Below are 144179 nucleotides of genomic sequence, written 5' to 3' on the forward strand. Positions count from 1 at the left end.
TTTAGATCTGCTGGAACTTTCTCAGGAACACTGACCTGTACTGCACCACCCATGATGTGTATGCAGGAATTTTTGTTTTGTTTTGTTTTTAATTGTAATAAAATGGACATAATATAAAATTTACCATCTTAGCCATTTTTAAGCATACATTTAGAACTGTTAAGAATATTTACACTCTTGTACAACTGAACTCTGGAACTCTTTATCTTGCAAAGCTAAAACACTGTATTTATTCAAGAACAACTCTCAGTTTCTCTCCCCTCCCTCTAGTTCCTGGCAACCACCATTCAGCAATCAAAGTAATTTTGTGTGTGTGTGTGTGTGTGTGTGTGTGTGTGTGTGTGTACTGTTTGTTTTTTGGCTTTTTTCCACGCCCATTTCTGAGATCCCTCGTATTTATTGGTCTTTTAGGACACAAAATCTATTTGACTAATATCAGCTGGCAGTAGTTTTCATACGACAGATTACTTTTGTAGGTTGTAACTCTAGTTTATTATCCATGACTTCAAAAACGTGTTTTCTGCACTTATTGGCCTTAAGCCTACCTGAATGAGAATTAGAAGGGGCATTTGTAAAACATGCCAATTCTGAACTGTATTTCAAATTAACTATACAAGAATATATAATTTGTTTTCTCACCAGTGAGTCCCCCAAATCTACATCTTCTTAAAAAGTACCTGATGACGCTTAAGGAGATTAAAATGTGATCATCCTAATTCTGTAATTATTCCATATGCAATTCAAAAATCCTATTCTATTATGAAATTCACATCTAATCCAAGAAAACTACTATTCATACTGTGTCATCCATTACTTTGAGACAGGACATTGAAACTTGTGACTAAAACAATGTTAGTCTAGAGACAAGAGGGCAAAAAAATAGAGACAAAAGTAGATGAGGGATGAGGAGTCATCTTGACAGTTGACTTCCTTAGGCAGAATCTATATTTCTAGGTCTTTTCACTGGAAACTTGGTCAATGGCCAGTTTAGTTAGCTTTTCAGCTTTCCTCTTCTCTGTTATAATTCCATTTTGTTCTTGTTCCAGCTCTATAGAAAATGTTTGTCTAGCCTTTTGTATTCTGGAGATGTAATTTTAGGTTGCCTAACGGGTCTGTATATGAAGGGGAGAGGGGACTGGTCTCATCTCATCATCTCACTGACTTCAGTGGGATGAATATCAGTCTCTATAAAATCAAGATTCAGTTTCTGATGGTGACCTGACTTCAGAAGGGAAGAGATGTCTGCCAAGTTTGTGTCTCACTTCTATTTCTAAGGAAGAGAAAGAAAAAAAAAAGCATCATCTATACATATAGGTAACAAAGAACTCCATACACATGAAGCAACAAGTTCTACTTCATTAGTTTGTGCCTTTCACAAGGTTTAAATATAGTCATAAGATAAGTCTTGTATATAATCATAAAAATTCTATTGAAATATTTTATTTTTCTAAGTAAGTGACCTAAGAAAACCAATCTGCAAACTCTGGAAGACTTAACCATTTTACTTCAGGATTCCATTGGTCCTTGTAGTTTCAATGATTTATCAGGTAAATAAAATATTAAAGCTTCACACAAGTTTCCTAAAGCTTTTATCAATTTCTGTGGTTATATTGTATCCTTGGCTAATGCTTAATCCGAATGACTTGTTTTGCAAGTGCTCAATCTTACTTTTTTGAATACATTCAAACAGAAAAAAATTTTCTAAACCTGTCTCATTAAAGAAAAAACATCAGTGTGGCCCAGGGCAGTCTGGCTTTGTAGCTACATTCTAACATGGCCAAGTTTACATTTGCTCACTTCAGAGGCCACAGTCGAGCTGTTATTTTAGCCTTAAAAGTACTGATTTAGTTTCAGGAATTCAAATGAGTCCTATCAAATCATAACTTTTCACAGAATACTTAAAACTAGTCATTATTTACATGCCATTTTTTAAAAATGCATATAAAATATTTTTAATTGTATTGATTACCTGAATATGAGCATGTGTCCACAAGTAACTGTGTTGTTAAGTCACAATTTTCATGGTAGATCATTGTGAGTGCCTGACAGTCTTTGGCAGTGCTAAGGAACAAAATGCTAGGTAGAGATATATTTTATTTAATCTAAAAATATCAGTGTTTAGGATTAAATATCTGAAGGGTTTTTTAAAGATTTTATTTATTTATTCATGAGATACAGAGAAAGAGAGAGAAAGAGAGAGAGAAAGAAAGGGAGAGAGAGAGAGAGAGGAGCAGAGACACAGGCAGAGGGAGAAGCAGGCTCTAAGCAAGGAGTCCGATGTGGGATTCGATCCTGGGTCTCCAGGATCATACTCGGGGCTAAACCGCTGAGCCACCCAGGCTGCCCCATATCTGAAGGTTTTTAAGGAAAACTGTACATGTAATTCACGGTTTGGGCATGAGAAAAAAAGCATTTTATTAAAACTGAGAATTTACACTATATATTCTATAAAGATGTGCTGGTACTAGTTTAGGTCAGCTTATAGCATCATTCTCTTATACTGCTATAATTCAAATATAAAATTATCTAGGACCTTCATGAGCAGAAAACCTCATGCTCGGTGCGTAACCAGAAATCGAGACAAAGAATGATACTGAATGTTTTGATGCACCCATATTCTAATTTCCAATTGAACCTCTTTAGGCACAGTGATTTCCAAACATTCTGTTCTACCTGAATCAGGAAGAAGTACAGTGAAATGTAAATAATGTATACTGTATTTAGAAAAACAACGTAAATACTTTATAGACTATTCAGTAAATAATGTATATACTTAGAAAAACAATATAAATATTTCATGGACTGCTGGGCCACTGTGAAGACTCAGATTAAACTTCTGGGTTTAAAGAACACTATGTTTATCAAAACTCAATTTCTTCTACCCAATAGAATTCTGCAAGGTTTAGATAAATTGCCATATATAAACTACGTATTCATGATATGACTCTACTGTAGCCACTGTATTAGGTGTACATTATACTTTCTAGTTGCTGCACACTAAAATCCTATGAACTTCAAAGTTTGAGCTATGTTTTATTGTTATAAAACGTACAGAAAGACGTCTTGTCAAGCCCTTGTCAACCTTGCCAATCACATTATACATTCATACTATATTCTCGATCCATTAGGATTACAAACCAGAGGCACATATTTCTAATAATAATGTTTACTGTTCTCAACTTCTGATTCTATTATAGAAATTAATTTTATTCCTTTCTCCTCTCAGAATTGCCCCATTCTTTCTGCATGTATGTCGGCTACTAATGCTTTAAAAAATCTCTTTTCAGTTTCCTTTAAATCAGAGCTAAAAATGTGCTTCACATGCCTATCCTTTTAGTACTTTAGCTCTATAGCATATCTTTGCAGCTCCACATTTAATATTCAATATCTATTGTTAAATTCCTCATAAAATGCCAGTAAGTGCTCATATGTTCTAATTAATAGGCATAGTGTGAAGGCCATAACCAGCTTCACAGAGGAGAACAATGAGCTCACAGATCACAGCTGCAATCCACCAGAGGTTGGATGCGAACATTCCCTCCTCAACTGCTGAGTATTTCAAGCAGGAGGAGCAGCTGGCGAGCGAACAGAACCCATGATGCAGTAACAGTTTGTTGGAACCATGAAAAACTATAAATGTCAAATGCATATCAAATAGTATTCTATACCAACTGGTTAACATTGTTCATCCCAAAAGATACTGAATATAAACATGGAGATTTCCTAGAAAATTAAACTGGGTATTTAGAGGGATAAAAGAATAATTCTTAAGAATGCTCCAAGTCTAAAGAGTAGCTTTAAGGAATTTGCATTGAGAATAGAAAGAGATTTTAAAAAGATAATATGTGATTTTTTTTTTTTTTTTTTATGATACTAAGCTCTGGTGACACAAATTCTGCACAATATGGACCAGGTATTGATGTATATATGTACCTCGTTTGTAGACACATGTATTCCTAAAGCAACATGGAAATCAGAGAAATGTGTCCTAGGATCACCACAGAGGCTAAGCAAGTGTTCCCAGCATAATGTATAATTTTTACATGAAAAATAACTCAAGGGCAGCCTGGGTGGCTCAGCTGTTTAGCGCCACCTTCAGCCCAGGGTGTGATCCTGGAGTCCCGGGATCGAGTCCCACATCAGGCTCCCTGCACAGAGCCTGCTTCTCCCTCTGCCTATGTCTCTGCCTCTCTCTCTCTCTCTCTCTCTCTCTCTCTCAATCTGTGTCTCTCATGAATAAATAAATAAAATCTTAAAAAAAAGGAACCTCCAAGTGTATGTTCCTATTAGTTTAATCTCTAAACTCATTGATTTTAATGATTTGCAATTGATCTCCTGACAATGAAGGTTTTTTTTGTTTTGTTTTGTTTTGTTTTGTTTTGTTTTTTAATTACACTATGAGACATGCATTTAGAAACATTGGGATAATTCTAAGGGGTCTCTGTATATAAGGGATCAAGAAAAGAAAGATACAGTGATAAAAAAATACAGAAAGTTCTATAAGAAATTTTTAAAAATAAAGAAAAGCAGAAATACAAAGAAAGATTATGGAAAACAAAAGGGTCATTTTAAATGTATCAAGTGAACTCAAATCTTAAGAAACCTCTTGTTCACTGAACAGAAATACAGTCTTTTAAAATTTCCATTTCTTAAATTCAAACTGCCATACATTTTGAGAGATGCTGTAAATACTACAGTCTAATCTAGGGTTTCCTTACACATCAGTTTCTAATTGAAGGTAGTCAGTGATAGGGGCAGGGGCAGATCCATGCCTAGATATTTGAACTCCTAGAAGGTCTTTTCAACTATAGTACCTGCGTCTTGCTGTCCAACCCTAGCACAGGGCACCTTGCTTACTTTTCTGAAATGAAATATTCTGCTCTGATATGATTTAAAAGTAACTAACTGCCCTTGAATTTGCAGGATGTTTGAACACATATTATCTCATCTGATTCGCAACCCTGAGAAGTAGATAGGTGTTAGCTCCAATGTATAGTTAAAAAAATTGAGATCCAGATGGATTAAGTAATTTGTTTAAGGTCTATATCTAGAAAAATATGATAATGTTACCCAAGCGCAAGAGTGCTTATTCCAATTGAACAGTCTTTCTGACAAAATTATAAAGGGAAAAGAAGGAGAAGTAGGAGGTGGGGGTAGGGAGGAGAAGAAAAGATGGAATGAAGGAAGGAAGGAGGAAGGAAAGGAGGAAGGAAATCATACTAAATCCTTGAGGAAGATAGAAAATTAGAGTCTAGTGCCATAAGACTCTGTCCTATAAGCACCAGAGCTTAACAATTATTAAAATCTCAGGTTTGAAAATAAAATAAAAACTAAGGAAAATAATTCAAAACTTTTAAAACATATATTTAAGGCCTAAGAATGTATTTCCAAATACCTTCTACTAACTAGATACAATAGGAAAAAAAAAAAGGGTAGTTACATAGGGTTTGTTATTAATGAGCTGAGTTGTTCATGAATTTGAAATAAGAATAATTTCACATTTTAAGCAATTTCCACCTGTAACTACAAGCACACAAATATTTCATTTCACTTTACTCCTTCTATACACTCATTTTAATTTCTCTCTTTACTGCAAACCAGCCAGGAAATAAACCAACTTCGCCAATTTTAACAAAGCAATACATGTTTAACATAGAATCAGTGCGTATATCAGAAATAATTTATTTTCTTTAAATTCTGCCAAGGAGAGTAAACGGAAATGTTTTCCACTCATGATTTTTGCCTACCAATAGTGGTAGAAGTTGACAATAACCACAGAAAAAATCAGCATCTTTTGATCCAAAAATGCATCTGCTAGTACTCACTGGTGCACTCGGTTCTTGCTCTATTTGGCAAATTGTTCAGATTAACCACACTTGAACCAAATACATTGTGTGCAACCCCGAAAAGATGTGTGTATGTGAAGTTGCGGTATATTGTTCCGTATCGTGATTGCTCACTAGGTTTCAGAGCACAGATCAGGAACCGTTTCTGGCTGAACTATTAAAATTTGTTAATTACTGCTAACCAATACATTTTGAGAACTGCTAATATTGTGTGTAAGTATTAAGTAGGATCATTCCAAGTTTTTTTCTCTGCAAAAAATATTTTATGAAATCCAGAGAGGTGAACAAAATATTTGTAATCCATTTCGAACAACTGAACGTTGGTTTTCCTTTTTTTTTTTTTTTTAAACATTGGTTTTCCATCCATAAAATGGATTTACTGAGCCAAAGTCAATACCTTTATCACCATTAACAGAAAATGAGATAACATGTATGGACATGTTCTCTAAACCATACAGTATCCCTTAATATTGCTTATTTTTTAAATTTTATTTTATTTTATGTGTTTATTCATGAGAGACAGAGAGAGAGAAGGAGAGAGAGAGACGGGCAGAGGGAGAAGCAGGCTCCATGCAGGCAGGAAGCCTGATGTGGGACTTGATCCCAGGACTCTGGCCCTGAGCCCCCCAGACGTCCCAATATTGCTTATTAATCTATTAATCTGCAGTGTATGGGATCTGTGTGTCTGTCTACCTACCTATGAACCAGGTATTTATCTATCAAGTTGTTTAATGGAAAAGGCGTTGACACAGGTCCCATGACATGAAGAACATTCTAGGTGGTGTTTGGCCTGCCAGGGTCTCCTCTGTCCTTCCTCTTAGTAGCTGGCTTTCCTGTCTGCTTCTGGAGGCCCTCTGCTCACCAATTCTGTGGGTTTTCTTTGCCTTTGTCACCTCCCTCCCTGGTTCTCTTTTCTTGCCCCTCTCCCTTTACTTGTAAACTGCTGGCTGCTTTTTTTTTTTTTTTTTTTAACGAATATTTTGCCTGCCATGTGAAAAGGCTCAAGGGCCAAAACCAAATCATAGCAATATCTGTGGAGACCTCTGCTAAACAGTAAGGCACCGTACACATATAGGGGAGTGTGACTGTCAGGTCGTCAGAATAAACTTTGTTTCAGGACTTCTGATTCCTTAGTGATCCTTGGTGAATGGTCTGTTACAGCAGAGCCCCTTGGAGCTGCTTCATTAGCCCCAGAAAGGATTTGGGGTGGAGAAAGAAGTCCTTAAATTCTCCATACTGAGGATTTACTCTACTATGTAGCTACAAACCTGAGTTTAATGGGAACCTGTGTGTGCGTGTGTGTCTGTGTGTCTGTGAGTGTGAATACACCCACATACAGACACTCCCACATAATAACGTCCATCAGCAGATACTAGCTATAATCCCCACATAGTGACTATCTTTTATGCTCTCAATATTGGTTAATTTAGTTGATGTTTTATTAGTAGCTATTAATAATCTCGCTAACAAATGGATTCTGTTTGTGTGATTTGCAACGTCGATTTAGTTTGTTCAGTATCTAAGAAGGATTCTTGAAATAAGATTTAGTTACTAAAAGAAAACACAAGTAAGATCCACTTTGCTAATCAGTTTTGAATATGAAAAATGTGGTATCTGGTTTTGTATGTAGGACAATGATGCAATGCATTTGTCCCATTTTTATCCAGGAGACTAAAAGAAATTTAAGTGATCTGACTAAAGTTACAGAGTTAATAAAGATGGAGTTAGTATCCTGTCCTTCACCCTGCATTATATTTCATTCTAACTAACTTAGCTTTTTGGATGGAGAAAGTGATCAATCAAGAGCTTACATAAAACTAGTCAGAGAAGGAAGGAGAATAAATACATCAGTGAAAGAGAATACACTATATTCAATGACAGGGATGCATATGGAGAATGACAGTCCATAAAGGAGGGATGCCAAGTTTATCTGAGTGAGGGTCCCAAAGGCCTCTCTGAATAGGGTATTTTGGGTTTGAGTCATAAAAGAATGGAGGACGTAATTCCATAAAAGCAAACCATAAAGCAAAAGAAACTGAGAAACAGTTTGAAAACAAGTAGCTCTGACTATGCAGTTATACGAGGCTCCCTCTTACATAGTCATAAAATTCCCATATTAAGAATTGGTTAATATCTACTGAGCCCTTATAGTTCACCTACCATCCTACATGACAAGTTATATGACACGTTGAGTTGGGTCATTTATTATTTCCACTTTCCAGATAAAGAAATTGAGTACAGCAAAGTTTAATAACATGCCCAGGATTGCATAACCAGCAGATGGCTAAACAAAGACTTGAAACCAAGTACTGGGAATCCAGAGCCTGAACACGTAACCACTGTGCTAGGGAGGTAATCAATTTCGAGTTCTATCCTTATTATGACTATTATAAAACACATCATTAATTTACTTAATCTCTGAGATTCCAACATAGGTAATAAACTACCAGTCCTTCCACGATGAACATTTGAAAAATGCTTTTAAGTATGATCATAACAAAATATTTGAACAAACGGAAAAGCCTTACTAAGTAAGAATTATTGTGGGCATATTTTGTTGACAAATCACAAAAAAGGGAAGAAGGCAAGCAACAACGTCCGAAATGGCCGTTTTCTTGCACTGCTTGCCAAGGCAGGTCTTCTCAAGAAAGCCAGTGAGGTTGCGCATGTATATGTGTGTGTTTTTAAGGTCTTTTGTGTTCCTGGGAGAACTCTGGGATTGGGTTCTGAGAGAGACTTGTGCAGAGCTATCATGCTCAGTGGCATTATGGGGATGTGCGTTTTCATATATTAAATTAGAGATTGCCCCAAAGCTGCATACACTATTGATTTATCATGAGATAGAGCAGTTAGACCATCAAGGATATCACTTGGCACAGCCCTTTCATGTAATGAAATTTACAGTGAGAAAGTCAAGGATTCAAAAAGAGAAGACTGGGTGTTGTGGCCAAGGGGGAAAAGACTCAGTTCAAACTACTTGTTAATTCCTGCTGAGTAGGCTATTGAAGTGGTAATAAGGCAGAGGCATTGCCGCTGGCCTTCGCATTTGTAGCTCTCAGCCTAGATGTGCATCCCCACCAAGGACATTATTCAGCAAGGCAGGCTGCAGCCCCTGTGCTAACAGCTTCATCTCTAACTGAGCCTTGACAGGCTGGCTGCAAAGCCAGGGATGCTGGTTGAGAGACGTGGAAATATTTGGTATTTCCTTCAACAGGGTTTCTCGAAACACACTGTTTTTTACACCCTTCTGATACGAAACTTTTGGTTTTTTTGTTTCTCGATTTATTTGTGTTTGTTTTTATTTTTGTTTCAGGTCTCACAGTGATCTCTTTGCCGTGAGTTGGATAATAGGACATGGTCTTTTTAATACATCTGCACAGACCTCATTTCAATAGTGACTGTTTTGGAGGCAAAGAAGAGCGAAAGTGAAGAACATTCTTGGTCATGTGCTACATCCTAGAATTCCAAATAAAGTTCAGGCCAAAGTCTTCTTTGAACATAATTTTTTTTGGGGGGGAAAAAAGAGCTTTATGGAGTCTCTAATATCTGAATTAATACCATTTTGAAAAGAACAATGAGCAAAGCAGTGATGTTCCAAACCAGGTTTACATCTTAGTCAAAAGATGTTTGGCAAATTTTAATATGGCAAAGACAGTAGGTAAAACATCCTGCAGTGAGATCCTGTAAAGTTAAAATGGCCCAAATATGATTATTTTGTGAATTGATAGAATAATCAGGTTTAAGAAAAAGAATTGTAACATTCTTGGGCAACCCTGGTGGCTCAGTGGTTTAGCACCTGCCCTCGGCCCAGGGTGTGATCCTGGAGACCCAGGATCCAGTCCCACATCGGGCTCCCTGCATGGAGCCTGCCCCTCCCTCTGCCTGTGTCTCTGCTTCTTTCTCTCTCTGTCTCTCAAGAATAAATAAATAAAATCTTAAAAAAAAAAAAAAAAGAATTGTAACATTCTTTTGCTAAGTGGACACTCAGAAACCCGGGGCAGAGGGTGGGTAAGTGGGAAGGGGGGAGAGAGGAGGACTAAAATATTTTGTCTCCTGTTTCTCACGTGACAGTTTGATGGAAAGATCAAAGTTTAGGTCCAGTTCTCACGATTTTAACACCAGTGATTTCCCTTCCATACACTCCACTTCCCCTTCATCCTTTGGAGTAAGATGACCCCTGATTGTGTGAGGACTTGGTGATAGAGTTGGAAAGGCACTGATGTGTGCAGTCCAAACCCCAGCGTTACTCTGGTGTGCAGCAGTCATCAGTGAGAATGGGACGTCGTTGTTGTGTAGATAATATATACATTTCAGCATTTTTCTTTTAAATTGTTTTATTTGTGAACGGATGAAAAGGCTTTGTAAACTTTGAAGTGTGCTGAACCTGTAAGGTAATATGAGTATATGAAATATTTACATCCTTCACACACAGCCTAGGGTTAAGACAATGAGAATTTCCTCTGATTGTCAAAGAGGATGAATGGAAATTAGAGGTCCTCATTCTGTGGATGCCACCCATGGACTTAAGGCTCTGCCTTCATCCGGTTCATTTCTTGGTGAAGAAATATTTATTTCCTTGTTAAATAGTGGGGAGGGAAGCAAAGTAAAGCAAAGGTAGTTGCAAAACAACAGAAGTCTTTGTAAGATCAAACTTCTATTAACTTGCAAGTAATATCATGAAATCTAAAATTATATTTAAGTAATGATCTGCAAGTAATACCATGAAATCTTAAATTATATTTAAGAGCTTACTGTGTGCATAGTGGTATATTCGATTTTATTTCATATAGGAAGGGATTGGCAAATGTTGTGGTAGCAGGATTTCCTTTAGTAGAGCACTGGCCCGGGCTTGAAGCTGTGCTTCACAGAAGTAGTTTTACAAAATGTGGAAGACAGTGATGCAGTGGCCCAACAGTGATGGTGTACATTGATGAGTTGACTTCTCAAGGTTCCCTCCAGTGTGCACGTCCCAAGATTCTTTCTATCATCCACAAGATATGCAAAATATAGAAATGAAAGAGTTTATACCCTAAGGTTATCTCTGTGTTTAAAAATACAAATCATAGATAGCAACAGACTTTGGGGAATGGATGAAATAGAGAGAGAAAAGATGAAAGGATGGGTAAGAACAAAGAGGCAGAAATAAAGAAAAAAGAAGCAGAAGTAAAGAAAACCATGGCGAGTGTAATCAAAAGGGAAAATGCTAAATGTTTAAATGACAAAAGTGATGAGAGTCTGGAACAGAAAATAAACACTTTAACGTGCTTGTCTAAATATCCAAAAACTATAAAGGAAGTATGGAGAGATAATATGTTCTTACAAACCATCAGTAGCTTCCATAATTGCCAATTTCTCTGTAAATTCTTTAAGTCTACATCTATCCCTGTATCTATATCTGTGTTTATGTATTAGCGTCATTTTAAAAAAAATCTCTATAGCATGATTCTATTTATTTGACATGTTCAAATACACAACTTGTATTTATCCCAAACCAAGTCTATACTCATTTTAGAGCTTGAGGAGTTAGTAGAGGTCATTTGACTCAATTCTTTCACTTTTCAAATGAACTCAGAGTTTATTCAAGAACCCCACATTAGCAGTGAAAGAAATCTGACAAGAATAAAACACTTCCACCCCCTGGCAAAACCTACTATCTCTGTGAGTGAAGTTTCAATACATTTGTTTCCCTTATAAGAAACTTAATGCATATAATTCTTTTACAGAATACTAAGTACCTGACTTAGAGACTAGAGTGAGAGACAAAACCCCCAAAATATTCTAAAAGCAACACCAAAGACAGAGAGAGAGAGAAAGAGAAATAAAGATCTTTGATATCTTTATCACATAAGCAAATAGCAGAAAATATGGCAAAATGACAGAAATCTTGACTCTTAGTCCAGTTTAAAGACCATGTGAAGATTTCTGCTTTTTGTGTTCTGTCAAATTTCATTTTGCTTTCCTCGCTGGACAATATGTGGTATAAAACTATTATTGAAAGCGCTTAAATTGTGGCAATCATAACCACTGGGCACCTATCCTTCAAATCATCATGAAAGAACGTCCCTGACAGGGCCAAGGAAGGGGTCTGGGATGCTGTTTGACTCCGGGCACAGTACTCATTGTTCACGAGTGCTTAATAAATATGGTTTCATAGTGATTTATGTTCTAGAAGGTTAAGCCAAAAAGAACTTTGGAAGTTTTGAAATAAAAGTGCATAGCAATATAAAGAAAACAGTAGACATTTATTTTATTTAAAAAAAGACCTGCAATCTGTCTTCCAAAGTATGTACATTGACTCCTAAATTTAAAAAATGATTGAGTTTTAAAATTAAATAATTAGCAGTAGCAGAATAAGAAAAAAAAAAACCATGAATGAAAATCCAAAATGCAAGGTTAAGTTAAATAGATTTGCACAGCATTAGTGATTCTTACAAACTCTGGTTAGTATTGTTTTAAATTTAGCAGATGTATTTTGCAAAGTCTTTAGGTTTTAAACCACAAGAGCAATAAAACCCAAAGTTATATGGGGCCTGTGGTGGCCTCCAATATTAGACTTTATCTGTGAACTCACTTGTATGTGTTCTCCATGAACTCAAGGATAAATTGAGTATCTGTCTAACTGGTCAACATAGTATCTAACCCATACGAGGTGCTCAATAAAAGGGTCTTTTCCTTTTTTTAAATATTAGTGTCAGGTAAAATTTTTAGAGTGAAAGTGATTCTTTTTATGTATTGATGAGCTGCATCGAAAATATACCATCTCAAAACCATCACAATAATCAACATTTGGATCAATTACATCACCCCGCAAAATGTCCTCCTGTCCTTGTACAGCCTACCCCCGTTGAAGAGTCTACTCATGCTCATGTCCTTGTACAGCAGTCTACCCCACCCCCCCCAACTCATGCTCAGCCCTTGGCAGGCACTAATTTGTTTCTGTTCCTATCAGTTTTCCTCTTATGAAATGTCAAATAAATAGAATCACACAATAGGTACTCTTTTGTTTCTGATTTCCTTTATTCAGCGTAACATTCTTGAGTTTCATCCCTGGTGTTGCATCTATCAGTAGGGTTTTGTTGCTGTTGTTGCTGGGAAGTATTTCATTGTATGAATATACCACAATTTGTTTATCCATTCACCAGTTGACAGGCATTTAAAGTTTTTCCTAGTTTGAGATTATTAGGCATAAAGACCTTATGAACATTCACGTACAGGTTTGTGTAGACCTTCATGATTTTTTAATGTAAGGAAGTGTAGCTGAGAAAATACTGCATAGGAGAGCCTAGGTGGCTCAGTCAATTAAGACTCTTGATTTCAGCTCAGGTCTTGATCTTAGGGACATGAGTTCAAGCCCCACATTGGGCTCCAGGCTTAGCTAGAGCCTACTTTAAAAAGTAAAATAAAACATAGAATACAGACAAATACTGGCAAGAAACCAAAAGACCATCCTTATCTCTGTGTGGGGTCAGGCATGTCAGCAATATAGTCAAAGGAAATCATTCCAGAATATTTTTATTGTATTCTTTGCTTAATCATGTGGTAGCTGCTGTGGGCAAAATGGGAAAAGTAAAAAGAAGAGAGTGATTGAGGAGATGACTTGAATTCTTTAGCTAGTTACTGTATTCTCTATAGCTTTGTCCTCTAATAATTCTATAATCATAATAATATTAGCAATAATATAAATAGAAATGGGAAAAATGGCTAACACTACATAGTGCTTTCTTTTTTTATTTTTTTAAGATTTTATTTGTTTATTCATGAGAGACACACAAAGAAAGGCAGAGACACAGGCAGAGGGAGAAGCAGGCTCCATGCAGGGGGCCCGATGTGGGACTCGATCCCAGGACCCCAGGACCACGACCTGAGCCAAAGGCAGATGTTCAACCACTGAGCCATCCAGGTGCCCCAACACAGTGCTTTCCATGTACCAAGAATGATTCTGAGAGTTTGACTTTTTAAAACTGTTTAATTCTCTTATCAACCCATAGTAATACATTTGTATTGTTATTATCAAGTTTATAGAAGCAAGACCAGAAAATATGAATTAGTGAACGAAGTTCACACAGCCAGTCAGCGATGGAGCCAACATTCAGAACAGAAGAGTGATTCCAGAATCCATGTTCTTAAACCCTATCCCATGCTACTTTAATACAATAGCTGCATTCACAAATTAGTCTTCTTAAGTGAGTACTATTTGTGAGAGACACTCTCAGTTCTCACCATTAGTCAGAACATACTAAACAGAACAGAGCCAAGATGTGATACTAGATACTAATTCCAACTTCTTGCTATGATTATCTTCAAGGGAGTTCTCTTACATTTCTCAGATATGGCTGCATGCAAATATTAAAGGTATAACTTTATTTTTTTTTAATTTTTATTTATTTATGATAGTCACAGAGAGAGAGAGAGAGAGAGAGGCAGAGACACAGGCAGAGGGAGAAGCAGGCTCCATGCACTGGGAGCCCAACGTGGGATTCGATCCCGGGTCTCCAGGAGCAGGAGCCAAGCCGCTGCGCCACCCAGGGATCCCAAGGTGTAACTTTATTATCTTTATAGATATTGAAAGAAGTTCCTCTAAGTGAAATTCAAAATTAAAGTTTTCTAGTATTCTTTTTTTTTTTTTTTTAAGATTTTTATTTATTTATTCATGAGAGAGACACAGAAAGAGAGAGGCAGAGACACAGGCAGAGGGAGAAGCAGGCTCCAATCAAGGAACCCGATGGTGGGACTCGATCCTGGGTCTCCAGGATCACACCCCAAGCTAAAGGCAGATGCTCAAACACTGAGTCACCCAGGCATCCCTAAGTTTTCTAGTATTCTTAATAAAAATACATCATACTACATCCTGTTGGTCATATTCATAAAATGTCCATATAACATAAAATCCAGAGATCAGTTACAACTAGAAAAATGATTTTGTATTTAATATTGAAAGATCACCCCACAGTTCTCTTCCATTTACTTGAAAAAAAATGTGGTTGGTACAATATTTTGGAGCTCAAGCTAAGAGACTTAAAGTTGCTTAGACTTAAAAAATAAAATAAAATCAATAAGATTATCAAAATGATTTTATTAGACATAAAAGGTTAATTTAAAAATGAGGAATCTGGCTTTAAATGATTCAGGCATTTCTAATATAATGACAAATGATTCAAATTTATGTTTTTATCTTTTGCACAGTTCATATTATCCCACTATTAAATTTTCAATACAGAATGGTACTTACTTTTTGTTCATAGAGTAAATGATTTCCTTAATAATGTTTACAATGCCTTTCCCACTGTTTATCTGTTTATTACCTATTTTAAAAGATGAGTTTGACTAGGTAAAAATTAGAGCATGACACTACCTAAAATCAAATTGTTACGGATTGAGTGTATCCCCTAAAATATATATAGAAGTTCTAATCCCAGAAACTGTAACTGTGACCTTATTTGCAAAAAAGGGTTTTACATATATCATCAAGTTAGGATGAAGTCATTAGGGTGGCTCTGATGCAATATGACCCCGCCCTTATAAGAAGTGAGCAATCTGGTTGTAGACCCAGAAAACAGTGAACACCAGGTGAAGACACAGATACAGAAGGAGAATGGTCATGTGAAGACAGAGACAAAGGATGACAGTCGTGCTCCCCCAAACCAGGGAGCACTTGGGGCCAACAGAAGCTGGAAAAGGCAAGGAAGGATCTGCCCCTAGAGACTTTGGAGGGAGCACAGTGCTGCCAACACCTTGATTTTAAATATCTAATCTAGCCTCAGGAACTGTAAGATAATACATCTGTGTTGTTTTAAGCCACTCAGTATGTGGTGCCTTGTTATGACAGCCTTAGGAAACTGACACACTGACAACAAGATTGATGCCAAACATTTTAAAGAAACATTCTGAAATCTCTGGCTGCTTCATATTCGAGATCAAATTAGTGATCATCAACATAGATCAACAGAGTAACAGTCTGGTAAGTTCATCTCTATTGTTCTAATTAGGCAGCCAAACAGCAGGGCATCAAATAGGAATCGTATCCTTTTGAAGGGCAGGCAAGTATTTTGATTTCTGGACCTCTCACTGGATTCACATTAAGGTCCTTGATTTTATATGCAAGAATTTTCCAATTTTCTATAACATGAATTCTCTTGTTTGTCTGATATGTGCTGACACCTTTTGCTCATTCCAAGGTTATGCACCACTCAGTTTTGTCAAATGAAGGTGGAATTGGAGTACTGCACAAAAGTAAATCGTGTACTAATGAACAAAGAAGTCAAAGAGGTCGTGAGAAAAGCAACTTTCCCTTAAGATCTTTACTTTGCTCTTTTTTTTATGACAGGTTTGAAGAACGCTATTAATGTCCTGAGGGTTTGTCCAAAACCTGATGGAAGAAGAGAAGGTAGATATCAAAATGATACACTGAGGCCCCTGTGCCTGCACTCAAAGCATTTTTGGCAGATTTGCTGAATATTTCAAATATTCCATTCAGCAATCACAATACGTGAAAAGATCAGCCACTGTATTTACGTTAAATATTCTATGGCTTATTAACTTGGCATAACTTATACCCACTTTTCCCTCAGCCTGAACTTAGAATCCCAATAGAAATATCACCTTCACATTCTAACAATCGATAGCAGGTTTTCAATAAACTCTAGTCATAAACTTGGATAGAACATCATCAGATCGGCTAATTCCGTGAGACTATTTCACTTGCAGATGAGCTACATTCGATTTGTTACCTGCCAAGTGTGGCAGCTCAATACTGGGGCCATTATTCAAGGATCAGGGGAAGAGTGTGCTAAATGAGGCTGGCTGTCAACACATCCTCTCTTTGCAACATCATCGGCCCTTCCTGGGATGAACCCTCTCCTCCCAAGTCCACATACATATCGTTCTTCTATCCGCTATCACGGCAGGTTGATGTTACAACAAACCAATTCCACCCCCCGTATTGATTTACACTGTTTCTCTAGACATCAATCTCAGTAAAACTTTCCCTTCTGACTTTTCATCTTCAGTCTGGGCATGGACTTCGTTATTTTTACAAAAAGAGAAAAATTTAAAGGATCAGGAAGGAAAAAAGAAATGGCAACGCGTCTCTTTGAGTATGTTAAACACACCTGGCTTCAAAATGATTTTTTTTTTCAAAGTTGATAGAGCCAACAAATAGCACGATTTGGTTTTTTTATTCAATTCCTTCATGTAACTTTTCATAAATGGGTGGAAGGTCTGCATGGAAAATAGATGGCATGGTAGAGATTGATTGAACCAGAGCTGACAAATGAGAGCTAGAGCTACGAGAATCATTGGGTCTGTCATTTTGTTCTCTACACACAGTGCTCTGCAAAGATATTATAGCATGGGCACCCACTGATTTGAGATTTCTGTAACACCTGGACTCGAAGCTATAAGAAAGGGGTAGTAATGACAGTTCCCTGATTATTCCCTTTCTGGTCAATTTCAATCAGTTCCTTAATGTGACTTTAATGATGTTTTTTAGTGTTCATTTCTTTTTATTTTTTTAATGCTATACCAATAGCATTTCCATTCAACCACTGTGATTTTTTCATTAGGATGATTATAATGGAAGATGACTCTCAGTGGAAATGTATGAGACATTCTTGTTATCCATGCACCATTGTTACTATACGCTAATTGCTCCAGTCTGTCATGTGAATGAGTATTTAAGGAGATTTTAATCCCTGAACCACCACATTCATTGTAATTCTGCATGCTAAAGATCCTTATGACATTATAGTGATAAAATTGCTAGCATTGCACACATGCCCAGATCTTCTAAAATTTAAACATAGTTGAAGTGTTTGGATGCATTTTAATTTGTAAATCATTTGTTTCTCAGATACACTGATGTGTGCTAAGTTATAGTTTGGGAGAAACTTAATGGCTAAACTTTCCTGAATCCAGCCTAAGAGAGGAATGAATTCTTCAGTTGATTTCTGGCTCTCATTTGCAAGCCATGCTTCCATTAAGTTCCTAGTAAGGGTAGGCAGTTATGAATAATGTCCAGCTATCACAGCTCCTCGCTCCTATGAGAAAGATGTCAAATGCACTGAACCCATCAACACAGGGATTTAGGTCATTAACTCAACTATAGATTTGAAAGCATTTTGAAAACTGGGTCAGTTCGTCAAAGGTACAAACATGACATGAGAGAGCTGTTGCTAAAACTGAAGTGTACAATTACAAGTCACATCAAAAGTAATCAATGCGGTTCATTATGCAATCTGTTGTTTAGGGCAACTACAGCAAAGTTCAAAGTAAAAGATATACTTGTCTTTATCTAGGGATGATAAAAAGGTTAGAATGATAAGATGGCGACATTATCAAAGAGTTGTAAATATATGACATACTGAGCTGGCATTTTAAAAGTTTCTCTTGAAGCACAGAACTTCTATCACCATAGCAATGGATTCTACAAAGACTGTATTAATTAGATGCAAATGGCTGCAAGGGAAATAGAACCTTTTCGTTTTTGAGAACCAGAGCTTAAACTTGATATATTGTAGAGTATGGTATGGAAACCATATTGTCAGTTGAGCATACTGAATTTGATATACAGGTTCTCAAGGAAAGGTCATTTGAGTTGGCATGATTGCAATTGTTTTGAAGTAGGTGTGAAACTACTGGTACTAAATAAAGTGAAGTGATGATAGCATTGCAAATATTAAAACATACAGATGCCTTAAAAGGATAAATACAAAAAAAAGACAGAAAATATACAACTGGATGCAGTGTGGATTTCCAGAAGCCCATCTTCAACTAATGATTGAATAGATGTGAAGGCAGTACAATGTCAGAACTTATATAAGAGTTTAAGCAACAATTTTTAACTTTTAGGTCAAATTTAGGTAAGTTATGCATTTCTGAATGTGTTAAAATCTATTGTTTTGAGAATGGTTTGAGTGGAAAGAACTCAAACTCTCGTTGAGGTTGGTGGAAAATTGGAGACAGATCAAGATGATTCCCACAACTCATTTCTTCCTGTTTTTAGCAGCTTATTAGTGACAGGGAGTCAAAGTTAGTTTACAAATTGAAGACCACATGGCCAATGGATGCTTTTCCAGACACGATCTAACCTTCTGGAATATGGAGCTTGCTTTTCTACTACATACTCAAAATCTCAGCAGCACCCACTTCCACATAGAAAACTCTGGAGAAAGGACACCTGAGTGGCTGAGTTGGTTAAGTGACTCTTAATCTCAGCTCAGGTATTGATTTCAGGGTTATGAGTTCAAGCCCCATGCTGGGCTCCATACTGGACATGTGCCCTACTTAAACAGAACAAAACAAAACAAAAAAAAAAAGAGGAAAAGAAGAAAAATTTGGAGTAGGACCTCTTTCCACTGGCCAATGACAGATATGCAAGGTTAGGCCTGGGCCTGAGCATACCTCTATGTGAATTAAAGAGATTGCAAGGAATTGTGTGTATTTCCCTATGTCCCTGCATGTAGGGGTCAATACCTCAACACAAACGTGGACAAATTTAAATGAACTCTGCTTAATTACCTATAGACTATTTTCGTCATTGCTTAAAGCTGGATCAAAATAGCAATTACAGTGAATTCTCATAATAATGCCACTGCCATTTTTGGTGTTGATGTTCTTTGTTCTCTAGGGTCCCCAAACCTGAAGAACTTTAGTCCCACGCTGCCTGCAGTAACAACAACAATAAAAACAAACAAAACATAACAAAAAAACATGTGCAATAGAAGAGAATGAAGAGAAAGAGAGAAGGCTTTCACAATTCCTAGATGGAGGTTTCTCTGAAGTCTGCTTTTCCCTTGCACCGTGTATTTAATTTAAGCCAAAGAGGTTCTATGAAAAGTTGAGATGTTTGAGAATACTTGATAAAAGTCTTAAAGATGAGTAGAAAATGCTCAAGTCTGTATGTTATGTATGTGTATGTTGGGAACACTTGCGGCCAGAGGGGAAACTAGCAGTGGCCCCAGGATGAAGGAGAATTTTAGTGCTAGAATGCAGGGAGGAGCAAGTATAAGAGCACCCCCAGGGAAAGAGCGTGCCACAGTCAGGGAACTGAAGATAATGTAGTAGGACTGTAGCACTGGGAAACTGGATAGATGGAGCAGGGAAAAATGGGATGGAAGGGCGCTTCCTATGTACCAAACACCATTTTTAGCATTTATACCTATTATCTTTTTTTTTTTCAAATTTTATTTATTTATTCATGAGAGACACAGAAAGAGAGGCAGAGACACAGGCAGAGGGAGAAACAGGCTCCATGCAGGGAGCCAAATATGGGACTTGATCCCAGGACCCTGGGATCACACCCTGAGCCAAAGGCAGATGCTCAACCACTGAGCCACCCTGGTGCCCCTACACCTATCATCTTAAGTATAAATGTAATCCCTGTAGCAACACTGTGAGACACGTACTATTACAGTCTCTGTGTTACCTACTATAAAACTAAGGGACAGGAACATGAAGCTTCCTGAGTAGAAGGGCTTCAATCCCTGCCAGTGGGATGCGGTACACGTTCATTATCTCTGTGCCTTTCCATGAGCTCATGTAGGAAGACCTCTCTATCAAGAAACTTCTTGCTTGCTCTATAAAATGCTGTGGGAAGACATCAAAGGATATCTCAAAACTCATGTTGAAATTACAAGAAATTTGTTTTAGATCATTTTGAATCTAAGAGTAAGGTGAAAAAATTCAAACAGTGAGGACGACTCAAAGCAAAGAACCTAGTTAGGTAACCATTTCAACCACCAGGTAAGAGCTGCTGGGTAGGTTACTACTACGTTAGTGGGAATGAGAGGAAAGGGTGATTTAAGGGATATTCAGGGGACACAGTTGCTATGGCTTCGTAACTAATTACTCAAAGGCTTTCTGTTTATTTGTTTTAATTTAATATCTGGACCAATTCTATTCCTATTAATTATCTCATTTCTTAATCTTGATTCAAACTTTGAAAAGTCCAGACCCAAATGCTGTCCTTTAAGTCATTCAGATATCTTGGGATTTTGTTTTGTTTTGTTTTGGTTTGGTTTGGGTTTGGGTTTGGGTTTGGGTTTGGTTTTTGGTTTTGTTTTGTTTTGTTTCCCATTCCTTCCAACTTCAACCTGGAGTCAAGACTGGGAGATAAGAACAGGGAGAGGCCCCATTGTTAGAACCTTAAAAACCTCACACTCAACGTGTTTCCCTGGCCTGTTGTGTCAAGCCCAGCCCTTTCTTGATTCCTCTACCGGGAAAAAGATTTTTGTGCCTCAATTGAGCTACATCGGTATGAAATTGTACCTTAGAGACTTTTTCTGACCCACAGGACACCATCTCTGACCTTGAGAGGAAAAAAGCTCACTGCAGGAATTAAAATTTTCCTACCATTTTCCACAGAGCACTATTACTGGGAACATTGCTTGCTGGGTTCTCTTTAAAGTCTCCAGTACTATCTTTGGCAACATCATAGTGAATCCTCCGATGTAGAGCTGTCATTCTAACCATGCTCTTAAACCCTCCCCAACAGGTAAGGGAAAGGCCTACTTGATTGTAAAATTGGCCCTATAGAAGTTAGAAGTTTCATTGTGTGTACCCCGTGCCATGATAAGCAATGATGTGTATCTTAGAAGTACACCTCAGGGCTAGCTTCCTCAAATAGAGCTGTTAATAGCACCCCTTTTCTTGATTCAATATGTGAAGAATCATAGCAAGTTGTAGTTCACACATCACAGTTTTCGAAGGACAGCCCTTAAAATCTGTGGAACAAAGCTCCATTGAAAAGAAATATCAGAATTCTCTTTTGCACATTCCACAGATTGTTTTCAAATTACCCTTACTTGTCACATTACTTCCTTTCAAATCACACTTACTTGTCATAGTTATGTATTTCCCACAATTCTTGGGATAGTATTTCTGAAATGTTTAGAAAATGGGAAAAAAAATAGAAAATGAATCCATTTCTCTTTTTTTTATCTGAAACTACATATATTTATTTTTGTTTTTGCAGAAAAGGGCAGAGGGCAATTTGAAAATATACTCAGAAAACTTTAAGAGAAACAAAAATGTAATTAGGAAGGAAATTTGTGGGTAGAATAGCAAGATGGAGAAGGAATACGTTTAGAATATAAGACTTTGCAATAAAGATCTGAAAACTTATATAGAAATTATTCCCAAATTAGATTTTATTTACTAGTAATTAGCACATGGACAGAAATATTTATCATAGCTTTCAAAAGCTAAAACTATAACAACCAGGATATTGAAACTAACAAAATTTTCAAATGGATAAATACAGAAAGGACACTGTATATAATGAACACAATTCTTGTAATAATTAAGAAGGTAAATTTCATGGAGATGTGTCTTTTGATCTTTTTCAATACAGGATGAAATGGAAAGGTACTGCGAGTAATTTCACAGGGCAACAATTTAAAATCTTCTAAGTTTGCAAGCCCTGAGAGTCTTAAATTTAGGTGGTGGATTTTTAGATTAATCTAGATAAATATTTGGACTGGTCTTCCTTCAAGTATATTCCCATAAATTAATTTCTGAGAGAAAAACCCAGGAAAAGTAGGGAGGAACTGTGAGTTGAAGAAGGGGCAGAAAATGCAAATACATTATTTGTTCCTTTGTTTAAGCTCTGGGGTAAAAGAAGGGAGGGAAATGTAAAAGGAAGTGAAATTCGTTAAAAACTTGAATTGTCCAAAAAAAAAAAAAAATAGTTGAATTGTCCAAAGCCCTAAGAAATTAAAAATTTAATTAAGGAAAAATATGCATCAGTTTTTTAATAAGCTCTTCTCTTAGGCCATTTAATGAACAATTATAATATTTACAGGATTTTTTTTTAATTGCAGAAAGATTGCATTTATCCAAAAATACGTAACTGTAATCATGACATGAAGGAAGCCTAGGCCAGTTTCCTCCTCAGTCCCTCTTCCAGCCAGCCTGCCTAGTTTTTGCACATACCACGTGACTGGATCCTCTGCAGTTAGAGACCATGCCTACCTTTCCATCATGTTTTGATTAAAGATAAACGTCAATTAGTGAAAAGATGATTCTAAATAAAAATCGCCTTTATGTAATTCTACATTAAATTTTCAAGCATTTTACTCACTCAGGGGATTCTATAATGTGGCATATCTGTAAGTTTCCCTGCAATGATTAATATTCAGGAAAAAAGTTCAAACTTAGTTAAAAATCAGTTAAAATTAAATAACTGCTGAGTGGAAACAATTCATTTAATGAAGGATATTTTTTAAACCCCTGCAGCATGAAGTGTCCTTTGGGGGATAAGTAAAGCTTCCTAGAACTGCTAATGTTCATTCTATAGGTGTTTGTGGAACTTATCAAATATTCAAAGTGCAAACATACACATCTTTGCTCTATCAATATTTATAGCCTGAAAACACATTATTGTTGCAAATATGTCAGGACAATGAAAAATATCCATTTACAATGGGAATATATAACAAAGGGCAGTTGAACAATATAATTTATTTCTATCATTTGTTGAATGGCTCATAAGTAATAAGAATGGAGCTACAAGTAAGTTATGAAGGTCATTTCCTCTCACGTATGAGAAAACATAAATTGTCTATATTGTTATCTGCTGTAAAACATCCTATCCATTGGGGATTCTGAAAATCATGAGCCAGATGTCTGGACTCTATACTGTGTCAGTGCCCCAAATTGGCTTTCATCCGGCCACAGCCACGTGCAGATTCCTCCGTGCGTCACAGAGAATGCGGGCGTGGCTCAGCCTGGGGGCTTGTGCTTCTCTTAAATTAGATTTGGGTTCAAGCCATCTGACCCAGCTACAGATGGAGTCCATCTCCATCCCATAGGAAACAGATTAGAACATAGGAGCTATCATCAGGATGGACGATAAATAATGATAGCCTGCATTTATATAATTATTTAGCATTTTTAAGTATACTTTAAATGTATCATTTTTAGAAAACTTTAGAATATTCCTTTTTAAAAGACTCTCACATAAGCATTACTATTCCATTTTAACATTTGAGAAAACTTAGGTTCAGAATGGTGTTTTTTGCCGAAATCCCATAGCCAGCAAGCATCAAACCAGGAGGACAAGAATCTAAATTCTTAGATTGATCCACTTTCGGCTCCATCATGGTTCCTCTTCAGTCCTAAAATAAGTCACTAACACTTATTGGTAATTTTTTTCTTTTTTTAAGATTTTGTGTATGTATTAATGAGAGACACAGAGAGAGAGGCAGAGACACAGGCAGAGGGAGGAGCAGGCTCCATGCAAGGAGCCTGATGCGAAACGATCCCAGGAGCCTGGGGTCATGACCTGAGCCAAAGGCAGACGCTCAACCACTGAGCCACCCAGGTGCCCACACTCACTGGGTGTTGTAACCTGTTTGCCTCGGCTGTTCCATTTAATCTTTACAACTCTCCTTAGAAGTAGGTAATTATTTTATTAATTCGTGGACTGAAGTTTGGGGAAGCTCAGAAACTCTTCAAGGTGGCAAAGATGGGATTTGAAACTGAATATCCTCTCATCTAGAGCCAGTACTTTGGAGTAATGCACTGCAGAGTGAGCAAAATTCTTACCTAGGCCTGGGCTTCTCAACTGCTAAAGTCTGGACAGCACCTCCATGGAGTAACGAGTAACGTGCAGATTTCTTTCTCTCTTTTTCCCTCCATGAGAGACTGAGTGAGTGAGCAGTGCTGGGGAGTGGTGAGAACAGGGCAAAGTTGAGGGAGAGAATCCCAAGCACACTCCATGCCCAGCTTAGACCCCCGAAGCAGGTCTCTATCTCATGACCCGAGTTAAAACCAAGAATCAGACATTTAACTGACTGAGCCACCCAGGTGCCCCACATGCAGATTCTTATTCAGAAAGTCTGGGTGGCTCCAGAAACTCTTCCCGGGGCCACACTCACAGGTGATGCCAATGATCTCCACCATTTAATCACCTGATAGTATATACACATAACTTATAGGTGTTTTTCCTTTTAATTCATTGTTGAGCCACCTTTCTCCTTTCTTGTTCTCCCTTTTCTCTCTCATTTCTTCTTTTACACCTTATCTTAAACCAACATCTTAATCTTGAGTGACAGTTATCATTTTGGTCAATGATATTGAAGAATAAATGATTCCTTCCATATTTGATTTTTATACACTGCATGTTCTCTCCTACCATTCGTGTGGAGAAGGCCTCCTAACGTCGCCCACATCCTAATCCCTATGACCTGTGATTACATCAAGCTATAATAGAGGGGAATTGAGGTGGCAAATGGAATTAAGAACGCTAATCAGGGGATCCCTGGGTGGTGCAGCGGTTTAGCGCCTGCCTTTGGCCCAGGGCGCGATCCTGGAGACCCGGGATCGAATCCCACGTTGGGCTCCCTGTGCATGGAGCCTGCTTCTCCCTCTGCCTCTCTCTCTCTCTCTCTCTCTCTCTCTCTCTCTCTGTGTGTGCATGTGTGTGTGACTATCATAAATAAATAAAAAATTAAAAAAAAAATAAAGAGATCCATGGTCTCTTAAAAAAAAAAAGAATGCTAATCAGCTGGCTTTGAGGGGAGGTGAGTATCCTCACATTAAGTTTACCTAAGCAACTCTATGGAATTGCTGCTTGGACATCCATTTTATCTGGCCAACTGACCCCTGGGGGCCTTACCCTGGCTTTACCCCCACAGGCAAGCATTTGCCTGAGATAAGAGCCCCAAGAGTTACCAAAAAAACTCAGTTCCTGATATGACTTCCCCGGCAGCCTTGGTAATCAACAATTTCCCCTGCCTTGTCGAGCCTTCCCCTTGTGTGCTGCTTACTAAGACCCCTGTGTAGCTACCAAAGCTGCTCTTTTTGGTTTGGATTGACTAATCCAGCTTTGGCCTGGGAACACCAAAGCGCTCCACCACTGGCGCTTATACAGGCATGTGTTCCGGGTCCTGCTGGCCTCTGCATGCGCACTGCCTGGACATCCCTGCGCGTTCCCTCCCAGCATGCCATGTACCTCTTCTAGGATCTGTAAGCAATAAACTTCTCTGTTTCAATTTCTCTTGTGATTTGCTGTTGAAACTCAACTGACCATATGGCACCCTGAGCTCCACTTAACAAATGTTAATTTGACAGTCATTACACCTAGATTACCCAGGTGGGCCCAATGTAATCCCAAAGATTCTTATGGGGAGAAGACAGGGGCAAGAAAGAGAAGGAGAGCTGATGGCAGAGTGAGAACATGACCTCCTACTGCTGGCTTTGCAGTTGGCAGAAGAAGGAAGGAAGTGACTTCTACAAGCTAGAAAAAGGGAAGGCAATGATTCTTCCCAAGAGCCATCACAAGGACCCAAGCAGCCATGATAACATGTTGCTCAGCCCAGGGAGATCCATTTCAGCCTCTGACCTCCAAAAAGTAAGATGATAATTTTGCACCCTTTAAGTTACTACATTTGTGTCATTTGTTACAGCATTGATAGAAAACTAATGCACCAAGATACTTCACTGTGTTGTGTGAGGCTGACCTTTGTGAGACTACCCTTCAAAGCCTGCCCTCCAGTATTGTCGGCTTAGGGTATATATTACACTTGCAGATAGAAAAGAGAAGGAAAAAAACTTACAAAGATGCCCCCATATAATTATAAAATATACCTTTTTTTTAAAATGAGAATTATCACTGGTGAATGGGCAACATGCTTGGATTTCATTTTTTTTTCTCATAATATTAGCAAACCACAACATAAAATGTCTTTAAAAGCAGGGGAATGTATGAGGAATGTTCTTTCACTGTAGAAAACTATCGAGAAAGAATCAAGAGTGTCAGGAACATAGAATAGCATCACGAGTCAATGGACTCGCGGGGGAACTATGTCTACCACAGGTGTTCAAGCGCTGTGTTGACTTAGCTATGACATTGCACCAACAGTGCTTGCAAAGTGACTGCCTTTCTCTGCCTCGTGTGCTCCCTTTCCTGGGGTCCAGGAGGAATTCATGCTCCCCCCCCCCCTCTCTGCAGATTTTGAACAAACAGGTAAAATGCACACAAAAGCATACAATAAGGTTTCTACTCGGTAAATCCTGTACAGGACAGTACCATTCCTAATCTACGATCTGTAGCCCTTAATTAATAAAATATTTTATTTATAAATGATGCCAGTTTCTATTTTAAAGTGAAAACTCTGTTCCCCAATTCTTAAATACAAGACAAGGAGAAGCACAGCACAGCACTGCAGTTAATTATCTGAAGGTCCTGAGTTCAGGATACTGTTTAATTTAGCACCTACCCAAGTGGATCATCTTGCTCTCTGGGTCCTGATTTGCACCTGGGCAGAGTCTGGCCTCTCAATGCGGCACCGCTGGGTTGCCTTTGCTTTTGCTCAATGCGGATGAGTAGATGAGAAGATTCTCCTCCCTCCTACTCTATTCACACCTTTTTTCCTCCGTCCTCCTTTCGCACTCTGATCTTACACTAGGTAGCCCTGAATGGATGGAGGCGTTATCAGACTCCACAAAAAGCTTTTTATAAATTGGGTATAAATGGCTTTTTGTTAATTGTAATTAACAATTCTCTGATAAAAGCTTTATTTTTCTGTGTGCTTTTATACATCATGTCTTGGAAAGCCCTAGAAGGAAATTACAGTATGAAATTTTGACATTGCATTTTGGTACTTGGTCCCAGTAACATCCTAGTAGTGCCAAAATTCAACCTAAATCATAAAATTATAGAGTTCTTGTACCGCCACTACCATTTATAATATCTTAAAATATGCTTGGGTTATTGTAACAGATCATATGCCAGCAGATAGCTTAACAGTGATTTAGTAGTGGGATGAATCACGTAAAAGACACACAAGATAAAAATTGATAGTAACATGAATGATGATACTTCCGGGTTATTTTTAAAATATATAGAAGCTACGCTGTTATTAGTAACTTTAGTAACTGCCTCTTAACATTTCATGTCTGTAAGAATATGGTTTGATCACAAAGTTTGATTTCTAAAATTAAATTGACCCCCCCCCCCTTCATGGATTTCAGGCTTGTGTTCAAGCTGACACCACTATGTGTGTCAACCACCACGTGTACAAGCTCAAAGTCATTATTCCAAGGTGACCTCCAGTCTTGCCCTACTCTGCCCTAAGCTTGCAGCAGACCTAATGTCTTTAGATTTTAGGCTACTTTCTTGAAGATTGAGTAAAAGGTAGAGTGAGGTTAAGTGTTTTGAAACAAATGTAGGATAAAATATTCCCCGCAAAATGGAAGGACAGACATGCAGAATGTCACCTATGGATACAGCAACATTTTGGCCTGACTCTCCCATCAGAGTTAGTAGAGGAGAAATAATAGAAAGACCAGGAAACAGAAGCAGAATTTAATTTACTCATGCAGGTAAAGCATTATAATTTGTGTGTACCGCTTGCTTACTCCCTTGAAGACTGGTGAACAGACGCAAGTCAAAAATGTTTTATTGCAATGATAATAAAAACTGTACAGCTTTCATACCACTGTACTAAACCTAAAGTCAGGAAAGGAAATGTTTTCTAGGGGAAAGGGATGATACAATGGTGATATCTGCTGTGGCTAATGCTGTGGGTTTCAGGGGAGCCACAGTAGCTGTAGGAGAGACAGATGACAAGCTTTGCTTAGGCTTTCCCTTGAGTCTTATCTCAAGGGCTTTCTATGACATTGGCAATGATTTCTCTCTAGAAAATTGATTACCAGCCCCTTTCATTTTCATTATTAATACTTACAAAGAAAACACGCATTAGTTAACAATTACGAAAGTAATGAGAATTGTGGGATTCTACTGCATTGTATTTTCAGAACTTCTAAAGCACTTTTGGTTAGGTCTTTATGCTTCATACATTATTGAGATGAACAGTGGTATAGAAATATTTCTAAACATAAACTATTTTTCTCCTATCTCTGTATCTAGCAATATTTGTATAGCAGTTAATGAACTCAGATCTCAAAATTTGGATACAAGAAATATTATATTCAATTCGTTTTTAAGGACACACTTGATTCAAAATCAAAAGCCATGCTATGGTCTGAGTGTTTCTGTGCCCTCAAAATTCATAAATTGAATCCCAACTGCTAAAGTGATGGTAATAGGAGATGGGACTTCTGGAGGTGATTAGGTCATGATGGTGATTCCCCCAATAAATGGGATTAGTGCCTTTATAAGGGAGACTCCAGAGAGATCCTTTGATCCTTCAACCAGACACCAAATCCAATGGTTACATGGTGACCTCTCAGCCACCAGAACTGTGAGAAATTAATGTTTGTTGTTTATAAGCCACCCATTCTATAGTATTTTGTTAGGGCAGCCCAGATGAACTGAAATGGCTATATTCTGACTTCCACATGCCACCAGGGTATAACAGGCCTCCCACAGCCCTATTTCAGTGGTGAGGGTCTTCTGAGTCCTCTTCTGTGCCAACTGAGGACAAACCAATGGATAAGACTGAGCATTCCTCTGCCTAATTGGTTGTGAGTGCTCCTTATCTCCACTTTCCTCTAAAGTCTTACTTTCTCCCACCTCTATGCAGAAGCAGGGCCAGATCCTAGAAGACTTCCCTCTTCCTAGTCTATTAAAATTGAATCCCTTTCTACCTACTTGACCTCAAAGGCTTTCTCCTTCTGCCTTCCTTCTCAGACTCAGCTAGCTTCATTTTCTCAATAGGCTATGCTTTTACAAAATAGAGGTCAAGCATTGACTTTGTGGTGCACCTGCAGTCTGCCCTGCCAAAAAAATCCCTGAAGCAATGAAGCCTAAAAACAACTGTAATTTGTAGAATGCTGGAGCAGAAAATACAAAGACCAAAACACAAATTACTCTTTTAACAAATTACCCAGTAAGCATTTTAGCTTCAAAAATTTTTTGAAGGAAATATTATCTGGGCATACGTTTATTACCAAAAACGATGGGCATAATTAATAGAATTTTCTAGTTTAAAATCACACCCTAGTCAGTAGTAAGTCCTTCAAAAGGTACAGGAAGTCAACTGGAACATTTTAAACATATGTTATCATATGCTCTTATTTAGGGTAACAATATTCTTCATATCATGCACACTCATTTCACGTAAAACAGACTATAGTAGGCTAAGTCAACCAGAAACTAAATAAAAATATATATAAAATCATATTTTATACAACAAAGAAAAACAAGGTTATCAAAGAAGTTATGTTTTCTATAAAATAAAATAATAATAAAAAAAAACAACAGTACATTTTCCTCACCAGAGACTCGGGGGCACTGATGTATTATGTTGTTGAGATTTGAAAGTCTCATTCCGGTTGTGATTAACACTCTTGCATATAACAAGCAATGCCTTAAAAATGAAAATCTATTTTCCTTTTTTTTCCCCCTCCATTTTCATTGCTTTCTCTCAACTACCACTTAAAATTCAAGTAAGGTTTTTTTATTACTAAGGTCACATTATAAAATAGCACATAAGATGAAAGTAATAGAGTGTAGCCAAAGAGGGGCGTGAAAATGAACACATCAGAAGCCAGCGTTGCTTGCGTGCAGTTTCAGTGGTGTTCATTCTCATTGGATCTTTAAGGTAGGCTGACAGGAACAATCAGGTGCCTCATAGATCACTGACAGACCTCAGGAAGACAGATGACATACAGAATAGCAACCCCACAGAAATTAAACAAAGCGCTGGAATGACAATTAACATCTTTGGGGAGAAAAGTGCTAAGGAGGAACATTGCTAATTTTAGGGCACAAAACCAAGTCTACATGACATCTTCATCTTGGTGGCAGTTAAGCCCACAAAACAAATGCAGTGATGCTACAAGTCTGACCATGTGTTTTCATGTCTTTTTACAATGTATTGTCAAATTTCTGATAGGTTGCAGGCAGATATACTTGTGAATTATGCCCCACAATTTATGGGGCATGGATCGTTTTAACCCTTGCCCCACTCCCATGACAGGAATGCAGTTTATCAGTAAGCAATGGGACTGACTGCCTGAGACAAGTTGAGTCATGAAGATTTTCATTCCTACCCTGCATAGAAATGACTGAGCACCTGGAAAGTGAAATTTGGGAGCTTTAGAAAGCTCCCTGGGGACAGGGTGCTATTGTATTCTTAAAGCATGAAAAAAAAATGTGGATTTCGGGAAAATCTTAAACCTATAGAAATGCTTTAGTATGATATGCTCATAGGCCATATGAGGTATTGAGACTGCAAAGTTAGTAGCATTGTTGAACTTTGCGTTTCTATATCATTGAAAACAGTTAAGATAGAGAAGATTGCATATTTGGAGTCCTGAAATTTATATAGATGGATTCCACTCAACCAGTATCTTGAAATAGTTATATTTTCATGTATTGTAACATTTTTCTTTATGACGATTTGTGTTATTTTCTAATGCAATTCCATAGCAGAAGAGGGAACAAAGGTACACGTGTGTGATGGTGGGTGGGTGGGTGGGGGCATCTAAAATAAACAGGTGAAAAGAAAAGTGGTCTCCCTGAGAAGTCCTTTTTAAAAAAAAAAATATTTATTCATGAGAGACAGAGACAAAGGCAGAGGGAGAAGGAGGCTTCTCAAGAGGAGCCTGATACGGGACTGGATCCCAGGATCATGAACCCAGCTGAAGGCAGATGCTCAACCACTGAGCCACCCAGGTGCCCCTTCCTGAGAAGTTCTTAAAGGAAGACTATCTCATGTGCCACTGATGACCATCCCCCAATCAAGGAGAAAAAGGACCAAAAAACTCATCACTCAACTTTATTCTCTGTAATTTAAGAATAATATTAAAGTGTTTTAGCTAATATACATTTTTTATTACAAAACATCTATTTCATCACTAACCACACCACTTTTTGACTGTAGATTATTGCAGAGTGCCAAATGAATGTTCTCATAACCACATCTCCAATGAACTATTAACCAGCATGTAATTCAACTTTGTAAAGCTACGGCATACTCTGTGATTTTCTTATTTTAATACATGGAAATCTTCAATATTTAACTATATCACATGAAAATAAAGCATCGATTAATCACTGGCTTAAATTTGGAAATTCAACTTGTCTGAATGAAATTCTTTTCCAAAAGAAATAATTTGTCTAATATTATGATCATTGCCAATAAACATTTTGTAGGGGATCCCTGGGTGGCTCGTGGTTAAGCGCCTGCCTTCGGCCTAGGGCATGATCCTGGGGTCCTGGGGTCCTGGGATCGAGTCACATCAGGCTCCTGCATGGGGCCTGCTTCTCCCTCTGCCTATGTCTCTGCCTCTCTCTCTTTCTGTGTGTGTCTCATGAATAAATAAATAGAATCTTTAAAAAATAAATATTTTGTAGTTTTTATCTCACAATAAAACTTAAGTGTGAGCTTCTTCACTCATGTGGCAGATACTCCGATTTTGTTCACATCAAGAATAAAGTTGCCCAAACTCATTCAGTGAAGTGGCCCTATCACAAACAGAGGTATGCAGTGATCTAATTAAAGGGAAATTTCTTGAACCAAAAATTTGGTTCATTTAGAAATCTAACCCTGGCATCCTATAACCTTTTCTTATCAACTCTTCTACAATTCAAATCTAAGTAAATTAAAAGCTAATCCAGAGAACCTCCTGTCACTGCGAGATCTGTAAAGAGAGATGATGCTCTAAGACCAGGGCTGTCATTTGCTTTCCTCACACCGTTAGAGATCTTCACTAATATGTGCTTGTTACTTAGCAGTAAAACACCTTCCCTACCTTGCTACTGAATAAGATAAATATCTTGAGGTTTCCTAGTTAAAATTTTCCTGATTAATGGCTGGAAGCTAGTAGGTTACAGATGGAGTAAGTATAATCGTATTTATCCAAGTGTATGTTTAGAAGGCCATAAAAGGAAGACAGCCCTAGAAACCTGGCAGACATTGACAAACGTGGGCAGGGGGAAGGAAGGTGGGGTGCAAAACCCACCCTGGTTGAGAAACCCTAACCGATGCAGATGAAATCTATGGAGGAAAGAGAAATCAAGGAAGCTTTTGATGAGCATGGGGGCAGATGGAAGATGTAGGAAAGCAACGTGCCATTTGAGTATGGAAGTTCCAGCAAATAAATGCCAGCTGCCAGATTTTAAACCTACAGTGACATAAGGCTGCATAAAAACTGTAAGCTCCTAATTTCTGTGCATTAGAATATTCAGACCTTAGAGACAGAGACCTGCCAGGAAAAACCAGACCGCCGTAGGCCAGGCAGGTAGAGAAAACCCGCCCCTGATGCTGCCCAGGAGAAAGACTCCTGGGAAGGAGGAGCCTGCATCAGATGTGTGTCTAGGCTCCCACTGAAGACCCTCGCCAGATCTGGAGCATCATGAGGGAGGAGGCCAAAGAACCAGACTCTAAACTCCAAAGAGCCAAATTCAATCTCACACAAGGAGCGAGGACATGGGCATCAAGATTCCAAGAGCGTTGCACCCACAAAACCTGAACAAGCCAAGCAGGGGCTCCGTCTACACTACAGCGACAGCTGTTTGACCTGGTTCAATGCCAGGTGGACTTGGCTCCAGTCATTCCTTCTGCCTAACACAGAAGAAGAAAACCTTTTCAGGCACAATGGAACCTTCTCTGCTGCTGGATATGTTGTTTATCCGCTCCAAGAGGTGGTTACAGGTGGAAGTATCGAATGTTCCCAAGCCTCAGATTTTAGGGCATTCTCCTGTGTTCTCAATTAAAAAGCATAATGATAATAGCAATAATCATAATTAGGAATTAAGTGCCTAGAAATCCACGATCCGCAATAAAGCATGAGTCTTGGAAGTAACATCTATGTAATCCTCCTACTCCCTGACCACTCAAGCCCCCTTCACGTCTGTCTGAATTCCACATTCATTATCTTTTTGCCTTTTCTTGTATTTAGTTTCATCGTGTCTGCTTGTGTTCCTAAAGGATGTATGTGGCTGCTTTTTGAGATTTTTAAATTAGTTTGTCTTTCTCACTGCGTGTCACTATCTTAAAAGTAATATGCCTCAAGGTCAGTGGTCTATAGCAATTATTCCCAGTGGCCATTTATTTCATTGATAGATTTCGTGTTTGCTCTAGATAGATTTTTGAGCCCAAGTTTTTTTGGGATTCCCCCCTTCATGAAAAGTTGGAGTGTCTTCTCTGCCCTCCATGCATACTAGGGTACCTCTAATGGCTATAATCACATTGCCTTTTATTCCTTGATTTTAATATGATCATATATCTGTCATTTCTTCCATCCCATTAGTTTTATTTTAAACACATTATATATTGTCCCTCTTTTGTAAATTGTTCGTTAGTACTATAATGGCATTCGTTGGTTCTCACTTTGCTTTCATAGCTCTGCAATCTTATTTCAACATATACTTTTGTTCCATCCGTTTGTATTTGAACAAAATGATTTACTGACTACACATCTTGACATTATTCACCTCTTCTCTCAGACCAGATTCTTCCAAACATCAAGCCTCTCTGGTTAACTTCTACTTTTCCCACTTCTCTTTAGCCTGCAGCCATTGGAACCATTGAGCAGAGAAGCCCCTGGGGTAGGAGTGAGCTATTCACAGGCACTTGACCTTGACTCTTTTCTTCCATCTCCCTAAATGTTCTCACCTAAGACCCGTCCAGCAAACCAGGGTTGTAGCTCAAAACTGTGGAATTGTAAGCCTTTTTCTTTTCTTTTTTTTTTTTTTTTTAAGATTTTATTTATTTATTTGACAGAGAGACAACATAAGCAGGGGGAGTGGCAGGCAGAGGGAGAGGGAGAAGCAGGCTCCTTGCTGAGCAGGGAGCCCCATGTGGGGCTCAATCCCAGGATCCTGAGATCATGACCTGAGCCAAAGGCAGATTCATAACTGACTAACCCACCCAGGCACCCCCTCCCCATTTCCCTTTCTGAGTAATACACTAAACTATGGGAAGCCGTGGGAAAATTGCAAGCTCGGAAAAATTGCATGGTTGGGAATAACAGACTGCACAATTGACCGCACGCCCTGACCTCCTGAATGCTTTTGCAGCCATTCTTCCTGAGACAGAATGGTGCTCTGTGGATGTTTCAATTATCCAGAGTAGTCTACCAGTTTTTGTAGTGGAAAGAAGAAAATTAAAAAAATAGAGTAAGTGTCGATCTTGCTTATGAATTGAAAACGGTGTCATGTTCCCAATGACTACTCCTAGAGAACAGACCAACTATATGAGGGACTCTGGTGACAGTTCTGAACTATTTCAGCTAATGTTCCAGTGGTTGGGAGACCGTATTTGGCAAAGAGTCTCTTTGATGAAGAACCAGTGAGGTCAAACCATGGTCCAAGAGGAGTGATTGACCATGTACACATTTTGAGCACATGCATCTCCATGAAGAATGCCTACACTGAGTTTCTTATCTTGAGATTAAGGCTGGATGATAAGAGGTAATGGTGATTTGTGCCTTTTTCTTCTGCAACTGACACATCCAATACATTAGCTTCTCCATTCTTAATTAAGATCAAACTGTTTAGTGCTCATATTGATCCCTATACACATGTGGCTTCTAAAAGACTAGGTTAAGCTGCTTTTACTTCTCTTAATCCAACAATCTGACTCTGAAGCCCCTTAAAACCTAGGAAAACCAGGAGAGTATAGGGTCACAAGACAGGATAGTTCATAACACCAAATGCTTTAAAGAGGTTAAATCAGATGAGGAAAAAATGTGTCTTTTGGTTTTTAACCAAAAAAAAAAAAAAAAAAAAAATCTTTACTAAAGTTTAGGGGAGGCTAGATAACAGAGAGCTAAGTGAACGGGAAGTAAACATCGTGTTCAATGTCACAGGCTGCACGGAAAGGGCATAATTTAGGGCAAAAATAAAATTTCCTCCACTCTTTATCTTCCTAAAGATAGGGAAGACATAAGCATGCTTACATATTAGTGCAATAAAGTCAAGGGGATTCCATGTGAGACAAAGGTTGATCTATGGCGAAAACAAACCATAAAAAATAACCCACCTAAAGTCCCTCTAGTTGAATGAAGAGAAGAAAAGAATGTATCTCCCCTCTCAATCTAAATAGAGGGATAAAAATATAGAGCGTCACTAAAATAACTAGTGTGCACCTATCATTCTTAAGACTAGGAATTTTTGAATAATAGTTTTATTTAGGGTGTGCCTGGGGGGCTCAGCCTAAGCATCTGCCTTTGGCTCAGGTCATGATCTCAGGGTCCTAGGATGGAGCCCTGCATCTGGCTCTCTGCTCAGCGGGAAGCCTGCTTGTCCCTCTGCTGCTCCCCCTACTTGTGCTCTCTCCTCTCACTCTCTCTCAAGTAAATAAAATATTTTTTAGGAAAAGACTAGGAATTTTGTTTTATGGCCTTTTTAATTAATTAAAAATGCTAAGAATTTCTTGTAGATATTTAAAAAAGGTTCTAGTAAGTAAATAAAACTCCAGTGTTCACTGGCACTGAATAAAGACAGTGGCACAGAACCGATCCATCAAACAAGAACCAAGCAAAGAGGAGAGCATCCTGGCCATCTTAATTAGCATGTCTACAAGGGCACACCAGGTTTCAATTCCTTTTAATTAAAAAATTAACATATATTGATATGTTTTTTTTGTTGTTGTTGTTAACAGTTTTATAAATGTTGAGGAAAGTATTGATTCATGTAACAACCACCACAAGCAGGACACAGTGAAGTACCACCACTCCCCAGAACCTCCCTCTCTCTATGCCTTCCTGGCAACAACCTCCACACACCTCTCTCTCCTTCCAACTACTTACCTGTTCTGCTTCGTGATAGGTTTGCCTTTCCAAGCATTGCCTGTAAATGAAATTTTATGTTGTGTTAACTCTTTTGAAACAAGCTCATTCACTCAGTGTGAGAGGCTTTGAGATTCATGCACGTTGCAGCTTGCTTCAACGGCTAATTCTTTTTATTTTGAAGTAGCATCTCACTGCATAGATGCAATGTAGCTTCTCTCTCCATTCCCCTGTTGAAGGATATTTGGAATCTTTCTAGATACTGACCCCATGATGTCACTCATGTATATTTATCTTCAAGACATGGAGGCCATATTTGCAAAAACACTGTACGTAAACATTCATAGCAGCTTTTTTTTTTTTCATATTCACACAAAACTTTTCACGAGTTTAATAAGAAATATGTTATGAGAATTTAATTGTGTGTGTATATGTGCAGGTGTATATATACGTGTGTGTGTAGTGAGAAAGCCTCAGGTTGACTATGTGGTAAATTATTATAGTTCTCATTCCAGAGACATCATCCATAATTATAATAAACACTTGCTATCTTCATGAAACTGCAGTGAAAGAATCTCATCCAGATACTGTTATATTTATCTGAACTGGGCAGTCAAGATGCTTATAAATGAAAAGAAGCAAAACAGATGTTGCACCCTTTACAAACTGTAGCCTTAGCCAGGGGTTTTAAATTTCCTTCATTGTTTTTGTTATGCATAACAGAAGGAAGCCTCATAATGGGCCAGTTTATGAATATTTTTAAGGTACTATAAACTAAATACACTATAGCTGATGTTAGCATATGGAGGATGAGATGAGAAACTGTCCACAATACGTATCCTTATTTCTATGGGGAAAATGTCCTATGATTTTTCAAAACTACCAATTTGCATTGGTGAATTCCAATTTCCAAACCCAGCATGTTGGGTTTGCTTTAATAATGGGGTTTTCAATTTGTATGTCACTCCTATTTCTATGAACATACTTTAACGCATATTATGTGATTTTTGTTTTCCCTTCAGTGTCAACCTCAGCTAAGGATAGATTTACAAATGTAAGCATATGCCCCATACCTTCCTTGTAGCAAAGATTCTCAAGTCATCCCAAGAATTGAGCTCTTGGAAAATGTTACTGTGGCTCGCACAAATCTGGTGTTATAGAAAGAGACAACAGAGGTTTTAATTCTGCAAGGTACACAATGACTTCAAGAATCCTTGTTTGTTGACCTCAAGTATTTCAGACATTGGTATCTAAAAAGTATACCTCCTTAGACCCTTGGTTATTTCTGCCCATGGCATGATTATTTAGGTCTTGAAGATTCTGTGCCCAAGAAAAATGATACAAAGGATAAAAGTAGTGATGAGATAATCATGGGAAGATGTTCAGGTAATGGTAATATTAATAACAACAGTAATACATACCTTCAAATTTAATGGAGAATTTTCCCATATTATTCCTTTTAATAAGCTGACATGCCCATTCTAGTCACTTTTACAGTTTCTGAGAAAGGACCTACATGAACATGAACTAGATTTACATAAATGTAGAATGTGGTCTAATAATTGTGGCATTTAATTGAATTAGTCATTTAAAAAGTTGGGTCATTTAGTTCAGTTCTTCTTCCATCCTCAAAGTAGCTGACTACATGATTATTGCCACGATTTTAAGGTTTACCTGAGAAGGGCTCCTGGGGAAGGCATTAAATGTTGGAGATGTCTTCACGATAACTCCAGACTGAAAAACAGAGCATCTTTTGTTCCCACAACCATCCAGAGCTCGAGGAGGCACTTCCTTCCCCAAAGCTCTTATAATCATGACATGTATTTTCAGTCTGCGCTCTTAAAATAAAAAGTTTTGATAAATTCATTTATCAGTACAAATTCCCAACCCAGACTGATTGATTCTTTTAGATCATGAAAACTCCCCAACAAAGGAAAAAAAAAATGCCATTGTGATTTACATGTCCCTTTCCTACTCTGTCTCCATCTTAGGATGCACTTGTTCCTGCTTAAGTGTCTCCTTTCTAATCAAAAGGAACTTTGATTTTGGGTCAGCCTTTGAAATGAAATCATAACATGCTTCAGTGTGAAGCTGTTGTTATGCTTACTGTGGAGGATTTCCCTAAAAAGATGGCCAGTCTGCTTTTAGGACAAACAACCTTCTTCTGCGCCTCCTATATTATTTTCTGCTAATATCTCCACTGATAATATTAAAATAAGCCTAATCATCATTGCATCACCTAAAATGGTTTCTCAAATACAGTCTTACATTTAGATGTAGATTTTAATAAGAGTTCATTTTAGTCCAGGAGTGTACTTTTTATGGTCAAACTAAGCTGCAAAACAACCCTATGTCGTAGGTGAGGATGGAAAGATGGCCCCTGTTTTCCTGAATAAAAATACAAAACACTCTGAACTTCAAGTGGCTAAATAATTTGTTGTAGAAAGTCTGGTTAATAAATAGGAGGTGGACACACCTCCTATTGTCTATGTAGTTGATACTTTGAAATGAAGTATTTACTGAGATCTTAATAGCTCTCAAAATTTCTATATGAAAAACAGATTACTGTCATAAAAATAAATGCAATTTTTATGACACTGAATGTACCTTGATTTTAAGATTTTATATTTAAAATTTTTTTGAATGCATTTTTGTCAAACCCTAGTATTTCTCTTAACCAGGGGGTAAAGAAAAGCAAACTAATTTACTTCCCTTCAAGTTAAGTGTGCACAACCAATGTTGCTCAAGATTTCTCACCTGAGCCTATTGATCCCAAATTAAATGTGATTCATAACCTTTTTTTCTTCTGTCTTCAAACATTATGCCACAGAAAAGATGCACTGTAGCTTAACATTTCTTTCTACTCTATTTCTCCAATTAATGTGATTTTCATAGGTTTCAGCAGAAATCTTTGGAATAGCTACTGCAACATTAACATATACAAAGGAATTGACAGATTAATTTTTTTAAATTTATTTGAGAGAGAGAAAGAGAGCAGGGGGAGGGGCAGGAGAGAATCTCAAGCAGACTCCTCACTGAGTGAGACCCTGAGATCACCACCTGAAATAAATCCAGTCAGATGCTCAACAAACTGAGCCACCCAGATGCCCCAACAGATTAATGTTTTTAAATATTTTATTTATTTATTCATGAAAGACACAGAGAAGCAGAGACACAGGCAGAGGGAGAAGCAGACTCCCTGCAGGGAGCCTGATGCAGGACTCAATCCCAGGACCCCAGGATCATGACCTAAGCCAAAGGCAGACACTCAACCACTGAACCACCCAGGTGCCTCCACAACAGATTAATTTTTAAACATATAGAAAGGAAATTCTGTAACATTATGAAAATGCCTTTTTTTTGGAGTCAAAAAAATTGCATATGCAGATGTGCATTTCTAATCTAATTTCTAGATAAATTTCTTGGTATTCTCCACTAGTGTTCTTTGTATTTGGCATTCTTTATTCTTTTCTGATATTTACGAAAGATAAGTATAGACATCTACCAAAGTAAAAGACTGAACAGAGACAGTATCATACTTCCATTATTATATTTCACACACTTAAATGAACAAAGGTTTTTGTTGTTGTTGTTGTTCTTCCTTGAGGAATACATCATTTATATGGTCACTATAATATACATTTCCTTAATTTAAATTGACAACTATAATTGTGCATCCTGATTTTGTCCTTATGTCTATCCAGTTGCATCAGTGGAAACATGAGACTTTCTCCAAAAGGAGTTTTAAATTGAAAATACAGATTAAAAAAAATACAGATTTTTCTCACTTGGTGATCTATCATTCTTTTTTGCCTTTTTAATGCTCTTTTCGAAGGAAATATTTTACCCTGTTTTCAACACTCACCTAAAAGTGTGAGAAATCTCACACCTTTATTCTTTTATAATAAGGCTGTATTTTGTTGAACTTTCTAGCAGACGTAAATATATAAAAATCCATTAAACATAAATACATCAAATCTTTTGTTAACTGAAATATTGTAGAAAAAGCTTAATATGTGGGTCATTAGTATCTGTAGCAGTTATGACAACTTTGTTTATACTTTTTCATGGAGCATTTCCTACATTAGCCTGTTGGTGCTACTTGATAGGGACCTTGTTGATTTTACTTATGAACATCACCCAGGACTTAGAATTCATACAGACTTTCAGCTGAATTTCAATAAATGTTTGATGAAAAATAAATGAATTTAATTTTTTCTAGTGCAATTGTTGTGGAATTTGATGTGCATCCTAGATATTCCTATCAGCATCAGTCACTAAACTTTATGCAAGTAGAATTATTTTCTTAGTGAACATTCACTGCCATGTTATTTCATCTTCTAGTCAAAAGCTAAGCTTCCATTAGTTAGAAGGAATGCTGGAGTTGCATGGTATGTTTTTGAAGACTAATTTTTTTCTGGTACAGAATATAGAATAATTTCTCTTTTCCTTCCTTTCCTTTGTGTTGCTAAACCAAGTAAAATGCTCTGTCATGTGGTAGAGGCAGATGTGTAAGAGCCACCTGGAGAATGAAGCCGAGGTGGTGCCATGGGCTGAATCGTGCCCTCCATGGCCTCTAAATTCATATGGTATTTTTTAAAATTCAGTTTGCCAACATATAGTATAACTCAGTGCTCCTCTCATCATGTGCCCTCCGTATTGCATATGTTGAGGTCCTAACCTCCAGTACATCAGAATCTGACCACCTGTGTAAAGAGGCCCCGTAAAGAGGTAATTAAGTTAAAATCAAGCCATCAGTGTAGCCCTAACAAAGTCTGACTGGAGTCCTGATAAGAGGAGGAAGCTGGGATGCACCAGAGATGCCAGGGATGTGAGGAGAGAGAGGAAGGCCGTGGCAGGGCACTGCTAGCAGGAGGCACCAGAAACTCAATGAGAGTGCTCAGGGGCAGCCATAGCTGCCAACACCTGAATCCTGGCCCTTCAGCCTCTGCTACTGTGAGGGAATCCATTTCTGTTGATGAAACTATTCAGTTGGTGATAGTTTTTCACCCTCATCCTACTAATGCAGATGTCAAAAGTTCATAATAATACAAAAGTTTTTGACAAAATGAGGATAAATCCATCCAGGATGCAAGATGCATGTCCAACGAAGCTACCTATGCCAGCCTTCAAACACACCTCTTCCACACCAATAGCTACGAAGCATGCCCTGCGACTAAAATAAGTTCTGTGTTTAGGTCTCTAGTGAAAGGAATGTGGCCCCACAAAATGTGACTAGTTAGCCAAATTCACTGGAAAAATGGTTCTAGGATAGCAGCTTTCAAATTGGGGTCTGAAGACCTTGGGGGTTCCCTGAGAACCATAATGTCATCCTGTCATGCGTTTCCAACTTTAGACACTTTATACATAACAACCTTTTGCAACGGGTTGCAGAAGAAGAAATGAGAATTCTGCTATCTCCTATCTCCTATTAAGACAGACAGGAAAGAGATTCTCAAAGATATACTATACCACCATATTTATCACATTTTTAGAAATAGAGAAATTTGTTGCTGTTTCCATAAATGCATGTTATTTGTTAACATTAATATGTTATTACTTTGAATTATTTTAATCATCTAATATTAATATCTATTATGATAAGTATTGACAGATATTACCCACATAAACAAAAGACCTTTGGTGTTCTTTAAAATATTTGAGAAGATATGGGATTTTGAGATAGAAAAGCTTTAGAACTATTCCAGGAGAATTATTCCTTTCTTATATTTTATTGTCTCATCTTAACATCAATGTAAAAAAATGTTAAGTATCATCTTCAAAATGCACATTTCACTAAACCAAGTTGTTACTCCAAAATTATAAAGCTGATTCTATAAAAGACAGTTTTCTAAAAATGGAGGAGTTCGTCCTTTACAAAGCATAAATAACTCAATTAGAATCAGCTCACTGATCGGAATGAGCAGCAAAAAAACAATAATAAATGGGATTACATAAAACAAAAGCTTTTTGTACAGTGGTGGAAACTATCAACAAAACAAAAAGGCAACCTACTAAATGGGAGACAATAGTTGCAAATCCTATATGTGATAAGGATCTAATATCCGATATAGGTAAGTAGGTAGGTAGATAGAAAGTTCATAAAACTCAATAGAAAAATCTAATATATGAGAAGATCTGAATAGACATTTTTCCAAAGAAGGCATACAGATAGGCAACCAACACATGAAAAGATGCTCAACATTGCTAATCAGGGAAATGCAAATCAAAACCACAATGAGATATCACCTCATATTTCTCAGAATGGCCATTATGAAAGAAAGAGAAAGAATAGATATCAGCAATGATATGGAAAAGAGGGAACCCTCATGCACTGTTGCTGGGAATATATATTGGTGCAGCCACTGTGGAAACAGCATGGAGGTTTCTCAAAAAATGAAAAGTTGACCTTCCATATGATCTGTTAGGCAGAAGTGAGTGCATGATGGTTTCATGCCTAGAACACGACAGGTCATGCAAGCTTTGCTTGCTCCCAGGCCCCTGCCTCTGCCATAAGCACAAGCCCTAGGTAGCCCACTTCAGGGTGAGAAACCACATGGAGTAGAGGAGCCATCCTGGTGAAGTGACCTAAACCAACTAGTGAATATGTGACTTACCAAGCGACAGCAGATGCATAATCAAGCCTAGCAGAGACTGACCTAAGCTTAGAGACTCATGCGAAGTGATAACTGGTGGCTACTCAAATGTTAGAGTGACTTGTTACGAAGCAATACCTAACTGATACACCCGACCATCTCTCCAAGCTCATTCCCTACCAGTGGCCAGCAGTCTTCTTTTCCTCTGGTCTCAATGGCCAGAAAGTCGTGCCTCGTGCCCATCTCTCACCTTTGTAGCTGCTGTTTGCTCCTTATAGAGCTCTAAAAGGAGATCTTTCCATGGATTTTTCTCTCACTCTCTTCTGTCCCTTTGCATAGATCATCCCCTCAGACAGGGCTTCATAATCATTACCCTTTTCCCTCAACATGCTATTTTTTCTATACCAATTATCCCTACCTGATATAGATTGTTTATTTTTTCATTTTCCCCATATTAGGATGTAAGTTCAATGAGTGCCGTGATTTTGTATGCCTAGGACCTAAAGCTGCCTGGCACATGACCTCAATGAATAAATTAAAGAAAAGTTTTGTATGTAAAGACACCATATTTGCATATTTTGGAGCCATGTATTAAAGATATTGTATTATTTAGTAGAAAAAGAATAAATTTATGTTCTTAACTATGTCCATATAATATCAGCTCTAATAAAAACCCTTCAAAATTCAGTTATCACCAAAGACTGCTATGACAGATTAAAAAAAAAAAAAAAGATTTTGTTATCCTTTTCCAGATTTAAGTTCACCATTTTCAAGAAAAATGCAAAGACACATCAAAATTCTTGAAAACAGGGTTAGTAGATGATGAGGGGAACAATTACATTTCAGAAAGTAATTTGAATAAATGCATAACTGAATTTGTATGATTATTTTAAAACATATCTGTTTTAAAGCATCTTACAACTTAAAACTGATGCCACATAGATGATTTCTCCTTTATTAATAAAAATGATGTACAGCATGCCATAGTTACTCAGTCAACAATTCCTAGGGATCACCTTGGGTGTTGAGTCCGAAGCAGACCTGGGATTGCCTTACTTGGATATTAAGCTTTATGGAGCAGCAACTCTTCATTTGCTTCTATTTTGTATGGAGAGGACAGTGCTGCAGACAGAGAACAGTACATTTGCAGCAAGCCACCTCAGGAATGGGCAGTGAGAGGCTCATTAATGCTTGTAGAAGCTGCTATACTTAATCTCTGAACACATCACTCAACGCCCCCGTGGTATTCAATTCTCTCAGTGCCATGTTCATGACATGACTTGGGATAAGGACATAGGCCCACTTGAAGGAAATGTGGGCTTGTGTCTCAGCAAAGTTTAATTCCAGTTTTATCCCCTCTTAAATCTTACAGATTCCTTAACAAAGATTGGCAGAAGTTTTGCCATTTAAGACAGGTTAGGGAGACAGGAATCTAGTTTTCATGTTATTCTGAAGAAATAATAAAAAGACAAATATTTTTTTATTTTTTTAAAGATTTTATTTATTCATGAAGGCAGAGAGAGAGAGAGAGAGAGAGAGAGAAGCAGGCTCCATGTAGGGAGCCTTATGTAGGACTCAATGCCGAGACTCCAGGATCACGCCGTGGGCTGAAGGCAGACACTCAACCACTGAACCACCTGGGTGGCCCAAGACAAATATTTTAAAAATAAACATACTAATTTAGTTACCCTTCTTTTCTGAACCCAACACCAAGGTAAAAGGACAGATTTGGTCATTCCCATAGCATCTTGCAGTGTATTCTTGCATAGGATTTGGAACATCCAGTATGTCAGGACAGGTTTTTTTTTTGTTTGTTTGTTTTTGTTTTGTTTTGTTTTTGTTTTGTTTTTTTTAAGATCTACAACCAACATGGGGCTTGAACTCACACTCATGACATGCTATCCAGTCTCATGCTCTACCGATAGCAAGCCAGGTGCCCTGCTAAACATATTTTTTAGTTATCTTACAGAATCAGCTTTGATTTGAGTACCTCACAATTAATATATACCATAATTTTTTTTTTTTTTTTTTTTTTTTTAGGAAAAGGAATAAAAAGGAACTGTTTCTCCATGTTAATTTAATGGGGAGAGAATGTAACTGTTTTAAAAACTCAGTGTGTAGTTCCCATTACCTTTTAATTTTTCAAGTTAATAATCTTCCATTCACATATCATTTAGAGTTTATTAGCTCAGAAGCAATTTATTGACTTGTAGGAGGTAAAAACTGGGCACCTGGGTGTCTCAGTGGTTGAGTATCTGCCTTTGGCTCAGGTTGTGATCCTGGAGTGCTGGGATCGAGTCCTACATCCAGCTTCCTGAGGGATGCCTGCCCCTCTCTCTGGGTCTCTCATAAATAAATAAAATCTTAAAAAAAAAAAAAAACAACACACAAAACCTGGTGATGGAAGAGGGGGAGTCAAAAGTAACTCTAACATATCCAGCTCCAGTGACTGGATGGGGGTGAAGCCAAGGTAGATGCTCCCTTTAAGAAGTCTGGTGGTGAAGGAGAGATGACAAATACTTGATAGATTTTCAGAGAAGGAGATCAAGTGCAGTTTGTCTCTGTTTCCTTGTTTTACACAAGGAGCTTCGGTGAAATCTCAGGTGCCTTGTAGTGTGAACTGCCTGTCTCCAGATAACTCTGGAATCCCAGCAGTCTATCACCCCTCCTCCCTCATTGCTTACAAGGTCTGCAAGATGCCCAAACTGAAACCCATAGTAGGGTCTCATCAGTCTCTTCCTTGTGCTATGTGTCAGGTAGGCTTACAATTGCAGCGTTCGATAAAAGGGATCATGGTCCACAAAGACCCGCACAAGTGTGCCTTGGGTCCAAGCCACTCCGCTAGCTGCACTGGCAGGCTCTTTGACATTTCTACTTTGCCTTGATTTCCCCGGGCCACTCCAGGCAATCTTCACCTGGGGCTCTCAATTTCACGCCTGTTGATTTTCAACCTTTGATGCACATTAGATCAGTTGAGAAGCTTTTTAAAAAGTAGCAAGGCCCCAACCTCATTCTCTCTATTCCATTCCTATGGTCTTAATTTCAGCCTTCATTTCTTTCACCCAGATGACTAAAACAGCCACCTAACAGGTTCCTAAATCCTACCTCTCAAAATCTCAGCTCCACAAAGTCACCAGGTAAGCCATTCAAAAGAATATAATCTTGTCATATCCCTGCTAAAAACCTTATAATGTTTTTTTTTTTATATCCTTTGGTTGTTAAATGTATTTTATCTTCACTTACCCATTCTCCTATGATCTCCCTTTCTTTATGGGGAGCCCCGTTTCTGATCTATGTCATTTACCTACCCTCTGAAGAGGCCTCTCTTCACATTGCAAGGCAGGTAAACTGGCAACAAATCTCCTCAAGTTTTGTTTGTCTGTGAAAGTCTTTATTTCTCCTTCACCTTTGAAGGATAATTTCACAGGGTACCGATTTCTAGGTTGGTGTTTTTTTTTTTTTTTCTTTCAATGCTTTAAATATTTCACTCCACTCTTTTCTCACTGCACGGTTTCTGAAGAGAAGTTGGATGTAATTCTTAGCTCCTCTACAGGTATTTTTCTGCCTTCTGGCTTCTTTCAAGATTTCTTCTTTATATTTGATTTGTTTGAAGTTTGGGTCTGATGTGTCTAGGTGTAGGGTTTGTGTTTTTTATTTTTTGCATTTTTTCTCTTTGGTATTTTCTGAGCTTCCTAGATCTGTGGTTCAGATGCTGACATTCATTTGGGAAAGTTTTCAGTGATTATTGCTGCAAAGAGTGCTTCTGTTTCCTTCTTTCCTCACCTGGTATCCCCATTACACATTTGTTACACCGTTTGCAGTTGTTCCACAGTTCCTGGGTATCATGTCTTTTTCACTTGTTCTTTTTTTCCTCTTTGCATGACAATTCCAGAAGTTTCTATTGTCCTGTCCTTAAGCGCAGCATTTCCTTCAGCTATTTCCAGTCTACTAATGAGCCCACTAAGGGTATTCTTCATTTATGTTATAGTGTTTTTGAACTCTAGTGTTAAAAAAAAATCCTGGTCTTATAATTCTGATATTTCTGTCATCTCTGACTCTGGTTCTGATGGTTGCTCACTCTCTTCAAACTGTGATTTTCACCTTTTAGCATGCCTTGCTTGTCTCTTCTTTTTGGAAAAGTGGATGTCATTTACTGAGTAAAAAGTACTGTGGTAAATCAACTTTTAGTAATGTGGTGGCAAGGTAGAGGGAAGAGAAGCCTTCTGTCATCCTGGGATGAGGTCCTAGTCTCTTGGTGAGCCTGTTCTCCTGGGCTGTGACCATCACAGGTGCTTCTTAGCTTTCTGTCCACCCCTTAACTTGGAACGTGTGGCTACCAGGGGCTGCAGTTGGGCAAATTCCTTCCTTCACGTAGGTTAGGCTTTGCTAAAGTGGTTTGTCCTGTGGGGTGATATTGTTAAGAAGAACAGAGTGCCCTGGTATATTTCAAAATGGCTCCTTTACCTTTCCCCCCTTCTGGAAGCTTGAGGGGATTTCTTCTTAAATATTCACTGTGATGATTACCTCCTGGAGGTAAAATGCATGAAAGTGTGGGGGTTCCTGATGACTAGGTCTGCCTGAAGTTTTTATCTCTCAGATTTGCCCACCCTGTGCCTCCAGCAATTTATCAACTCTGGCTCTGGTTTTCCTACCCAACCCGGCTTTTTTTTTTTTTTTTTTTTTTTTTTTAGAAAAACTTGCTAGAAAATGTTTTATAAAAGCGAATGAATAATCAGCCCCAATTTTTTATAAATTCACCTCCTCATACCTCAGGTTTACTTAAAAATGTATTTCAGAGTTTCACCGAACCAAGTGAACCAGCCGGCCCATAAAGTCAGTTAATGGTCCCTAGCTGGGGGGAGGGGGGAAGGTGATGAGGGGAGGGGCCAAGGTGTTGCCCTGGTTTTCCTACCCAACCCGGCTTTCCAGGTGAGTTTCTTCTGCTCTACTAAGTTGTGATTCTCTGTGTTGGTTGATCTCTTGAATTATAGAGGCAGTGGTTTTTTCCTGTGGTTTTTTTCCTGTGACCTTCTCTGATGGATCTAGGAAGAGTGGTTGATTCTTCTACTTGTTTAGCTTTTTACATCCTGTTAGGAAGGAGTGTTGATTTACAAGGTCCTGGTGATTTGGGATGATATCGTTTTTAAAATACATACTTGCATTTCATAATTCCCCCCCTTTTTCTTGATTTTCTCAGATTTTAGAAGCAACTGTCACAATGAAATATTGAACAGCAATTTGATGGTGGATTAAGAGAGCTATAGTTTCATCTACACTTTAAGACCTAGGATCTATTCCACTTCCCTTCAAATCCAGACTGGCCTGTCACTACTTTGACAAGCAACACACTGTGGGAGTGGTGTTCTCGTCGGTTCTGGTACCAGTATGTAAGAGGACTGGGGTCTGTCTGCTGAATGAGAACACTTGAGCAAGTCTCTGTTCTTCTCACTGGGTGCTCAGCCATGATGTAAGTTGTCTGAACACCCTGCTGAAGAGTTTATGTGAAGAGGCCAAGTAGGACGAAGAGGGGCCCAGAAGAACCTAGCCTTCCAGCTATGCCCAAAGGGCTCAATAGAAGACAGCTGTGATTTTCTTCTGTGTTGTTTCAGATCCCACAAACAAGCCATCGGCTAAATGCCAGGTGACCCTGGTCAATGTCACTTGGAGCAGGAGTCACTGAGCTGAGCCCAATTGGAATGTCTAATCAATAAAATCACAAGATAGAATAAAATGGTAGTTGCTTTAATACATTAAATTTTAGGTGGTTTATTACAAAGGACAGAATAATAGGAACACTATCCCTTTAGTCCAGTCAGCAGGTTGTCCTCATTATAGCCTGGGGAAGGTGGAGTCCCCCTTCCTCACTCAGGGCCGCAGTCTCTAGTTATCCTGGGCATTGTTTGTCTGCAGTCAAGGGGTTCTTGTGTCTTCTTCCCTGGGAAACCCCTTTCCTGGTTCTTTGTTTAGGGAGAAGCTCGCTTTTGCAGGATCCTTTTTCTTTTATTTATTTTTAATATATTTCCATTAGCATCTCTGGTTGGATGGCTTCTCATCTCCAAATCTGGGATCTATGAAAAAAAAGGAAAACCTGGGGAATTTACCACCATGTTATTTTTTGGGTCCCAAGTACTCCTCACCACCCTTTACAGTCCTCTTGTGGTTGTTTTATATGTTTTATATAGGTACAAAGTTACTATCTGTACCTACTGGGAGGAATAGGGAAAATTATGTCTACCCCATCTTCCCAGAAGTGAGGATCAGGGATTATCTGTTGTTTAATTCACGTATTAAGTGACTATATCTATATAAATGTTTAAATTATTGGATTTAGGAGTGCCATTTTTTTCTGTTTATCTCCTCTGTCTTTTCATTTTTCTGATTTCCTTTTTATACTCTCTTTTGTACTGTTGAAATATTGAATCCATTTTAAGTAAGTGAAAACCTATTGGTGTTTGTTTTTTTTACTCTATCTTTGTGTGTTTTAGTTATCTCTCTTCTATTAGTTTTTTGGTTCCTCTACAAATTATAATATATGTAATTAAACTTCCACTTCTAGGATTTAAAATTATACCACTTCAAATAAAATTTAGAAGCTTTACCACAGATAGATACATTTGATTTCTTCTTTGCAGTTGTGATAATTATTATATATATAATTTATATATTAATTTATATATATATATTTATGTATGTCATGACTAGGAAATATTATAATCAATTTTGCTTTCAAAAAGTATTTTTTGAAGAACTTGCCTAGACATTTATCATTTCTGTTGCTATTCCTTCACTTCTGAAGATACAAATCTCTTTCTTTAGCTTGAAGATATTCCTTTAGGATTCTTTCAGGGCAGTCCTGCTGGCTATGAATTATCTAAGTATAATTATCTTTATATCATCACCTTTATTTCTGAAATACAATTTTGCTGAATATACACATGTGGCTTGACAATTTTACTTTTTCCCACTCTCTATCGGCCTTTGTGGTTATAGAGTCACTTATAATTCCTTCATAGGTACAAAATGTTATTATCCGAATGAATGAATGAATGTTATTCTTCCTGCCTTCAAATATCCCCCTCCTCTTTTTTTTTAAATGATTTATTTTGATGGGTCTTGGCTAGTTTTCATAATTTATCCTGTTTGAAGTCCAATGAGATTTTTGAATCTCTAAATGTATATTTTTCTTTCCAAATTTGAAAATTTTTGTCAAATATTTTTCTGCCCCATCTGTTACCTCTCCTCACATGACACGTTATGTTTGAGCCCTTGGTGTTGTCCCACAGATCCCCAAGATTGTTAACCTTTTTGTCTTAAATCTTTTTTTTTTCTTTCCAATCTTCAGATTTTGTAAATTATCATTGATCCATCTTCATATATGGCTGATGTTTCTCTGTCCTTCCCATCCTTCTATTGTGCCTATCTAATGGTGTCATTTTCCAGTTACTGTATTTTTTCTGTTCTCAACATTTTTTGATTCTTTTTTATAGTTTTTATTTCTGTTTTGAGAACCCTCTTTTCTTTGTGGGGCATAATCATAGAAGACATTTTAAGGTCCGTCCCCGATAATTTCAACATTCAAGTCGTTTTGATGTTCAGATGTTGATCTATTGATGTTCACTTCCCTTGAAAATTGGCCTCGTTTTCCTCCTTTTTTGTGAGTTGAGTAATTTGGATTGTATCAGCATTTTGAATAAGATGCTTAGAATATGGGTCCTGTTAAAATCATCTTGATTATTTTTTTTTTCATTTTTTTGCAAGCAATCAACACATGGGATTACAAACCACAAGATTGGTCTTAAATTCTTTAAATACTAGCTCTAATCTCAGTTTCTCAGAGACTTTGCATGTTGCATTGGGTCTAGTGCACATATGTGGAGCTCATTGGTGAGCCCAAGATCAGTGTGTATTCATGTATATAATGGGAATCCCATTTTCTAGCTCTCTCCCCATTCTCTTGCCCACACTCTGTCCTTTATCCAGTTCCACTGTTTGTTGTTTTTGTTTTTCTTCAGCATTTTAGCCTCCCACTTACCTGCTACTTTATGCCCAGATGGTACTGGATTCTACTTTGGGGGCAAAGTCCTAAGAGAAGAGAGAAGAGTAATAACAACAAAAGAGGAAAATCACCCTTTTATAGGTCACTTCTGATTTTTTACTCCTTTTCACAATCTACCTGTTCTTATTGATTTTTCAGTCTCCTCAGGTAATTGTTTGCATTTTATGCAATTTTTAGTTGTAATCAATGAGGCAAATAGTGGCCCATGATGGGCATATCCTGCCATGTTGGAAGCATAAAACCCCAGGGTAGATATTTTAATTTCTGATGAATCCCATGGTTCTAAAGATTTTACTTGTTCCATTGAAGATATTTTTATAAAATAGAATAAGTCACACTTCATGGAGAATGGCTGAATGACTAAGGGACTGAATAAAACATATGAATATCAACACAGTTTCTATTCAGAGGGGAAAAATTCTAGGTAGATTGCAGTGAAAGTTTAGCTTTAACCACCAATACTTCATTTTCTGAAAGTTGCTTTAATAAGAAATCAAAAAGGACCATGTTATTTTAGAAATAAATATCATTCTGTTTGATGATAATGGTAAAAAAATTCTCTTATTGATGAAAATTTATAAAAGTCAGATATTAAACCATAAATATGGTTACACATTTTTTCATTTGCTAACTCATTACAATTCTGACACTTTTGTTAACAAGAATTAACATTGCCCTTTTTAGATTCCACATGCACATAAAAATTAAATATATGTTCTCATCTATCCTTTGCTTATAACCCAAACAGATCTAACTTGCAGAATGTAGTAAAGGTGTTATTACAAAGCTGAGCATCCCCTCCAAACAGATTAAAGGAACCTATCTATTATTAATCCTGATGTTACCAAGCATATTAAATGTTGTTTTACCTGCTACAAATAATTGAACTTGTACCATCACTGTATGTGCTAATACTGAGAATTAGGCACACTGTTGATTGATGTAGTAGATAGTTTAAAGCTCCAGGGCCTTAAAGCAGTGCTATTAATCTATATTTTAAATATAAAAATAATAGGTTACACACCGTGTGAGGACCTCACTTTGTATTCTCCTTCTATTTAGTTGTTTAGAACATAAATTGAATTGTAGATGTGGACAACTGCTTATCATTTTGATTTAGAAAAAAAAAATCATTTGTATTAAGTGGCCAATGTATTTTGAGGTAAAGTTTTTCATTTGTTCGTTCACATAGAAAATGTGAGTTTGACAATTCCTGTGAGATTTAAAATTGTGAAGTGAGAAGATATAGTTCCTAGATCTCAGGTGATGTAAAATGTAACTAACATGAAAAGTGAGACTGATGAAATATCACATCACTCAACCAGGCAGGACGTGTTAAGTGGTCTTGGACACCAAAAATTTTGTCACTTATTTTTTCTCACCTCTGAAATGAGTGTGAATCTGCATTTTCCATGCTTCTATTGCAGTTGCCAAATTAGTCCTCTGGACATAAGTACTGTACACCAATGTAGGATGCAAGAGGAATGACTGTTGGCCCCAAATCTATAAAAGGCTTGGGGTTAGTAAGTTCATTAATAGTCAATCTGATAAAGAGATCACTCCTCTTAAAAATGATTTTAAAATTATAACTAGCTAATTTATTAATAAATGATACATATAATATGAAGTATATAGAATTAGAGATTTGATAATATCACAGCACGCTATATTGGCTAAAGTACACATAAATTCTATAATATCTGTTTCACTTTAAAAAAAGATAAAAATATACTCAAAATATTTCAAATGAGAAATGGGCCAAACTAAATATATTAAAATGGGCATAACTGATTTCTTCAATCAACTGAAGCTTGCCATTGAGAAGTTTGAAAAAACAACTGACATCACAAAGAATTCTCTTAAAAAAATGAACAAAAAGATGTTGATCTTCTTTTTCCATCAGTTATACATGGAACTATCCCCAAGAGATACTACTTTTAAAAATGTCTTGATAGTCAAGCAATTTTAGAAAATATGGAATATTGGGACATCTAGATGGCTCAGTCAGTTGAGTATCCGACTCTTGATTTCTGTTCAGGTCTTGATCTCAGGGTTGTGGGATCGAGGCCTGCATTGGGCTCCAGGCTCACTGGAGAGTCTGTTTCTCTCCCTCCCTCCCCTTCTGCCTCTCTCCCTGCTGTCTCTCTCTCTCTCTCTCTCTCTCTCACACACACACACACACACACACACACACATCTTTTTAAAAATATGAAATATCAGTCTTATCAGAACTTTTCAACTTATTTGTATATTAAAGAATCTGAGCATTCCAGTCAAGATGAAGAATTTTTAATATTGTTTAACCCAGAAGTTTCCAAGCTTATGAGGCCAGGGAATGTTTTTATACTTCTGTAGCAACTATGAACATCCTCTGGAATTAGTGCATGCTACAATATTTCATGAACTATCTAGAAGCATTAAACAAATTTCAGGTCAAATTTTCTTGCTCACCGTTGGACCTAGTCACATGTGCATCAGGAAACTGAGACTTCTTTGTCTCCATATTTGCTGATCTGGTATCTAAGAATGCCAGGTTTTAGATATTGTCACTTCCTACAGAAATGTGGTATATTGCTGCTTAAGTCACTCTGGGGACCAAAGCCCAAGAGTCCCTTGACCAATATATTGCAAAGTTAGAAAAATGAGAAAAAAAAAATGGATGAATGATTTTTTTTCCTTTGGAAAGAATTGTGAGAGTTCTAGGCGTTTCCCTCCCTGCCACACCTTATGGAAAGAAATGCTCTTTGTTAGACTAGCATTTCATAAAACTGCTGAAATTTGCCATATGACCCCTTCAGTTTAGAAGATATAGAAACTATACCTGGCTCTCATGAAAAAGGTTAAAGGTCAAATTCTGACTGGAGCTTACCTTGGATGCAGAGGAAGGAAGTAGGACTCCAGTGAAGGTGGACCACCTCCCCAAGGTTTGGAGGCTGAAAAAGTATCTTATGTAGGCCAGAATTGATATTATATAAATATATGTGTGAGAGCCAAGCAGTCTGACTCCCAAACTAAGGGGACGTGACCTGTACCAGGAACGGTGTCAGAGGGAGTTGCCCACAGGTGAGTTTGCTGAATATCACAAGTTAAGGGTACAGTACTTTACAAGTCTGCCCTCACTTCAGACACCAGCTACAAATTCAGGGGTCTAGGGCTACACTCACTTCTCACTGGCTACAAATGTAGGACACCATGACTACCCTCAGATTCAATAATTTGTTAGAATGACTTAAACGATTTAGGAAAGTGGGGTGCCTGGGTGGCTCAGTCAGTTAAGCCTCTCCCTTTGGCATGGGTCATGATCCAGGACCCTGGGATCAAGCCCTGTGACCTGCTCCCTGCTCAGTGGGAAGCCCACTTCCTCCTCTCCCCTCTGCCCCTTCTGCCCTTCCCCCTGCTTGTGCTGCTTCTCCCTCTCTTTCTCAAATAAATAAAATCTTAAAAAAAAAAAAAGTTCAGGAAAGCACTCCAGAATTACAGTTTTGATATAGCAAAAGGATGCAAACTGAAATCAGTTGAAGACAGAGACCCATAAGGTGAGGTCTGAGAGGGTTCCAGCTCAGGGATGCACTGAAATATAACAATTCTCAAAAAGAATATTGCCAACCAGGGAAGCTCACTCAAGCTTCAGTGTCCATAGTTATTGAGGCTTCATTGCATAAGCATGATTGACTGAGTCATAGGCTTTGTGGTTAAACTGTCTCCTAACTGTCCTCCCCTCCCCAGAGGTCGAGCTGATATTACCTGGCATATAGTGCCAACCCTTTCATCACATAGTTGGTCTTTCTTGCATGGCCAGACGTTAGCTTGAATCATTTTCTTCTCATAAACTATGGGCTCACAATGGGTCACCTCATTAGTATAAACTATCAATTGTGGTCTGAGAGGTGATGAATAACAAAGACACTCTAAACACTGGGAAAATTCTAGAGATTGAGAGGTTATCTCCCAGGAGCTTGAGATAAATGCTAGCCAAATTCTTTATTGCACAGGGGATACCTCTGAAGAATCAAGAGAGCATCCCATGGAAGAAGAGACTAGTATTTGGACTTCCATCAAACAGGCTTTGTAGGCAATGTTCAGACAATATATTTTGATAATCTTGCCCCAAATTGTCCTTACCTCGAGTAGGGGACAGGAGTTGATGTAGAACAAGGAAAAAGGAAGAAATTACATTTTTTATCCACTGTGGATTTCTGAACACTGATTTGTTAGTGAGCTAGGAGGGACAGGAGACTTTTAATTGGAATAATGATTCATATTTCATTTACGTTGTATGAGGTTATACATTTCTAGGACTGTGATAGAGAGCGACCAGAAAGCTTTGCCTTCTGTCCCATATTTTCTCCTACACCAGAGTCAAGAAATCCAATACAGTAGGCTTCAAGAAGAATGATGGGAGGAAAAGCAAAATTAGTGCATGATTTCCCCTTTTGTGGTTTAGGTAATTCAATAAACTATTCTCAAATGTATTTCCATTCCTTAGGAAATTATGTAATTCTCTTTGTTCCTTCTCAAACGTGCACCTGCCTGTGGGGATTATTGAATGGCAACCTAATTGGCTCAATTTATACGAGATTTTATAGATTCCCTCCAACTCTTGAAATTCTTTCACCCCATTTGGATAGGGGGGTATCAGGGTATCACTGTGATCTACAGTGTGGAGGGATTCACAGACTTAGTAACAACCCCCCTGCGCTGTTTTAACCTTGTCATTGGAGTTTGTATTGCTTTTTTATTGAATCTGAATTTTAAAATAATATGGCTACAATTCACAGCAAACATTTACATATCATCGGTGATGTCAGAAATATTCCAAATATTTTTCTATATTCACTTAATTCTCACAGTCTCTCAGTCGGATCCCTTTATTTTTAGCGTTTTGCTGATGAGGGCACTGATCTACACTAAGGTGAAGTATTTTCACAACTTACACAGCCAGTAAGTTTTAAAACTGAGATATTTATCCAAGTATACTATCCCCAAAGTGTGTGCAGTTAACGTTGCATTTCATGTCGCCAAAATCGTATTATGGATGTAAGACCTCTCAAGGCTATTTTAAATCCCTCAGTATATGGTTGAAGCATAAAATTAAATAGCAAGTTAATGAAATGGGAGCAGTATAGCCACCCCCACCTAATGACTACTTTTACGATGCTCTTTTGCTCTGTTATACAAGCTTTTGTTTCAATTAAAGAGAATCTTTCTTCTTAGGAGTCCTTTTTGGAATCTGTGATATTAAAACTGATAAACTGATATTATCACTTAAGTGGGAAATCCGAGTATTACTGGCTCCCCAGCACTGATTCTGGACTTGGTCAATATTTTTGTGCTTTTTTAAATTATTATTTCTGTGCTTTTTAAATATATCTTACTTAGCTTTAGCATCTGTGATACTATATACCTCCAGTTCTCAGCCTGTCCATATTATTATTATTATTATTATTTGCCATACTTTTCCCTCTGCTCACACTTTAAATTCAGAGATCTACAGAGATAGCAAAGTTTTAGGTGACAGTGTGACATGGGTGAAAAAATCAAGCCAAGGAAGTGGTGTTTGAAAAAAAGACTTGAAAGATGAGTAATAATTTCACGAAAAGGAAATGGATAACAAAGTACCTCAGGAGTAGAAGGACACTAAGGAGGGGTTAATTCAGGTTATGATATTGTTAAGGTGAAGAGGGGAGAATGTATATCTATAGACTAAATAACATATGCCTTTCCTATTAATTAAAATAGTATTTTTACTGTTTTCACTGTCTTTAAAGAGTTATTGCATTCCCAGTGGGACGTAAAGTCATTTTTAATGAGATAAGAATCACTGAACTTAATTAACCTATCGTTAAGAAAACTAGAGAGATTCGAGGATCTACATAATTTTTACTTGGGGCAGAGAGAGTGGCAAGGGAAACCTACTTTATGGTTCAACTGTGAAAGTTGGTGCAAATGATAACTGGAAGCAAACAGCAAACTTGCGCAGAGTCCTTTCCTACCTAATGTTCTGGGGCTTTCCTGTGCATATTTCAAGTGGATGCAATTCTGAACTCAGTCGATAGAGATCGATTTTTTGGGGGGAGAGGGATGGTCAGCATTTTCTTTCCTTCTGATCACTTCTTATGCTGCTCACAGGAAAGTTCAGTGACTATATCCCAAATACAAACTACAGGAAAGCATTCTTTTCGATATAAGTAGATAATAACTAACCAGTAAATTGCCAATTCACTTAAACTGATTGGGCAGGTAGGAAACATGAGGTGATCAGACTTGCATTTAAGGATGGGACTAGAGCTATGAAAAACGGAACATAAATATGTATTTCCAGTTGTCAAGCAAATTGAAAATCATATTGAATATATTTACACATCTCCAGGTTGGTTTATATTTTCTGGGTCTAAGAATATTAAAATATAGTCACTAGACATTCTATGACAGTGAGGACAATTTTCTGCATTATGGTTATGTGGTGTAACACTGAGGAATTCTTATCAAGTATCTGAATATGAGCAAAGTCTCTCAGTATAATGACCTCCTACTCCACTAATACCATGGGGGCTGTCAATAGAGTGCAATCACACATGTGTGGCTATCTGCATAGGTACACACAAAACACCTGTATGTCAACAGGCATATGATGTTTTGTTATAAGAAAGCTTCATTATGTGATAGCTTCTATAAAGTCAATATTATTATTTAAATTTTATTACTACCAGAAAAATTGCCTGTTATATTTTATCTTATTTAGAAAAGATAGCTCATGAATTCACTCCAGTGCAAAGACATTTTTAAAAAGGTGATAATCTACTTTGAATAATGAGTCTCAGTAATGGCAGTAAGAAAACGTCTCAAAAATGGCAAAATATATATTTTAGCACTGTATCTATATGTACAAGGTAAGACACTCTGATCTTAACTGTCAGTATGGATTTTTTTTTGTTTCAATTTATAAAGACCAAATTCACTTTTTTGAAGTGAGTTATTATTGCATATCTTCATTTAAGGTCAAGCAAAATTTTGAACATGTTAATCAAAGAGAATACTTATTGTCATATCTCACTTCTGACATTTAAGAAAAACTCTTCATGCAAATTAAGTATGTGACTAAACTGCCAAGAGAGTATATCAAATACTTAACACAAAAATACAATGAACTCCTCTATATTGACTGAAGTCCTTCATGTGCCTCCTCTCAAGTGCAAATTAGACTTAGATTTCTTCTCTTTGAAGTAGAGTTACCCTTATCCATATGCTTCTTAAAGCAGACCGATGTCTATCATGAATCAAAATTAAAGTATCACTTTAACGTATTTCCAGGCACAGGATTTTTATTTCTTATAAAAATATATTCAACCCAGAAGGAATGTTAAATTCATCAAGGTGTTTTGTGTAACTTATAATTGGCTTTTTAAAAACTTGAAATATCAGTTCGTTTTTCCTTAAGATAATTTCTCTCAAATACTTGACTTTCTTATTGCATCTGATTTTTAATGATTACCTATTTTGCTCTAATTTACAGTCTATTTATTATACAAATTGTACTTCATCAGATAGGAACCTTAATTGGGTGTAATAAGGATGAAGGTGTTCTCAGTCCTGTTTTATGAATCTTAAAGGCAGGAGATAATGGTGAATAAACACTGAAACCCACACTGCTGTGCGCCCTTTTCTCCACAGCAGCACGGTTACCCAGCAGGTTGACAGTCACAGGTCCCACCTGCCCATGCTCACCAGAGTTTACGCTGCTGGTTGAGCACTCCAAATCTGAGAGTCTTTTATTTGTCTACAGGTCCATTGGCCATCATGCACAGCAGAAAGTAGTACCTTGTTAAGGAAAAGACTGTTTTCCCAAAACCCAAATAAGAAAGTGAAACCAGAATCCTAGACAAGGTTAGAGTGACACAGATAACAGGGCCTGCTTTCTTCTAGTTCAGTAAATATTTGTTTAGCTTCTAGTATGACCCATCACAATACTGTGCTGTTGACTCAGAAGTACCTTTGGAGAACCCTGGATTTCTATTTCTTTTATATCCAAAATTTATCTTCTATCATTTCATTTTTTCCTCTCCTCAAATATAATTGTCCTTTAATGAAACAGAGTATCACACAAGTTTCAAGAATGAAATATTGCTTGGTTCTCTGGGGTCATATCCCATTATGTAACTTTGATATAATACTTAACTCCTATTATCGTCCTACTAACAGGAGAACAGTGAAATGTTATCTCTCGATTCAAATCTTACTTCAATTTTATACCAAGTACTTTATTTGATCATAATTATTCTGGCATCAGAGTAAATCTGCCTGTTAATATTTACGCAGCACACACCCAGGAAACAGCGGAAAAACTTCCTGTGACACAACAAAACAAACTTCATGACCCCTGTATAAAGTGTCTTATTACATATTGTTGCCGTCAGGCTCCTGGAAAATAGACTCTGAGTTAGAGGTTTGTGTGCAGGAAGTTTATCAAGGAGTGTGCTTAGGATCAACTCCTAGGAGGAAGAAAGAAAGCCAGATTGGGCAGGGCTGCAGCACAGTCACAGCAAAGACCCTTGGTGACCCTCCAGTGGTTCAAGAGTGAGGATAGCTTATAAAATTGTCCCTGGTTCAGTCATGGTGGCTGGATTTCTCCAGAGCCACTGCATCTGGGGATGAGACACAGATGACCATAGAAAAGGGAATATCATCTTGAACAAGAGAATCTCTCCAGCAGTGGACAGTCACCTGAAGGGACGACGGTGTAGCACAACTGTCCCACTATCCCAGCATCTGGAGAAATGCAAGCTTCAATTCTGAAAGGTGGAGGGGATTGGTGTCAGGGTAGAACAGGGTAGTGTTCCTATGCACCTGGCTTGAACGATATTCTTTTTCTTGAATTTTTAGAACTAAGAGGTTGGGATACATTTGTCCATGAAATTTGGATTTCTTCAACCCAAATACTGCATCTTTGACATTTCAGCATCCTGGTGCCCTGATAGCATCAAGACATAGAATTCATCCAAAAAGTGCATCCTGGGCAGCCCAGGTGGCTCAGGGGTTTAGCACTGCCTTCAGCCCAGGGCCTGGGGACCCAGGATCGAGTCCTGTATCAGGCTCCCTGCATGGAGCCTGCTTCTCCCTCTGCCTGTGTCTCTGCCTCTCTCTCTGTGTCTCTGTGTGTCTCTCATAAATAAATCTTTTTAAAAAAGTACATCCTGTTTCTTTCATTTTCTCCCTTTTTCCTTGTTTCTTGTCACTAATCTTATCTGCGCAGTTTGCTTAAAGCAAAGTGCCTAAGAACGAACTAAGAGATGCTCAGTGAGTCACATGTTCCCTGTTATAGGAAGGAGAGTGTTTGCCCAAAGTCAGGAGGGGATGTAACCAAGGAGATGGGGGGTAGCTTCTGAAAGTTTGGCAGCAGAGTGATGCCGAGAGAGAACATACCAGCACCTCTTTTCCAAAGACTAGCAGATACGATTCTTTTTTTCTTTCCAGTTTGATTGAATCCGACTATTTGGGTAGATATAGAGGTAAATATGGATCAATTCTGATGAATAAATGAGAGTGGCTGTTCATTAAGAAATAAATCAGTGGAATAAAACAAAAGGCAAAGTCAATGCTGATGTGATAATTTGCACTCTCGGTAAATGGGTTTTGAAATTTTTAAATTGTACCATAAAATATTGAAAAAATGTTTGGGAACCGATAGAAATTATGCATTAAATAATTGGATCCCATGAAAATGTTCATACTTACTAGAACATCATTGTATATTTTTCCTGAGATAGGCCTAGATCAAGTGGTGAATAGAGGTAGGTTGGGGACTAGAACCCAGGGCCCTGAATACTAAGTCAGAGGTGGGGAATATATCATAGCTTCACCCAAAGCATGAAGAAGCTGGAAATGGCCAATAAAAGTCAAAGAAGAAAATCCATACTTTTTTAGGATTGAATAAGTAAACAGAAGTTGGTGATCAAATATGGAGTGGAAGATTCACAAAAAATCTATCAGGATAAATGGTGCCACAAATAAAAGGGCATTAACAGGGTTGTGACCACATGTCTCCAATTTGGAAAGTATCCTAGCACCTAAAACATTCAAACTGAACTATAGCACATTTTTTAGGATTTGTCTTCAAGTCACAGGGAATGCAGAAGAAAATATAACCTGGCGCATAAGGAAAGGCAGAAAAAAATACAATTTTTTTTTAGTGCACCTTTATGCAGGTATTTACCAAGTGTTCTGTATAATTTTATCCTTTCACTTTTGTAAAAATGAGAGAGATATAATCATGATTATTTTATATTTACTGAAACTGGTTTGGGGGAAGTTAAGTAATTTTCTCAAGTGGACACAGCCAATGAGTAATAAACCCAATTTCAAATATTTTACTTACAGAATCTAGGAATTTAAACTGATAGCCACTTTTTTCTCCCCCTACCAATTTCTTCCCTGGTTCCTCTAAAAATTGACTTTAAAACATACACATAATAGAGTCAATGTTTTATTTCACTCCAAAACTGTAGGATAAACTTGGATGCCGTTTACAATTGTTAGAACAATAGTCATTTTTGTCACAATATCTATGAATGTACACTTGATACAATTTAAAGTGAAGGTGTATTTTGATTAGGCATATGATTATGATATGGCTCTTTATGTATATTGAACCCAGCAAGCATATATGTATATATATGAAAATATTAAAAGCACCAAAAACAAAACAAAAAAAAGCACCAGAAACCATACTTACTTATTTCCATATTTATTTGAAACCAAAAGCTCTAGTACTATTTGAGTGGCATGCATGAAGCCAGCAAAGCTATAGGAATAGCTATAACTTTTCCAGAAGAAAATGGTCCTATTAGCAATGACTTTTACCTAAAAGCTTTCATGTGAAATACCTTTCATGGTTGGTGGTTGGATGGCAAAGCAAAAGAAGCCACTTGACAGTGGAGAGAACGTGATACATTTATATGTCCTGGAAATGACTTAGTTATTTCATAATTTAAGCAGAAGCAACACATGGAATTCTATTTCTATTTTCTGCCAAATGTCATAACTTCTGAATCACTAGTCTGTCTTCAATATTTTGAAGTAAGTTTTGCTAGATTTATCAGCTATGCTACCTTTAGTCAGCATGTACCTGCACACAAGTATTGGAACTTCTCAATAACCCAACTTTTAGGCCTCCAGCTAAGGATATGATGAGTATTAAATAGTTTCTATTTTGCGATGCTCTTTTAGAAGTAAGAAAGGCAATATTCAAAGGCTAGAATCATTTCTTTTCTAAGTAGAACTTTAACTGAAAGAAAAATTTTCCCAGAGATCAAAGGGAAGCCACATGGCAGTGTGTATCGCATCTAATTTTGCTACTATATGACGGGTGCCAATCCAGATGTCTTTCAGACTCATGGCTTTATATGTGAATATCCATTGCCATCAATGCCTTTGCTAATGAGACCAAAATGTGTTTTTCCCATAGACATGACATCTCATAATTAGGATAAGGAGAAAATACTGATTAAAGAAATCCCTGAAAAAAACTGCAGGACAAAAACATTCTTATCTGACAGGCAGATGGTCAGTGGCTTTAAAAAAAAAATTGGACATGTAATAAAATGTATATATGTGGGTGTAAATATTTTATGGGGAAAAAGATTAATTTTAGAATAATTCAACAGGAAAGGCCTACTTAAGTGCTACACTGTCTTGAATAATTTTGGCCACATTTATGGCATCCATCTTTCTTTTTTGAAGACCCCAAGGTTACCATTATGGATGCTGCAAAAGGAACCAAATGGTCTTTTCCATGCTGCCACTCTGGAAGAGGGCATAGCCTAGTTACACAAAATTTGCAAAGCTGGAAAAAGCACTTCTTCAAGATGGAATTGAAAACTACAAAGTCTTGTCAATTTTTCTGTGGACAGAAATCTCCAGATACATGAAAACAAAGAACACTTTAAAATATTTCCATCAGGGATCCCTGGGTGGCACAGCGGTTTGGCGCCTGCCTTTGGCCCAGGGCGCGATCCTGGAGACCCGGGATCGAATCCCACATCGGGCTCCCGGTGCATGGAGCCTGCTTCTCCCTCTGCCTGTGTCTCTGCCTCTCTCTCTCTCTCTGTGACTATCATAAAATAAAAAAAAATAAAAAAGTCTTTTAAAAAAATAAAAAAATAAAATATTTCCATCAGATGACTTTAGAATTGAAATGTGTGTTCATAAAACCTTTCTTCTAATAGAGACAGCATTCATAATGCAGCTGCTACCCAAATTGAGTTTAGCACTAATGATATAAGAAAAAGGAAGAATTCTGACATAATTTAATTCAAATAGTCATGAAGAATTTTGGCATTGTTGGACGCAATTTTAACTTCATTTGAAAAATGTAATATGAAAGTTCTGAGTATATATTGAAGCTACATTCACTTGTGAGTCAGGTTTTGTATTTCCAAGGTCATAAAACATGCAGTATATTTGTTTGTGTTCATGATTATCAGAAGCAGGGGGTCCTTAGTTTTCAGTAAAATATCCAAGGAAAATGTTACCCAAATGACTTAACTGGTCCATGTGATGATTCTTTTATAAAAAATATGTATAAGTGTACAACAGAATGATAAAATTATACCTTTGTGTATGATTAATAATAACAATGCTAATTCTATGATTTCCGTTTTCCACCTTTTAAAAATAAGAAATAGGGGATGCAAGAAGGTTCATCGACTTGTATAGGGCAAGGTGAGCAGCAGATTCAGAATTTGAATGAGGGTCTTTCACCCCAGAGTGCACGCTGCTCCGTTCCCTTGAAGGATAGGTAAAGAGGATTCACACAGCACTGAGAGAAGGATTACTTCTAACTGGTTCCTTAGAGAAGGTTTTAAGGCAAGTCAGTGTTTGTCCTGGGACTTGGAGCAAATGTAGAATTAAATCAGATAGGGAAAAGCCTCCAATTTGTAGGACAACAGTAAGTAGAGACTGAGAGATAAGTTTGTGAGGACAGAGTCACCCAGTGCAGCTCCTTATAGGAAATTTTGAAAAATGATTATGTCCATCTTATTTTGGGAAATGAGGGAAGGTAGAGCAGAACAAACTTGGGTTGGGGAATTTCTTATGGCATAATATAATTAGTTCAGATAAAAGGAGAAATTAGAGGGTATATTCTTGGGATCTAGCCAGAACCCAAGGGTATATTCTTGGTTGCATAGCATTCTATAAATCAGAGATAATTAAAAAAAAAAAAAAGATGCTAAAACAGCCATGGTTAAAGTTGGTCAATTTAAGTGTTTTGTCATGAGTTGTGGTAAATGGGTTGAGCCCTCGTTTTCTCTGAGCTGAGTCATTGCTGAGAGACCTCCAGTAGCTCCTCAGTCCTTCCTTCATGCTGGCAGGACTCCAGCTTCTTCACCTGGTTTCCTCTTTCCCAGCACTCAGCACTCCATCCTTATTTGCATAAGCCAGTCATTTAGGACTCCTTGCCCTCAACAGCTGTTTATTTTGGCATATGCATTTATTGCGATTTTGACCAAAAAAAAAAAAAAAAGAAAAGAAAAGAAAAGAAAACTGCAACCAACGTGCCCTCAGAAAGAAGATAAAGCAGCAATGCTGCTTGTAGAAGAATAGGAGGCTGGAGGAAAACTGGGCTTCTGATGACATGTATTCACTAAACCGAAGTGCTCTTTGGACCATACTCCTGGAGGAGTTGTTTTCAATTTTTTTTTTTTTTTTTAAGTAGGCTCCATGCTGAGTGTGGAGCCTGACACAGGCCTCAGACTCACAACCCCCATATCAAGACTTGAAACAAAATCACAAGTCAGATGCTTAACAGATCGAGCCACTAGGGGAGCCCTCTGGAGGAATTTTATTTGGTAAGCTAAAAAATATTCCTTGTTTGAGGTGGTTGAATTAGAGTCATCTAGGCCATGCAATGGAAAATATCAAAACTGATATATGAACTTGGTAAGGTTAAGTCTAATGAGATATAAACCTTTCCTTCTGATAAGAATTTTAAAGCAGAGTGTCACTTATTTTCTGGTTCTATCAGAAAGCTTACAATAGGATCCAGAACATATGATATGTATGTAATAAGATATAATAATAATAAAGAGAAAAATACATTTTTATGTTAAGAATGGGAGCTTAGAATGGTAATTAAGACTTTTGAGTAGTAGAATATTAGCCTTATGTCTTAAGATAATCCTGACACAATTTCTGAGAAAAGTTCAAAATTGGAGAAATCTATCAGAAATGTTAAGGTTACCATAGATTTTTCATTGGTATAAGGAAGACAAGTGATTGAAACACGGCCACACATTTTTGACACTCCCTGAATTGTGTGGTTGGAATCTAGTCCTCTTCCACTTGACTTGGAGCTGGTCTGTAACTACCTCTGACCAAAAGAATATGGCCAAGAAAGATGTGGCAATGTGGTGGTGCCAAGTCTTGCTTTTAAGAGGACCTGCAACTTCCTCCTGTTCCCTTGGAGGCTTTTGGGTGGCCACAGCAGAAGTCCACTTTCCTAGTGAGGTCACATGCAGCATCCCTGGCATGATCTTAAGAGGCAGAGTGGCCCAGATAAGCCCATCCAACCAGCTGTTCCAAATGTCAGGTATATAAGTAATGTTTTGGACTCTCCAGACCAACTGAAAAACTAGTTCAGTACCACCACATAATTCCCGGTTGAAGCCACATGGGGCAGAAATGCCTGAATTCTTGATCCACAAAATGGTGAGGAAAAAAATGATTGTTATTTGATACCTCTATATTTGGGGATAGTTTTTTTTTTTTTTTTTTGGTTTTGGATTTGTTAACACATATACATGCGTACATACATCCACAAACAAAATGTAGCTCCCAAACCTGATGTAATTTAGATACAAGTTATCAATAGACTGAATAGTGGCATTAAAAATAAAAAAATGGAAAATATTCAAGAGAGAGTGAAATTTGATAGAATTTTATAATAAATTCAATTTTGAGAGTTGAAAGGTGTCTCAGGTCATCATTTGGTGCTAATTTAGAAGGCAGAATGCATTTGATCAATTTTCCTAATTGAAACCTGGAAGAACTGAGTAGAAAGCACGCATTTCTAGGAAACAATTGTACAATAAGTCTCGTGCTTTCTATACTGAGTTTGAGAAATCAGTTGAACATCCTTGAAAATTTTAGAGGTCAGACAGTAAGGAAAACTGGAGTAATTTTTGGAAGTCAATATGGCAGGTTGTTCTAGCCACAGCAGCACTTGGTGATAGTGGGGGAGTGTAGGCTCAGAAGAAAAGAGACAGGTGGATGTAATTTTAGAGAAAGTTCAATTTCAAGGGATGGCAGGCATCAAAGTGCTTATTATAATCTGTTTTCCGTGTTAGAGATAAAAATCCTGCCTTTTCTTACCATCACTAATTCTTAATTTTCCCATCTCAAGACTTCGTTATAGAGGTAATCTTGGCCAGCATTGTTCTAGGAAATACAAGGGCCTTAAAGTTATCCTGAGACCCTGGAAATCCTGAAATGATTTAAATAATTTTGAGTCCTTTCTTATTTTCCAAAAGATGAGCCAATACTAGATTAATTCTTGAAGAATTTATTCAGATTACATATACCTTCATAAAACCACTTAAACTCTTATAATAAGAACAAATATAAAATATAAGGAAGAACCAAACGGGCCATTCCTCAATGTCTGTTTCTTCTATGTACAGGAATGTCACCAAGTTACTGACACCCAAGAGGTGGAAATAACCATGTCTAAATTCTCTTTCAATGGATGTGTAAAGGGGTGGTCAAAGAACTTGTTGTTTTAGTTCATTCACGTAGAAAGTATATGTTTTATTGAGTTTTGTCCAAAATCCCTGGAGAAAAAAATAAGTCTTTTTTAGGCCAACTTATCATATACATGAAACAGTTTCCTTATTTATCCTTTTGAAAAATAGCTAAAACCAGTGTGGGATTTTGTTATTTTCTGTGCTTATTTATCAAGAGAAAAAGATCACATACTTCATGAGAAAATGATGTATGTAACTTGAGAATATTATATCATTAGACTATAAATATAGCAATATAGTATAAACTATATTACATAGTTTGCCTGGTTTGTCAGGGACAAGAGGGCTTACTGGGACAAAGAAGTTTCAGTTCTAAAACTGAGTTTTAGGGGGAAACTGGAAGATGTTGATCACCTTAATATGTCATGAGTGTTTGTGAAGAAATCACAACTATGAATAGAGCTGGGTCCAAGAATAGGTCAAGCTGAGCTTCCAGATTGGACATCAGCTTAAGGGCTGAGATGATCAGAGCATTAGAAATCATTGTTTTATTTTTTCTGCATTCCAGAATTAAGGTCAGACCTCTGGCCAGAGATGAGGTCTACATGTATGGAATCCTCCAAATATGTATATTTGGGACAATATGTTCATTCATATTCATATGTGAATCACATGAAGTAGACCCACAGATATTTACATCTTGGAATAATATGTTAATATATAGAAGGGGAATAAAGGTGGGTTGTAACTGCAGCTCTGGCTACAGAAAGGAATTAGGCCTCAGAGTTAAAAGTGAGACACACTGAAGAGGCAAGGACTAGTCAGGGATTCAAGACTTCTCTACCTCCGAGTGGGATGCAGGAACTGGATCCAACATTACCATTAGTTTAGTTGGATTGAATGTGTATAGGAGGTCGGCCTTGCACATACTGAGGTATGCTTTGGAGGTATTGATGCTTTGCATGCTCATGGCTGAATCTGGGAACAGGGAGAGCTGTTAGGAACACCAGGGGTTTATCACACTCAGAAGTCAGAGCAGAGCTCCTGAAAGAGCATGATCACTGGCTACGTATACAGGGGGAAAGCACACACTTTCCTCTGAGGAAACCTCTGAAGTCACAGATACTCTTTAGGTATCAAAGTGACAAGAAATGTATGGAAAGGAGCTATTGGATATAATTTAATGCATTAATGAGGAGAATAGTGTTTGTGACATATTTTTCATTTTGCAAGAATGTTCCTTTCAGACGTTGGTATTTAGGAATCATACAGTTTAAGGCACATAGCAATGATGAATAAAACATTATAATCATTCTTGACATTAATAACTAGCCCTCATGACATAAGATAACATCACCGAAGACAAAATTTTCAAGCAGCAAGATTCCAAAGTAGAGACTAGAAGAGAATAGGAGCCTGAGCTCTGACCCTCCTGTGGCATTTGACCATCAGCCAATTTCAGTGACCTAGAGCTGAACGGGAACTAAGATTTGCCCCAGCAAAGCTAAGCCCTACACATGTCCAGCAGAAGCAAGAACCAGGGGATCTATGTGGATATGGTCTGAATACAATATAACATAGAGGTTGTTTCTTAGAGGCTGTGATCTATATGGGGATGATATTTACACTGTCCTCCCCCCTTTGGCATTGAGGGTTTTATTTTTATTACCAATTTCATTGTATAAATCACAATCATAAAATTAATGTAAAATGGTTCTCAGGTTACTTTACAGATGCAAAAGCAAATCCTCCCTGGGTGAACACGTGTTCAACTCAGATCTCCCTTAAATAAAACCTAGTAGAATTTGAGCTTACTAAATTCCCAAGCATAGGGGAACAAAAGCCAGTATCACTGAGAGACTAATGGAGATTAGGATTAATGGAGATTAATGGAGAACAGGAGATCCCCAAATATTTATATTTGGGAATAATAAGCTAAAGAATATAAAACAATTATTTTACAATGTTTAAAGAACTGAAAGTTCAAACATTATCATAAATAAGAAGGTATGAAAAAGTAAGAAAACATATAAATAATGAAAATTTCAAATGATGCATTAAACTGATTAGAAGCTGCTAGTGACTTAGTGAAATGTGCATTTCGCAGAAGTCAGTTCAATAAAGTCAACAAAAACTTAATATCATGGAAAGTTTAGAGAAACCCAAACTAGAATAAGCATATAGAACATAGGGGCACCTGGCTGGCTCCGTCTGTAGGAAATGTGATTTCTTGAATTTGGGGTAGTGAGTTCAAGCCCCACAGTGAGGCCTACTTAAAAAAACAAAAAATATTTTTTTAAAAAATATAGAATATGCATATGATTTTACTTCCCAAAGAACCAGAGAGAAGCAGTAATACATTTAATAGCATTTAACTTTTTTCAGAAATAATTTCATAAATTAACCTTCAAATGTGGGAAATTTAAAAAAAAAGTTACAAGTAGAAGGAAATTCACAAGTAGGTATATAGTATTAAGTCTACAGAAAAAAAGTCAAGGAGAATATTACAAAAACAGCTACAATTAAAAGACAAATTCCCTGCGAAGGATTGACAAAGCAGAGGGTATACACCGGAGCATCGAGGAATTATCTGTAGAACGTGACAACACTATTCTATTAATCTAGAATAACAAACATTGCTAATATATCATTCAATAAAAAGTGGAAAGTAAAAACATGTTGGCATCGTCCTCAGAAAATAAACTTCTAAATGTAGTGCTATAAGACTATAAACCCTGAATATACCTCTATTAAACAAGTAGGATTAGGAGGTGGAGACCGGTTTAAAAATAAGTTCTGAGAAATTGAGAAACAAAACAAAGGAGCATGGAGGGCAGAAAAGAGAGGCAAACCAAGAAACAGACCCTTTTCTAAAAAAAAAGAAAGAAAGAAAGAAAAAGAAAAAATATTTTATTTGGAGACAGAGAAAAAGAATGCACCTACCTGCCTGTGATAGAGAAAGCAGAAGGAAGGGGAGTGGTAGGGGAGAGGGAGAAGCAGGCTCCCCATCAGACAGGGTGCCCTATGTGGGGCTCAATCCCAGGATCCTGGGATCATGACCTGAGCTGAAAGCAGACGCTTAACACCCTAAGCCACCCAGGTTCCCCAAGAAGCAGACTCTTAACTGTAGAGAACAAACAGGGTTACCAGAGCGGCAGGGGTAAGGGGATGGCCAGAATCTGTGATGGGGATGAAGGATGGCACCGGGTGTTGTATGAAAGTGTTGACTCACTATACTGTACATCTGAGACTAATGTACCACTGTATGTTAACTACCTGGAATTTCAATAAAAACTTGGAAAGGAAAAAGAAAAAGAAGGAAAGATAAATCTTGACAAATAGTCAAGAGGGAAAAATTGAGATTTGATATAAAATCTGCCAGAGTTGAAAGAAAAGTGAAATGTTCTTTAATTAATTTTCTCTTAGTTATGACCTTAAAACTATATGGGAAGATAAGGCAGGGTAGGCGGGCTAATCCTGACGTGATTAAAGGGAAAAACTAGGGCCTAAATAAGAGAAATAGGATTTTTCTCATCCAGGCACAGCCCACTGAAGGCTTGCTCGGTTTCCCAGGGCCTCTATGCCCTACATAGTCTTTCAGCATTCATGGTCTTTTCCAAGATAGGACTTCCCAACCTGAAATGAAGGAAGGAAAGGGGATACTGAGAACTCAGACTCATTCTATGATGTTTTGGCATGAAAGTAACATACAATAAACAAAGCATGCTCCTACTATAATACGATTGCTGATGTGATGGTATTTATCACATGACATAGTCATAGAATAACATTATTGCTTATATTTATTATATTGGCCATTAGATCTCTATGGCTTATCTGCTCGTTACAAGTCTGTACCATCACTCTTATTCCCCACCCCGTCCCCTGGAGACTCCAGTCTACTTTTTTTTTTTTTTTTAATGGGTTTAACTTTTTCAGATTCCATGTATAAGCAATCATAGGGTACTTGCCTTTCTCATATCTAAGTCATTACCTCCCTTAGCAAAGTATGCTCAAATTCTATTCATGCATTTGCAAAGGAAAGGACCTCCTCCCTTCTTGTGGCTAAATAACATTCCATTGTGTTTAGGTACCAAATCTTTCCTATTTGTTCATCTGTGGATGGACATTTGGGTTGTTTCCCTATCTTGGCTATTGTCAGTAGTGCTGCAGTAAATAATGGTGAGGCGTATATCTGGTCAAAATCCTGTCTTCATTTCCTCTGCATGGATACCTGGAAGTGGAATCACTGGATCATATGGTGGATCTATGTATTTTTAATAAATGCATGGTTTATTACTATTATTATGAATATATGTATTATTACAAAATAATGCTACATTTCAGTGATACATAGACATGATATTTTCATGATATCTACGTGATATCTACATTCTTTTTGCATAAGTGTATCTGGCACAACATTACATTAGTTTCAAGTGTAGAGTATAGTGATTCTTCAGCCCCATACGTTGTGCGATGCTCACACAGGTGTAGCTACTGTCTGTCACTGTAAGATGCTGTTACATACCATTGACCATATGCCCAGTGTTGTACCTTTCATTGCTGTGACTCAGGCATCCCGTATCTGGAAACCTGTGTGTGTCTCCCCCTCTCCTTTTGGCCCATCCCCCCACTTGTCTCCCCTCTAGCAACCACCACTTTGTTCTTTGTATTTATGGCTATTTCTGCTTTTTTGTGTGTTTGTTTCTTTTACATTTGTTCTGTCTCTTATATACCACATAAAATCATATGATACTTACATTTCTTGGACTTATTTCATTAAACATAATACCCTCTGGGTCCATCTAGATGGTTACAAATGGCAAGACTTGTTCTTTTTTATGATTGAGTAATTTTGCACTGTAGAGATGTGTGTAGGTGTGTGTAGATGTACTGTATTTTCTTTATCCATTCATTTATTCACAGACATTTAGATGCTTCAATATCTTGTCTATGGTAAATAATGCTGCAATAAACATAGGGGTGCGGGATCCCTGGGTGGCTCAGTAGTTTAGCACCTGCCTTTGGCCCAGGGTGTGATCCTGGAGACCCCGGATCGAGTCCCATATCAGGCTCCCTGCGTGGAGCCTGCTTCCCCTCTGCCTGTGTCTCTACCTCTCTCTCTCTCTGTGTGTCTCTCATAAAAAAATAAATAAAATCTTAAAAAAAATAAACATAGGGGTACATGTATCTTTTCAAATTAGTGTTTTTGTTTCTATTGGGTAGTGGAGGTTTTTTGGGGCCAGTAGAATTTCTCCATGATGAAATTACTGGATTGTAAGGTATTTCTATTTTTAATTTTTTAAGGAACTTCCATACTGTTTTCCACAGTGGCTGCACCAGTTTCTATTCCCATCAGAGAGCACAGGGGTTCCTTTTTCTTTTCTTTTCTTTTCTTTCCTTTCCTTTTCTTTTTTTTTTTTTTTTTTTTTAAATCCTCACCAACACTTTCTTTTTTTTAATATTTTATTTATTTATTCATGAGAGACACAGAGAGAGGCAGAGTTATAGGTGGAGGGAAAGGCAGGCTCCATGCAGGGAGCCTGATGTGGGACTCGATCCCGGGACTCCAGGATCATGCCTTGGGCGGAAGGCAGGCGCTAAACCACTGAGCCACCCAGGGATCCCCCTTTTTTTTTGTATTTTTGAATTAGTCTTTCCATTCCACATGAATTTGTGGGTGTTATCTCACAGTAGCTTTGATTTGCATTTCACTTATGATGACTAACATTGGCATCTTTTCATGTGTCAAGTGGCCAACTGTATATCTTCTGTGGCAAAATGTCTATTCACGTCCTCTGCCCATTTTTAATCAAATTATTTGTTTTTGTTTTTGTTTTTGTTTTTTGATATTTGAGTTGTATAAGTTCTTTATATATTTTGGATATTAAATGTTTATTAGATTTATCATTTGCAAATATATTCTCCCATTCAGTAGGATGGCTTTTTGTTTTGTTGATGGTTTCCCTGACTGTGCAAAAGCTTTTCATTTTGGTGCAGCCTCAATAGTTTATTTTGCTTTTGTTTCCCTTGCTTAAGGAGACAGATGGAGAAAAATGTTGCCACAGCTGATTTCAGAAAAATTACTGCCTGTGCTCTTTTCTAGGAGTTTATGGTTTCAGGTCTCACATTTAGGTCTTTAATCCATTTTGAGTTTACTTTTGTGTAAGACAGAAGAAAGTGGTGCAGTTTAATTCTTTTGCATGTAACTGTCCAGGTTAATTGACCATATACGGATGGGTTTATTTTAAATCCAGAGTCTAGCATATAGTGGACAATTATTAAATGTCATTAATGCATTATTAATGTGTGAACATTTTATCATTGTGGTTTATGCAGCACCATAAATATGGATTATAAAATATGTATATAGTTATTATTCTCTGTCTACATATGGATAGATCTACATATTTAGAGACCTACATAGATATATGCATATACCTACGTCTAGACAGATTATTTTCAGGAATTTTTTTGGGGGGAAGGTTTCGGACAACTAGACATCTGATAGCAGTGAATCTTCAGGATTTCATGGAGAGGCTATAAACATAGCCTAAACTGTCTCCCACTGAGCAAGTACCGGGCTCTTTGTGATCACATTAACATACTGAAGATCAAATTTACAGTCCCTTTTCAGAGTCTCCTATTCTAAGTAATTCTTTCTGTATGCATAAATTACAATTGTTGTCCGTTACAAGATGACCTGATAATTGGGGAACTTTAAAAGTTATGGGCTATGAAATTGGCATTATCTGGGATTTGACCCTAAAATCATTATTCTTTAAATTAGATGAATTTTACCTGTGACAGAAGTGCTGATATGAAAATATTATTTTCTATTCACTCAGAGTGTTTTTGAAAGAGGTTATATAATGAAAAAACTAGCAACTCTAAGATAGGATCTTAGCATCACTGGATACTAGACTTCATTTTTTTCAGATCTTATCTTTGATTTGCTTGATGGAAGAATAAGTTAAGGCCAAAGAACAAAATAGAATAGAACTTACTATTTTTTTAAGTCTAGTTGATGTAAACCATTTCCATTTAGGAGAGGTTTTTATAATATTAAAAATACATCCAGGACAGATACAGCTAACTCAGTTGTACAAACAGTTAAAAACAACAATGGCATTTTATGGATGTCTTAAATATCTGAGTACATTTTGTTATTTGTGCTAAATAACTCATTTGCATGTGCTTAAAAACTCTGATAACATTTTTCAAACAACATTTAGCTCAGCCACGTCCCAAGACCTGGTAGTCTGAGCACATATACTTGATCACCTTTTAAATGAAGAATAAGTCTTAGAATGATATGTACATCACAGAATCATGCAGAATTAAGAGCTTTAAAGGAAGAAACCAACGTCAGCATGATCTTGCCTCCTCTCATTTATGTTTTGCTTGCTGTTCATTATCCAAACTCTGCTGCCGTGGTAATTATTTATGCTGTGAATTATTGTCATACTGTTAAATACAGCTTTGAAAACGACAAGACCAATCTTTTTTATTTACCATCAACCAATCATGCCGCCTAGAACCAACAAAAGTAAATTCTATGTCTGTTAAGTATTTGTTGCAAACATCGCACATTACCACTCAAGTCCTTAGAAGAGCCAAAGTGAGTAAAACAGCTGGGCTTCCCTTTTCTCGAAAACCCTTTGCCATATTATGAAATAACCTGGAGGTGGTATTCCATGCCGCTACAGGAAGAAGGAAGAAATGAATTTCTGATCTTCATCCCTATAGCTGCCTCTCCCTCAGATTTTCTAATATCAGTTTATCTGGTAGTCCACGAGCGGGTTCTTGTTCCTCGCATATCTGGTCCCTGACTACTTCTCCACGTCTCTGCCACCACCGCTGAGCTGGGAGTCACTGTTGGATCTGGTCGGACCTTGTAGCAGCCCCCTGACTCATCCCCTGCTTCTGTAAGCCTCCATCCAGTCTCAATCTTGCAGGAACCTGCTTCTGCTTCTGCTTCTACAAGCTTCCATCCAGCCTCAATCTTCCAAGCACTTGTTTCTGCTTCTGCTTCTACAAGCTTCCATCCAGCCTCAGTCTTCCAGGTACCTGCTTCTGCTTCTACAAGCTTCCATCCAGCCTCAGTCTTCCAGGTGCCTGCTTCTGCTTCTACAAGCTTCCATCCAGCCTCAGTCTTCCAGGTACCTGCTTCTGCTTCTGCAAGCTTCTGTCCAGCCTCAGTCTTCCAGGTACCTGCTTCTGCTTCTGCAAGCTTCCATCCAGCCCCAGTCTGGCACAATAGGAACACTCCAAACAAAAACTTTTCAGCTCAAAACCCTGCAGTGGCTTCCAGAGTCTCTCAGGGTGAATCTAAAGCAACCTAGAGGTTTGCGAGGGGACAGGAGGTACCCCTGGGGCCTCTGGGTGCCGGTTCCAGGCAGCCCCCCCAGGGTCCCTGTGCTCCAGCCCCCCGGGCCCCTGGCTGGCTGTCCGCATTGCCCTTACCTTTTACTTCTGTGTGTGTTTCTTTCCTTCAGGACAGCGGAGGTTCCCTCCCCCGTCGCCTCCTTGCACGTGCGGTTCCTTTATCTGAGGACCTGAGGACCTCTCGTCCTCTGCCAGCCTCTGCGCCCCCTTGGGCCTTGTGCTCCATTTCCCTTCCTGGCACCTCGTGGCCTCAGACTCACAATATTGTACGTTTTTATGTTCCCATTAGTGTCTCTCCTCCCCCCCGCCCCCAACTGAAATGTGAGCCACTCCAAGGCAGGGGGTCTTGCGTGTTTTGCCCGCTGATGACCTTCCAGCACTAGTGCCTGCTGCACTCTCCTGCGACGTGTTGAATGAATGATTGTGTCATTGGGAAATCGACAACCCCTCCCCCACCACACTGCGATCACAGTGGCCTGTGTCACCCTCCCTTAGGAAGCATATGAACTCACTCACATCTGGGTCCGTCCTCCCCTCCTTAGGTCCTGTTTTATGTTTTTTCTATTTGAAAAATCCCTCTACCTCTAGGCCCACCGTGACTCTGCACTTACCTCAATAAGAGCTTTAATCTTCTGACTTCTAAACATTTTCCCATTTATCAAACTCCTTTTAATTTTCCACTGCCTCCTATCCAGCTTGGGTTACATGATCCGGCTTTAGCAAACATGTTGCCAATAACCCAGCCTCCCTGCCTCTTTGTCTTTTCATTATAGCCATTAAGGGAAATAAAGCTAGATGAACTACTTTTACAAAAGGCTTTCTGTAGGCTTGGATCTGGACATTATTGAAGAATTCCGAACTCCGTCTTGCTGGCAGTCCTACTGCATGACTTAGGTCAGTTCCGATCAATTCTGTCCTTGATGTCTCTACCTCCATCCCTTAAAACACTTAAACACGTAAATGACAGTGCAGCAAACAGGGCAGACTTAAGATCCTTGTAGTGAAGGCCAGCAAAGGATTCAGAATTAATTATAAGCCAACAGTTGAACAGGGTCCAAATCTACCTTAAGGATATCTAGGACAATAAATTCCAAGGTGTTGCCTGCATGGCTGCTTTCATACTTCTGTGAGGACTCAATTAGCTGTGAAACTAACATTTCATGACTGATGTCCTTTAACTGTTCAAACAGACAAAAAACTGGTAAAAAAAAAAATATCTCAAATGCACTTGTGATGTGGCTTATGACACAATTTAATCAAAACGCTAAAGCCAAGTTTTAACCAGTTTATGATTATCAAATCAGAGAAATCAGAGAATGCATGTTCATTAAATTCTTCAGAGCTAACTTAGATTTTAAATACTTCTAACACTGAAGCTGACATTTTTCTTCCCCTGTGAGATCTTTTATGTTTAATAACTCTCCAGTCTTCTTCAGTGCCAGATCCCAGAGACTTAACCCTCAGACAGAGGCAATCTCATAAAAATTAAAGGCCAAGAACACAATGCACTCCGATTGTGTGTCACATCCCTCTCGTACCTGTGCGTTCATTTCTCAAACCCACAACTCATTTTGCTTTCATTGTCACATCTCCTACGAGAAGGAAAAATAGATCTAATCAGTAAAAATCAATGAAATATGATAAATAAAACCCATCACTACTATTACATAGGAAATGGAAATAAGAACAAATAACATTAAACACAAATTTAGAGCTTAATGAAACCTTAGGAATTACATAGTAAAAACTGATCGATACAATTGGATTAATACTAAATATTAATTTAGTTAATATAATAACTAAAAGTAAAAAAGAATCTATTGGTCTGCTCTAGACTTAGTCCAAGTGATATGTTTGCAATGTATTAACATAGCTCAGGCTTTTGGAGATCTGCCTACCAAATTAATAATTTGATCAAACCTATAATTTAGCAATGACAGCACGCCATCCACTGCCTCTGAATTTTTAAATATGGTATTTTTGAAACTTCCTAAGTTAAATGGTAGGATACATTCTTAATAATTATATGCCTAAAAGTGAAATAGGATTCAAAGAAGGAAGTTCCTGATCTTCTTTGTAAAAATATAGAAAATGATCCTTTCCTTGGTCAATCGAAAGAATTTCCGATTTATTACACATAAAATTTTAAAAGATGCGTGTTTACATTAAATGTATACCAGTATGACTATGACTGGAAACTTTATAATTTTACTCTTATTCATAACACTATCTAATTTGCATATATATATATATATATAATTATATGGCTGTTTATCCTTACCCTAGCACTAGCTCATTATTTATAAAACACGAGTTTGTTTTATATATGTAGAAAATTCTTATCTCTGATCTGAACAAGATGAGAAATTCACAGCTAGTTTGTACCCTAAATATCACACAATTAGAAACCTTTTTTTTATTTTAAGATTTTATTTATTAGAGAATGTAGGAGCAGAGGGGAGGGAAAGAGGAAGAGGCAGAAAGCAGACTCCCCACCGAGCAGGGAGCCGGATGTGGGGCTGGATCCCAGGACCCTGAGCTCATGACCTGAGAGGAAGGCAGACGCTTAACTGACTGAGCCATGCAGGCACCTCACATAATTAGAATTCTTGCTAAGTCTTCCTTTTAAGATTGTTCCCACAAACTTCAGACATTATCTAATATTAAAGAAGACACAAACCCAGCAAACATATGTTTCAATGTATATAATATATATATTCAAATGTATATATATTAGGATAGGTGATTCTAAAAACAAAAGACAAAACCTTAACCATCTATTTAATAATTATATCTTTGGCTAAAATTTCTCTCACACAGTCAGGAATAACTCAGCATTGTATAACAAGTGTTAAAAGCTAGCTAGAGCACTTAATGACTTAGGGCCATGCATTATACAAAAAGGTAGATATTTTATTTTGTATCAACAACCAAACCTTCTCCTTTGTTCTTATCCTAAAGCTATTTTTTTGAAAAGTTTTATTTGCATTAAGTTACTTTAAGATTTAATTCTGTGACATTTTCACTTATAAAAAATTTCCATAAGTTTGTCTATACCTCCTTCCATAGAGTTGTTACCTATATTAAATATAATTCTTGACAACGTCTTTAAGTGACATATCTGTCAGAAGCTCAAAACCAAAACACAGGTTCAAGATATAACAAATCCTACTGTCCTATGTAAGCCTGTTCTGTAAGTTCCTTCCTGTTTCCTACAGGTGATCATGTGATATCTAATATGATGAATCCTTAATCTACATATTTGAGAAGTAAGGGATAAGAGCGGAGGGGTCTCCTGTAAGGCATGAAAACTACAGCCAGGGACTTCAAAACCCTCAATTCTGGTAGAGTCCTGATGTCGTGAATGAGGTCACCTGTCAGCCGGGTGCTCTATGCTGCAACCACAGGGCTCGGGCACCGTGGGAGGGATTGTACTCCCCAACTCACAGGAATGCTGAGGCCAACCAGCCACTGACCTGTCCTACCACACATCTGTAAGTGCAGAGCCCAGATCACTCCAGGTGACAGTTTGAGGCTTCTCCTCCCATGAATGATAAGCTGGCAAAATTAGGCTAAGGACAAGCATCTGCTCCAGTATAACGCTGTTCAGGCCCAGGCCCTGGCACTACCAAGGGCAGGTCTGATTCTTCCTCGGCCTCAGTGTAAGAGGTCCCTCCTCCCCATCTCAGAGCTGACGTCCAACCCTGCTGGCTCCCCGTGCACTGTCAGGATGCAGTATGTAACAGAAGACCTGCATACCTGCTAGGTCTCCTACTCCCATCGGGTTTTCTCTGTGAGCATGCAAGCAGGCCTAATGTGTATTGTCAAAGAACTTTTTTTTTTTTTCATTACGTGACAACTTCTAAGGAGCCGTTTCTAGGTTCTGTGGAAAAGTCTATGCATTACTCAGAGATTCTGAGCTTTGATATGCATAAAGTGATTGGATAGACTTTTGGTTCTATCCTTGAGGAAGGAAGTGAAAATATTCTTTGCGGGAGATAAGGAGTAGTTACAGATTTCTAAGGACCAGAGGGATGGACTGTGTTTAGCTAGTTCACCAAATTTCTTTTTTTTTTTTTTTTAAGATTTAATTTAATTATTCATGAGAGACAGAGATGCAGAGGCAGAGGGAGAAGCAGGCTCCCTGCAGGGAGCCCAATGCGGGACTTGATCCCAGGACCCCAGGATCACGCCCTGAGCCAAAGGCAGATGCTCAACCCCTGAGCCACAGAGGCGTCCCCTAGTTCACCAAGTTTCATTGGCACCTTTTATTACTATGAAGTTGACCATAGCCGGGAAGTAGCTGCCTATGTAAGAGCCAACACATCTACCTTTTGCAGTTAGATGTGGTGATATGACCAAATTTTTGAAAACTAATGTAAGCTTTTCAAGTTGAGGACACAAGAGTGCCTGCCCACGCTCCTTTGCCACTTTGCCTCTTGAAGGAGTTCAATAATGAGGCACTCAGAGATGAGGGGTTCATGTAAAGGAAGTCTGAAAAACGACATGGAGGAGAGCTTCCCATTGAACATCAACACTCTCCTAGAATTGTTGTATAAGCAAGAAATAAATTTCCCCAGTGGTGTGCCTTTACATATTTGAGCGCCCTATTTATTGTCTCCACCTAGCTCCCCCTAACCTCTACAGCAGCTTTCTTTTCTGCTATAATAGATGGTAAATTAATTAGCACTCAATACCCCAAAACCAGATGGCACTGGCTGGAGGTGAGGCAAAGGCAGTAAGTGAATCTAGGTTCAAGTCAACTGAAAGAAAGTTGGGTTGTGTTCTCAAAGAAACAGATGTTATACTATTTATCACACTTGCTGTGAGACCAGATGACCCACATTCAGCTACAAGAAGAGTCACCTTAAATCGGGTAAAGTGAGAAAACACATGGCATGCCCCAACAGTACAAATCATGGAAGAAGTTTAAAAGAGGAGCTTAGTATTAATGCAAAGAGGGAATTCTACAAAGACGGCTCCTATTAATTGATATTGGGATTTTCCAAAACCTTAGTAACAGTGTCTAAAGATGAGATAATCTAGGTAATCTCAGTGTTAGGTGTACTTGGATATGTGTGCCCCGATAAGGCACCGGCCCCTTAGTTCTCCCTAATATGTTCCACTTCAAAATCTTCAACTAGGACGGCTTCAACTTCAACTTCAGTTTAGGACGGCTAATCTGTCTGTCTGTCTCTTTTTGGAAATACTCCCTTTGATTGGATATTTATGTGGATATATGTGTCACACTCGCAACAGAAGCTTGATGCTCCCACCCACTTAAATGTTCTGATGTTCTCACGGGATTCTTGTATTTAGTTCTTCTATCAGTGTTCAGGTACGTGGGGCTGGATCTGCGTGTCTCATCACCTCTGGACCCAGCTCTGCAGCCCCTACAGCGCCATCCTTGCCTTTCTGGTGACAGCCTGAGACATCACCTGTGAGCTTGCTAATGTTTTCCCAAGTCTCATTCTTCCATATAATCACGGATGGCCCTTGCTGCCGGTGCTCCCCTGATGCAGACCAATCATGTCCAGTGCACTGTCCCTTCCCAGCTGGCAGGAAAATTTCTGATAAATCTCTTGAACCACCTTGAAGAATGTCTTTTCAAAATAGAGTTTACAGATTGACACTAAGTATCACAATTTTTCTTTTAGAAAAAACTTCTCCTTTTCCTACCTAAAAAAGGTCAGGAAAAGGTGGGGAAAGAAGTGAGATTTGGGGGTCAAAGGACACGTAAAGGTAGCTTCACATTGCCCATGTGACCACAGACTAACATCCTGGACTGAAGTCCAGTTTGTCTTGTGCTGACATAAATTTTGATCCATGATGACTTTGTTCTGGAAGTCTGTGTTCTCCCTTCCAAAATGAGCCCTTTTTAGAAAACCCTAGTATGTCAGATTGATCTGTACCTGTTTGATTAGCAGCTACTCAGATGAAGTTCATGACCTCAGACCCAGGACAGAATAAAGAGGGAGCCACAGATTTCTAAGTGCTGCAGATAAGACAACCCTTTCCCTTCATTTCCACCCTGCTGTCGGCAGGAGTGGGAAGTCCTAGACCTGGGGGTGCTCCAAGGAGTGAGGGTTTACCTTCAGACAGCATCCGTATCCCCATTTGAAGGACTGACTGTAGACTCTGAAGTCTTTGCATGATTTTCAAAATCTAACTGCTGCTCTGCTGACAGCCCACATGGAAGCCCGGGTGTCACCATATACCTTGAAACCTTCAGAATTTATGAGATCTCTTTTGTCCCTTTTTGCATGAGTTTACGATAGCAAACTATTTGTGATCACCTCTCAATTCTGAGACCCACATCAAGACAAAATTTTGCCTCCTTTCTCTAATATTCCTTCCAATCCTTTCTAAATTCTAAAATCGTTCATTACGCCCCTGGACCTCACAGCCAGTCATCAGCAAATGTCCTATATTTTCAGCCTGTATCTGATTTTCCTTCACTTTCCTTTTCAAACAGAAACCTTTCTCCCCAAGGACCACTTTCCTACAGCAACCCTAGACAATATGTGTTTTCTGTCCCATACCCTGCACACTGCTGGGTCTATAGGTAGAGTTTTTGGTGTCCTTTCAGTTTTTATTTTATTTTCATCCTAATGGATGAGACATCACTGTTTTCATCTCTTGCACGACTCTTGGATTCTCTGGCCTCTCTTTACAGTTCCAGTCCTGACTGAGTCCAACTCAACATACACTCTGGGCTTGCCACAGAGAGGCTACATGGACTGATGAAAACTATACAACTTTCCTGACTGACCTTAATATAAATTCCCGGCCACAGACCTCAGTGGAACTTTTAAAATGGGTGGCAGTGTTTCTACGTTTCCCTAGAGAATCTACTCCTTTTCTCCTATAGATAACTTTTTCACACTTTCCCTTCTTCTCAAATTTTAAATACTGGCACCATCTTCACTCTGTGATGATCTGTGTTCATTATAAAATAGAAACCATCAGGAATAATTTCTAAAAGCTCCTCTATTACATCCACCCACATGGGATGGTTGATTTTATGTGTCAACGTCACTGGGCCATGGGGTGCCCAGGCATTCGGCCAAACATCATTCTGGGTGACTGGGAGGGTGTCTCTGGGTAAGGTTAACATTTGAATCAGGAGGCTGAGTAAAGCAGGTTGTCCTACCTAATGTGACTGGGCTTCATCCAGTCAATTGAAAACCTGAATAGAACCAAAAGGAGGAGTAACAGGGACCTCCTCCTGCCAGGCTATTAGAAGTAAGACATTGGCCTTTAATTGCCTTTGAACTCAAAGCAAAAAATAGCCTCTTCTTGGATCTTGAGCCTGTTGGCTATCAGACCACCTGTATTCCTGTCCGGATACAACCTCACCACTTTTCTACCTAATTTTTATTCCATCTGAAAACATCATCCTCCACCAGGCCTCCACCAGTCTGTGTTAATTCCCTCCTCCCGTAAGCTATCTTTCCATCAGTTTACATAGATGATTTTTTTCTCTTTACTGGCTAGACCCCGCAAACTACCACCCTATTTCTCTTCCTGCTTTTACATCAGAATTCCTTGAAGGAATTGTATAGACTCAATATTTTAAAATTCCGTATTTACCAATCTTTTTCAAAAACCCATTTTTTGTGTACTTACCCAAAACTTCAATTATCATAGCCACCATTACTAAAAATTCATGTTGCTAAAATAAAGCAAATGGCCAACTCATAATCTGCACCTTATTTTAACACCGATGTATTTGACATTGGTGAATCTTGTACCAGAACTTGTTCACACCCCCTTAGCAAGAGCTGCTTGGGCATCTCTTCTAAATTCTTGCTTAGAGATAACACTTGGTTTTCCTTCTATCTTATGGATAGCCGCTTCTCTTTTTTTTCCCCCCACTTCCTGCTCATCTCCTGATTTTAGTGGAGGAATGTATGGGCTGTCTTTGAAATTGTTTTCTTTTTATATCACTTTCCTTGAGTAGACTGAGCTCACCTAATGCCATATCTTTAAATAATACCTACCTTATAAATTATTTCCACATGCATATCTCCATCTCCCCTAAACTAGAAATTGCTATAAGCAACTGCAATTGCACATCTGTCTGTGGGTGTGTATTAACTAAAGCAAATTTAGGATGTCCAAAACCCAAATTCTTGTTCTTTCTTACACACTTTCTCCTCACTCAGTCTTCCCTGTCTCAGTAAATGTCAATTCCATCCTCTAGTTTTTCAGACTGCAAACCCCTAGCAACATGCATAATTTATAACCATTCCTAACCAACTCGACCCACAGACTTTTTCTAAACCATCAACCCCCATCATTTAATTTATAGGAATTGTCTTCTAACTGGTTTGCCTACTTCCATTCTTGACTATGTAGATTATTAAAAAAAACAAAAAACAAAACAAAACAAAAAACAAGCCACGGTACCTTTTGAAAGACTAAAACAGATCCTCTCATTTCTTTGCTATAAACTTTCCAGTGGTTTCCTGTCTCAAAGCAAATGCTGATGCATTCAAAAATGTTTTCAGGTTCTCTCTACCCCACTTTAAACTGTTTGTAACAGCCATCACGTGAGCTCTTAGCTCTGGGACTTTGCATTTACTGTTCCTCTACCTAAACACACTTGTCCTAAGAGCTACATGGCTTTCCCTCTCATATCCTAGGAGTTTTGATAAAATCAGCCCGGGGGATTTGGGGGTTTTCTTGAACAATTTAAATTTTCAAGTATTCTCACCAAAACTCCCCATCCCTCTTTCCTGATTTATATTTGTCTTTAGAACCTACCACCAAATCACTGCTCTCTTATTTATTTTCTGTATTCCTCACTCAGAGTTAAGGTTTAGGAAAGTAAGGTTAGTTTTTTATCCTATTTTGTTCCTACTGCATGCCAAATACTTAACAGGAAACCATAGAAGTTGCTCAATGCATGTTTATTTGTTTGATAAAATATTGCAAATCAGGTTTGTGTTTGCATCTCTTTCAGTATCCCTGAACATTCCTCGGTTAACAAAAATATTTCAAATTGTATGTGAAATTAAGAAGTCTGATAAGACCAGGCAGGACATACAGCCTCTTGCCATAATTTCTTATGTCTTTTAACTTAAACTATCATATAAAGTATCCTCTAATCTGGAAACTAGCATCGTTGAGAACTTGAAAGAGGACATGAGTTACCCTGTATGCTATCAGTGCATGCCTTTAGAATTGACTTTATTGTGTAAATTAACCAAATTCCTCTGGTTAATATTGGAAAATTGTTCATTTGATGAATCCTTTCATAATTAATCTATGTAATTGTATATGTTATATAATATATACATACTAATCTACTTTATATAAATTTACACTATATAGATTATATATGCTATGTATAAATTATATAGAAAGTGAATATACTTAAAATATATAAAATTTAGTAAGTATATATTCTATGAAATATATAAATTATGTGTATTATAATATACATGTGTATATATGGGAGTGTCTGTGTGCATTTATAATACCTAAAGAATATTGTAAGAGGATCTTTTCCTGTTGCTGTGGATTTGGAGATGAGGCCCAGAACTGAAAATAACAGACATTTAGCCTTATTTTATCCTCAAAGAAGCTACAATGAGCCACCTACAAAATGAAACATCTTTGCAGAGCTTTCTATTTGTTTGCTTGTTTGTTTGTTTGTGTGTGTGTGTGTGTGTGTGTGTGTGTGTGCCTTTGACAACCACTTCTGTTCTCTGAATCTATGAACTCATTATTTTTTGTTTTCTTGGCAGGTTGTCACAAATGGCAAGAGTACTTTAAAAAATGGCAAAGTACATTATTTTCTATGTCTAAATAATATTCCATTTGGAGTGTGTGTGTGTTTGTGCATGCATGTGCACACATGAGCATGCATGTGTTTACTACAATTTCTTATCTGTCCATAGGTGGATATTTACTTTGTTTCCATGGTAAGGATATTGTAAATAATGTTGCAGTGAATGTGAGGATACATACATCTTTTTGAATTGGTGTTTTTGTTTTCTTTGGATAAATTACCTAGAGGTAAAATTGCTGAATCATATGGTAGTTCAATTTTTAATTTTTTGAGGATACCTCATATAGTTTTCCATAGTAGCCATACCCAATTTCCATCCCAAACCAAGAGTGAACAAGGGTTCCCTTTTCTCTACATCCTCACCAACACTTATTTTTATTTTTAAGTATAAGCAACATAAGTGTTTATTAGTTTCAGCTGTATAATATGATGAATAGATAATTCTATACGTTCTCAGTGCTCATCAAGAGAAGTGTGCTCTTAGTCCTTACCCACTTTCCCTTGGCAACCACCAGTTTGGTCTCTGTATTTAAAAGTCTGGGGGATTTTTGCTTGTCTTTTTTTTTTCTTTCTTTCTTTGTTTTGTTTCTTAAATTCCACATGTGATTGAAATCATATGGTATTTGTCTTTCTCTGACTGACTTATTTCACTCAGCATTGTAGCCATTAGGTCCATCCACATGATCACAGGTGACAATATTTCACTCTTTATATGACTGAATAATATTCTTTGTGTGCCTGTTTACACAGCACATCTTTATCCATTTATCTATCAATGGACGCTTAGATGGCTTCTATATCCTAATTATTATAAATAACACTGCAATAGACATAGGGATGCATAGATCTTTTCAAGTTAGTATTTTAATTTTCTTTGTGTAAATACCCAGTAGTAGAATTAGTGGATCATAAGGTAATTCTATTTTTGATTTTCTCAAGAACCTCCGTAGTGTTTTCCACAGTGGCTGCATCAATTTGCATTCCCTCCAACAGTTCATGAGAGTTCCTCTTATTCCATCCACATCCTCACCAACACATGTCATTTGTATTTTTGATACTAGCCATTCTGAAAGGTGTAAACTGATATCTCATTGTGCTTTTGATTTGCATTTCTCTGATGATTAGTAATGTTGAGCATCTTTTCATGTGTCTGTTTGCCATCTATATGTCTGCTTTGGAAGAATGTCTATTTAGGTCCCCTACTCATTTTTAAATTGGATTATTTTGTGTGTGTATGCTGACCTGTATAAGCTCTTTATATATTTTGGATATTAAACCCTTATCAGATATATTATTTGCAAATATCTTCTCCCATACAGTAGGTCAGCTTTTTACTTTGCTGATGATTCCCTTGACTGGACAAAGGCTTTTTATTTTGGGATTGTCCCATTGGTTTATTTTTGCTTTTGTTTCCTTTGCCTCAGGGGACATATCTAGAAAAATGTTGTGACAGCTGATGTCAAAGAGATTACTGCCTATATTTTCTCCTGGAGTTTTATGGTTTCAGTGCTCACATTTAGGTCTTTAATCCATTTTGAGTTTACTTTTGTATATGGTTTTAGAAAGTGATCCAGCTTTATTCTTTTGCATGTAGCTGTCCCATTTTCCCAGCATCATTTATTGAAAAGACTGTCTTTTCCTTATTGTATGTTTTTGCCTCCTTTGTGGTCGATTAGTTGACCCATATGAATGTGGGTTTCTTTTTGGGCTCTGTTCTGTTCCATGGATGTGTATGTCTATTTCTGTGTCAGTAGCATGTTGTTTTGATGACTATATCTTTGTAGTGTATCTTGAAATCTGGGATTGTTATGCCTACAGCTTTGTTGTTCTTTTTTCAAAATTGCTTTGACTATTCAGGGTCTTTGTGGTCCATACAAATTTGAGAATTATTTGTTCTATTTTTGTGAAATATGTTGTTGGTATCTTGATAGGGAGTGTGTTCACTCTGGTAATTGCTTTGGATAATATGGGCATTTTAACAATATTGATTTTTTCCAACATATGCATAGAATATCTTTCATTTGTTTGTGTCAATCTCAATTTTTTCATCAGTGTTTTATAGTTATCAGAGTACAGATCTTTCACCTCCTTGGTTAAGTTTATACTTAGGGATTTTATTTCTTTTGGTGCATTAGTAAATGGGATTTTTAAAAAAATTTTCTTTCTGCTGTTTCATTATTAGTGTATAGAAATGCAATAGATTTCTGTATTTTGGTTTTATATTCTGTGACTTTACTGAATTCATTTATCAGTTCTAGTAGTTTTTTGGTAGAAACTTTAGGGATTTCCATATTTTATATGGAAATAAAATATAATATATATATATTTTATATATATGGCCTTTATTTTGTGAACTATGTTCCCTTTAAAGCTATTTTGTTGAGGTAGTTATTGTCTTTTTGATAGTAACCATTCTAACAGGTATTAGAATTGTCTTATGCTCATAAACTCTGAGGTTAGGAATTCAGATAGGACATAGCAAAACAACTGATATGTGGAATTGCTGAAAGACACTCAAATGGTTCAAGACTGGGATCATGGGAAGCTCCTTAATTCATATATCTGGCAACTGAAGTGGGATGAATTTAAAGCTTGATTTAGCATTGACAATCATAGTGCCCACTCAAGGCCTTCTGATGTGACGTATGCTTCCTCGCCATATGGTGGTCTCAGAAGAGACTGGGGGTGACAATCATTGATGGGAATGAAGGAGACATCTTTCTTTGAGGAAGCAGTCAGCCATAGAGTATATGGAGTGAAAGTGTACCTTGCCCCAACAACGGTGTGCACATAAAAAACCCAAAATGTGCTTCCTAAAGAAGGAATACAGGAACACTTCTAGATGAAGCACATTTAGCTGTTTTCGGCTGCCTCTCCTGCCTCTCTGATCTAGTCCCATCCAATACATGAAAATGTGTATGTATAACATCCAGAAAAAGAAAACACATTTCACATTTCACATAGTCATGCCTACTCTGGTGGCAGCAGGAATCAGAGCTACACATGTATTCGACAAGGGAGGTGTAGTGCCTTGATCTGCATGTGAAATTGGGAGTTTTAAATGGTATTCACTGAACTGGACTGGTCCAGAAAAGGCCCAAAGGTTGTAAGACCTATGAATTATATTGTTAAGGAAAAAGAAGAGGGAATTTAGCAAAACATGATTTGAAAAAAAAGTATGATTAAGAAAAATAACAATTTATATTTTCTCGTAAGTTGAAACTCCTGAAAAAACGGTGGTTATATTTCCAATATTACAAATGAAATTGAGTACCATCCTGAGTTTTAAGCTAGTTTATTTATAAGTAATATAAAATGTAATCTAATTCTTGGATTTGCAGAAATGGATCCACTGGCTGCTTCAGTCGTACTATACATATTATGTTCAGGTGATTTTTTAATAATAATCTGAAAGAAATGTCACAATTTAAATATCTGTAGGAAACTAGCATATGATGTGTGAATTGGATTTAGTGTAAGAATTAGGAAATACAATGAGTGAAATGCTGTCCTAACATAATAAAACACATCTGTAGTTGTTTTTGGAGGGCTAACTCTTGGCATCCCTCAATGTAAAAAATAGAGAAGTTTGGATATGACACAGTTATATCTTTTAGAAGACTTGGTACTTTTCTTGATTACTTGAAAACATATTTATAGAGATCAAATGAGTTACATTACACACACACACACACACACATATAAATAAATAACAGATATGAGCGAAGGATAGTATTGAGTTGATTAAGGGGATTATAATTAAGGAATATGAAGAAAAATTTACTGTCACACAGAACTAATCGAGTTATACAGAACTTACAAAAAAAAAAAACCCTTTTAAAATCCATTTAAATTATATGACCAACCAAAATATGAATATGGTATTTATTTCATGATTTGAAAAGCATCTTTTTCTAACAGGAAAAAGAATAACAGTGGAGCCAGATTTGCATTTAAATTTAACACAATAAAAAATAAATAAATATAAATAAAAAATAAATAAATAAATAAATAAATAAATAAATAAATAAATAAATTTAACACAAAAATCCCTGTATTTCAAAAATATTTGTCTTTTATTATTTATGGTCATTGTATGATATACAGTTATACAGCTGACAGTTCTACATATATTTATTTGCTCAAAATAACCTTGGATTTTCATGACCAAGGGAAATAAAAATAAATCACATATTGGTACTAGGTACACATTAAGTGATTTGTATTAACCTACTTACTTAATCCACACTACCAGCCTGTGAGGTTACATATTATTATGGAGTAATATCCTTTGATGCAGAAGGTTTGTGAAGATTTTGCAAATCACATAGACCGTAAATGGCACAGCAGGGATATGAAAACTAGTTGTCTTCCCCTTCATCCCATTCTCTTTATTTAAATGAAATATTGTGTTCTTCAGTTTGCCTTTAGAAAAGAAGAGAACTGTAGAGAAGAAGAAAACTATATTTCTGAATGTGGAGGGGGATATACCATTTTTAAAGCAGGCAGGGGAGAATGTATCATAAAACTCTATTTTGAAAAATCAACAAGCACATTCATCAGTGCACTGAGCTTCTGCGAGTACTCCATAAATATCTAATTTTACAGAGAACACTGTATGAGGCACTTCATTGTGTCATTGTTAGTCTCTAGTTGGAAGCCTCTATAGTTTGTCATTACCCCTAAGAAGCAGGTGGCACACACAAAGGATAACTGAAGAGAGATTAATTAGTGGAGTATTTACAGAGTTGGGGCAGGATTCAAGAACTAACCAGGGAGGGTGAAGAATGTACCACTAGAGATAGAGAGAGGCTCCGAAAAGGAAGAAGCTGTTGGGAGAACTCAGCACTGGTTGCAGCCTTGGGGAGTGGCCCCCGATGGGTGCTCTAGCTGTGGTGGAAGGATACAGCACCTGTCAGACAGAGGCAGGGGCAATAGGGACCTCATGTCCACCTGCCCAATTTTTTCCTGTCCACGTCCTGCATCAGCCAAACCCAATGTCTTAGTTCAAGCTGCCCTAACAAAATACCATGGACTGAGGGGCTGAAAAGTAGAATTTCATCTTTTGCTGGGTCCAGAGGCGGAAAGCCTGAGATCAAGGTGGCAGCTTGGTCAGTTGCTCTTGCAAACTCACTCCTGGGTTGCAGACAGCAGCCTTCTCAGGGATCCTCACGAGAGAAAGAGAGAGAGACAGACAGACAGCAAGGTTTCTTATGTCTCTTATAAGAGCACTAATCACACCAATCCCACCCTCAGAGGTCCCCACCCTCAGAGCCTCTTCTAAACCTAATTCCTTCCTAAAAGCGCCATTTGCAAGAGTTTAGCTTCAACATGTGAACCGGGGGCACATGATTTTGTCCACACCCAGCTGCTAGAGCCCTGAAAGCAGGGAGCTTCTTTAGACTTAGTAGAGCAAGCTTCTCAGGACATGAGGCCAGCCAGAAACCATCAAACACACATATTTTAAAAATCTGCATTTGTGTTACTCATAAGAAAGGCAGGTTTCCTGTCCTGTTTAGTTGAAGAGCCACCTAAAGTTTTTCTTCTCTTTTAACATTTGTTTTTATGTATTTATTTTTAAAGATTTTATCTATTTATTTATTTGTTTTTATGTATTTATTTTTTAAAGATTTTATCTATTTATTTATTTGAGAGAGAGAGAGAGCGTGCACAAACTAAGGGAAGAGGGAGAGGGAAAAGCAGGCTCCCAGCTGAGCAGGGAACCCCATCCAGGGCTCAGTCCCAGGCCCATGGGATTCTGACCTGGGCCAAAGGCAGACACTTAACTAACTGAGCCACCCAGGCGCCCCTTATTATTTTTTTTCTAAGATTTTATTTATTTGAGAGAAGAGAGTATGAAGGGGTGGGGAGGAGCAGAGGGAGAGGGGAAGCAGCTCCCAGCTGAGCAGGGAGCCAGTCACTGGGCTTGATCCCAGGACCCCAGAATCATGACCCAAGTGGAAGGCAGATGCTTACTGGACTGAGCCACCCAGGCACCCCTAAAATATTTCTTATTTTTTTTCACCATAAGCACTCCAGTTTTATAATAAGTAAATTAAGGATTTAATATACATATTTATACTTCATTGTTACCATTTTAATCTTGAAAGTATAATTTTCACTACTTTCTTAGAGATAAAATGTCTAATTTTCAAAAATGAGCACATTTTATAGATGGGTCATGTGTGGATAAATCTTTGGCTCTTGTTAAACTGCATTAAATGATCGATTATGCTGAGTCCTTACATTGGTATCTAGTAGACACAAACTCAATTATACATATTTTTAACGATTTAAAAGAAGTTCCTCAAAGCTATATAAGAACCCACATTTTACCTGATAGAGTTGAAAATCCAATAGAACCATTATTTCTTAAGATAATAATTATGATAGAACTTCCCAGAGGTATATTGTTAGAAAATATCTTTCATTCTTAAACATTTGCAATGAAAAAGCAAACAAACAAAAAAAACCCTTTAAACTCATACTTCACATTATTTTTTCTTTTTGTTCTCAGGTCAAAATATAGGAGTAAATGTATTTAACATACGTTTCTATACATTTGAAAATCAGATAAACCTACCTTATAAATTACTATAAAGTGTAAGGTAAATATTTTTGACTTTTAAGGCAACTTGGGTACTATGACTTAACAACTGATTAGAGAAAGAAGATAGGAATACTTCATACCTGTTACAAAACATAGCTGTTGGTATGTGTGTTTTTGATGCAATTGTGGAATTCTTTCATTTTGATTATCCAGAAAGTACTATTGTGATATGGATGGATGCAAGCTTCCTTCCTCTTTAGTTAGATGTCCAGAGCCATAAAAATAGATGCATATATTAGATGCCTGTTCTCAAGCAACAACCATTATGTTGCACTGTGCAGTACTATGTCGGCAGCTGAAGAAATCTCAGCCACCTTCTGTATCTATGGAAATACACACTCAACCTCAAGCCTGATGTTTTCTAATGATCAAAGAAAACATAGTTAAATTTTTAGATATTTCTTAAAGAAAGAGAGGAAACAGCATTTCTGTGTTTTTATTATAATTATGTTGTTTTGTCCAAAGTTTCCTTAGAATAGAAAATATACAATGTCTTGAAACTCTCATAAGGAAGAAAAAAAAGAAAGAAAGAAAGAAAGTCTCGTAAGGCAGTAATTGTATCCTTTTTTTTTTTTTTGACCTCTACTTTTAATGCTATCATATTCTATTCTTTCCTTTCCTAGAAGGTAATTGCTTCCTGAGCATTAAAATCTGCCCTGACTTCAAAGAAACTGATAAAAATGAATAGAAAACAAAATGTGTTGTGATTACATTTGTTATAACTTAAAGTTTTATCCTGTAGGCATAAATGTGTTAACTTGTAAAAACACTGAAGAATGATGACAATCATACTAAGGTGCTCTTATATTTTGATAAAGGTAGACTGAGTGGTATTTTAAGTTTCAAAGTACACTAGTTATCAGGTGCTGGAAAACACGTTTTAGCATATCTTTCGGAATGTTCTAATAAAATTCTAGAAATGTAAAATAGGATACATTATTTTTTCAGAACATAAAGGAAAAAATTTTTCATTTATCAAAATGAAAAGTGAAAGTAAAGGTTAACAGTACAAGTTATACAGAGGTACAGTGCAAAGCATTTTGAATTTAGAATTTGTTTTGTATGAAGAATCATTGAAAAAAATGATCAAAAAGTTATTTCCAAGGACAATATCCTTTTCTGTGAAGTTATCAAGGTTATGAAAAGAACTGGAAAGTGTTCACTTTAAGATTAGTAGGTGGATTTTGTTCTCATTGCTTATATGGCTATAAGAGCAGCTCTACAGAAAAAGATATATTAAAAATAAATTAATTCTTTTTTATTGACTTGATACCTGATAAACAATTTGGCTAAAAATTTGACAGATTTGTCTGGTCATTTAACTAAACTAGTTAAGTCTGTAGGGTTACATATTCACCCAGTAGGTAATTAAATGAAGAAATGGGTATCTGTGACTATTCCACGTAAACGAACTAGTTAGATAATTTAATTTTATTTCAATGACAAATGAGTAAAACAAAATTCATTTTTGTAGTTAGTTAAAGAATTAAGAACCAGACTTGGTGGACTGTCATCCTATTGATTCAGCATATTTGTTAGCTTTCAGATTGATTTTAGTTATTTCTGGGTTTTCTGATACATAAGAAATGAACAGCTACATGTCAGTATTTGGCGAATGTGTAGTTAGTTTCTTTCTTTCTTTCTTTCTTTCTTTCTTTCTTTCTTTCTTTATCTTTTTTATCTTTCTTTTTCTTTCTTTCTTTTTCCTTCCTTCCTTTCTTTCTTTTTCCTTCCTTCCTTCCTTCCTTCCTTCCTTCCTTCTTTCTTTCTTTCTTTCTTTCTTTCTTTCTTTCTTTCTTTCGAGATGAAAAGGTGGGAGAGGCAGAGGGAGAGAGAGAATATTAAACAGGCACCACACTCACCACAGAGTTCAACTCCAGGCTCAATCTCATGACCTGAGCCTAAATCAAGAGTCACATGCTTAACCAACTGAGCCACCCAGGCACCCCTAATTACTTTAAATATGAGTATGGCACAATTTAAAATTATACCCAATATAGTATTTGTCATGTGTGAATTTATTAAAAGTTTCACATATTCCCCTTTTTTTTTCAAAAAGCAATTATAAGAACAGAAGAAAAGTTATATGATTGTAAGACATTAATGAGAATTTATCTAACTCTTCACATTCCTCAAGATATGAGTTCCATTGTCATCTAATAATAAGAAAAAAAAAACTTCATATTTTATATTTCCTTACAAACAAATCCTTAAAATGAATATCACCTCAATTCTGGGGGGCATTTTTAGCTCAACCTGCAAAGAAGAGATAAAATATTGAGGGTTATATTATCTTAAATGAGAGCAAGTGTAGTACATATGTTGTACATCAAATATATTTTCTTATTTTCAATTTCTTTCTTCATTTTCCATATGCATAATCTGCTCAGGTCTGGAAAAATGATATAATAAGTGAATAAAAGATGTACCCAAACAGAAAAGAAATTGCACTTTCACTTCTGAATATGAAGAGGGACGTGAAATTAAAAGTATCCCTATTAAAAAATAAAAATAATTCCTACTTAAAAAAGTAACTCTTGCTCTTGGATCCCTAGCTGTTCTGTGTACCCTAGAAGACACTTATACTACCCTGGAAATATAATGTAGACATTACTACTACTTGTACCTTTTTTTCCTTAGTCATATTTGGAAAAGTAGAAAATTGAGTTACGATTTGACTTTCTTTTCAAAGATGCCTATTAAATCTGTTGTGATTTTATATGAATTTTCCTTTTCTTATAGTTTAAAATCAATCTTTTTGGGAGCACAGCTGAAGTTTCCACGTACTATAAGAGTTTATCAGGCATCTTTAATTTGGTCATGTCCAATTTCTATAGTTTTCAAAATACTGCAGATTGTGAACAGTGCATTATATGAGATTATGGGGGGAAATCCTATATCCAGAGTACTCTACCAATTTGTGTGTATGTGCGTGTGTGCGTGTGTGATTACCAGAGAATTACTAAAAGACCAACTGCTTTTTAAATACTGTTATGTAGTTCCAGTGTCTTGCCTTGACCAATCTAATGAGTTGATTAACTGGGCCTTTATATTTAACTCAATAAAAAACTAAGCAGATGTAAGTTAAATAAAAAGTTTGAATTAAAAAAAAATAATTGTAATGTAGTTACTATTGAGCAGGTGCAGGAATCCATGTTTCTACATTTTGATATACACAAGATCAATTCTAAGAAAATTATGTGGGAATAAGAGAATATTCCTTCATTAAACTAATTAAGACCCTTATGATTTCACAACATCTAAAGTTTTACAGTTTTTTCCTTGATACATGTATTTCGTTACTTTGGTCTTCCATTTAATTTTGTTGTTAAAGACCAAGTGAAATGAAGATAATGAAAAAAAAAAAAAAACAAAAACCAGGCATTTCAGTAGTCCATATTTGCAATTTAATTCTATTCCTGAAACTAATATTACATTCTATGTTACCTAAATAGAATTGAATAAAAACTTGAAACAACCAAGCAAGCAAACAAAAAACCCAAACATTCTAATGTACCTCAATTTCCTTACAATCCTTGACCAGTTGGCTAACTGTATCCTTTAGTTAGTGTAAAATGGACAAAAGAGAAAAAAAATGTTAGTATAATTGTCTTATCACTATAAAAATTGGTGACATTTTCTTGAAAACAGTTTAGGTTTTATGTTAAATAGGACAATAGGCTTTTTTCTAATTAAATAATTCTAGTATAGTTAACACACACTGTTACTATATTAGTTTCAGGTATATAATTTAGTGATTCGACAAATCTGTACATTACTTGGTGCTCATTATATAAGAAGTGAACACAATAGGTTTTTTTGTTTGTTTTTTTAATCACAGACTATAAATTTAACAAGACTGAAACTTTTTTTTTTTTTTGCAAAAGCTAATACTTAGAATTAGTACTTAGAATCCAACCTTTCATTGGATGCCTTTAAAGAAAAACTTATTTATTTATTTATTTATTTATTTATTCATTCATTCATTCATTCATTCATTCATTCATTCCTAGAAGTGACTCTGCTCTAGGGATTCAAAGTTTGGGAAATCTGTCTGGATTAAGAGATGGCAATCGAGTCTCAAAGTGGAACAGTCCTCCTCTGAGGAGAAGGAGGCTCAGAGTGGGACTCAAGTCAGTGGGACTATTACAGTGATTTTAGGGAGGAAATTATTCACAGAAGCTCTGGATAACAATCTGTCAGATTACACCAAAACAGTTCTCAATTCGTTTAACAGCATCAAAGAAAATAGCACCTATAAAGAAATGAGAGTCTCTCTTCCCGGAACATGGAAGAACTGAGCTCTTAGGACTGAGTAACTTAACATTTTTTTCATAAACAGGAAGTAGTAGGAGATATTTATGTCATTAAATCAGTGGTGCTTAAGTGTTTACTTAGAAAAGTAAATAATCTAGAACTCTATCTGAATCCTGTGTTCGTGAAACTCTATAATTACTATTCTATCATCGAAGGTACCCTGTCACATTTAGCCCTAATTTAATTCAGCAAATGTTTATTGAGCATTCATTATGTATCTGGCATTTTAATAATGCTACTTAATCTGTAAGGGATTAATCCATCATTTTTCATTGGCAAGTTCTGCTAATGTATTAGATCAATGTTAAGCTAATTCATTTCTAAAGTGCTTCAAAATATTTTTAAGGTCAAAACGACATTTAAATATATTGTCAATTTCTATTCCCTGTGTTACAGAAACTTGAAAATAGTTATGTTTCATGTTTCTTATCTTGATAGGAATATTAGTTTATCAATATGGTTTCACTTATTGTTAAACCACTCCTTGGACCCTTATAGAAGACACAGTGATTGTGCCCACACAACATCAAATCATTTGGATGAGGAGAAAAAAGAAATCCCAATTATCCAGATGTTGAGTTTAAATAATACTAAACATCTGGTGTTCCCAAATAAATTTTTCTTGATTCTGCAAAGCTTTAATTTTTAAGAATGGAGACTTAAATGTCAGACCCAAAATATTTCTTAGCCTAAAATTAACACACATGAATTTGTGGTATGTTGGAAAGAAGTTATTTCAAGAGGTGGGCTGACAAACGTAAAACCTATTGCTTCACAATCACACCCGAAAGGATCATTCCATTATCCTACAAGCGAAGAGATTTTTACTTAAATATTCTGCCTTTTAACGTTTCTTGTCATTTATTTGACCTATGGTCTTATCCATCTGCTCATCTTCTTGGTGTTAATAACTATCCAATTCTCAAATTATAGAATATCATGTGGTTAGAATGGTCAAGACCTGAAAGTTTCCAAATTCACAATGTATCTGTGGTTTATAGATCTAAAACACAAAGAACAGAAAGATCAGAGTGGAAAAGGCATAAGATTTGCAATGCAATATGGGAAATAACATATGTTTAAAAATTGTTTTAAGTTTAAGAAACTTTAAAATGTTCGAAAACCAACTGTTTGATATAAATAAATCTGTCATAGATTTGATATACAGTCTACCTACAGTTCCTTTTTCTTTCTTTGCTATAAAGGTCAAAGCTTAATTTTTTTTCCCCCACAGTGTATTTAGTACCACTTATTGCAAAGATCATTCTTTTCTACCCCTACTCAGAGCAATCTCTGTCATAAAGCCAGTGTTACATTTAATTGTTTCTGTGCTGGACTTTTATTTGATCCTATTGGGTATTTGTCTATCTTTGTGCTATTACCATACTGCTTTAATTACTTTACTTTTTTAAGCCCAGCAGCATACCAAGAGGGGAATAGTGGCAGTGACCATCTTGGTAGGTAGGAACACTCTATCACTGATATGATTTAAAACTTCTGGTGGAAATTAATGATAATTTAAAAACCCAACACCTGGTCACTTTTTAAAAAGAACTTTTAAAATCTGTACAGGCAATTTACCCCTCAGTTGCCTGAACCCAAAGTGAATTTCTGTCATCATGCTCCTTATCCCCAAACAAAACGATTGTCTCTATACAATTGTTTTATCTACTAGAGCATGATCTCCAGAAATTGTTCTTCAAGGTGTCTTGTCTAAGTTTGATCATTTTTAATACCATGTAAAATTTATGATTTATTAAAAAATAATAAAAACGAACCACCACCCTAGTATGAGTACCATCACTACCACCAAATCTAATGCAATTTTACATTGCCATTGCAAGGAATTGATAGAGCATTTTGGAATTAATTGACAATTTTATGCTAATAACTCCAATCTTATATATGAAGTATCCTCCTTTGTAACCCGGTCTTATTCATCTTTTCTCAATAATGTCTTATTTATGAAGAGCTTATATATCTGTTGTTATATTTATTTCTAAAGAACCTGATTTAAAAAAAAATAGAGTTTATCTGTTTATTTGAAAGAGAGTGCAGGAAAGAGCCTGAGCAGGGGGTAGGAAGAAGCAGGCTCCCTGCTCAGCAGGAAGCCAGACATGGGACTTGATCCCAGGACCCTGAGAACATGTCCCGAGCTGAAGGCAGACACTTAACTGACTGAACCACCCAGATGCCCCAAGAACTTGATTTTTTGATGCTATTCTATATGGCATCCTTAGTACCCTCAGTAAAATCACTTATGGCTTAAAAGAATTATCTATAGAATCATTTGAAATTTCTATCTAGGAAACCATAATCCCTGAGAATAATTTTGATGGTAGATATAAATATGATAACAAATTGATGTAACACCAAGAGAAATATAGAATGTTATCTTTAGGATTTTGACTTAAAGTGATCTTTTTAACAGAACACACATAGTAAAAATGATAAATGAAATAATTGATCAATCAAACCATGAATAAGCTTTGTATTGCTGTATAACAAATTAACCACAAATTTAGTAGCTTAAATAACACTCATTTAGTAGCTCATAGTTCTTGGTCAGAAGTTAAGTTATGGCACAACTGGGTTCTCCACCTAGGATCTCACAAGCTGAAAAACAAGGTGTCACCTGGCCTGAGTTCTCATCAGGAGCTTAGGGTCCACTTCTGAGGCCATATGGTTGTGGCAGATCTTACTTTGTTTTGGTTGCTCGACTTGAAGGCCTGTTGTCTTGCTACTGGTCAGCCAGGCTCAAAGTTTCCCGCCCTGTGATAACATACACGAAAAAGCTATCTTAGAAATTGCGCCTACCATAAACATCTAAATTAGTTACCTTCTTTCATTAAAAGGCTCCATTAAGAGGATGAGAATTCAAATGAAGGGAGAAGGTTTGTGCAGTCCACATAACCATAAAGAGCTTATAGTCATAAGTTATGAGAAACCTCTAGAAATCAATGAGAAACACATGGTGAATCTCATAGAAAACCATGGAGAACTGCAAAGACTTACATAGGCTTTTTATACTGGAGTCTACCCAAATGTCCATTCAGTTATATGGAACCGTCTGCAGTTATTACACAGAACCAGACAGTCGACAGTACTCACTGGGTATACCCACATAGAGCTTTAACTACAGATAATACATAAAGAAAGCTCCAGCAAGTATCACAAATGTCTGAGATGTTCAATTCCCAGGGGCCTTTCACAAACTCACTAGGTGAGCTTCACTTGCAATTGTTAACTATCAAGGTGTAACAGGTTTGCAGAGAGGTCTAGAGATGCCATTGGTTACATGGCTAGAATCAGGCAGGTAAACCAGGTAACATTCATCAACAGTTTTAATGAACCTTGTAGCTACATTTGGTGTAGAGTGCTTCCAAGCAGATTCGGACTTTAAACTGCATACATAAGCTTTCACCCTCCTCTTTGGTCAAAAATCATTACCATAGTTCCAGACATCCCTGGAGAAAAGCTGAGAGTCATCATAGACTAGCTCAAGGTAACCCTCTCTTCATGCTGTATTCAATTTCATTCTTTTTAGAAAGATTTTTATTTTTTTTATTTGAGAGGGAGAATGAGATGTGGGGAGGGGCAGAGGAAGAGTGAAGAGAGAGGGAGAGAAAGAGGGGGGGAGAGAGAGAGAGAGAGAGAAGCAGACCCCCCACTGGGCAGGAAGCCTGATGTGGCTTGATCTCAGGACCCCAGAGATCATTACCTGAGCTGAAGGCAGATGCTTAACCAACTGAGCCACCCAGGCACTCCTCAATTTCATTATTGGTAAGATAAATGTAAATTAAAACTTCTATTGGATATCAGGGTTCACCAAATGGGTTATAATTAAAGATTTATATTAGCAAGTATTAGAATAGAGAATAGTAAGAACTCATAGTGCAGCATCTTTGTCTGTAAATTGATAGTCCACCTGGAGAAAGTAAGTTTTTGCATCATCTAGTAAAGTTGCACATATTTAATGGCCAAAATTTCCACCTCTATATATACACCCAACAGAAATATGTGTGTATGTATATTTTCTAACACGTAAATAAAAATAACAAAGTTTTAAAGAACCCAGATGTCTATCATGAGGAAAATGCTTAAATAAATTCTGATAGATTCAGACAATTGAATCCAATATAACAATGAAAACAAACCAACCATTCTTCAAACAACAGTATAAGAGAAACAAGCATAATTTTGAGGATAAGAAGATAACATAAAACAGAGGAGTTTATACAAACTTCAAAACCAGGCAAACTAAACTGTAGCGTTCAGGAGTGAACATGTAGCTGGTTAAAATGATAATAAAATCAAGTAGGTGGTTATGATAAAACTCTTTGGGGAGTAGAGGGTAGATGGTTTTTAGTGATTTGAATAGAGAGACGAGGATATTCACTTTGAAATGATTTGGTCAGTTATATGCTACAGTCTTGAGTATCTTTCTGGTATGTGTTTATTGCTCTCAATTAAAAAGCTATAAAATATAGTATTCATTTAAAGTATTCATTTAAGTGTTATACTGTATTAAATGTCATGATTTTATACCAATTGAAAAGATTTTGTCTCTCAATGAAAGAAAATCACAATATTTAATGCCTAAATAATTGGAGATGCAGCCAAATGAAATCTTATTACCAAGTCTAGCACCAGAAGTTTGAATTTGCAATACAAGGTTATCCCCTTAATAAATGGTCACCGGTTAGGGGTGGGGCTAACCACTCCCCCTCATGATTTGTTGAGATGATGCCTGCAGAAATGTGAGGACAAGGTCACCCAAGGTCACAGTGCAACATTGCACTGGCATTGCTTTGCTTTTCCAAATTAACTTTCAGCCTGAATTTCAAGAGTGTCTCCTATTCAGAGGTAAACGTCCTTCCTTCCACAAAATTTATGAGATTTGTCACAACATGAAAAAGGCTTTGATAGGCACTTTCCGTCTGTCTGCTCTGGACTGTACCACTCCCTCTTCACTGTCCCAGTGGAGCTGACCAGACGGCACCCATTAGTCTTCCAGTGCCTGGAAAACCCCTCCATCACAGCCCTCCCGACCCAGGGTAAATCATGAAGTACGTCCAGGGTGCTGGTTTGGATGGTGACTAATAATTTTTAAAAAGCAACATAGAGCACTTGGCTGTTTGGATGCTTTGCTTCTGTGGATGTAACTTTCCTGTTGAATTCTGCATAACATTTTATGGGATGCTATAGACTACGTGTTTGTGTTCCCCCCAATTTACATGTTGGAGCCTAATCCCCAGTGTGATGGCATTTGGAGGTGGGGTCCTTGGGGGCTGTGCTCTCATGAATGAGATCAGTGCCTATAAAGGAACCCCCAGAGAACCCCCTTGTCCCTTCATCCATGTGAGGACACAGTGAGAAGTTCAGTCTGGGAACCAGGGGGTTGGTGACCTCACAATCTGCAAGGTGACTTGATCTTGGACTTGTAGCCTCAGGGACCGAGAGAAAGAAACATCTGGGTGTTTTTTTGTTGTTGTTGTTTTGTTTTGTTTTGTTTTTTATATATAAGCCACTCAGTCTGTGGTATTTTGTTATATTGGCCTGAGCAGACCAAAAACGGGGAAATATATAGTAGAAAGTAGAATGGTGGTAGGGGTTTTTGTTTTTGAAGTAGGCTCCATGCCCAGTGTGGAGCCCAATGTAGGACTTGAACTCGTGACCCTGAGATCAAGTTGGATGCCTAAATGACTGAGCCACCCAGGACGCTACAATGGTAGGCGTTTTGAAACTGTTATTTTATTTTTGTGAGGACTTTACATAGGACTTATACTCTATGTTTAAACATCTCCCTAAAAAAGCCTGTGCTATAAAAAAAAAAAAAAAGCCTGAGCTGCATAACAATCTAGATGTGATGATATCGCATAACAATCTAGATGTGATGATATCACTCTTCTATAAAGTATAAAAAAATTCCTTTTGTAAAAGCTATGAACCCAAATAAATGGCAGTTTACAAAAAATAAAAATAAAAAATATATATATATTATTAAGAGTTTATACAAACTTTATACAAATAAGGTTTGTATAAACTCTTTGTTTTTAAATATATGTATATATATGAATATTATCTATAAGAACAATTTCTCAGATTGTTATAATTTTTATTCCCAAGTCTAGGTACATAAAGAGGAAAAAATTGCTTTGATCTTCTTTCTCAGATTAGTGTATTAAAAAAAACCGAGATACCAAATTTGAATTTTATGCATAAGTTGGTTCGTTCTTGCCTATTACATTACAAAAGATGCAATTTTGTGCAGTGGGGGGAGTTGAAAGGCTGAACCTCCGAAGGCCTTTGGGTGGTCCATTAGTGCTAAGAAGTAATTACTCAGTCGCTGCTGAGGATGAGGGGAGGAGAGACAGTCACTGCCGGGTGCAGGAGGTTTCATCCTTGCCCTCTTCCCCAACCTTGCAGAAAGGAAGGTATCACAGTTCCTGGCTTTTCCCGAGAAATCTGTCTGACTAGCTATACCCTACTTAACATTTAAATTCAATCATCACAACAAACTTCAACTGCTTCAGTGCTGGTCACGCTCCCATCGCCTTGTTCCCAAACCCAAGGGCGATTTCCCTTGCGTGCTCTAGAGAGCTTGCTAACGCCCCACGCCCTGGCCCAGGGCCCCACTTAAATCATCTTCTGTCCCCTTCTAGGACCAAAGGCATTTCTGGTTCGTCTCCACTTCCCTGGCCACTCCTTGAGAATTCCTTTGCTAACCTGCACTTCTGTGCTTCGACTTAAAAGGTGGCAGGGCTGTGAGCTCCAGGTGGGACCCAGCATCTTCTTTGCCGCTAGTTCTCATCGGATCCCTTGTCTTCAGTCAGTGGAGTTAGTCCCCTCTCTTTGCACATCAAGCCCCAGAGCTTCCCCAGCTCTCCCTTTATTGAATGCAGGTGCCTGCCTGGAATGTCCGTGTGCAGGGACACCTTCAAAATGGAAATTCTCTTTCCTTTTCTGTGCCCCAAATACACAGTCCTCTGGTAGGCAGGAATTGTATGCTAGGCCCTAAATCACCATTTGTTTACCAACAGGTAACAACTTTTCCCCCTTTTTCTCAGGGAATAGAAATTAATTAATAATGATCATTCCATAGCAAAAAGAAAAAGAAAAAAGAAAAAGCATTAAAAGGCATTTCATCACTTCTAAGATCTTTTCAGCTGTTTGCTCCAAAGAAGGATGATTACAGATTATTCATTCAGGGATCAACTGAATCCACACTATTGTGAAAGTTCTCTTTCTCTGTGCCATGGGTGAATTTTCTGTGTTCTGGTAATTTCTGAGAGTGTCTCCATTTTACCTTTTTTCTCATGGGTGCAACGTAGAGGTATTGTCTCTTTTTGGGTCTTTAACTCATTTCGTGGCACCTTTTTCAGTCTGGGAACCAGGAGGTGGTGACCTCACAATCTGCAGGGTGACTTGATCTTAGACTTATAGCCTCAGGGACTGAGAGAAAGAAACATCTGGGTTTTTTTCTGTTTTGTTTTGTTTTGTTTTTGTTTTGTTTTGTTTTTGTTGTTGTTTGTTTTTTATAAGCCACTCAGTCTGTGGTATTTTGTTATAGTGGCATGAGCAGACCAAAAACAGGGAGATATATAGTAGAAAGTAGAATGGTGATAGGGGTTTTTGTTTTTGAAGTAAGCTCCATGCCCAATGTGGAGCCCAATGTAGGGTTTGCACTCACCTCCATTTTTTATCCATTTTTTAATATGGCTAAGAACATTATTATTGACATGAGATCTTGTACATTTTTGTGATTACAGTACTGTTAGCTGTAAGAACCATGTTGTATGGCAGATCTGTTAGGCAGCAACTGGACACATGCAAAGGAAGGAACACTTCTGGGCGATCCCAAATCCTCCATGGTGTCCTGATAGAGATATGAGCCCAAGGCAAGGGCAGTGATGAACAGATTAGGTATTAGAAGCCCAAGGACACAAGGTCTGCACCTGTGGTTTCTGAGACCTTGGGGCTGACAAATCAAGACCCATAAGCACAGAGCATGTGCTCTGCTCTTCCTCTGCTGCAACGGGGTGACCCCTAGACTCACTGTAATGCATTTGCATTTCAAGTGTAACCCCCCCACCCCGCCACCCCACTTGCCCAATGAGAAAGACTGCCATGATGGTTCTAGTACAAACCATTGTAGAGTCGAAACCCCATCTCCAACCTATGGGGGAGTCTGCAGATGTTTGGAGACAGCCTCCATTGGAGGCCACCCCACAGTTTCTTGCAGCTCCTCCCAGGAAAACCCAGTAATTTATCTAATCCCCAAACAACCTTGAGGCTGGTTCTCACTCTCCCACTTTGAGTGTATAGTTTCACTTTAATAACTGCTTTGTGCTTGCTGCTGCCCTCCTGGCTATCTTTATTCTAGCTGGGATCCTCAGGTAAATCCAAGGACCAAGACATCTATTCACAGGACACAGGCTCCTCACCATGTAAAGGGTCCATAGAACTTATTTATCTTATATAACTGCAACTTCATACTCATTGAGCTCTAATTCATTGTTTAGGTATCCACTTTTCCTTGCTTCATTTCTAGTTTTTTGTTTTGTTGTTGTTTTATAAACATTTAAGTTATATTTTGAAAACCTGGAACATAGGTTTCACAATCATTTTCAGGTTGCTGTACTCCTTCAATTTTAGAGATTTCATCTCCTAATTATCATTTCGTTTGCTAACTTTTAAAGTTTTACTCACACATTTTGGAATTTTGGTTTGCAGACTTCTATGGAGTGCATTTTCTCTCTCTGCCTTAATGCTATGCTTTTCCTCCTTTCTTTCCTTTATTTTCTTTTCTTTTTTTCTTTTTCTTTTCTTTTCTTTTCTTCTTTTGTTTTCTTTTCTCTTCTTCTCTTTTCTTTTTTCTTTTCTCCCATGACACCTTGGGGTCCCCAGGCCTGAGCCATATTTGCAATCCTTCTATTAACTGTGGCAATATTGTGAGATCAGAAGGAGCTATGACAACTGCCTAGCATGGATGCCACCTCCTACTGTATTCCCATGTAGACAAACTCCTTGAAGCCTCCTTGCGGTCAGGCTCAGCTGTGCAGTCTTCAGCCTCATTTTAACGGCAGAGGGATTCCACAGTACGTATCTATTGCAGGCTGTGTATCTGGATTCACTTCTTGCCACGCGGGTTGACTGAAGTATTCATTGTTCTTCAGGAGATGACACTGTAGACCACCTTCACTCGCTTCTATTCCCAGAGCAGGCCTGCAGATCTAGTGTCACTTGTTTTCTGTTTGTTTGCTTCTGTTCTGTTTCTTGTCCCTGTACATTTTTCTTTTTTGACTGTACATTTTTATTCTGTTCATCGTTGCTATTTATTTGAAGGAGAGAAAGAAGTCTGCAGGCGAACTTGCAGTGCCATCTAGATTAGGAGTTTCCTTAGCATAAAAATTTCATACAAGATGATGACAGTACTAGCTTTTGTCTTTGCATCTTATATAAAAATCACAATAATTACTTAAGTTAGCTTTCCACAATGCTTCAGACCCCATGCCTTTATTGTGAAGAGCCTCTCTTTTGTGAAGGATGCACCGTAAGTTGGTTTCTGATTACGCATAACTTTTTTTTACTACCAAAGATGTCTTTGTCTTTTTTTTATGCAAAAAGAATGGTTAGTGCCTGTTATTAGACGGTGACATTGAGGGGGAAAAATGAAACAGTTATTAACCTATTAACCTGGTATTTGCTATATTTCTGTTCTAAATATAAAATTCCTGCTAAGGTTTCATTAGTTCCATATTAGATACTTTATACTGTTTTTTTTTTTTTTTTTAAAGATAGAGGCATGGCTGAGTTGTTTTTTTTTTTTAATTTTTATTTATTTATGACAGTCACAGAGAGAGAGAGAGAGAGAGGCAGAGACACAGGCGGAGGGAGAAGCAGGCTCCATGCACCGGGAGCCCGACGTGGGACTCGATCCCGGGTCTCCAGGATCGCGCCCTGGGCCAAAGGCAGGCGCCAAACCACTGCGCCACCCAGGGATCCCACTTTATACTGTTTTATGTGTCATTCTTTTTTAACTCAAAAATGCTAAAAATGACCTTAAAGTGACTCCATCTATGTTGCTTGGCTTTGTTTATATGAATAGCCCCAGGATCTGTGCACATTGGAGGTTTTGACAACTTTAATTATTCTACACATTTAACTGGTGAGAATTTAATTATTCTAGTGTTTCCAGAGGGCTGATGACATAGACGAGATATTAAAAAATAATAAATAAATGAAGGCATGTACAATCTGTGACTCCTTCAGTTTGTAGCTAAGAATACTTTAGGGCCCATAGAATGTATCTTACTTTAAATCTCTGTTTACTGATTCTCTAAGTGTTTTCCAGAATAGTATCTAACAATAACTGAATAAAATATATGTAATATACAAATAGAGATTATTTTATGTGTACTATATGTACACACACTATTCTATAATGTATAAATATGTGTAAATCTTTTAAAGATTCTCATTTTGAATTAATTTTAGATTTATAGAAGATTCATAAGCATGGTAGAAAGACATTTCATGCCCTTTCCTTCACTTAGGTTCCTCAAAATGTTATGAAATATTTGAAAATAAGTTGATGTGATACCCCTTTATCTTTAAATACTTCAATGAGTTTTGTAAAGATAAAAATCCATTTTACTTAACCACAGAGCAATTATCAAAATTAAGGAATTAGCAACAATAAAAATACTATCTAATCTGCATTCCTTATTTAAGCTGTTTATTCCACTAATATGATTTTACACATAACACATGTGGCAAAATATTTTTTTTTTTTTTTTTTTTTTACTGAACCAACCCACATGACCTTTAAACTGGAACAATTCCTGAATCTTTCTTTCATATCTTTGACTTTTTTTTTTTTTTCAGATAGCAGTTTATTATTTGTTGAAAGTCCTTGATTTGGCTTTTGTGATGTTTCCTCATGATTGCATTATGCATTTTGTCAGGAATGCCACAAAATTAATATACATCCTTCTCAGTGCATTATAGTGCCAGTCACGTGATGCCCAATTTTCCCTTCACTGATGAGATTGACTTTGATCATTGGGTTAAGGTAGTGTCATCACTCTAAAGTTTCCCCTTTTCCTTTGTAATCAATAAATATAGTTGGTGAGATACTTTGAAATCATGCAAATATCCCATTCCACATCATAACTTCACCTACTGTGTTAGCATCCAGATAATTTTTGCTTGCGATGATGATGATTATGATCTTGTCAAATGGTGATTTTCCAATTTTGTCACGCCTTTATATTAATTAGTTGGCATTCTACCATGAAGATTTCTCCACTGTCCAATTTAATTATTAACTTAAGCATTTATAATGTGTGACAATCCATTACCATCATTATATTGGTAATCAAACTGGTTTAGATTTGGCCTGTGTAAGTCCCTCCGGGCTGACTCCTGTATCCATTGCCATGTCGCCATTACTCTTTGAGGAGTCCTTTATTCTTTCTGGCACAAAAAGATGATCCGGGTTAATTTTATTACTTTTTTTGCCCCCAGCTGTAGTCCAGGAATTAGGTATTTTTCCAAGAAGCTCTGATGCTGTGGAAAATAAAGGTAGGAGCCTTTACCTATGTTCACGTTATAGAGCAATATACCCATGTTTTCTTACAGCTTTTATAAAGTTTGTTTTGTTTTTAAAAATGTGTTTATATTTAAATCTCAGATTTACTTTGTGCATATGTATAATGTGAAATTTGGAACTCAGAGGATATAATTTTCAAATGGTCCTTTTTGTGGAAAATACACTTAGAAACCAAGCTACAGGCACCAGATCTATTCACTATTTTTTTTTTATGTTGTTTTTTTTTTTAAGATTTATTTATTTGAGGGAGAGAGAACAGGCAACCAGGGGGAGAGGCAAAGGGAGAGGGACATAAGCAAACTCCCCGCTGTGCTGGGGCTGAGAAGGTATGAGAAGATCTATTCACTATTATAGAGATATCACTGTATCTAAGTCCTTTCAGCAGATAGAGTTAGGAAATCTACAGACGTGTGTCTGGTGATCTGCCTCCTTTTCACAGCGGCAAGGTACTCCATTGCACGGACGCATCAGAGTCCATGCAATCCTGTAGCATTTAGGTTTTTCCCAACTCTCTGCAATTAAAAACCATGTTGCAATGAAGAATGTATTTTTTAGTATCTCAATTATATTTCAATGGCAAATGTCTCAAAATGAAATTACCAATTGAAAGGTAAAAAAAAAAAATACTTGTCAGATATTTGCCAAGACAGTTGTATTGATTTGCATTCTCACAAGCAATTATGAGAGCACTGATTTCCTAGTCTTTCCAGCAGAATGTGTCCTCATACTTTTACATTTTTTTTTGCCATTCTCTTGGGTGATAAATTATTACGTCGGGCAGTTTTTATTTCCACCAACTTCAAAACTAAACATATTTTACTGTGTTTAAGAGCCATGTTTATATCTTTCATTGTGAATTGATTGTGATGCTTTTGCTCATTTTTCTGTAGGGTTTTTTTTTTTATACCTTGAAATTTAAAGAGTTATGTTAGGTATATTGGCCCTTTATCTGTGATATATATATTGCAGATTTTTTTCCAGTTCTTCAGTTGTCTTTTGACTATGTTGATGGTGGATTGTATCCAGAAAAATGTGTTTCTTATGGTTAAACTAATCAATCTTTTATTTCATCTGAATTTCCAGTTACAATTTAAAAACCTTTACCTATGTTCAAGTTAAAGAGCGATACACTCATGTTTTCTTACAACTTTTATAAAGTTTGTTTCTTTTTTAAAAAATTTGTTTATATTTAAATCTCAGATTTACTTTGTGTGTATGTGTAATGTGAGATTTGGAACTCAGAGGACATAATTTTCATTGTCTCAGGACTCTATTATAATCCATCTTTACCTGACGATTTAGATGCTGCCTCTTATCAGACGCTAGATTCCATGTGTACCTGAATTTATCTCTGGGCAGTATATTTTATCAGATTTCTACAGCTGTCAACTTATGCACCCATACCACCTTGTTTTTCTGTAAAGGGTCTGTATATTAAAACATCACATGGTATCGATCCTTTCTCAGCTTTTCTTTTTCTATGATTTCCTGGCTATATTTTGCATATGTGTTGCTTTCCCTTTGAACTTCATTAGCAGCTTTTCCTGCTTATTACAGGAGCTTGTTAGTATTGCAGGAGTGGGGGTGAGGGGATTACACTCCATTTATAACTTAGTTGACATCCTTATGTTATTGAGTCATTTCATATAAAATTCTCTCCCATTTTTTTTCCACATATGCTTTAGGATCTTTCAAGAAAAATCCACAGTTTTGAAGTTGTAGAAAATAAGACAATTGGCATTAGCACTCACTTTATTAACAAAAGCTAATTTCTAGGTATTTTTTTAAATTTTACTTTTCCAGTGTCTTGTATGGGATATATCAAGCAGTTATCTAAAATGCCAGTAACTAGCCTCTCCTAATTTTTCTACTTTTTAATAAATGAAAGGTTATTTTCTCCATTTATAGTAACTCTCTGTTTCTAATCTAGTTCTTTATGCATTTATTGTCATATCAATGGTTCATAGCTCATGTACCTATTAATGTAAATTCAATAAAATCAGCTTCTTCCTTTTCCATATATTTTAAGATCTATAAATGAAAATAAATGTTAATGCCAGAATCTTTAATGTGTAGATTTGACAACTGTGCTATAAGGTCATACGGTTATATCAGACACATTCTTGAACAAATCACTTAAATAAGTTTGTCACAATGGTGTCCAATTAGTGGGGTGGTATATGCTTTGTATGTTATTTTATGCACCATGTAGTACTACCCACACAAGAGTAACAGCAACTGAAAGGGCCCCTTAATTGTAAATTTATTTTAATTACTGTTAGGCTTTTAAATATATTTTTTACTTAAAATGAACTTTGTCTTTTCATTGCTTTTTTAAAAAAGAAAAAAAAAACCTAAGCCAGTAAGAAAATATTATCGGAAAAATATTAATTGTACAAACAACGTGATAGGAGAAAATTATTTCCCCAGTATAGTAGTATTAAAATTTTCTAGTATACAGTAAATTTGAAAAATATTTACACTGAATCTCTATAGGCTTACAAATATGTTACTGTGAACATGTTACTATAATTATTAAATTAGTACATCTATTCATTTCTCCATCCATCAAGCTATGTTATTTGTGATACCTACCTTTTAATGGAAATTGGAATCATTTTACCTTTTCCTAAAGACAGTATTCATGTCACTAATGAGGATTTGGTTAATGATAGTGATAATTTAGTTGTAGTTTTTCTTTTGATGTAAAATTTGCTCAGTGAAACACACAAAACTTTTATGTATTCGCTAGTTTCTGAAAACTGTCTGCATTTGGGTAACCCATATCATGTCAAGATATTAAAACAATATCACCACCTCAGATAGTTTCCTTCTGCCCTTTTCAAGTCTCCAGTAACACAATAAGCATCTCACTTTTTTACAACAGAGATCAGTTTCATGGTAATGAAAGTTCAAATACTTAGAATTGTATAGCATGTACTCTTTAGCATAAGGTTTGTGTAGATTAGCATATTGTTTTTTATTTTTAAGATTTTATTTATTCATGAAAGACACAGAGAGAGCGGCAGAGACAGAGAGAGAAGCAGGCTCCCCGCAGGGAGCCCAGTGCGGGACTGGATCCCAGGACCCCGGGATCATGCCCTGAGACAAAGGTGGATGCTCAACCACTGAGCCATCTAGGTGCCCTAGCATATCCTTTTATATATAAACCAAAAATGTTGCAAATAACAATAGTATTTTTTCTTTGCTGCTGAGTAGCTTTTAGTTGTTTGAATATACTAGTTTTTTCATTGATGGTTCTAAAGTTGCTTGTCAAATTGAACTATTCTTTTTTATTTTTGAAGATTTTATTTATTTATTCATGAAAAACAGAGAGAGAGAGAGAGGCAGAGTTGTAGGCAGAGGGAGAAGCAGGTTCCCTACAGGGAGCCTGATGTGAGACTCGATCCCAGGACCCCAGGATCGTGACCTGGGCCAAAGGCAGACGCTCAACCGCTGAGCCACCCAGGTACCCCAAATTGAACTATTCTAAATAAAGCCTTATTGATATTCTTGCACAGATTCTTTTGTGAATACATTTTTCATTTCTCTTAAGTACATATTTAGGAATGACATGGAAAGGGACAAGTGAATGTTTCGTTTATCGGAAATGTTCCAAAATATTTCTCAAGCAACGGTACCATTTTAAATTTCTACCAACAATTTCTGAGAGCTCTGATTGCTTCACACTCTTGTCAACATTGATCCGTCAATTTTACTTTTAATCATTCTGATGGGGGTGCTGTGGCATCTCACTGTGGTTTTAATTTACATTTCCATAACAATGAATAATTTGAGCAGTTTCCAACTGTGTAATGGTCATTAGTATATCTTCTATTTTAAAGTATCTGTTTTTCTTTTTCTTCTATTATTCAGTTATAGGAGATAGGAGTACATCCTCTATGCAAGTCCTTTGTCAGATATATATTTTATGTTTTTCTTACACTAATGCTTGCTGGTATTTTTTAAAGATGTCTCTTAATGAGCAGAATTTTAGCAATTTTGATGAAGTCTAATTAGTCAATTTTATGGTTATTACTGTCTGTGACCTAAGATGCTTTTCCTTGCCCTCAAGTTAGGAAAGATATTATGTTTTTCTTTAGATTTTCATGGTTTTCGCTTTTATATTTAGGAATACTCTTCATCTGGAATTAATCAGTTCATGGGGTGCAAGGTGTGAGTATTTCTGGACAGAGAATAGGTTCTAAACTCAGGTTCAGCTGCTCACTCCTCAAAAATCAGTATCTGAGATACAAGTGATGGTGAGAAAGGAAAGGCTGCTTTATCCAGGAAGCCAGCAACCTGGGAAGATGGTGGAATAATGTCTCAAAGACCATCTTCCCCAGCCAAGGAAGCCAGAGGGTTTAAAAATGGAAGATGTGGGAAAGGAAAGGAGGGCTGCCTGCAGGAGAAACAAGTGCCCAGGCCATTAGTCCTATGTCAACATGACCCTGAAGAGATTTGCTTGCATCCCTGGCAGCTGTTCTCCAATGTAATCAGGCCTTACCTTCTGAGAAAGTTTGGTTCTTCACTTCTCAAGGAAAGGAAGTTAGTTTGTTATGGGTCATCAAAGGACTTAGGTCAGTCAGCAAGGAGTGCATAAGCTTGAAGCAAAGACTAGAGTGGTATTGAGTGAGTAGAGGTCTTTTTTTCTTTTTTTTCCTGTATAGATACCTATTCATTCTATCACCATTGGAAAGTCATCCTTGTACAAATCATAAATACAATGGCCTTATAAGGATAGACGTATTTCTAAGCTACCGATGGTTTTCTTTTTCCTTTTTTTAAAAGAATTTATTTATTTATTTGAAAGACAGAGAGCGAGCATAAGTGGGGGAGTAGGGGGAGAGACAGAGGGAAAAGAAGCAGACTCTCCCCTGAGAAGGAAGTGGAGCTCAATCCCAGGATCCCGAGATCACAACCTGAGCCGAAGTCATACACTTAAACAACTGAGCCACCCAGGCTTTCAGCCAATGGTTTTCTATTGATTTTTTTATTCTTAAGCCAATGCCACATTATTTTGATTATTTTTTATTTATTTAATGAGCCATGAAATCAAATAACATACATTCCTCTTCTCATTCTCTTTTCTATATACCTGTATATAGTGTATGTATATTTTCAAGGTCCTTGGCATTTCCACATGTATTTGAGAAATCTTGTCAATTTGTCTTTTTTTTTTTTTTTTTTAAGTCTCTGGGATTATAGGTAGAAAAACTATGAATATATGAATCAATTTGGGAAGTTAAGAAAACTTGATAAAACTGAATCATCTAATCCATGAATACTGTATATCTCTCCATTTATTTATTTTTTTAAATTTTCTCTGAAATATGAGAATGTTTTCCAGGATTTATAAGTATGCTTTGAAAACATTTAGTTACCGCTTTATCCAAGAAATGCCGTCTGTAGTTATTAAAAAGGAAACTATTACTAACAGTTTAAAATCTCATGGAATGAAAACACTGTCATATATGATAAGCTTTTATGCTGATAAGAGCAGTGCATAGCTAATATTGATTTCCGGTTCCAGGCTATCTTGACTTCTCAAAACTTTGCAGCTCTTGCAAGCCCTTGTATAATTGATATGGAGTTAAGTTCAATTGCCTGATTCCTGTTATACCTGTGTGACTTTGTGTTGCATGACCCAGGGCAAATTACCTTCTCTCTCTGTTGTTCCTCAACTCTAAAATGGTGAGATAGGTGTGAGGTTGTCTGGCTTCAAAGATAGAATAGAGATAACGTTTTGGCATGGTGTTGGAACACAGCCATCAATAAAGACTTCCCGTTGTCCTGATTTTCCTTCCTTCCTCCCCTTCATCGTGTCAAACCCTATCTTGCTTTAGAGACTTTCTGTTCCCTTTACTAAACTTCTAGCTACTTTCAGGGAAAGTATTTCATCTTTCGTATCATAGCTGAAACATTCTGTCCTTAGAAAATCCTTCTAATTATTTCATCTAAAGGAGAGCCAACCATTAGGGATCTACATAACTTTTTTGTTACCCCCAAAGCAATCAACATGTTTTTTAAAGCATTTTTCTTTCAATTTAGTTTATGTATTTGTTTTTTTACATCTTATGTAGACATTAGACACTGTGCCTGCTCTGTTCACCAGTATTTCTAAATAGTATAGTGGAGTGCCTGTCTAATGAAGATACTCAGCTAATATTCAGGAAATAAGCAAATTTTCATTTTTTTAAGATTTTATTTATTTATGAGAGACACACAGAGAGAGGCAGAGACATAGGCAGAGGCAGAAGCAGGGAAGCTCCCCTCCAGGGAGTCTGATGCAAGACTTGATCCCAGGATCATGACCTGAGCCAAAGGGAAATGCTCAACCACTGAGCCACCCAGGCATCCCTGGAGTAAATGAATTTTTAATAAAAATAGGATAGCTCTCCTTTTAGAAATTTTGATAATGGTGCCTGAGCAGAATTTTCACCTTTTCAAATCAAGTGCTAAGTCCCATCTGGTAGTTCTTATTTTGAAATCTCAACAGAGTTTGAGATAAGAAAACTAGAAATTTGGCTGTTCTTTTCTTTAGAGAAACTTGCAACTGGGACGTGACTGTAGAGAAGATTTTGAAGGTGCCAGCTATCATCAACAAAAGGGTCTTCTTTTCTTCAGAATTAACTCTTCAAAAACAGTTCTTACAAAATCACGGGTTTTGTTTGTTTCAGTGTTTGGAGTCATTATTTCTTCATTCAACACACACATAATCATTTTTTTTTTTTTCCTATGGGAGCTACGAAACTCTAGCTAGCTAGCTAAACTCTTGAGAGTTTAGACAACAACTGAACAAAACAGAATTCATGTTAGGGAGTGATAGAAGGGCATAAATGTTTTTAAAAAGAATATTGAAGAGTTCCCAAGCAAAGACGTCAAGGAGGTAGCCCACTATTGAAATTAATGTTCTGTTCCTTTCCTTTAAAGGCTCACCATGTGCTCTGCTACATAGGCCATGTCAAAGTCCTGATATATTTGGTATTTTCCCACTTCTGTCATATCTTTTCACTGGTTTCTCCAACCAGAATAATTTTCCTTCTTCCCGTTACTATGCCATCATCCTGGTTGCAGCTGTGATTGTTACCTGGCTTCCCATAAAATCCTCTCTCATCCTGTGCTCCTTCAGGAATCATCTACAGATTAGTGAGAACTATATTTGTTACCGAACATGTCAGTCAAATACTTAAAGTTCTACAAATGCTCACCTTTTTTTTCTGAAAATGAAAGATAAGAGATTAACATAGCCCTGTGCCACCTGCCACTGACCATCCTCGGGCTGCACCTCATTATCTGTCATCTGCCAGTTGTCTATCTTTCAAGTTCTTAACCATACCATGGTATTTCCTTCTTCGGAAGGAAAAAATTCAACTTCCCCTCTGCCTGAACGACTCTTCTTATGCCCAGCCAACCACTTTTCTATGTGATCCCAACTCATCTTAAAAAGTTAGCTCACAATTCACCTCCCTAAGAAACCCCTCACCGTCATCCCTCACCAAACCTTGGGGAACAGGCCTATTTTATTACATGAGGTCAAAACACACTGAATTTCTCTTTTGTAATGCTGTATTAGATCATTGCTTCATTAGTAATTCAATGTTTGTCTTACCTCCTGTGATATTAAGGACAAGGACAGTTTTTATCTTGTTCCCTTCTAGAATTCCATACTTAGTATAATTTTTGCATAGAGTAGATATTTAATAAATGCTTGTGGAAGGGTGACCTATATATTTTTTTTTGTTGAATGTGAATATTTATTTAGAAAGAAAAAAGAAATACCAGTAGGTTAAACATTTTAAAAGCTGACAAATATCAAATAACACAAAAATACAGAAAAATAATGGAATATTGAGTTATCAACTGCCTCACATGCTACTATAATATTTCTCTCCTGTACATTTTATGTACTCTTTGATTGCTTCTTAACATGAAAATTTTGTATTTATGGATAGAAAAGAAAATTAGGTTTTCATCTAGCATAATTCTTTTTTTTTTTGATAACTGAGACACATAAGACATACAATTTCACATATAAATATACCCACTTCTATCAGTTTAGGTTTTTAAACATAAGAATTTGATAAATTCTATTCAGATAATACCCCTCAAAGGCACGCCATACATTTACAATTATGTATATTACATTATCAAATATATCTTTGAAATGAGAATATTTTACCTTTTACTTTGTTTTCAAATATACATGCTTGGTAATTGGAAGAATTTACCAAAAACTAGCTTTTTGTATTGTATATTTCACACCTAGCTTCTCTTTGATCCTAAACTTCTAGTTGGAGATGACAGAGTACATTATTGTAGTGTAATATGGCCTCTGACCATAAGGCTGGTGAGTTAGCCTAGTGGTGGTATGAGTATTTCCTAAAATCCTTCCCATCCCTAGATGTTATCGCTAATAATACCTTTACACAGAAGTGATCTTGAACCCCATAAATAGATTCCTATAACTCTGAATTAAATCTATACTCCGCTCAATTTCCTCTTAGCCAAATCCTTAAAAATGACCTTCATGCCACTCCTAAGATAGCATGCTGATGCTATCTTAAAGGAAGAGAGAAATAATATTCAATAGAGGTCAAACTATCTTTTTTTAGTTTTTATTTTATTTGTATTTGAGTATAGTTGACACACAGTGTGATTTGTGTCACAAATGAGTGATTTGACAAGTCTATCCATCATGTTGTGTTCACCACAGGCATGGCTACCACGTGCCCCCTTACATCACTGTCACATATCACTGACTATATTCCTTATGCTGTGCCTTTTATTCCCAAGACTTACTCATTCTATAACTGGAAGCCTTCATCTCCGTCTTCAAACTTTTCAAATACATGCATGTGAAAACGTTGTGCAGATGCCTCACTGACTTTGGAGGCTGAAGCCTAAATCTCATTGGCTTTATGATAAACCTAACTATTGTGAGTTATTTTGTGTATATTTTCCTGATATCTCACTCAAACATTAAGAATCTAGCCCAAGGTTTTGCTACCTAGAATTTCCTTTGTGATAGGTAGATTTTACTACTTCAGTTTCTTCCCCTATTTTCTGGGAACCCAAATGCAGGGGGAAATTAACACTTCCTATTTTTTGTATTCATTTATTTTTCTCTACATCTTCCTTCTCAGCCTTTCTTTTTTTTTAAATATTTTATTTATTCATCAGAGACAAAAAAAGAGAGAGAGGCAGAGACACAGGCAGAGGGAGAAGCAGGCTCCATGCAGGGAGCCCGATGTGGGACTCAATCCCAGGTCTCCAGGATCACACCCTGGGCTGAAGGCAGACACTTAACTGCTGAGCCACCCAGGCATCCCCTCAACCTTTCCTCATTTTTTTTTTTCTACTTTCCTCTCTTATTCTTTCCTTTTACCAAGTACAAGATTTCTCATTTATGTGCTCATTCTCAACCCCAAGCTGCTAGGCCCATCCAGTCTCCTGACTTAGGGATGAGAGTTCCCTCCTCTTGCATCATGGGAGGCAGTGCAAGTGATGGTCCTAGAGCAGAAGCCTGCAGAAAGCACTTGGCAAATACCAAGGAAGCAATGGTAAAATAAATAAATAAATAAATAAATAAATAAATAAATAAATAAATAAATAGAATTTTTGTTCAGTGGATAAGCTTCATGGTGGCTTTCAGGGGGTGGAGGTGCTTTGCTGTCATATTCACAGCCTTGGAAATGTGCCTATTGTAGTTTCACACAACGGCAGTGATGGGGTAACTCTAAACTCTAGGCCTTCACCATCAGGCTCGGTGGAACTCATGTTCCTTTTCTTCATTTCTTCTTTTATTGTTCTTATGGTTTAAGATTTTTGCATCTGTTTTTATGAGAGGAGATTTCAACCTCTCAATTTCTTACCATGTCTTTGTCACGATTTTTATCAGGATTTTGTTACCAGCTTTGTTTAGCAAGTTAGGAAATATTCCCTGTTTGTCTGCTTTGTGAAATTTGAATACTATAGACTGTTTGTATCCTTCCCATATTTTCATGTGTTAAATCCTAATATTGGGTGATGGGCTTTGGGAGGTGACTAGGTCTTGAGGATGGAGCCCTCACAAATGCAATTAGTACTGTTATCAGAGAGACCACAGAGAAACCTCTTCCACTATGTCAGAACAGAGTGAAAAGATGGCCTTCTGAGAAGCAGAAAGGAGGCCCTCCCCAGACATGGCATCTGCCAACACCTTTATCTTAGACTTCCCAGCTTCCAGAACTATAAGGAATAAATTCCTCTTTCTTTTTTAGAAGCACATATCCTGGGATACCTGGGTGGCTCAGAGGTTGGGCATCTGCCTTTGGCCCAGGGCCTGATCCTGGAGACCCAGGATCGAGTCCCACATTGGGCTCTCTGCATGGAGCCTGCTTCTCCCTCTGCCTGTGTCTCTGCCTCTCTCTATGTCTCTCATGAAAAAATAAATAAAATCTTTAAAAAAAATTAAAAAAATAGAACCAGATATTCTATAGCATTTTGTTATAGCAGCCCAAGCAGACCAAAACATTGAAGGATGAGTTTTCACTAAAAAGCTCCTTATATTTTCACAAGCATCCAACGGGTGCTCCATACATGATGGTAGATGTGAATCACTGCCAGCTCCCTCTGCTGTCTTCAGCCATTTCACCCTCTGCACCTCTGGGCCTTTATAGCCACGTGGTCAGGTTATCTGTAATTTCACAACTAATACTATGGACTTACTTCCAGGAGGTAATTGCCTAATTCCCTGAACAATGTAGTCTAGTGGACGATACAGGTTAACATGTTGTCTTTACCATAGACTTTTGAATTTTGTCTGAGAAAAAGCATCACTCCAATATACAATTTCAGAGATGATGTGTGATCGGTGTGGGAGACCTGTGTGTGCCTGTGTGTGTGTGTCTAAAAGAGTGAGTGTTTGCTCATATACCCTCCGATGCCCACAGGGGTGATAGGATGATAAATTATACTGTTTCATCATGAGATTGGCCCCATATATTGCCACAAACATAAACATCGTAAGTTGCTCAACTAGTATCCAAAGGTGTAGTGAACATTTGTCATAGGCGGGGTATGAAAAGGTCTGCCCTTTATTATGGAACAAACAGCTTTTTCACCTGAACCTTTCTGAGGCTTCCAGACATGAAGCCTGTATTTACAGGGAACATAGCAGGGAAGCGTGTGATGTGCCTGCCATTTCCCCAAGCGCTTCAGTGTCACAGATGAAGTCGGAGCAGAGGAAACTGATAGATTAATAGGGGTGTGACCAGATGCAGATTTGAGAGCAAAGAGGATGATTTTATCGTTTCTAGTGTCTATTTAGAAGAGGAAAACTTCCAAACAAATATGGCATGTCTCTATTAGAAACAGGTTTTATTATTTAAGCATCATATAGTATGCATTGCCATGAAGAACACGTAAATAGGCAAGAATAGGCAAACTTGTTTAATTATATAAGGACAAGTAAATATTTAGCAAATCTACTAGTTTTGGAAGAGGATTATGTCATCTTTTCTAGGGTTCCTTCTGAGCATTTTATATCAATACGGTGAGATGATATGGTTATACTATGCCTTAGATATTAATAAAAATCTAGTCACTTAAAAATGGAAAATATTTGTGATTCTTTGTTTTTTTTCATAATGAAATGTATACATATTATATATGTGTGTGTATGTATATTATAAATTCTGTGAATTCTTACAATTATTTTTTATTATTTATAATGCTATGTCTGTGATAAGTACTAAGTAAATATTTGAAAACTAGAGTTGAATCACATCAGGCAGATTTTTCCCATGCAAAATACAGAGTTTTATTCTTACATGTTATTTTGACCATGAGCTTCTTACCTGCTAAACACGTTCCCACATTTAAAGAAATAAAGGATAGAACTGCACCTCCATTTAAAACAGAGAACAAGGATTGCAAATGTTTTCTGGATAGGGCCAGATAATAAATAATTTAAGCTTACTCAACACTGCTGTTGTAGCATGAAATCACCTTTAGATGATTTGTAAATTAATGGGTGTGGTAATGTTCCAATAATTTTATTAATGAAAGCAAGAGATAGGCTACATTTGGTCATTATTTGACATTTTTAGAAGATGACATACCTACCTAAAGCTCAAGCCCATGCAATTACAAAAATACACTCCCTTTTTCTACCCCCTCTGGTCAGATTCGGGGTAGTTCTATGTTCTATGTTTGATTGACGTCACTTGTTCAGTGTTTTATTTATGTGTAATAATAATCTCTGTTGTTTCTGTTTCACTGAATTCTCATTTCTTAGAGCCACTGCCATTGGGTAGAACCTTTTAATAAAGTTTTATTCTAAAAATACCACACATGATGAAAAATAGTACAGAATATAACAAAAGAGGAATTCAGTGAGAGTCCGTGATTTCCTACATTTCTGGGCAAGACTCTAAATTAGCCTTCTATGTGGGTGAAATGGTGACATTACTACATTTCTTCTAAGAGAAAAGGATTCTCATCACCATTATGTACCCTACTTTGGTATAAATGTCATTTTTAATGGAGAAATGTTTTGCCAAGCGTTCCAGTAAGTTATTAAAATAAGGACATTTTCCTTAATAATGTGTGATAGGAATTTTTGACCTTTTCATCATTAATAATTTGAAAAATTACTTTTAATTAATTTACTTTTTAACTCCTTTATAGTTAACAGTGTCCTATTAGTTTCAGGTATATGGTACAATGATTCAACAGTTCTTTACATTACTCAGTGCTCATCACCGTGAGTATACTCTTAATCTCCCTTGCTCATTGCACCCATCCGTCTACCTATCTCTCCTCTGGTGACCATTAGTTTGTTCTCTATAACTAAGAGTCTGCTTTCTGGTTTATCCATTTTTTTCTTTGTTCATTTGTTTCTTAAATTCCACAGATGGCTAAAATCATATAGTATTGTTCCTTCTGTGATGGATTTCATTTAGCATTACACTCCCTACATCCATCCATGCTGTTGCAAATGACAAGATTTTGTCCTTCTTTCATGGTTGAGTAATATTTCAGTGTGTGTGTGTGTATGTGTGTGTGTGTGTACCACTTCTTTATTCATTCATCAATCCGTGGACACTGGGTTGCTTCCATAATTTGGCTACCGTAAATAATGCTACCATAAACATACGACTGCATAGATCTTCTTGATTTTGTATTTTCATATTCTCTGGGTAAATACTCAGTAGTGGAATTATTGGTACTGCATGATAAGAGAATTCAATTTTCAGTTTTTTGAAGAACCTCCATACTGTTTTCCATAGTGGCTGCACCAGTTTGCCTCCCACCATTAACACACAAGGATTCCTTTTTCTCCATGTCCTGGCCAATATTTGTTGTTCCTTTTGTTTTTTATTTTAGCCATTCTGACAAGTGTGAAGTGATATCTTATTGTGGTTTTGATTTGTATTTCATTGATAATTAGTAATGTTGAGCGTCTTTTCATATGTCTGTTGGCCAACTGTATGTCTTCTTTGGAGAAATGTCTTCTGCCCATTTTTTAATTGGATTATTTGGGGGTTTATTTGGTGGTGTAAAAAGGGAGGTGGAGAGAGGGTTGGGGTGACTGGGTGATGGGCACTGAGGGGAACACTTGATGGAGTGAGCACTGGGTGATATGATATATGTTGGCAAATTGAACTCCAATACAAAAAAAAATGAAATCAATGAAAATAAAAAAAGTTCTTTATATATTTTAGATACTAACTCTTTATCAAAATACATCATTTGCAGATATCTCTTCCCATTCAGTAGATTCTCTTTTAGTTTTTGTTAAGGTTTACTTCATTGTGCAGAAGCTTTTTATTCTGATGGAGTCCCAATAGGGTTTTTGTTTTTGTTTCCCTTGCCTCAGGAGACACATCTAGGAAAATATTTCTTTGGCTCATGTCAGAGAAATTGCTGCCTGCGCTCTTTGATTTTTATCATTTCACATCTCACCTTTAGGTTCTTAATCCATTTTGAGTTTATTTTTGTATATGGTATGAGAATTTTGGTGTTTTATTCTTTTGCATGGTAGCTCTCCAGTTTTACCACCAATTATTAAAGAACTGTCTTTTCAAGAATACTTTGAGTATTCTTGTCTCTCTTGTCAAAGATTAATTGACCATATAATCGTGGATTTATTTCACAGCTCTATTCCCTTCCATTGATCTCTGTGTCTGTTATATGAACCATGCTTTTGTGATTACTACAGCTTTGTAGTATATCTTGATATTTGGGATTATGAAACCTCCAGTTCTGTTCTTTTTCAAGATTGCTTTAGCTATTTAGGGTCTTTGTGCTCCATACACATTTTAGGATTATTTGTTCTAGTTCTGGGGAAAAATATTGTTGGTATTTTGACAGGGATTTCATTAAATCTGGTGATTGCTTTGAGTAGCATGGATGTTTTAACAATATTTGTTCTTTCAACAAATGACCATGGAATATCTTTACATTTGCATCATTTTCAATTTATTTCATCAGTGTTTTATAGTTTTCAGAGCACAGGTCTTTCGCCTCCCTGGTTAAGTTTATTCCTAGATATTTTCTCCTTTTTGGTTCAATAGTAAATGGATGTTTTCTTAATTTCTGCTACTTTATTATTAGTGTATATAAATGCAACAGATTTCTGTGTATTGATTTTGTATCCTGTGATGATATAGAACATTTATCGGTAATTTTTTTGGTGGAGTCTTTCAGGTTTTTTATATATGGAATCATGTCATCTGCAAATAGTGAAAATGTTACTTCTTCCCTACCAATTTGAATGCCTTTTATTTCTTCTGTTGTCTAATTGCTGTGTCTAGGACTTCCAGTACTACTTTGAATAAAAATGGTGAGCGTAGGCATCCTTGTCTCCATCTTGATCTTAGGTGAAACACTCAGTTTTTCACTACTGAGTATAATATTAGCTGAGGGTTTTTCATATACGTTGTTTATTATGTTGAGGTAAATTCCCTCTACACCCTACTTTGTTGAGGTTTTTATTTATCATAGATAGATATTGTCAAATGTGTCATCTTCATTTGTTGAAAGGATCAGATGGTTTCTATCCCTCCTCTTTTTGATGTGATGTATCCTTGTTGATTGATTTGCAAATATTGGACTTAAGAATATACTCCACTCGATCATGATAAACAGTTGTTTTTTTTTTTTCATGTGTTGCTAGAATCAGGTTGCTAGTATTTGTGAGGCTTTGGGCATATATGTTCATTAGAGATATTGACCTACACTTCTCTCTCTCTCTCTCTCTCTCTCTCTCTCTCTCTCTCTCTAGTGTCTTAGCCTGCTATGGTATCCAGATAATGCTGACTTCATAGAATGAATTTGAGAGCTTTCTGTCTTCTTTGATTTTTTTGAATAATTTGTAAAAAATAAGTATTTACTGTTCTTTAAGTGTTTAGTAGAATTCACCTCTGAAGCCGTGGGTCCCAGGCTTTTGTATTTGGGAGATTTTTATTATAATTCAGTTTCATTGATGACCATCAGTCAGTTCAAATTCTCTATTTCTTCCTGATTCAGTTTTGGGAGATTGTTTCTTTGAATTTATCCATTTCTTCTAGGTTTTCTAATTTGTTGGCACATAATTTTTTATAATATTCTCTTATAATCCTTTGATTTCTGTGTAGTCAATTTTTATTTCTCCTTTTACACCTCTGATTTGTTTACATGTGTTGTCTGTCTCTCTTTCTGATGAGTCTGGCTCGATTTATAAATTTTGTTGCTCTTTTGAAAGAACCAGCTCCTAGTTTCATTGATCTGTTCTATTGTTTTTGTAGTTTCTATTTCATTTATTTCTAATCTAATCTTTTTTATTTCTTTCCTTGTATTGGTTTGGATTTTGTTTGTTCTTTTTATGACTCCTTCAGTATAAAGTTAGGTTGTTTATTTGAGACATTTTTTTTTTTTCTCCTTGAGGCAGGTCTATATTATGATACACTTCCCTCTTAGAACACTTTTTACTATATCTCAAAGATTTTGGACTGATTTCATTTTCATTTGTCTAGATGTATTTTTTTATTTCTTCTTTGATTTCTTGGTTGACCAATTCATTGTTTGGTAGCATATTGTTTAACCTCTGTGTATTTGTTTTTTTTTTTACCAGTTTTTTTTTTTTCTTCTTCTTGTGTTTGATTTGTAGTTTCATTGCATTGCGGTTGGAAGAGATGCATGGTATGACATTAGTCTTTTCAATTTATTGAGACATGTTTTGTGTCCTAATATGTGTTGTATCCTGAGAATGTTCCCTGTACACTTGAAAATAATGTGTATTCTGCTCATGGAATGTGTATTCCATTTTAGGATGGAATGTTTTCAATATATCTGTTAGAGCCATCTGGTCCAATGTGTCCTTCACAGCCATGGTTTGCTCATTGGTTTTCTATTTAGATAATCTACCCACTGATGTAATCGAAGTGTTAAAGTCCTCTACTATTACAGTATTATTATCAATTACTTCCTTTATATTTGTTATTAGTGCTTCATGTATTTGAATGCTCTCATGTTGGGTGCACAAATATTTACAGTTGTTATATCTTCTTGTTGGATTATTCCCTTCATGATTATATAGTGTCGTTCTTTGTCTCTTGTTATAGTCTTTGTTTTAAAGTATACTTTGTCCAATATACGTTTTGCTACTCTGTTTTTTTTCGTTTCCACTTGTATAATAAATTCTTTTCATCACTTTACTTCCAATCTGCATATGTCTTTAGGTCTGATGTGAGTCTCTTGTAGGCAACATATAGATTGGTCTTGCTTTGTTATCTATTCCAACACCCTTTATCTTTTGATGGAGCATTTGGTCTATTAACATTCAAAGTTTTTGCTGGTAGGTGTGTACTGATTGCCACTTTGTTACTTGTTTTACAACTCTTCTTTGTTTCCTTTTTTGCTCTTAGTTTGTTGACTTTCTTAAGTGATGTACTTGGATTCCTTTCTCTTTATTTTCTGTGTATATATTATTACTTTTTGATTTGTGGTTATCATTAGGTTTATGTCTGACATGTATACCAGTCTATATTAAGTTTATTGTTATTCAAGTTTAATCTCATTCTTTACTCCTCTCCCCACCCCATATTTTTGGTGTATGTCATTATGCTTTATTTTATTTATTTTTATTTTGTAACTCCCTTAACTGAGTTTTTTTTTTTTTAAGATTGTAAAAGATTGTATTTACTTATTCATGAGAGACACAGAAAGAGAGAGAGGCAGAGACACAGGCAGATGGAGAAGCAGGTTCCCTGGAGGGAGCCCAATGTGGGACTCCAGGATCACACCCCAGGCCAAAGGCAGGTGCCAAACTGCTGAGCCACCGAGGGATCCCCCCTTTAACTGAGTTTTATACTTAATTTTATTGTTTTTGTTCTTTATGCTTTCCTTCCTCCTACTTTTGGTCTTTCCACTCAAAGAGTCCCTTTTAATATTTCTTGTAAGGCTGGTTTAGGGGTGATGAGTTCTTTTAACTTTTCTTTGTCTGGGAAACTCTTTACCTCTCCTCTTCTGAATCTGCCTTGCTAGATTATTCTTGGTAACAAGGTTCCCCCCCCCCTTTTTTTTTTAATTTCTGTGTTTCGAATACATTAAGTCACCCCCCTCTGGCCTACCACATTTCTGCTAAAAAAAGAACTAATAGCCTTATGCGGTTTCCCTTTTTATGCAACTATTTTCATTTCTTTCACTGCTTTTAAAATTCTCTCTTTATCTATTACTCTTTGTCATTCAAGCTGTTATGCATCCTGTGTGGACCTCCTTTGGTTGATTTTTTGTGGGTCTCTCTGCTTCCTCAATCAAGATTTCTGTTTCACTCCCCAGATTTGAGCAGTTTTCAGCTGTTATTTCTTCAAATAAATATTCTGCCCCTTTTTCTCCTCCTCCTTCTGACATCCCTACAGTGCACCTATTATTATGCTTGATGAGGTTGCAGAATTTCCTTTGCCTATTTTCATTTATTATTATTATTTTTTCTTTCTCCTCTTCAGGTTGGTTGATTTCCCTAAGCCTGTCCTCCATTTCATTTATCTGTTCTTCTGCTTCTTCTAATGTCTTCTTTATTCCATCTAGTGTACTTTACTTTCACTTATTGAGTTTTCCGTCTCTGATTAGCTCTTTTTTATGTTTGCCATGTCTTTGTCAAGGGTCTCATTGAGGTCTTCCATTCTTTTCTCAAGTCCAGTGAGTATCTCTGAACATTAGTTCAAATTTTCTATCAGGAATATTACTTAACTCCATTTTGTTTCACTCTCTTGCTGTGATTTTGCCCTGATTTTTCATTTGGGGGTGTATTCCTCTGTCTCCTTATCTTGTCTAACTCTCTGTGTCTGTTTTTATGTATTAAGAAAGTCAGCTATGTCTCCTGCTCTTAAAAATCATAACCCTTTGAAAAAGAGGTCCTGTATGCATGCAATGTCCCCTGTTCACCAGAACTCAGCACTTTAAGGGTGTTTCCTGTGTGTGTTGTGTGCACGCTATGGTTGTGGATGAATTGCTTTTGCCTTCAGTCCAGTTGTCTGCAATGGATCTCTTTGTCTGTTGCAGGCAAAGTTTGGTCCCTCTGTTGTTAGTGGACCAGTCTGGGTCTACCTTAAGCTTGACTTGAGTCAAACCAGGTGTTTGCCAGAAATGCAGTAGCAAGATATTGCACTATGCTTTCCCTATGTTGTCCCCTGAGGTCTTTTTTACTTTGGTAGGTTGGGCCCGAAGTCAAAACCAGTGTCTGCCAGGAGCCCACTACTGAGCCTACAGTTGAACTCTTATGTATAGTTATTGCCCCTTCTCCCTGGGGCAGAAATCATTTGGGAGTGGTACTGGTGTCTGTTGGGGCTGCTTGCACACTGGGCTGTAGCACCACTTTGGAGGGGCTCTGATCAAGGGCATTTGGTGGGGTGGCGGCGGGGGGAACTCACAGGATAATGTGGGGCAGGACAAATGTTGCCAGCAAGGTTAGCATTGGTCCACTATGGAGTGGACCTGTACCCACCTTGGAAAACCCTATGCCATCAGGTTGGAGGTGGCAGGTTGGCAGAAGCACCCAGGGGCTGGGTGCAATGTTAGCAAGCTAGAGAGAGAGTGTTGCAGCTATTTTGACTCCCACAGATGTCCTATATCTAGGCTGAGGGGTGAGTAGGAAAATGGCACCTTCCAGCTAATTTTTTCTTGAATTCTCCCAATGATCCCTGCCAGTACTTTCTTTGACATTAGTAAATAAATCTCCCTCTCGTATACCCAAGGCATTTTTCAAGCCATGACGTCTCTGCTATATCTCAGCAGAGATGTTTATTGTGTTGTCTGCTTAAGAGCATGTCTTCTAGGGCCTCTGTTCTCTAGGCTCTTCCAGTACTATGCCTGATGATTTTTAAAGTTCTAAGTGGGGCTTAAGATAAGCCCACTGATTTTTAGGCCTTTCTGGTTTTCAAACTTTCAACTCCCATAACATTGGGAGTTGTCTTCATTATATGGTTACCCCATGCCTGGGATGCCTTGATAAGGGTGTTTGGTCCTCTCTCCATGCCACTACACCCCTCCCTCCCATGGACAGCCCCAAGGGTTCATTTGGCTCTTACCTGCATATCCACCCTTCCTACCTTCTTCAGTACAGCCTCTCTTCTATGTTTAGCTGTTAGCTGTGGAGGTTCTGTTCTACCAGTCTTTGGGTCATTTTCTGGGTTATTTACATTGATGTGGGTTTTTATCTAGTTGTATCCATGGGGCAAGGTAAGCTTAGGAGCATTCCTATGCCACCATCTTCCCCAGAAGTCCTTAAAAGTTTTATATACATTATGTATACATTATTAAACTTGTCTATACTATAATGAATCAAATAATTATGTTATATTATCAGACCTTTTTTTATCATCAGCACTGGATTTGAAAAACATAAAATAGGGGTAAAATATAAACCCTAGTCCATACAGTACATTATCTTAGAACAATTAAACTACTTGTATGTTTATTCCAACATGATAATTTTTATAATCCAGATGCTTTTTGTGCTATAGTTATATGTTCCATGGGCAAATAATTTGAACTGAGAACAATCCAAGCAGTTTAACTATTGAACTTTGTGATCCATTAAGAAAAAATATATATATATATTTTAGACAAGAGGGACAGGTATCACCAAAATGGCCAAATAAGATATACCTAGCATGTATCTTCCCCTTAACAACAATTTGGCAGCCATCTGTAGAAAAATGTGCTTTCATGGAAGCTTTGGGATCCAGGTAAAAGAATATGAAATGCTGGTGTAGTCTAAGACCAAGGAGAGTCATTCTGAACAAAGAGTGTGAAACCAGACAGCTGACTCATAGACTGGTCCAGCTACAGAAAAGAAATAGCTCTGTTCTCCCTGAGAACTCCACTGCAGCTCATTTGGATTTCAGTCTTTTTTTTTTTTTTTTAAGATTTTTTATTTATTTATGATAGAGAGAGAGAGAAAGAAGGGCAGAGACACAGGCAGAGGGAGAAGCAGGCTCCATGCAGGGAGCCACTAGCATTGGTCCACTATGGAGCAGACCTGTACCCACTGGGGAAAACCCTTGGTTTTCGAGGTGTGACCGAGGTGTGACTAGATCCCAAGTCTCCAGGATCAGGCCCTAGGTGGAAGGCGGCGCTAAACCACTGAGCCACCCGGGCTGCCCTGGATTTCAGTCTTTCACTGACACCATACACCAAGGGACCAGGGAGGAGTCACTCCTACCTACACATCAGGTAATGGACATATGGTCCTTAGTACTGGCTGTGGACTCTGAAATGTCTGCCAAAACTGGCTTTAGCCTCTCTTGACCATGGTTTGGAAGTTCCTGGAGGTAGGCCCCCAAAGTCGATAAGACTTTAAGTTCTGAAGGGACCCTATCACTAGGTTCCAGCCTGTTCCAGCCACAGTCCACAGTCTTGGTGGCACAGGAACCCCGCAGTAGACATTCCTATTTGTGCCCTTGGAGATCCTCAAGGGGCTCTAACTAGGTAGCCCCCTTCTCAGCCAGAGTACCATTGGTGGCCTATTGGCACAGGAAGCAGGCAAGAGAATCTCCTATCTATATCCCTGGAGGTTTTGAAAAGTTGCTCCATGCGGCTTCAGCTCCTTCATAGCCATAGTCTGCCTGAGGGTCTTGGGCCCCACCAGGAGGTACTTCCAACTGCAGCCCCAAAGATCCTGAAGAATACTACACTCAGCTCCAACTCTATCATGGACACAAGCCCCCAGCAGACCCGTTAGCCCTAGAACCCATTTAGAAATATCTTGTCTGCCCTCATACAGATCCTGAAAGGGCCCTATACACCAGCCACTTCATGCCATGGTCAGGGAGCAATCCAGCTCTCCCATGGACCTGGAAGGAGACACACCCAGGTGTCTATGCCTCAAGAATTATGTCTGTAGATTTCACACTTGACCGTAGAACCTGAAACATTCCTGGGACTTGGTTCCAATTCTTCTCAGTTGTGGTCCAGCGCCATTACTGCCCATCCAGTGACTGGACTGTGAACCTGGTAAGAATCACACCCTCTTCACCTCTGGTAATAGGCTCACTGTCTGAGGACCTGAAAACCCCAGTGCCACCCTATTGAATAAATTAATGGCAGCAGTTTCATCTACCCAGTGACCAGATAGGATTCATGCCTGCCTGAGTCCCTCGTAACCCCCACCAACTGCAGACCTCACTACAGACCAATCTGTAGCCACATCATATTTTCTGATCCAGCCTGTGATTCTAAAGATAACTCCATTAACCCAGGGAACAGACAGGAAGTCATTATCTACTGAAACCGGTCTATAAAGACTGAAAGAATAGAGTACAACCATATAGGGTTACCTAATATCTTATAGGGGAGTCTAGATTACATGGGGGAAAATATAGGTTTTTTTCAATAAATCGTTTGGAAAAATTGGATATTCACATTCAAAAGAATGAAATTGAATTCCTATCTTGCACCACCTACATAAATTAACTTGAAATGGATTAAAGACTTAAATGTAAAACCTGTAACCATAAACCATTCAGAAGAAAACAGGAGAAAAGCTCCTTGACACTGGTGCTGGCAATGATTTTTTGGGTATGACACCAAAAGCACAAAAAGCAAAAAAGTAAAAATAAGAAGATGGGACTACATCACACTAAAAACCTTCACAGCAGAAGGAAACCATCGAAAGAATGAAGAGAGACAATCTGTAGAATGAGAGTCTCCTAAGGGAATTAAGGTAAGTGAAATAAATCAGGCAGGAGAAGACAAAATATGGTATGATCTCATTTATATGTGGAATCTAAAAAAAAAAAAAAAAAAGTCTAATTTCTAGAAACAGAGACTAGAATAGTGGATCCAGGGTTGGTGAGTGAGGGAAATAGGGTAATATTGGTCAAAGGGTACAAACTTCCAGTTATAAAATGAAGACTGGAATCTAATATTCAGCATTATGATTATAGTTAATAATACTGTATTATATGATGGAAAGTTGCTAAAGAGAATGGATTCTTACCACATACACACATAAATTACAGTTTTGTGGACTAATTGATGTAGTAACTAACCTTATTGTGGTAACCATTTCTAATATATACTTGTATCAAACCATCACATTGAATACCTTAAACTTAATGATATATATCAATTATATTTTGATAAAGCTTGGAAAAATAAGAATACATCATTTTAATTTCTATAAAGAAATATGCATTGAATAATTTTATCCAAAAATTGATATTAAAATTGCCTTTTAAATGATAAGATTTGATGACTATGATAAAATCTTAACATGTGAACTGAAGAATGGGATTAAGGATATTTGACAAATATATTTCTAGCACTAACATCTAACTCACAGGTATGGGGAATTCTGATTTGTTGATAATTCTGGATTTTGAAATGATGGAAAATTACTTTGTGTGAATAATTATCAACCTTTGCAAAAGCATCTTTTAACTGTATTGCATCAATTTTTTAAAAATTTTTTATTGCATCAATTTTAAAAGTTATTCTGAGTTGTAAAACTTGAAATATTATCATATTTTAAACATAATTTTAAAATATGGATGTTGCTTATTGACATTAGAAATTCATTTTATTAGGAATAGTTCAAAGTGGAGTTAAATACATTTGCATTTGCATGTATCCTAGGTTAAATAAAATAGCTGTGGCATGGGAGCATAGATACTTCTCTTTTTGAATCTTTTTTCCAAAATCTTTTATTGATTGGATACATGCATCCATGGAAATGTTAGTTAATGTTTGCATCATATTATGTAATTTTTGCTCAAATGTAGTAAGATTTCAGTATTGTGTAAATTCTCTAAGCCTCTGGAATAATGTAAGAGACTGTAATGCCTCATTCAACATTACAGGAATTTGGCTGAATAAATCTTGCAACACTTATGGACTTATTCACTTATAAGAATACCCTATTTCCATACCATTTCTAGATATCCAAGCATACTATTAAGACCATCTAAAACAATTCTTTCAAATAAGTGATATTTGATTATAAGAAAATGAATTACACTAATAGCCAGCCTGCCTTCAAATTAATACTCTATAGCTTCAGAATGAGAAATTATGAGCATTTTTTCTGAGCATTTATTTTAACATATATTTTAAAATACAATATGCATAGTACCTGTTGAAAATTTATCAGATAAACATTGCATGCATTTCAGAAGTATGGATGAAAGATAAAAACAGTATAATCAGAATTTCGTTCTTCAAAATTTTCAAATTTTGTGCTTCAGGTGAAAAAAAAATTATTACATATAAGAACCTGTTCAATTACAAGCTGCAAAAGTAAAGCTGTCTTCTCTAATACTATAGTTTATTCTTTATTATTTGAATGCATGATAATATTTTGCAGAAATGTGATCATTTTGGAAAATATTCATACCCATTTTCAATATATTTGCTGTAGGTGTGCTTTATTATTTTTTTTTAAGATTTTATTTACTTATTCATGAGAGAGAGGTAGAGACACAGCAGAGGGAGAAGCAGGCTTCACGCAGGGAGCCGGATGTGGAACTCGATCCTGGATCCCGGGATCATGACCCGAAGGCAGGTGCCCAACCCTTGAGCCACCCAGGCATCCCAGGAGTGCTTTACTTCTTGATTTTATTGTACCTGTGGAAATATTTAAATTCTCTCTCAAATAATTTTTGAAAAGTGCTTTTTTTTGTTACTTTCTAAAGTAAATTTATGTCACTGTACTTGAAATGTTCTTTGTTTTGCAAGACATCAAGGCATCTAGTAAGCAACCTTAACATTCCCTTTACAGATTTGCATTACGTTCCATCCAAAGATAAATTTAAATTGCCAGTGAAGTTTAATAATTGTTAATACATTTTACTTAATATTTAAGTATATTTTATGGAACTTGTAGTTTTATTTTATTATAGGCATTTTATTGTTAATATTCATTAGTATAATTATGACAATTGCTAATATTAACAATAAGAGCTGATTATTAAAATCTATCTCCAGTGAGTCCTCATGTGGGAAACTTCTGAGATCTTGTACTTAATATTGGTTAATTTTTCTGTCTCCTCCCAGAACCCCATGTATATGGAGTAAATGATGTTCCCAAAAAAGACATGTTGATGTCCTAATCTTAAGTACCTATGAATTTGAACTTCTTTTAAAATAGGGTCATTGCTGGCATAATCAATTTAAGACAAGTTCATTCTGTATCAGAGTAGGCCCTAGTCCAATATGTCTCTGTAAGAATGAGGAGGGAAAATACAGTGGTGGATACAAAAGGAGAATACCGTGTTACCACAGAGGTAAAGAATGACATTTATAAATGGAAAACAATACAAAGAAAATAGTTTTTATCAAGTGAACAGAACTAAGATACTATGGGTGATATCAGTCTAAAATATGTGTAACTGAAGTCCTATAAACAGAAAAGAAAGGTAATGTAGCAGAAAAAATAGTATTTGTAGAAATAATGGCAGAAAATTCAAAAATCTGATATGAAACACAAACTGACAAATCCAGAAATGTCAGAAAATACCTGGCAGGATGAAAAAAAAAAAACAACAACCCGTATTTAGGCAAAAAAGAATCAGGCCAATTAAAAATCAAAGATGAAATTTTCCAAAGCGTTGAAAGAAGGATGATACTCCAAGGTTAACACCAACTAAAAAATCCATAGACAATCATCAGAAATTGTGGAGGTAATGTAATAATGCCTTTAAATTGCTGCAAGAAAAATAAAAAGAGAGCTTCTGGGTGGTTCAGTCAGTTAAGTATCTGCCTTCAGCTCAGGTCATGATCCCAGTTTCCTGGGATGGAGACCCTCATTGGGCTCCCTGCTCATCGGGCAGTCTGCTCCTCCCTCTGCCTCTGCCCCCAGCCTCCTCACCTCAGTTAAGCTCTTGTGCGCTCTCTCTCAAATAAATAAAATAAAATCTTTTATTTTAAAAAAGAAAAACACCTAAAATTGTTGAAACAAGGATGATATCTCCAGTGAGAATTGCTATAAAGAATATGGGAGAATAAAGGCATTTTTAGACACTAAAAATTATAAATAATAACAATCTATCATCAGCACACCTGCAGTACAAGAAATGCTAAAGGAAGTTTTTTAGGCTGGTGAAAAATTATACCAGATGAAGCTAATCTAGGATCGGTAGATACAGCTTCGTGCTGACAAATTTATAGCTGTAAATATTTATATTAGGATAGAATGTAGATCTAAAATCAAAAACTGTAGTTACCACATTTAAAAGCTAGAAAAAAGATAAAGACAAAAATCCCTAAAAACAGTAATAATACATATATGTAGAAATAAAATAAAAACAATACAGGAAATTACCATAAACCAAAACTGATTTTTTGAAATAATCAACAAAATTGGTTGTGATGCCACCAAGATGGTGACGTAGGTTCTTCTCGATGCCTCCTCACAAGAAGAACAACTAACAACTCTTCAGGAATAAGGAACCACTGAAAGAATCTCACAACCCTGAAGTGGGGCCAAAGTATGCCCTTGAGCCACAGAGACTAAGACAGATTGCTTTAGAAGGTAAGAGAATGGCTCCATGTTGACCATATTGCTCATCAACCAAGTCAGAACAGCACTATGCTGAGAGGTGTCCCCTGAGCTTCAGTCTCTCAAGTGGGAAAAGAGAAACCAGGGAGGACACCCAGGTCCCCAACCCCAGCAATGTGGGTCACTTTGCTGGAGTCCTCACTCTGATGTTCAGTCACAGGGCATGGCAGGGGAATCTTCAAGGGCCATCCACTGGGAATGTGACCGTGATGGAGAAGGGGGCTTGCAACAGCCAGGACACAGATTTGGCAGATGGCATTCATACCCATAATGCCCAAGTAGCGTCCCCACCTGGGGTCTTGATCATCTGCAGAACCAAGTCAAGGACCCCCATCACTTCATTTCTCAAGGATGTTGATTGTAAATGTAGCCATGATATATATGGTTCTGATGAAGAGTTAGAGACATAGGATCATGAGAGACTTTTGGAGAATTGTGTCTCAACATAAAGGTGAAAGTGGAGTATTGGCATGGAGCTAAGTGATCAATAACTGAACTGAGTGTCAACGAGTACATCCACATAAATATTGAAACAGTATATGATGCCAGATTGAGTACTACAGATAAAAAGTTGGAAAATAAGGATCCAAACAAATAAATGGTGCTAGTAAATCGGTAATCTATGTAAGGGAAAATGAAAATGGATCCTTACCTAACATTATATTGTAAAATCAATTCCAAAGGAAATAGAATATTTTATAAGAAGTAAACTATTTTAGATTTAGAGGACATATAGGAAAGTGCTTTTATGATTGAGACAGGTAGAGAAGGATTATTTTCATTTTTTAAAATTTTATTTATTTGAGAGAACACACATGCACAAATTGGAGGATGCGGCATAGGGAGAGGAGAGAGACTCTTCTCTGAGCAGAGAGAAACACAGGATTTGATTCCAGGACCCCAGGATCATGACCTGAGCTGAAGACAGCTTAACCAACGGAGCCACCCAGGCAACCTGAGAAGGATTTCTTAAATAAGACATTTAATAAAGCAATTTTTGGTAAGCATTATTATGTTATAATGAACATACCTTGTTCGTCAAATGATATGACCAAAGTGAAAAGACTCAAAGCGTCTTCATAATTTAAAAGAATATGTTCATAGCAATTGAAACTGATAAGATAATCAAAGCCTGGAAATATGAAATGACTTAATGATTTGTCATGAGCCACGATGTGAAAAGCACGGAAGCCTGAAGAGACAGGGAGAGAGTGCTGAGTAAAAGCCATGCAGAGGATTTCACACAGAGGAGACCACACTTCGAGAATGAACACAGATTGGAGCATAGCCTCCTCAGTAATCAGAGGACTATAGATTAAAACCAGAAGACCTATTTTTCATACTTTCCATGTTGACCGAAATTAAGAAGCCAGAGACTATGAAAACCCATAGAATTCTGGGGCAGCTTAAACTGTTTCAAACACATTAATTCTATCAATTATGTAGCAAATGGAAATCACATGTGGCCTACAAAAGCCTTGTACACATGGGGCAAATGCATCCCCTTGTGCATTAGGTTATATAAGCAATATCCCTACTAAAGTAAAATATTGGAAATGATTCAACTGTCCATTGACAGTGAAATAAATAAATTGTAGTCTATCCACAAAATGGAATAACATACCACAGAGGAAGTGAGGGAACTATAGTTACATGAGTTAAAATGGATTTATCTGGGAGAAAAATGAGTAGAAATAGATACAGTCACAGAAGAAAATACACAGTCTGATTTTTTTGTATAACATTTTTTAAGCAGTTGCATCTATTGGTTATCATGAGTTAGAAACTTCAGAGCAAAGCATGAAAATACCACAAAGTTCAAGACACTTCAATGAGAAGAGGATGCTTCCATGGTATTTGTATATTCTTTACTCTGCCTGGAACTGGTTTCATGGATATTTCTTCTGCAAACAATTATAAAAATCTTGTATCCACATATGTTATACAGTCTCTCTTTTGTGTCAGGCTTCTTGCTCAGTGGGGAGCCTGCCTCTCCCTCTCCCTCCCTCTTTGTTCCCCTCGCTCTCGTGCTCTCTCTCAAATCAAGTCTTTAAAAAAAATTGGAGAAAAAAAAAAGACGGGTAAGCAAAAGCCTGAAAAATCTTCGTGATTTCAAAGCATAACAATGATAAAATCTATGATGAAGTCATGATCCAGAATGGAAAATAAGCAAATGGAAATGTTGCATTATTGTCACTGGGGGTCTTTTAAGAAATAAGAGGGCCTTAGCTGCGGCAGCAGGAACAGAAGCCATGTGACTGTGACAACAGTTTCCATCAAGTCAAGACACAACATCTTGTGACACTGCCTGGAAGCTGGGGGCAGATTCTGCAGTAAGTAATAATTTGTTATATTTTTTGGTAATGTTAAATTGTGCTGTTGCCCTGTTTCCAAGTCTTGGATAGTTTCATTTGGGCTACATAGAAAATAAAGGTTTGAACTTGACAAGGTAAAGATTACAGTTATAAAAAATTAGATGACAGGGTTTAGAAGGTGGTTGAAGTAGGGTTAAGTAGAGAGATGTGATGTCCTCACACAACGAGGAGTTCAAAAACTTAAAAAACAGCAATATTATGTTATATAGCTTTGTATTTCTTAATGTTTGTTTACCCCCAAATTCATATTTCGAGGTCCTAACCCCCAAAGGGATGGTAATTTGGAGGTGGGGTCATTAGAATGCCATTATAGTTGGACGAGGGCATGAGGGTAGAGTTCTCAAAATGGAAATAGTGTCTTATAATAGAGACAGCGGAGAGGTGGTTTACACACTCTTCCTCTCTTGCTCACACATGGGCACGCACACTCTCTCCCCCTCCGTCTCTCTCTCTTTACCAGGTAAGGACACAGTGAAAAGGACTTCTGTCTGCAAGCCAGGAAGAGGGCTCTAACCAGAACCTGAACCGGTCACACCTTTTCTTGGACTTCTCAGCCTCCACAACTGTGAGAAATAAATTTCTATTGTTTTAAGCTCCCCCATTTAAGGTATTTTGTTATGGCAGCCCAAGCATAGTAAGACGATAATCTTAAGTACTGTATTTAAAACTCCAATAAAAAAATATACATACATACATACATACATACATACATAAATTTGTAGAACCAAAAAAATAAAACCACAGAGGTGATCGTTAGACAAAGTTAGATTGACAATAAAAATGGCTACATAATAAAAGGAGAGAGAGAAGTGAGAGTTGAAGAATTTCTTTTTTTTAATTCCAATATTTCATTGCAGCCTGTAAATGGATGAGATCTGTCACTGGTAAATCAAAACAGCACTGAACCCATAATATTTGGATAAAGAGTTAAGCACTTGCAGAATCAAAAATATAAATAATTGAAGATGATTGTCTCTGAAGACTACTCAGTGGAAAGAAGGGGGTAAGTTGATTCAGTCTAAATTTTTCTGTATCATTCAATTTTAAACAGTTGCACGCAGCCCTTTGAATCAAAAAAAAAAAAAAAAAAAGGAAAACCAAACATGCAGAATCCAGTCTTATCAATGGCATTGTGAGGGGAATTTTGCATAAACATGGATTATAAGTCCCTGAAAGTATAAGAGCTGCATTTTCTATTTCCCCTGCATCTCATCATAATACATAACCGAGTGTTTTGCACATGGTGGGGCTTAACAAATATGGTTAACTTACAAAGTTTATGTTAATAGCGAGAGAGGCTGCAGGGACACCAAACAAGAGTTGTGATCCTTGTGGTTTACTTGGTCCAAATGCTTAGGTAAGGACAAAAAATTGATCAGTTTGGAGCCTAGCTCATTAAATTAATAATGAAGGCCAGGGATATGGGGACCATAGATCCTGTCATTTTCCTTTATAAATGGGAAAAACAATAAGGATGCTTATGACTTTAGGGGAATAAAAATATTAAAACCTAGACTTGTCTTGAGAAAGTTAACTCATCATGCACATAAAGCTGAATCAATTTTTAAATTCTATTTCTTCTTAATTGACTTTAATTGCTAATTCTTGTCAACAAGGACAAACAGACCTTGCATTTTAAATGTGAAATGATGCAAGCCATATTCAGCGCTGCCTTGAAATTTCCAAACCATTTCGTATGCATGAAGCGATAGCTAACAGTGTTCTTCACTTCTACAGGGAAGCAAAAGGAATCAGATTCTGTATTTCAGATATTTTCAGAAAAACCCTATTCTGAAAAATGCACATTCCATATAAATAGTTGACCTTTTATTTTCCTTTATGGAATTTATCATGAGCGTGCATTAAAAAAATAAAAGTGATCTTAGCATCTCAGTATTGTTTTTGTTTCCACTTAGTACTATATTACAAAAGAGGTCTCCTTTTATTTTACATCTTTCGATAATAGTCATCTTTTTTCAAACTGATTGAAACAAATTCTCCAGGCTGCTACCACAGTATGACACCTCTGGGACTTAGCCTAAAAATGTGAGACTGAAAATCCATTATTTCTCCTGTAGTTATGTAACAGGAATATACTTTTGATTGCTACATCTTTAAGACTCCACTGATAATCTCATCTCATGCTTAGCAACCTCACTGATCAAAAGATTGTCCACAAAGAAAAACAGGTAGCTTTGAGTATTTATTCACTGACTCACCTAAAAACAATTTAGGACAAACATTTAGGAATGTGTGAACCACAGTCAAGCTATCATGCCAATGTTAGTATCAGTTTCTTTCTATCAACTTTCTTTTCTTAGCCAGAAAATCATGAAGGGACAAATAAACCTGGTAAAGCCAGGCGATTGTTCTTATTGTCCCATCTCAGGTGAATCAGCACAAATTTGATTCCATGTGCCCCTTCTAGGAGGTGAGAGTACTCTTGGGCAGTTTTGGTCCCATAAAGGCTTGTTGAATGTTCGTTAAGATAGCTTCTCTAGTTGAGCTATATGTGAGTAGAACAAAAAAGAGTTTTGGGTAATTTAATACATGGAAGACATCACATGCCTTGTGATGTATAGTAGAATGGACATTATCAGAAAGTTCATGATGTTTTTTAGCCTCTGCATCATATTTCATGTTCCATAAGTGTATAGGCATAAACATCATCTTTAAACATATATATATATATGTGCATGTATGTGTGTGTAGACACATGTGCTGAAAAGGGATGAATTCTTTTCATACTTATTTTTATCTAGAATTCTTTAACTACATTGCTTTCCTAATGTAGATGCTCTTTATTTTTTATTTGTAGAAAATCTACCTTTGATTTTTCCACTATTGAACATAGGTAGAGCTCAATGGGATTTGAAGTATAGGATATGTTACAAGTAAAGAACAAAATTCTACATCCAAAGAAACATTATTCTGTGAGTAAAGTTTAAGTAGTGTCCCTGGTGTTTTTTTGCTCCTTAGTTCCTTCCATTTTTTTATTCATGATGATAAAATAATTATTATGAATTCATAAAAATATATGCTTTGGTAGTGACAAAACCTTGTAGGGTGTTTTGATTATCATTTTAAAAATATTTTAGTTGCCATTAGAGAATTATCTTCATTTAAAAAATAACATAACAGTGGTTGGATTAATACTAGTAATATTTCTGCTGCTAATTGCCTACAGTATATATTAGCCATGAAAAAATGAACCTTTTTCTGAATGACTGAATATCCAGTCTACATCTATGACATATTTGGCAATTCTATTAAGCCAAGCACTTTGAAACAAAAATCTGTTATTCTATAGTAGAATAAAAAGAAACACAGACTACCAGAAAGTATGTATAGCATGATTCTGTTGTTAAAATAGGTTAATAATTGTATCTGTTAAGTACAAATAATGAACAGAATTTCTACCAAAATATTAACTATGATTGTCTCTGGATGGTGAACCTTTGATAAATTTTATCTCATTTCATCACATCCTTGCTTCCTCTTTGAAAATATGTTATTGTCATAAGAAAAAAAATGATCAAAGGAAAATGTTTTCTTTGACTTCTATGAAAATTACACCTTAAAGTTGCCTTGAAATGTTGTAACATAGAATTATTTATCCCCAAAACTAAGGATGCCATTTAAAATAATCAGTTATATATCATATAAGAATATCTTTTAGAATATCTTTAATCTAGGGTGAGGGCTTTTACTCTTCGAAAGGACAATGGTGTCAAAAAAAAAAAAAAAAAAACACTCTTGTTTTCTTTCCCCAATGCAATTCTCACTATATGCTAGGAAAAGATCCTGGGGAAAAAAAATTCTGTATGTTTGGCTGCTATATTAAAGATGAATTTCTTTTCTGAGGTCAGGATGAGTAATAAGCAATTATGCCATTCAGGGTTGAGTTAAAAAGTACTTGGTGTTTATATGACCTTCCATGAGTAGTTTAGTATATTTATAAATATTTGCCATTCGTTTGCCTCTTGTCATTGACTAAGGATTGACCTGTGTCTCTTGTCACTGACACCTAACACCAAAATGAATTGAAATTCTGTCTTTAGAAATAGGTTTCCTTGATACTGTGACATTTATAAATGGGCCTTTAAAGACTGCACTTTTTCTTTACACTTTGTTTCAATTTCCTGTCACTCTCAAGTGGAGATTTTTATAATACTAAATTTATCACATCTTTCTAAGATCATTTCTCTGGCTCTAAGCTTCTGGTGTACACTTCATCTCCGCAGGAGTCTGTGTTTACGCTCTCCCCTTCCAACTTACAACAAAGTGTAATATAAAAGCACTCTCAGGACAGGAGATGGCATTCCTTTCTAAAACATGACTGAAATTAGAGAGAATCCTTGGCTTTAACATCTGAGTTAATTAGAAGGCTGGTCATGATGGAAGTTTTGAAGAGAAGCCATTTCCAGAAAATGTCAACCTCAGTCTCTTTCCTTTGTTTTTTTGATACAGAAGTTCAGGTAGAGGGAAATATTTAATTGGTTTTTTGTCATTATTTAAGCTACAGCTTACCTACAGTTCTTTGTTCTGTCCAACCTGTCTTGAATGGCTTTTATCCATCTTATTTTCTCTTTTCCTTTTGTGAAGGAATTTATGGCAACTCGAAGCTTTTCTCTGCTGTGTGAATTATGTCGCTTACTGCCATCATTTCTTTTGCACTTTCTGCTTTTTCTTAACATCTTTGTAATTTTTATAGCCTATTATTTTTCATGAAGACAGGCAACTCAGATTCTCTTGACACAGTTATACACATTCTAAGATTTTTTTTCCTCATGTCACAAATAAGCCTATGATCGCTACCTCTTTAACAAGTCAAATTAAAGAATTAAAAGTGGAAAAGAAAAGAAAAATCTCAGTTGGGGAGATTGATAATTAAGCTTCAAACCTAATGCAAAAGAAATTTGCATTTCACTTTCTATATGCTTTAATGTATTGCCACCATTACTGAGCAAAAGTGCCAGTTTCTAAAACAACTAACCAACTTAAGAGCGTACTTCACTGTTTAAATTATACATTTTAGTCCATTCTTCAGTTTATTAGGTTCCTTTTAATATGTATAGAACAGCACTATTGCCACAAGAAGATAACGTCTGGAACTTAAATGTCCATTGGGCAACAACTATTGGCATTTTTCCTCTGTTGAGGTCATGAACCCAATTAATCCTCATTGCAGAAAGGATAAAGGAAATACCAGTGATCATACACACTAAATGTTATCCAAATCTAATCTGACAGTCATTGCTGATTGAACTTTGTATACCCTGAAGCCTAAGAAAGGAGTCTTAGCAGGCATATAGATTCTCTGTATTTTACTAATGGCTACTCCAAATGCTTTTGAGCATCAGCAGAAATGGAACTGCAAAGTTACATGTGGGATTAATTTTTACTGCATTGACTACAGTGAGTGTGAATATCTAAAAGCATTTCATGGCTTTATAGGAGAATGCACATCATCTTTACTAAAAAGAAAGAAAAACCTGCCTGTGTTTCTCTAATATTCTGTGTGTGAAATTGATAACCCGTGGAATACAACGCTAGTAATTCATCCTACTAGCTGAGTATTTTTTTTCCATGTTTTTAGTAAGGAGGGATTTTAGTGATCTCTCTAATTCTAGCCTTTCACACAGTTCTAGCATCATGTTAACTTATAAGTACATTTTTGCTGGACTTTATATAATTACATAAAATTTTATACATGTGGTTGTACATAGGATTTCAGACGGTTGTAATTGTAGTTTATGTATAACGGTTATACCTATTATTTTCACGTATTAATTCATATTATTATGAAGTCTTCAAAAACCGTGATTTTTTATATGATTCTCAAAATTATGTTTTCTTCTGGTTTTCTTAACCTGCAGTCCACATATTGGAATATGCAATAAAGCACATTATACCTCAAATTAAATAAAATAATTCATGTCAAAGTGTCAAAATGAAAATAAAACCCTTTCTCACTACAGTTAGCCCATCTTACTATATTTTCAGTCTTATGTTACAGACACATCTCCAAATTGGACATGAAGAAGTCATTTTAAATGTCCTCTTTCCTTCACCTTTCACGTCTAATTTCTTTTTTTTAATCAAGTATTCTCTGCTTCTCAAATATCACTCAAATCTCTCTGTTGTTTCATCACTTGCTGAATACTAATTATTCATTTCCTGGATTATTGTACCACCCTCCTCAAAGGTTTTCCTTCTTCCTGCACTTTCCTCTGTCCTCTTTATACCAGCTTTGATTTTAAAATATTAATCCTTACTTCTCTGCTCTTTACAGGAGAAAAGTAGCCCCTTTTCTTCAAGAGGATTAAATTAAAATTTTCAACATAGCCTACAAGGTCCATCATAATCTGCTTGATATCCAGTTTTGTAGTTGATCAACAAAACTACTTAAATCTCATACATCCTCATTATAACACTTTCTTATTTAATGCTTCTTCTGTGATGCACAATCCTAAAAGATGTTAATATATCCTACAAAACTCTTCATATTCAAACCAGCCCCATTGGGCCTTCTTGTCCTCAGATTTGCATTCCAGTCTCCAAATATCTGCCTTAGGATTCCTCATCAGTGTTTGGCTGACTCATAAGCTGCAGTGTGTGTAGGGTGAAATTCCAGGAAATCTATTAAAGAATAACTCATGGGAGACTAAAATTTGAACAGATATTACAAAATTTTCATTGTTGGATATATAACTGGCTTTTTACCCAGCCAGTGTAAAGAGAACTTTGAAAATATCGCAGGTATTCATTTAACTCCTATGTCATAGGAGTCAAGACCATTCTTAAGAATAAGTTCTCTCTAGGAGTAAGATCAAAATTGGGCATAGACACATGCTAACAAAGTCTGTATCCAAAGCTAAAAAGGATCAAGGAAAGCCACTAGCATTTTGACTAGTATCCATTGGTGATTTGATTGCCTGCCAAAACAGAACATGACATTATTTAGAGTAAGTTAAACTTTAAAGAATCTACTGAGTATAACTGATAATAGAAAGTCTAAATAAAATAATTCTAGACAAGCAAAGCAATAGAAAAAAATTGATAAGCAATCTGACGATAAGACTGTAAATAACAACAGATTTAAGAGATTATCCAAATATTAAAGTGAGCAAAGATTTTCAAACAACTATAATAAGTTAACTAGAAGGAGAAAGATATCATATAGTTGAAAGGAAGTATTAAAAACAGTATCAGAATCTACATGTACCAATCCAACCAACCTTCTAGAAGTGCAAAATCCTGCTTGCAATGAGGAATACGTTGGGTGGGTTTAACAGCAAATGCACCTTACTAAAGGTAAGATTCAAAATCCTAAAGCAATTAAATTGAGACAAAATTGAACTAGAGTACAGAAAAAACAACATGAAAGTAATAGGAAAAATATATATGTTAGAGAAAAACATCTTCTAATATAATGTAAGTCAACTCTTAAGGAGAAAGGGGAGGGGCACTGGGCAGACTCAGTTGGTAGAGCATGCAACTCTTGATATGGGGTTTGTGAGCTTAAGCCCCATATTGGACCTAGATATTACTTAAAAAAAATAAGAGTGATAATAAGACAAAAGGAAGGCTTAATGACATGTCTAATGAAAGATATTTGCCACTAATTGAAGAAAGTCATCAAACCCTAAGCAGAATAAATGTAAGTAAAACCTCACCCAGATATATTGTAGAAAATTGCTTATAACATAAGATTAGGGAGATCAGCAACAGAAATTACAGAAACCAAAAGATAATGAAATGAGCCATTTAAAGTGACAAAAGGAAACACAAACTCTCAATATAGAATTTTATACCCCATGAACATCTCTTTGAAAATTGAAGTAAAACGAAAATAGTGTCAGAAACAAAAACGTAGAGCTCATTACCAACAGGCTCAAAACATAACAAATACTAAATATTCTTTAAAAGCATAGAAGTATAGGAAGAAATGATATCATTAGAATTATAAATATAGGAATACATATTTACAAGAATAGTGACTATTTAAAGCAATAATAATACATATAAGAATAATGTTTTGGTTTGTAAACTATGTAGAAGTAAAAAATACCTAAGGACAAAAAAAGGGCAGGAGGAGGCTAAATGCAGTTAAAATATCATACTATCTTGTGTGTTGTTTGATACGTGCTTTCATATAGACTAAAAT

The sequence above is a fragment of the Vulpes lagopus genome, chromosome 4, assembly GCF_018345385.1.
Source record: "Vulpes lagopus strain Blue_001 chromosome 4, ASM1834538v1, whole genome shotgun sequence".
Lineage (NCBI taxonomy): Eukaryota > Metazoa > Chordata > Mammalia > Carnivora > Canidae > Vulpes > Vulpes lagopus.